Source organism: Mirounga leonina, unplaced genomic scaffold (genome assembly GCF_011800145.1).
Source record: "Mirounga leonina isolate KUSES-001 unplaced genomic scaffold, KU_Mleo_1.0 Mir_168, whole genome shotgun sequence".
In the NCBI taxonomy this organism is placed as follows: domain Eukaryota; kingdom Metazoa; phylum Chordata; class Mammalia; order Carnivora; family Phocidae; genus Mirounga; species Mirounga leonina.
Window position 1 is genome coordinate 51,012,481 of NW_023270426.1, and position 126,622 is coordinate 51,139,102.

General features: G+C 44.6%; 1 protein-coding gene across 2 annotated transcripts; it reads right to left on the minus strand.

Annotated features, from left to right (window-relative positions):
• Window positions 1-17,799: 17,799 nt before the first annotated feature.
• On the minus strand, window positions 17,800-120,227 carry SERINC5 (serine incorporator 5). 2 transcript variants are annotated; one of them, XM_035014741.1, is made up of 12 exons: window positions 120,068-120,227; window positions 73,853-74,020; window positions 49,554-49,732; window positions 48,976-49,058; window positions 46,974-47,067; window positions 41,700-41,911; window positions 38,135-38,230; window positions 34,426-34,552; window positions 28,329-28,395; window positions 24,694-24,733; window positions 23,914-24,058; window positions 17,800-22,400 (listed from the first exon to the last, which is right to left on the minus strand). In XM_035014741.1, exons 1-12 carry the CDS (start codon window positions 120,092-120,094, stop codon window positions 22,253-22,255), a joined length of 1,386 nt encoding a protein of 461 aa, XP_034870632.1. In that variant the 5' UTR covers window positions 120,095-120,227; the 3' UTR covers window positions 17,800-22,252. The 2 variants fall into 2 exon arrangements, with proteins under 2 accessions (XP_034870632.1, XP_034870633.1); XM_035014742.1 differs by lacking the exon at window positions 73,853-74,020 and having other exon boundaries at window positions 120,068-120,218.
• Window positions 120,228-126,622: the final 6,395 nt, after the last annotated feature.

Here is a 126,622-nt window from a genome sequence, read left to right on the forward strand (position 1 = left end):
CTCAAATAAATAAATAAAATCTTTAAAAAAAAAAAAAAGAAATCTCTACACCCAACGTGGGGCTCGAACTCATGACCCTGAGATCAAGAGTCACATGCTCTTCTGAGTGAGCCAGCCAGGCACCCTGCAATTCAGTTCTTGGTATCTGAGGGCCGAAGGTCTCCACTTCCCTGCTGGCTGTCAGCCAGAGTCACCCCTAACATCTAGAGGTCTCTCCCCCGGGCCTTGCTCACGGGCCCCTCAGCACCAGCAACGAAGCAGCAAATCCTCATGCGTGGACCTCTGACTTAACCTCCTGCTCTATTTCTCTGAGAGACTCTCGCCCCTTCCTCTTCTGCTCGATTCCATTGGGCCCACCCCGATAATCCCTAGTATCCCTGTTTTAGGTCAGCTGATTAGTAACCTTAATTCCACCTGCGAAATCCCTCCCCAGCTGTACTACATTGGTGTTTGATTTGAGTAACAGGGGTGGGAGAACGGTGTGGGGGAGGGGAAGGGATCGCTGAAATTCCAACACCCACAAACACCGGTGTGGGAAGGCATCCCCGAGGTGTACCTGCAGTGGCCCTGCGAGCTGCTGAGACAGCACTTGCCCCTTCAGCCCACAGTCACTGGCATGTGAGACATGCTTTCAAGGCCATGGTCTTCTTAAGGCTGAAGCCTCACTCTTCTGACTCTGGCTGTCTTGGGAAGGCACCTGCTCTGCTCTGAACCACACTGGGATGGGATCTCTAGAGGCCATGGTGTCACCTCTGCCGGAATACACCGCACAAGCCATTTCCTCTCTGAGGGCCCCCAGGGCTCGTTCTAGTTTGCAGGGCACAGGACGTCCCCCCAGCCTCCCCATCGAGGAACCATCTTTTCCCATCATTGATTTTCCCTCTTCCCCCCTGTCCCCACCCCTCAGGGATCTTTTTTCATAGACAGAGGAAATCGCCCTCTCATCAGTTACAAAAAGTACCATATCCCAGGGACTTTGGCTAGATCCAGCGTCCTGTCTATTCTGGTGCGGCTTTAGGCTTTTAGAATCTGAGGTCTGGTCCCCTTTTCCTCTCTGTCAACATTCCTCCCCTGAGGCAAAGGGCCTGGAAATCAGCTGCTTTCAGGTTCAAGTTTGTGTGTCGGGATGGGGAGTAGGAGGGGCAAAGCAAAGCAAGCATGTTTTCCTCCCGCTCTCCTGCTGTGGTCTCTTCTTTAAAATGCCCTTGGCACTCGGTCCATCACAGGCTTCCATCCTTGCAGCCAGCACCTCCCCTTCCACAGTCTGCACCTTCCAGCACTGGGCCGGGGGGGGGGGGGGGGGCGCAGCTTTGAGGCCTTCACCCAACTATTGAGTCTTTTTTGTTCCGTATTCGGGCCCAGTTCAGAACTCACCTCTCTATGTGGCCTCTCCTTCCCTTCTTGGGGATTCTCACCTTTGCTATTTGATGTCCTTTAGAGGAGGTGGTGACACACTTGTTCTCAGGATCAGACTGCAAGGTCAAAGAGAGAGAGCAAGTTACAAGAGCCTGCCCCCTGCATGAATGAATGCACTGCTGTGCCCTGCCCACCTGGAAGGATCACATTAGGCTCAGCCTCCCACCCTAACCGTGCCACAAGGTCCATGAGCAGAGGGGGAACAGAGGGAGGGAGGAAAATCCTTCAGATCCATAGTTTTGCTGATCTTCTGGCCAGCACTGGGCAAGGGCCAGTGGAATCTTTAAATGAACATAATCTTGATCCTTATCCTCAGAAAGCTTATGATCATTGAAGAGAACCAAGATTTTCACATAAGTGAATAAGACCAGCGACACGTGGGTGGCTCAGTCAGTTAAGCATCTGCCTTCGGTTCAGGTCATGATCTCAGGGTCCTGGGATTGAGTCCTACATTGGGCTCCCTGCTCAGTGGGGAGTCTCCTTCTCCCTCTGACCCTCCCCTCCTACTGTCTCACTCTCTCTCAAATAAATAAATACATACAATCTTTAACAAAATAAAAATAAAGTGAATGAGACCAGACACCATGGGCGACGGAACAAGTTCTCGCACAAGCCAAGTCTGTGTAGTAAAAAGCAAGCTGGGCAAACTGGGAGGGGGGGTGGGGCGGGGTGAGGCAGGAGTTACCAGGCGGTATGTTAGTTTGCTGGGGCTGCTGGAACAAAGTTCTGCAAACCGAGTGGCTTAAACAACAGATATTTATTGTCTCACGGTTCCAGAGAACTGGTCTTGGAAATTAAGGTTGCTTCTGAGGGCCAGGAGGGAAGGCTCTGTCCAGGCCTCTCTCCTCAGCTTATTGATGGCCATCTTCTCCATGTGTCTCTTCACATCGCTGTCCCTCTGTACCTATCTGTGTCCAAATGTCCTGTTTTTACCAGAACACTAGTCATATTGGATCAGGGCCCAGCCCAATGACCTCGCTTTAATTTGATGACATCTGTAAAGACCCTATTTCCAACAGGGTCAGATTCTGATGTCCTGGAGGTTGGGACTCCAACATATCTTTTTTAGGGAACACAAGTCAACTCATAATGGGTGACTTCACGGAAGAAGGAAGACTTGAAAGACTTGAAATTTGCCCATTTGAAAGGGCAGGTTCCCAGGAACAGATAGGCACTGGGTGGTCTTGCACTTTGTGATTACTGAAATAACTCTAGGATCTGGAACTATAAGAACATCTTTGGGGCCAAAAGATACCACTTTTGCACAGGCCTTCTGTATGCATGCCCCACATATGGGGACAACAGAATTCTTTTTTTTTTTTTTAAAGATTTTATTTATTTATTTGAGAGAAAGAGAGCATGAGAGGGAGGAGGGTCAGAGGGAGAAGCAGACTCCCTGCTGAGCAGGGAGCCCGATGGGGGACTCGATCCCGGGACTCCAGGATCATGACCTAAGCCGAAGGCAGTTGCTTAACCAACTGAGCCACCGAGGCGCCCAGGGGACAACAGAATTCTGGTCCTTGAGGAGACTGTGCCCAGACACAGGCATTGGCTGAAGCCAAGTCCCCAAGTTTTCTCACCAAAGGCAAAATCTGCTCAGATGCACATGAGGACCATAGTAGAGCCTGGTTCAGAGGGCAGCAAGCGGCAGAGTAGCCTAAGGGGGCTGGAGGACCCTTCTCCCCGTCCCCACCACACATACAAACATAGGAGAAACCCCTTCCCCTGCCTGCTTGGCTGCCTTATGGGTCCAGGATACAGACAGGGTAGAGGAAGGAGGGCCACTGAGCCTGCACCTGACATTCATGAAATGGCTTTGTTTGACTTTTGTGTCATTTCCAAATGTGTTTGTTATGAGCTGAGTTGTGTCCTCCAAAAATCCAATGTTGAAGTTCCTAACCCCCAGGACTTCAGAATGTAACTGTATTTGGAGATAAGGTTTTGAAAGAAGTAATTAAGTTAAAATGAGGTCATGAGGGTGAGCCCTGCTCCAACATGATTGATGCCTTTATTAGAAGATAACTGGACACAGACACACAGAGAAGACCATAGGATGACATGGGGAACAGATGGAAATCCACAAGCCAAGGAGAGAGGCCTCAGAAGAAGCCAACCCTGCAGACAGCTTGACTGCAGACTTCCAGCCTCCAGATCTGGGAGATGATTTCTGCTGTTTAAGCCACCAAGTCTGTGGTACTTTGTTAATGTAGCTCTAGCAAACTAATACATTGTTAAATCAATATTCACATTCTATGTGTTTTTAAACACTAATTTTTAAATGTAAATATTAGAAGACCGTAACATCTTAATCTGTTCTGACATTTCTGTTTTTTTAAGGAGGCCCCACACCTACTGTGGAGCCCAACATGGGGCTTGAACTCACCACCCTGAAATCAAGACCTGAGCTGCGATCAAGAGCCCGACACCTAACCGACTGAGCCTCCCCAGTGCCCCGGCATTTCTACATTTTAAATATATCTTTATATATTTCCAGTATCTTTAATATACTGGAAACCACTACCAGCCCTCAAAAATCAGTGGCTCGGGTCTCTGGGTACTTCTGAGTAGCCTCCGTGCCACTGTCTGGGCCGTGAAGAGACGATCAAGCAGCCCGTCGTCAACCCTCTGGAGGTCGGGAAGGATGGTGTGCCGGGACGCAGCCTGCAGATCTGGCCCGAGGGCCAGCTGACACCATCGGACTGAGCTTTCTCCATAGGCTGGCAACATCCCAGCCCCGCTCCTCCCAACCCCCACAAAACCATCTGGAAGATGAAAATAATACCTTCTGCTTCCTACCAAGCTCCAGGGACTCTGTGAGGGACGGGGCGAGATTACCCTTAACTAAGCCCCCACATTCGGGGAGAGGCTTGTCCTGGAATAGACTGTCTAGCCTTCCTTACCCTAAACAGCAGAAGGCGCTCGGCAGAATTCTCTCCAGCTGCCCCGGCCTCGGGAGCCCCCGCGGCCTCCAGGCCACGTGACTGAGGGCGAGGCTTCCCACAGGTGCGCCTCTCCTCCCACGCCCGGGCGGTGTCAGGCCGCCCCCCCCGCCCTCGCCCCCCAGGGATTTGTGAGACGGCCGGCCGGCTCCGAGCTTCTCCTGCCTTCCGGCCCTGGCGGTGCAGACGGAACGGGCCTGAGTGCGAAAGCGCCAGACGATACAGCAGGAGGGACCCGGAGGGAGCTGGAGGCTCGGAGGCATTCTGGCAGAAACCTGGGCTCCCGGACCAGCAGCCCGATGCTCCTTTGCAGGAGAGTATGCTGCTCTCCCTGGAGGCTCCAAGGGGCTGCAGATCCGCCTGAGCTTTTGCCCGGCCACGTTGCCCCACACTTCAAGGTGGGGACGCAGCCAGAGCGAGATTGGTGTTTAGCTGGCTTTCCATCCGGCACCAGCGATTAATTTGTAAATGAGGGCCCTGAAATCCATAGGTGGGCACAGTTCAGTTTTGGAGTTTCCCTGAGAAACGACGCAGCCCCTCTCCAGATGGGCCTCTCTGCACCGTCCCTCCCTCCCTCCCTCGGGTGAGGGCTGGCCCAGGCCCCAGGGAAGATTCGTTCTGGTTAATTGCACTTTTCCTGGCAGGGTTTCCAGGCTCATGAAATTTGTCTCTTGCCAAAGGCAGGGGATCAGCTGGCAACAGACCGCTGGGCCTGCAGCTCATCAGGTGTAATCATTTTTTAATGACACTTTCTTCCCCCAATTATCAAAATCGTGCGACTCACTTCGGCAAATTCAGAAAATGTTGAAAAGTGCCGAGGCGTTGGTGGTATAGTGGTTAGCATAGCTGCCTTCCAGAAAATGTTGAAAAGTATAAAGAAGGAAATAATCCTGCAATTCGAGAACTCAAAAATAGTCCCTTTTAACATTTTTGAAAAATGTCTGTCTATGAGCGCCTGGGTGGCTCAGTTGGTTAAGCGACTGCCTTCGGCTCGGGTCATGATCCTAGAGTTCCGGGGTTCCAGTCCCGCATCGGGCTCCCTGCTCAGCTGGGGGTCTGCTTCTCCCTCTGACCCTCTTCCCTCTCGTGCTGTCTCTCATTCTCTCTCAAATAAATAAATAAAATCTTAAAAAAACAAAATGTCTGTCTAATCTTGTTTGTGCTTAAATGTAATCGGTATACGGTTCCACACTGGGTTCCCCGGAGTCTTTGAAATTGTGATTTTTCAATAGCTGCGGAAGAGTTTCCCCAAATAAGACTCTGAGCGGCTTGAGGCCAGGATTTATTCCTTTTCATATTCCTAGAATTTGACAAACAGTAGGTGCTCAACAAAATGTTGGTGAATAAATGAAAATTTCCTGAGCTTACCGTTTACTGCATAAAAGATGATCCATTTTTGCTAATTTCAGTCCCAGCTGAATCTCTGAAGGCTAGAGGTTACAAAAACTATACGTAGAGGTCGAGTGCAGTTACCCTCTGCAAGCAAGCCATCTAGAACACTTTAATGGCTTTTTAACAAACCTTCAGGGGGACTCCTGCCTCTGCTGACAAATATGGAAAATTCTAGAAAGGAAGGAAATCTTTTATTGGGGTGCTTAATAGATTGGTCACAACGTTAATTCAACATTGAGATGGATAGAAGACATCAATTCCACAACAAATGTGAAAGAAATCAATAGTCTGGTCTCATCTGGGAAACCCATGCTGGGGAAGAATGGGGCGGATGGACTAGTGTGGGGCAGAGCGGAAAGCCTCCTATTGGCGGCAGCAATGCAAAAATCGGGCCCCTTACCTTTAGCCCCCCTGGCGTTCCATCTTGTCTCTCCCCTCCCTGGACAAGCAAGCTAAATTCAATCTTCTTTACAAATTCTAAAAGCAGGCTTTCCTGTTAGAGTCAGGGCCAGAGACTTTCCGCTGCCTCTTGCCTTGAGAATATTTTACCTAGGCCTTAAGTCCTATAACATCAATGGTTTCTGGGAAAGAAACAGAAATGAAAATCTAGCTTAGTGTCCCCTCCTCTCGCTGAACAGGGTGGGATGGGCCAAGTCAGTCCAGGTCACTATGAACCTTACAGGAAACGTCAGTGCATAGTCCCTGTTTCCTTCTCTGGGACGTGGGTGGCCCATCTCCACGCCCTGCGGCTGAGGTGGGGCGTGGCAGGGATTGCTCACCTGCTTTCTCCCCCACTGTGGGCAGGAGCTCAGAAACTGGTGGTTTACCTCCAAGAGGATGTCATACACTCGTCCAGTGGCCCGGAAGCAGCCAGAGCTCAGCAGGCATCTCAACCCATCCCAACCCATTCACTCATTGGGGCTCAGCCCTCCGCGGAGGCAGACCTGGCCTGGCCTGGAGGGGAGGCCATATACTGGAGGACCTGGCTGAACAGTGACCTAGACAGCAAGCATCACCGAGTACATGAGATTCTGCAGGTGCCAGGAAAGTTGGGGTCAAGTTCTCTAGAGATCTGAAAGAGGCCACTAGAGGGCCCAGCAGGAGGGCCTTGGGCAGAGAATAGGGCCACTCGGGCAGGCACAGAACTGTATTCAGTAGACCCTCTTAGCATTCTCTGGAATCCCTCCCTGGGGACCTCCTTCGTTGGAGTGGGGCAGGGAAAGCTACTCTGGAGAAGCCCCGGAATTTCATGAACCCCAATTCCCAGAGGGAGACACTTTTCCAGGCCTCAAATGGGAATCCACCTAATCATTTTCCCCATTCCAAAAGGGCCAGCTGCACTGGCATTTTGCAAACATGACAACACATCTGAATAACCTCGGGAGCTTGCTAAGGCAGGTTCCTGCCCGCACCCCCCAGACTGGCTGCAGGAAGCTTTAGTGGAGTGGGGCTAAGAACTAACTAGTTCAGGGGCACCTGGGTGGCTCAGCCGTTAATGTCTGCCTTCGGCTCAGGTCATGATCCCAGGGTCCTGGGATCTAGCCCCGCATCGGGCTCCCTGCTCCGCGGGAAGCCTGCTTCTCCCTCTCCCACTCCCCTGCTTGTGTTCCCTCTCTCTCTCTCTCTCTCTCTCTCTGTTAAATAAATAAATAAAATCTTTAAAAAAAAAAAAAACTAACCATTTCAAACAAGTGCCTTAGGTAATTCTGATTCACTTGGAGAAAACCAGCCATGATAATGTAATTACAATCCAACCAACCCATCCATAGCCATGGGCTCAGTCTCCAAACTTTCTAAGAGCCCATATGTCAGAATGGAAGGAGTAAGAAGGTGGAATTCAAACAGAATTGAGATCCAAACTGAGGTCCTCCACATAATAGCTGTGGGGCCTTAGGCAAAACACTTGATTTCTCCAGATCTCAGCTTCCAGTTCTGTAAAGTGGGAATAATATACCTCTCAAGGTTGTAGTGTTAATTAAATGGTGATTACATAGAAAGCCACCAGTGGGTTGAGGCAGAGACTGCCACTGTTCACCAATTCATTCCCTCTTCTTCACTGATACACAGCTAGACTATATTTCCAAACACCCCTGATAGTTAGGTGTGACCATGTGACTAGTGCTCACCAAGGAAATGACTGTGTTGTGTGCTTGTGCTAGACAAAGGCTTAAGGAACAGATGCACCACCTCCATATTCTCTTCTATCTTCCACCAATTGGATGTAGATGACAGGCTCTAGGGAGAGGGGAACAGCAGTTATGGAAGGAACCTGGGTCTCTGAATTGCTAGATAGAGGAAAGCCACCATCAACAAGAAAACCTGCCTTGGAATTTTTTTGCAAATGAGAACTAAGCCTATATACTTTAGGAATCTATTTTTCTTTTTAAAGATTTATTTATTTATGAGAGAGAGCGAGCAAGTGCACAAGCATGGGTCAGGGGGAAGGGCAGAGGGAGAGGAAGAGAAAGACTCCCAAGGAGACTCCATGCTGAGCACAGAGCCCAACGTGGGGCTTAATTTCATGGTCCTGACATCACAACCTGAGCGAAAACCAAGGGCCCAGGAGATGTTCATCTTCTTTCTGCAGCTCCAAATAATAATTACACATTACCTAAAACTGGTGCAAGAGTTTTATTCTACTTAAAATGCCTTTATAGGATAAAACATGATCTCTCTGTGGTAGGCTGAACTCAAAGATGGCCTCTCTGAGATTCCTGTCCACTGGCTATTCAATCAACTGAACACAAATCTAGGGACTTTTGTGAAGGAATTCTTCTTGAAAATTAATGAGATTGGTAGAAATAGGGGAAGGAAGAGTATTCCAGGCAGCAGCAAGTTTCATTGCCAAAGAAGAGCATTTGGGGAAACCAAAAAGTAGTACAGAAAAGTACATGAGGTGTATTGGGAGATAGATTAGAAAGGTAGACAGAGACTAGCTCTGAAGGGACCTGGAAACCATAAGCACAGGATGATGGCAATGAGCTTCCTACACAGGCATGACCTAGGTAACTTGAATTACTTACTTAAAGGTCACCATGGCTTCTAATGGATTGGGAATATCCGAAGATGGAAAGATGCAGGTGGGCAGTTGTTCCAATAATATTGGGGTGGCCAAGGTGAACTAAGACAGTGGCTTTGGAGATGGAGAAGAGCAAAGTGATTCAAGAGATGTCATTGTACAGGTCAAGAGAAGGCCATATGGTAGGTGGGGTGGTGAGACAAAGATACATAAATAAAGCTATTACTTGAAATAGTGGAAAAAAGACTGAGATTGATTCTATCAGCATTCATTCAGCAGACTCACAAGGCTGAATCATGAACATTCCTGCAAACCTAGTCTAAAGTTTGAGACTATCTGAGCAAGGAGGAGCTTACAGGTTACCTGTCAGTGTGGTCGTCTGGGTTTTCTTGTCTCCACAGGACAGGGAGGAAGAGAACACTTCAGGGTCATCGTTATGAAAATTCAGTTAAATATAATGAAAAGCCAAAATGGTGCGGGTGGGAGGAGAACTGAAAATTTGATTGAGTCTCAACCCCCAAGTATAACTGGGACAAAAATGACCAACTAGGCAGAGACCCAATTTGGATCATAAAAAGCTAGTTCATCAGTAAGATCAGTACTGACTATAAAAGCAGAAGCAAATGAAGAGTCAATTAAGCACAAAAGTTTTGCTGTGATGTTATGCAGGAAGATCCAAACTGTACTAAATACGGAATTCCCTGCCAAGGAGAAATATAATCTTCCCTGGTGGCAAAAGTCAGAATTTCATGACATCAGCCAGATAACCACAAAAGAATGTATCTTGTAATACAAGATGTCTGTAAGCCATCATGAGACTATGCTCTCCCCACTAACTAACCAACATTCATCATTTACTGATTTATTTATTTAACAAACACATTCCATTTCATAGCCATGTTCTTATTATGCTGACAGGTTGAATAGAGATCTACCTGAAATGTAAGTTTTCCAATAGACACTTTTTCCTTTAATGTTGTGACATATATCTTCCTAAAACAGTTGTACACATACCACCCTTTCTGTATTAAAAACAACAAATTAGTTATCTACTGCCTTTTTGTCCAAATAAAATTTATAAATTTTAATCTGGCTACTAAAGAAATTTTTAATTAAAAACTTAAATTAGGACATACTGACAACATAGGTGACAGAGAAAAAAGGAAATTGTAAGAAATTTTTAGAAATCTCCTTATTCCATATTATAATAGATTGTATTATTATTCTAAATATTTGCTGCCCCACCCTTGGGGGAGATAATACTTCCCTGTCTCATTGCATCAGCCCTGGGTGTGTGACTTGTTTGGCCCCCAGTGTGGGAGGATTATATATCCCCACCCTGTTGACCTCAAGAGTGGCCATAGGACTTGCTTCGAGCAATGTAACGGTAACAGAAATGTGCCCCACCTCTAAACAGAAGATTTAGGAATCACCATGTGGTTCTGTCATCTTCTCTCTTTCTTCCACGTGATGAAGGATAAAGAAGGCAGGCAGGCAGGAACAACCCTCCCCGCCAACCCTCTACCCTAAGAGAAAACCACCCTTCAAAGGATTTTACACCACCCTGGAAGGAGTCCTCCACCCTTTCCCATGTGACAAAAACCTGATTAGATGACAGGCACAGGGAGGGTTAATCAGATTAAAACAGTCCACCAACAAGCCCATAAAAACCCCTAGACTTAAACTCTGGTGGCAATCCCTTTGGGTCCCCTCCCTCCTTGGGAGCTTTGTATGATCACTTTGCTATCACTCTGTATTATCACTTTGCTCAATAAACCTTGCTTTGCTGCCCACCACTCTGTCTTGTTTACCACTTCATTCTTTGAAGAACCGTGGGCACTGATGGAGAAAAAATCCCGTAACACTCGAGACCAGTGTAGGGGAGAAAAAATAATTTCCCTTACACCCTTCTAAGTTCTAGGCTGGGGCCCCTATAACAAAAGAGGAAAACAGAACAAAGAGAAGTTTATTGACATGTTCTGGGAAAGGAAAAAGAATTTTCACTCTATCCTTGAGTTCTTGGCTGAGACTCCTGTATTAAGAATAGATTAGCAAGAGAAAAACACACAAGTTTATTAATATCTCATGTACACGTGGGAGATAACACAGGGGAAAAAGAGTAATTCCCTGAGGTGGCTTAGAATTCAGACTTAAATAACATCTTAATAGGAAAAGGTGTGTGTGTCGGGGGGGAATGTAGGCTTCTTAGGGAGAGTAAACGATTTTTAGAAAAGATGAATGGGCCCTTAGGAGAATGGATGGGAGGTATGATAGTTTGGAACATTTCATCTGGGTGTGATGTCAACTTCTAGCCTCTCCTGTGATGAAAGTCAATCCTCCCCAGTTGATGAAAATCCCAGGGAGGGGATTTATAATAACTGAGTTCCTTTTGGAGGATCTGTCTTTAGGCAAACAAGGGGAGTTCAGAGAAACTTCTCCCTGCAATTGCTGTTTTTTAAGTATCTACAGCTCAAAATAATCAAGATGCCCAAGTGGCATGTTTGCTACCCATCATTCTATACCTCCAAGGGAGATACCCAGGATAAAATAACTCTCAGAAACAGGTTACAACTCAGGCTTAAATAACATCTTCAGCTGAAGGCAAAAGAAAGAAAGTGTGGGGAAGGCCAGTTATGGGCAAACCAGAAAGAGCATGGTAAACAAGAGTAAGATTTGTTATGCAGATTTAAGTCAGTTGCCTCCTCCATTGATAAGGGTCCAAAGTTGTCTCCAGGGATTAACATTTCTCCTTTCTGGTACAGAGAGAATGGGGGATAACTGTAAATTTATGCCCTGCTTTCAGGCAAATAGGGAGAGAGCAGAGCTTTTCTTCTGTTTCTTCTCAATTACCTTCAGCTCAAAATAATCCTTACACAAAGTGACATATATTGGTGTGATGTATTCTGCTACCCTTCATCAGCAAAGTCCCAAATAGAGGCTGCTATATCAACCTGCCTCCCAAAGTGAAGAGAACTAAACAGAACTACAGACAGCCCACAGCTGACATGTAACATGAAGAACAGAACTTTAGTCATTATGTACCACTGAGACTTTTGGAGTTGCTTGTTACCACAGCATAACTTAGCCTACACTGACTGATACACCCAAAGTGTCAACTGGGTTTTATGTCTGAAGAGAACCTCCAGGCACTAAGATAAATAAGTTGAGTTTCAACTTACATTTTATATATTTAAATAAGGTATTTTAAAACTTAATTTCTAAGCCTTTAAACTCATGTAATTTTATTTACAAATTGATGAATTTTGTGTTAATATTTTATTATCCAATTTTATTTGGGTTTGATTAATAAATTTATAAGCCTAATTGGTGAAATATGCCCCGATACTTATCAAATTTTTAAAATTACATTTTAGAAAATTCAAATTACAACCTAATACATTTGATTTTCTCAAGTCCTTCAAAAATCCCAAAAAAGTATTCACATTTCTATAGACTAAATCTTTCTAAACGCTTAAAACACACTAAATATAAAGTTTAACCATATAAATTTAATAATTTATAATAAACATTTAAACAATGACTTCAAAATTACCTATAAGTTCTTATGAATTATTGATATTATAAGTCTAATTAGTCTCTTTACTTGCCTTGTCACCCTAAAAGGCAGAAAAATACACTATATACTGTAATGATTACAAAACTTATTGCTAGACAAAATTCATTACTAGACATAACTTACCTTGTCATCAGAGTCTTTGTAAGTATTCTTATTTACTGGCAATAACAGAATATTCCAGACCCTCATATTTCCTGCCCTAAAATATGCAATGTGCTTCTCTCCAGGGAGCCCTGAGCCCTACCTTGGTCTTCTGCCTAGAATATACATAAGATGGATCTACCAAGTAGTCCCTGAGGGCCAGAAAGGAAAAGCCAGAAATTCACAGTAACCTTTGGCCTAAAGTCCTTGAGATACTGAACCAAAAACTCAGGTGTTTAAGACATTGAGGTCCAGTAGATGACTCAAATGCTATTCCTCATCAATATAATTGCTATACAAATAGAAAAGCCAAGAGAAAGCTCTACATATGAAAAGGAAAAAATTGACCTGAAAGGGTAGTTTGGGTTGGGGGGGAGGGTGTGGTAAAGAAAAGAAGGAAAAGCAATGGGGAGAGCAGAGATTTGGCAACCTCTGTAAAAACAATTGCATTTAGTAAGAATTTTAAGAAAAGTTTCCCCTTTTCCCCATGCGTAAAATGAGGGTTAGAAGAGTAAGGGCCATGGGATCTTTGTGAGGATTATGCCAGGCACACATCAAGGGTTCCATAAACATGAACTACCACTGTCGTTTTATTTTATTTTTTTAAAGATTTTATTTATTTATTTGACAGAGAGAGACACAGCGAGAGAGGGAACACAAGCAGGGGGGGTGGGAGAGGGAGAAGCAGGCTTCCCGCTGAGCAGGGAGCCTGTCGACCCCAGGACCCTGGGATCATGACCTGAGCTGAAGGCAGACGCTTAACGACTGAGCCACCAGGCGCCCCCCATTGTCATTTTAAACTGGAATTCCAGAATGGATTAGAGCTGGGGACTGGACACCATAGGACATGCAGAACCCCATTCTCTCTCTGCCTCCCCCTTCTCTTTAACAAGTGCTCCTCTGTACGTCTGCTTCAATCCTGTAGCTTTCCTGCAAATTGGGTTTCTTCCCTGTGTCCATAATGCCTAAGAGTCACTAACAATATCTTTTAAGTTTCCCATCTCCTTGGGGCACCTAGGTGGCTCAGTCAGTTTGATGTCCAACTTTTGATTTCGGGCTCAGGTCATCAACTTACAGTCGTGAAGTTAAGCCCCACACTGGGCTTTGCGCTTACTGGGGAGTCTGCTTGAGATTCTCACTCCCTCTCCCTCTGCCCCTTACCCCACCTGCACTCGCTGTCTCTCAAAAAAATAAAATCTAAAAAGGTTTCCCACCTCCTTGGTTCAAGACAGCAGCCATTCTACAGCTGAATTTTCAGTTCCAAGCCCATAAGGCCTGATTTGCTGTATTTTCAGTTCCAAGCCCGTAAGTTCCTGGGCTCTCTTCTTGACTAGGCCTAGACCGTCCATGCTCATCCTGTCCTTGCCAGGCTTGCATAGCCCAGTCTTAGCAAGAACCTCCCACCCTTGATACTGGCTCATGTTCTTCATTCCTCACTTTTTTTTTTTTAATATTTTATTTATTTATTTGACAGAGAGAGGGAGAGCACAAGCAGGGGGAGAGGGAGAGGGAGAAGCAGGCTCCCACTGAGCAGGGTGCCTGACACGGGGCTCGATCCCAGGACCCTGGGATCTTGACCTGACCGAAGGCAGATGCTTAACCAACTGAGTCACCCAGGTGCCCCAACATCCCTCACCTTTGATGTATAAATCCTTGGTCTGCCTTAGCAAGAGTCTGGTTAGGTCAATTTAGCAAGAATCCCCCCTACCCTTGGATGTCTCCTCTTGTAATGTCCATCCACTGACCCCCTCCCTCTGCTTTTTGGCTACACATTCCCACTTGTCCTTATTGTATTCAGAGTTCAGTCTATTAAAAGATAAACTGAGGCATATTTAAAAATTTAAGAGTTTGAGCAAAAATGGATTCAAATTGAGCCGCATCCAATCTAGCAGATACAAAGGAACTCCAAGTAGCTGTACAAAATGGAAGACATAGGCACAAGGCAGAGGAAACAAGGAAGTTATACTAGGCAAAGACTTGGATTGGTTATCGCAAGGTCATTTTCCTTTGGGAATGACGGGCGTCAACGAGCCAATTACCTAACTGATGCTCATCAAGTAATTCCTAAGGAACTGGCTTATGACTCCTGATTAACTGGTGTATGATTTCTGAGAGAGAAACCAAACTCTCAGAGAGAGAACCAAAACTAAGTCTCCATTTGGTGACGTGGACCTTAGCATAAGCAACTCCCATTTTGGGCCTATTGTCTTGTTTTTAACAGCCTGATCTCTGCCCTGTTGTAGAACTCAAAGGACAATAGTCCCGAATAAACTCTTCCTTACTGTTTTAACAAGCATCAGGATAATTTTCTTCTTTGACAGTTCACACACACCCAGGACTTGGGTTGCACTGCAATAGTTTTTCTCAACTACTTTTCATTTAACAATACAACTGGACACATTCAATGAAGTATTTTTAACAGCACTATTTTATTAGCTACTTATTATTTCTCAGATGCCACAAGTAAAATGTGACCTCAGGGTCAAGATAAAGCCCTCTCAGCTAAGACCTCAGAAAGATTTGAGGGAGTGATTCTCAGATCCTCCTGGCTAGACAAAAAGGCTTCTGCAAGAATAGGAGTACTTGCACACAGCACTCTGACCTGCCGCCGAAAGAAGAGGTCTTCTAGAAAAGATCCGCGGAGATGGCTTTTTTTTTTTTTAAGATTTTATTTATTTATTTGAGAGAGAGAGAATGAGAGAGAGAGCATGAGAGGGGCGAGGGTCAGAGGCAGAAGCAGGCTTCCCAACGAGCAGGGAGCCCGATGCGGGACTCGATCCCGGGACTCCAGGATCATGACCTGAGCCGAAGGCAGTCGCTTAACCGACTGAGCCACCCAGGCGCCCCCGCGGAGATGGCTTTTATCTGATTTAATGAATCCCATTAAGATTCCCAGAGAACACAATGTTTTTTTGTGTTTTTTGTTTTTGTTTTTTTTAAAGATTTTATTTATTTATTTGACAGAGACAGAGATAGCAAGAGCAGGAACACAAGCAGCGGAAGTGGGAGAGGGAGAAGCAGGCCTCCCGCGGAGCAGGGAGCCCGATGTGGGGCTCAATCCCAGGACCCTGGGATCATGACCTGAGCCGAAGGCAGACGCTTAACGACTGAGCGACCCAGGCGCCCGAACACAATGTTTTTAAGAGAAATGAGCAAAAGCACCACCACCTTACACTGAGACAGAAATCATTCAAACTAAGCCACTGACTCCCAGTCATTATGGGCTGGAAGCAGGCTGAGCAAACTACTTAGCTGCAAATCAGGCCTTATGGGATGGTCCAGAAAGTGGTGCTAAGAATGAAGTCACGTCCACTTATAGATCATGCTTCCAGAGGTGATTCTTTGAATGTGGTTCTGTGGGTGCAGAGATTTGGGACCTGAGAAAAGTTACCTGCCTCTTCTGATCTTAAGTACAATGTCAACAGAGACAAGATAACTCTAATAGACAATCCCTTTCAAAACAGGGTATATATAAATACTAGTGAAATCTGAAAAAGGCCATTTAGTTGATACTTTCAAGTGCTTCTGATAAACCAAGTAAGGTGAGGACAATGGATTCAGCAACACAGAGGTTACCAATGGCCCGAAAACGCAGTTTCTGGGAAAAGGTGTGTGTAAAGCCCTATTGCAACGGGTTCAATTCAAGAGTGAATGGAAGAAATGATGGCAATGATAGAAGCAGAAATTTTGGATATTCCTGAATTCCCACACAAAAACAGAGTAATTAGCACAACCAAAAACACGTGGACGACATTTGCAACAAAAAGTGGTGCACCCCAAAGTACAAGTGAGTCAGAAGACCTGAACAGGATCAGCATCTATGTGGGAAGAAACAGAGGGGGGAAAATGAAGCAAATGACAAATTCATAGAGAAAGAAAGTAGAATAGTGGTAGAAAGCCAGGGGCTGGTGGGAAGCTGTTTAATGGGTACAGAGCTTCAGCTCTGCAAGATGAGAAGAGTTCTGGAGGTTGGTTGCACAACAGTACTGTGTTCCCTCTCTCGCTATGTCTCTGTCAAATAAATAAATAACATCTTTAAAAAAAAACAAAACACTATTGACCATATACTTTGATATGGTTAAGGTGGTCACTTTTTTTTTTTTAAGATTTTATTTATTTATTTGAGACACAGAGATACAGAGAGAGAGCATGAGCAGGGGGAGAGGCAGAGGGAGAAGCAGGCTCCCCACTGAGCCAGGAGATGGATGTGGGGCTCGATCCCAGTACCCTGGGATCATGACCCGAGCCGAAGGCAGCAGCTTAACCATCTGAGCCACCCAGGCGCCCCAAGGTGGTCACTTTTATATTATGGGACATGCATAATTTAAACACTCACGAAACTAATCTCACATTTAAAAAAGGACTAGCAGGATCAAGATTAAATTTATGGGATGCCTGGGTGGCTCAGTCGGTTAAGCGTCTGCCTTCAGCTCAGGTCATAATTTGGGGTCCTCGAATCGAGCCCCACATCAGGCTCCCTGCTCAGTGGGGAGCCTGCTTCTCCCTCTGCCTGCTCGGCCTGCCGCTCTGCTCCCTCTGCTTGTGCTCACTCTCTCTCTGACAAATAAATAAAATCTTTAAAAAAAAAAAAAGATTAAATTTCACATGAAGACATTTTAGTAAAAATAGAAATACTCTACCATGCTACTAAAGAAAAATTTAAAAACCTACATGAATGAAAAATAATGCTAGATCAGAAGACTTAATGTTGTTATAATGTCAATCCTCCCCAAATTAGCCTAATGACACAGTGCCATCCCACTCAAGCCTAAATTTTTAAGGAAAATATAAAAGGCCTAGGAAAGCCGAATCTTGAAAAAGAAGGCCCATGCTGGAAGACTTCTACTACCTTCCTTAGAGACTCACTCTAATTCTCATATTTAAGATAGTGTGGCACTAGCCTAAGAATAGGAAAAAGGCAGTCCACAAAAGCTTTGAGAGGGGGGTGGAGGAAACAAAAAATTTGGGTTTTCATGTTTATATTTTCATTATCAAGAATCAGAAAAGATTCTATGAGCTTGAGAGAATGGTGATTAACATCTGAAGGCAACATCTTCGGAAAACACCACCTGGAGGGGCACCTGGGTGGCTCAGTCGGTTGAGCGTCTGCCTTCAGCTCAGGCCATGATCCCAGGGTCCTGGGATCGAGCCACGCATCAGGCAGCCTGCTTCTCCCTCTCCCACTCTCCCTGCTTGTGTTCCCTCTCTCACTGTGTCTCTGTCAAATAAATAAATAAAATCTTTAAAAAAAAAAACACACCACCTGGAGGATGTTTAATTACAAAAAACCACAAAAACCAAAACAACAACAATGATGTAGTTTTCCATTTTAAATTTTATTAAAGTACAGAGTTAACAAGTTTTGAGTTTTCTACATAGGCAAAGACTGGTCAACTTCAGATGCTTCATAGAAAAATTAGCATTCAAAAAACAAATATAAACCCACAGTTGCCTTTGTGACTAGAGGGAAGAAAATAATTTTTAAAAAGTTAACAAAACTCTAACCACATCCAAGACTATTATAAATTTCAAACAGTAAATTTACCACACATATCACATTTCAAATTCTAAGTAGAGCAAAACATAACCACATAATCCGGCTACAGCTAATTGTTTTGGAAAAGTTTTAAAAATTAACAATGTTACAATTATAAAACTTTTTGTAGAATTTTTTTTGCAAAGTAAAAAAAGAACTTAAATCTTTAATATAGGAAAGCAAAACAATCCTCTTAAATTTCTTATAAATAACTCTCAAGACATATATTACACATCTGTTGCAAGCTTTCTTTACCTGAGAGAATTTCCCAGGATCCTTCACCCAGAGGATTACCTTAAAGAGTTCTTCATCATTTTACTCACATAAATGACTGAACTCCTACAGAAGTGGATTTGGACATATGCGTTTTTAATCTATCCTTACCCAATTAAGTTTTTCTGAAGGAATTTTGCTTAATAACAAAAAACCCTCTTTGGTAAAAGCCAAATATTTCCCCCTTTCAAAATGAATGCCTCTCCAAGTGATTTACTGAGGAAGAAAATTTTAAAAAGATAAAGATCTTTAGAATGACCAGCATTAGTTTGAAAGATCTACGTAAACAGCTCTCTAGCTCTGTAACATAAGTCCAACATGAGCGAGCCCATCTCTGCCTGAAATGCAACACTAGATGAACGTGTCTGAGGCTTTACAAGCATTTTCAAGATGGCAGGAAACATGGTGGCCTTAAGAACAAAGCAGAGGGAGTTAGTTCTATTAGGAGAGTCTCCTACAGAGAATTCCATGAGCTGAGTGACTACTGCACTGTCCCTGATTAAGGAAGACCCAGCGTTCTCTCTGGACAGGCAGGGTCTTAGCCCAAGGTCACACCCTTCTTCGTTATAGATTAAAACCGCTTTCACTTCCAAGAGGAGTAGAACACAAATGTACGCCAAAATGAAATGCTATTTAGAAAGGGAGTCAAAGGAGAAAAAAAGCCAAGGAGGCTTAAACAAAGGCTCTGGAATTCCCTTTGCAGGGTAACATGAAGCACCAATGAACTTCTGGCTAAAATTAAATAAGTACATAATCTTAAATAGGCAGAGGGGGACAATATGGGGGTGAGGGTGGGGATTAGCATTACACGAAGGTCATCCAGAATGAAGGATCCTCTGAGGAACTGGAAATTTAAAAAATGAGATGTGGGGGCCCAACTGCTGACCATTCCTGATAGGCACCAGAACCCCAAATCTCCAGTAACCCCACCTTCCAACAGCCCACATGCATACAGTCCTTCTACTCCACCAAAGAGCCCCAAACACCTCTGGGGAACAATTCTTTCAAGCCATTCCCCAAGGAACTGAGAGGACAAAAGCAAAACCAACTAACCAGTATTATAAAAACTCAACCCAATAAGGACCAAGTTGGGTTTCCAAAAGCTTTTGACAGAAAAGTCTCCAGCCTTCAGTCAGATGACCCATCTAGGTATACAGCAACATTCCCAGAAGAATCCTTTCCCCCACCTAGTGTTTCTACCCATGAAAACGAGAAGGGAAAAAATTTCCACATCGTAGGAATAGCACAGAAGAAACATACACATAGAGCTTTTTAAAAAACTTCTCCCTCTTGTATCGCTAAAGGAGTCTGACCAGCAGCTACTGGGAATGTAGTTTTTAAAATCATGTACAAAAAGTTGTAGGAAGCAAAATTATTTTAAAAAGAGATCAGTGAATTTATCCAATGAACACCTTCATTATAGCAACTCAAAGCAATTGGCACAATTTTTCCAGTTTCTTAAATCACAACAGCACAAGAATGTAGGTTCTTTACACCCACAAACATTGACTCATCACCTGAGTATTGTTTATGACAATGAATAATCATTAAAGTCACCTTATTTATATGCCCTCAGTCCTTAGGGTATATCCTCATCTCTGCCATCATTCCGATAAACTTGCTTCGACTCTCAGTTGAGACTAAAAATCAGCGTGACTGCAACTCTGCCTCTCGTGTCAGACTAAACTAAACTTCAAGAACTTTGGGCCACAAACCAAGTTTTAAGCAGCTCCAAAACATGCGTTGGCTGGGCCAGCTAAAGAAGGAAGCACTGAGGGCCCTGCCACCGGCAACGAATGCTTTCCTTTCTGTTTCCCTGAGCTTCTTTCTGCAGGGGAAGCCCGCCAACAAAGGCCAGCCAAGGAACAGGAGCCCTGTCAGCTGGACCGTGACCTGCCCTAAGGGCCAGTTCTAAAGTCACACAGCTGGCTGCCCAAACCAGACCCTGGCAGGAAGAAAACACACTGAAACTAGCATCCCAGCTCTTGATGGGACTCTGCTCGCGGTCTTTCCTAAAGCCAGTCTCAGCTTACCCAGAGCCCTGTGTCACCGCACCAGCCACCGTGGCAGCTCCTGCCCGGGGGCTGTCCCATACACAACCCATTCCCTCAACCTGTCCCCGACCCACAGAGCTCCCAGGCTCACTGGCTTAACAGGAACTGCATGCGGCGGTTTTCCATTTTGTGATGCCAGAGACCTTTCAACTGCCAAGCTCAAAGAGCTTCTGACCTAAAATAAGAAATTGGATTAAGTTTGCAAAAAACAAGGCTCTCACCCATACACGACTGCCTTTAAAAACGGAACCTCAAACATAAATAAGGCAAGATTCTAGAGGAATTCGTTCACTGAATTCGTTTTCCCGCTTGTGTTCCTGGGAGGAGGGCAAAGGAGCAAAAATGAAGAATTGGACTAATTCCCCACACCAGCATTTTGGCACACAGGGACCCGATTCTGCCCAACTTGGCAGGACACACAAAGTACAGGCCAAGTGTCTCCATTCTCAGACCCTCTGTGCCAGGGAGCTTGAGAGGACCCTTTCCACCCTGCACGAGACACTCCTGGGAGCATCCCCACCATGTCTCCACTGGGGTCCCTAATAGACTTTCCACTGAGCAAACTCTTCCCTGACTGAGGATGGACATCAACACTGAACACGGATATCTTCTTGGGCAGCTGCCTAAAGTCAAATCTCTTATGAGTATTACTTTACAAGTTCGTATTTTTGGAAATCTCCATGGATGTTGCTTATGGCTTAATTACATAGCCCCCTCCCCACCCCCTCACCCCCTACGATTTCTTCTAAGTATATTTGGCCACTTCTACAACTTGTACGAGATAGGCCTTATCTGGTCAGCCCAGTTTGAGTTGCTGCCTGGAATCCTCACCTCAGCAAATCTACTCCAAAAACCCACAGTGAATATTATCATGCACCTTCCAGATCCAGGAAACAAGAGCCCTTTTGCTTTTACAATTTCAAAGGCCTCAAGGTGGAAGAGAAACTGGCTGACTTTCATAACTGAAAGAGAGATGCAGCGGGCTTCAGTCAAAGTAAGGTCCTAGAGTATTATTAATACTAATAATACAAACAAGTAAGAACGATAGCCCTCCATCATTCAGACAAAGAAAACAACATGGATATTGTTCTATAATCATGTGAATAACACCACAAATAGGAGTCACAATTATTGCAGGAACTCGGATCAGGAAGGAATAGCACAGTGGGAGAACCACATGGTAGTGACGGCAAATTGTGCTTTTTCACATTAGGGCAAAGACGTTGAGCCCAGAAAGGATGAGGGGACCTCTGAGAAGGGCAAGGGCAGAGTGTGAAGTTGTGATTCCCAGCATCACAGCTTCAAAGGGAAACGTCTGGAGGCCAGGAGGAAACAGCACAAGGGTGGAGTTAAAAGCAGGTGCTTCCTCTTGTACCCTATAAATACCAAGTAGCTGAGAGCAAGGAGCCTGCGGGATGAGTGGTCTCTGCAGAGCCCACTGCAGATGAGGCTCCCGGCCGAGGTGTGGGAGACGGATCTGCATTCCGTCAGGGGCTGAGGGTTCAAGATTTTGGCAAGGTTTTCTATTCCAAGGATAAGAATGACAAGATCAGATTTATCCCTGTCATGCCCCAAACTGTGTTTTGGTAAAAAAAAGTATAGAAGGAAAATACTAGCCTAATTTGTCTTCCAGTTTTTAGAGCGGAGACACACACAAAATATCACTCAGGATCAGCTTGGTTGAAAATTTCAGTTCTTTCGGAATAAAATGGTTATTTCTTTTTGATTTTCCGAATTAAAAAGCCAATCAGGTGATTTTTTTTTTCTTTCTGAAAGCCTTTTTCAGACCCACTCAAACCAGCCAGAGGATGCCAGCTTTTCACGAAGCACCAGTCATGGCTCAGACCCCTGGGACACTTGTTCAAGGGATGTCACTTCCAGCCTGCAGGCCTGCTCCGATCCTCCTCACACAGAGAACTGGCGAGAGGGACAGCAGAGGGGAGCGACGAGGGTCCCCAGGTATAAGAGCACACACATCCAGCAGGAGGCCATCTTGACCCAGAAGATGGACCAGCTTCCACTGAAGAAGGTTTCGATGTTGGCACTTTCATAGCTGTGGAAACGAGAGCCAACTGTGGTCAGAGCAGGAAGAGAACAAGGCAGTGAGAAGATCTCTTCCATAAGGGGTCTCCCTGCTCCCATCCCCTCCAGCCTTTCTGTTTCTCCTAACGGCTCGATTCAGATACAACTCACACCATTTAAAGTGTACATCATTTCCCTGCCTCCTCCCAGCCCCTGGCATTCACTAATCTACTTTCTGTCTCTCTGGATTTGCCTATTCCAGACATTTCATATAAATGGAATTATGTGGCCTCTCGTGACCGGTGTTTAAGGTTTGTTCATGTGGTAGCATGGATCAGTACTTGATTCCTTTTTATTGCTGAGTGATATTCCACTGTGTGTTGATAGCATGTTTTGTTTATCCATTCATCAGCTAATAGACATTTGGGTGGTTTCTACTTTTTGGCTGTGATAAGTGATGCTGCTTATACGTGATGTGTGTAGAAGTTGTTGTGTGGCCATACTTTTCTTCCCTGTTGGGTATATACCTAGGATTAGCACAGCCAGGTCATACCATAACTCTGTGTTTAACATTCGGAGGAACTGCCAAAGTGTTTTCCAAAGTGGTTGCACCATGTTTACGATCCTAGCAGGAGTTTTTGTAAAAGGGTTCTAAATTTTTCCCACATTCTTGACAATATCTGTTATTTTCTGCCTTATTAATTATAGCTCCCTCCATCTTTTAAGCTTCCCATGCCAAAACTTTCCAGGAATTACCAAAGCATTAGATGCATTGGGGATACATTAGAAGCTCCCTCCTCTCTTTTCCCTTAAGATGTTCTGGAAAAATCTCCCCAGGGAAGCCTTCTGCTGGCCCCACCAGCCCTAAACCCCACCTGGTACTCCTCATTCCTTTTCCTCATTTTTCTCCCTAACAGTCAGCACTATCTGCCACACCGCATTCGGATCATGGTCTGCCTCCGCCGTTAGATTATAAGCCTGCCATTTCTAACAGTGCAGCACATCGAAGCCACTCAAATAGCTGCTGCATGAGCGGATAAAAGAAAGCACAGTGAGCCTAAATGCCTATCCCATGTGTATTCTGAGTTATAACAAATTACAATCCAACCACCACTTCGGATCAGTGAAAAATGATCCAAAAAGAATTAAAAGAGAATTTCTATGTAGTGACAGGGCGAGTTAGATCCATCATGTACTGCCAACTTTAAAAAACAAAACAAAGCAAAAATATCTCAAGGGGAAACACATATAATCGTATTTATATTTTAAAAATTGCACAGGCTTGTAAATGCACAGAAAAGGAATGAGGGGACACGTGCCACCTTAGCCCTGGTTGTGGGGCGTGAGCATCAGCAATTCCCAGGGTTAAAAGCATGCCTGCAGACTGTTGAGACCCCAGGACTGTTTCTGTGTAGATGAGCATAGCAGGATTTGGAGAAGAGTTTAGCTGACTCAGGGTGGGTCTCAGCACTTAAAGACTAGGACATAACTTGATTTTCTAAAGACTATCCCTTCTAAAATGTCTAAGACAATGGGCCACTCACTTGAACCAGCTGGTGACGGTCATCATCACATAGAGGGAAGCCAAAAAGAACACGAAGTGGAAATAGGAGTAGCTATAGACAGTGCCTCTCTTCTCATCATAAATGACCCGTGGTCCCTCCTTCACATTCTGCTGCTCTTCAGCGTCTGCGAGGCACAAAGCGAGCGCAAGCTCATTGAGCGAACACGGGCACGCCTGCCGCGTTAGCAGTCACACTCACTCATTCCAATCCCAGAGACTGGTGAGTAGAAAAGATGTCAAGAACCGTTTGTAGCCTCAGGCAATTTCATCCACACCCTCCGTGCAAAACCCCCACCCAACCCCAGGACCCTCCTCCACAGGATGAGTTTCCTAACACCACATTCGTTTTTAACAGAGCAGAAGAGAACCTTTACTAACAGAAAACCCAGGATAAGCTCAGATGGAAGTGAGAGAGCAAGCCAAGTGTTCTCAAGCCCCTGGGATGCTCCAATCCAAGAAGAAAAGGAAGTTGAAAGGAAGAAATTTTCCAAATTTTCATTCCTTTGAAAAAAATGTACTTCCTCCTTCTCTAAATCTCACTGTAGAATTTAACTTACATATTAGCCAAAACAGAAACGGGTTCTTGCTGGCCAGAATACCAACACAAATACACCCAGCAATCACTCAGGAAGAATGTGAAAAGTAGATCAACAGTACACCAGCTTTGGAAGAAAACGTTCCTCTTACCATTCAAGTTCTCTGGGTGTGAATCCCAAACACCTAAAACTAGAGCTGCATGTAAGGGAGATTGACTACTTACCCTCTCCATCGGGGCCGAAGCAAAAACAACACCGGGCTACCTGGAAGAGCAAACCCAACAACGTCAGGGGGCTTTTCTACTTCACTAAAGGCCATCCACGTGATGCGCCAAGCCTTCCGCGTAAAGACCCCTTCCACAGGATCTGACCAAGCATCTGTTCTTCCCAAGTGCTCTGGTGCCGGCGACAGGAAACAGACACGGAGGTGAGCCACCTAGAGCCCCTTCAATGGCGCTCACTGAGTGCTCGCTCAGCTACTTGGGAGTGCTGTGAGCAGCCTCCAGACGGCGGCTCCCAGGCTTTCCCTCGGTCACAGAGTTGCCCTGCCCTAGAGCCAGCCCTCTTGAGCAACCCACATTGAATGACTGCTCACGGCAGAGGTGTAGGGGTGCGGCCATTGACCCTCGGCGACTGCTCTGATGGGTCATATCTGCTCTGGGGCACCGAAGGGGTCAACAGAGGCTTTGTCCAGCCTACGGTGCCCTTCAACTTCACCCTTGGCCCAATTTTGCCTCCTTCCCCTTCCTTTCCTTCCACGTGTGTTGATCCCTAATAGATACTGTGCATGTCAACTCTGCCTTGGCAGCTGTTTCTGGAAAATTCAACCTGAAATGCAAGGTGAACAAGACAGGTCCCCACTCTCGCGGAGCTCACTCCTGGTGATGATTTGCTCTACTTGCTGGGATTATTATTCTGTTTGCAGTTGAAGAAACTGAGGTCAAGCAATTCTGGCCTGAAGTTCAAAACGAGTCTAGTGACAGAGCTGGAGTATAAATGCAGGATAGGCACTCCAAGGTCTGCAGTTCACAAGAGGCAATAGGTCTAGGCATGCGAGGTCTAGCAGGTGGTGGAGCCGGCAGAATCAGACATGGTAAAGCTAGGAGGTCTGGAAGCAGGAGGCCCACCTCCATTTCCTATGAAATCAGACTGCTGAACTGTCTGCCTCTACAGAGGCAGGGGTACTGGGGGCCGGGGTGGATGGAGGGGATGCCTTCCTTTGAAGAGTCTCTGGCACCTTTTAAATTTTGTACCGTGTTGGGGTGCCTGGGTGGCTCAGTCGTTAAGCATCTGCCTTCGGCTCAGGTCATGATCCTAGGGTCCTGGGATCGAGCCCCGCGTCGGGCTCCCTGCTCCGCGGGGAGCCTGCTTCTCCCTCTCCCCCTCCCCCTGCTTGTGTTCCTGCTCTCGCTGTCTCTGTCTCTGTCAAATAAATAAATAAAATCTTTAAAAAAAAAAATTTGTACCGTGTTTCTGACCTACTCAGAACAATAAACTAATAAAAAACTGGATTATGAAAAATTAATACATGATTTCAGAAAGACTCTGGTAAACAGAGTAAGAAACATTACACATAGCAAGACCGGCTGGGGAGTACTGGGTCCTTGGCACTTTCTGGCTGACAGTACTTTTATTAGAAAGAACACAGAGGGCGCCTGGGTGGCTCAGATGGTTGAGCGTCTGCCTTCGGCTCAGGTCATGATCCCAGGGTCCTGGGATCGAGTTCCGCATCGGGCTCTCTGCTCCTTGGGAGCCTGCTTCTCCCTCTGCCTCTCTCGCTCTGTCTCTCATGAATAAATAAATAAAATCTTAAAAAAAAAGAAAGAAAGAACACAGAGCCAGGGACAAGGACATGGAGCTCGAGCCTTCATCTCATTTATACACCTCAAAGCCAAGCCCGTTTCCCTACTACATCAGGGATACTTCTAAAAGAGGGAATGGCCGTGACAGAATCTTGGATCAAGTGACACAGTCTAAGATTCACTAATCATTCAGTGGGCTCAAGACAGGGTATCCTGGGGTCCTAGTTCTTCTGAAGCTTAACTTAGCATAAGAAACCACTCTCTCTTTCAAAGGTATATCCTGTGAAACTTGATACAAGGAGAGCAAACCAACTTCCGTTTTGCAGGCTCTCCCATTCAGAAGAAAACAGTGGGACATTTTCCTTAGAATGAGAAGGAAAGCATCCTCTTAAAGCTAACTTAGAGACTTGCTGTTCTTTGAGCTTGCACTCTACACAATAGGGACATTGAAGCCACGGAGCACGACCTCAGCAGGTGGTCACCGCCAGTGGTGAGAACAAATGCCTGCCTTCTAGAGACCATTCTCCTCTGTGTAAGAAGCAGTAACCTATTCAGACTCAGCAGAGCCTTCTCCTTTTTTGAAGGGACAGAAAGAGCTGTTGAATGCTGCTGGCAGACTGACAACCCTTCATAATGTTCACTATCTCCAGGTCAGGTGCAGGAAAGACCGTCCCCAGAGCCCCAGCTGCAGAGAAGAGCGTCCGTATCTGGACAGACACCAGGGCTCCTCCATCCCGGGAAGGCTACGAGGACACGGCCGGGGGCCAGGGGCCAGGAGCCAGCGGCTGAGCTCTCGGGCAGCAGAGTTCAGGACCATGGACTCCGGAGCCAGAGTGCACAGGCCACATGCCAGCTAATCAGAAGTTTAAATAACTTTTCTGTCTCTCCCCTCTGTAAAATGGAGATAAAGCCCTCACTGGGTTTTTATGAGGATGAAATGCAATCACAAATATAGCGCTTAGAACTGCCTGGCATGTAGCAAGTGCTGTTAAGTCTCAGCCACCATTGGAATCCCATGTTCCTTCCATTCTTGGGGTCAGGGCTGAGTCTTTTTCTGGCTGCCTCCATGGGATTAGCCCTTTTCTGACCTAAGTGGATGTTCCATGAGGGCCCCAGCAAAAGACTTTTGCACAAGTAAGGAAGTAACAGACTTTCTGCCAACCACCCTGATTCTCTGGACCTCTACTGTTCCCAATTCCTTATCCAGTGAAATGCCCACCTGATGGAACTGATGCAGTTACATAAGCTAATACGTAGACAATGCTCAGCAGTGTGGCAGGGAGCAGATGCTTGCTCCTTCCCTTCTCCAGAACAACACAGAAGAATGGACTAGAAGTTCACACACCACACACAGTCCATTATGACAGAAGGAAATCGCAGAGGGGCACCTGAGTGGCTCAGATGGTTAAGCGTCTGCCTTCGGCTCAGGTCATGAACCCAGGGTCCTGGGATCGAGTCCCACATCGGGCTCCCTGCTCCTTGGGAGCCTGCTTCTCCCTCTGCCTCTCTCTCTCTCTCTCTCTCTCTCTGTCTCTCATGAATAAATAAATAAAATCTTTAAAAAAAAAAAAAAAAAAAAGAAGGAAATCCCAGAGAGCAGCCCGACAAAGCTACCCAGGCCTCGAGTGGGAGATGGGCAGCAATGCCACACTAGAGGCTAGTTTTGTTGGAGGAAAATCAAAGATTCATTTTAATCCCATCGTATCTACAAGACATTGTCTTTTCTGTACAAAAACTGTATTCTTGGGGCACCTGGGTGGCTCAGATGGTTAAGCGTCTGCCTTTGGCTCAGGTCATGATCTCAGGGTCCTGGGATCGAGTCCCACATCGGGCTCCCTGCTCCTTGGGAGCCTGCTTCTCCCTCTGCCTCTCTCTCTCTCTCTCTCTGTCTGTCATGAATAAATAAATAAAATCTTTAAAAAAAAAAAAAAACCTGTATTCTTTCCTGGGGAGAAAAATGGGATGCAGATCAATAAAGATGCAAACACACAGAAAGAGGCTTCCTGAAAAATGGGTCTTCTGAGATGAAGCAGGACCAGGGAAGGAAATGAACTTACTTCCAGTTCAGGAGCCGCGTATCGCCCCTGCAGAGCATCAGAACTTGACCTCGTCGTCGATGTCAAGCTAAGAAACAAACACACACATGTTATATCCCAACAGAGGAAGGGCAGAGCCGCCTGGCCAGTGCTGTCGTGAGAGGCTCACGGCACCCTCCAGTCCTGGCTCCTTAAAAAGAACTCGTCTAGCGCGCCTGGGTGGCTCAGTTGGTTAAGCGACTGCCTTCGGCTCAGGTCATGATCCTGGAGTCCTGGGATCGAGTCCCACAATCGGGCTCCCTGCTCAGCAGGGAGTCTGCTTCTCCCTCTGACCCTCCCCCCTCTCATGCTCTATCTCATTCTCTCTCTCAAATAAATAAATAAAATCTTTAAAAAAAAAAAAAAAAGAACTTGTCTATTCCAGTATCACGCTTTGCTCCAAAACTGACTGACCAATTCTACAGTTGATGTCTTTTCACACGGATTGCATTAGATCATTTTAAGCAAATAGAAGTTTGTTGATAAAGAAGTAAGGTATCTTTTGGTCCTATTATCTTGGTTTTCACCTCTCCTCCCTCAAACACCAAGCCAAAAGGATTTTCTGATTTCACTTTTATCTTTCCACAACTTTTGAGTAGTCTCACTTAGAAGGGATCAAAACTGGACAAAAGAACCCAGAGATAGCATTACAAAAAAAAAAAAAAAAAAAGCAAGGGCATGAAAAGCAAAGGTCACAGTTATTTACTGTGATAATCAGCCTCTGGAAGAACAAGGTTTTCTGTTTGGAAATTCAACAGACTAGCTGTCAGTGTGATTAAAAAAAAAAAATTCTTCCCACCATTCTCCCTATACCCAGAGAGGTAAAATATTATAAAATCTGGCTTCTAGGAGTAAAAAAGGTATTTCTTCTGGGGGGATGGGGGGGAAGGGAACATTTTAAGCAAACAGAAATATATACAATACTCAGGGTTCCGGCTAACTCTATAAATTCATTTAGCAAATATTTACTGCGAGCCTGCCATGTGTCAGGCCCTGTTCTAAGCCCTTGGGGACCCAGTGAAAAAGACAATCCCTAACCTCTTGCGCCATGCCTCCGGCGCCGGCCTGGGGGCAGGCGGGGGTGTGGCCCCAGGAGAAGCAGGAATTAGAAGACTCATGTCAACCGAATAAACCCCAAGAAGCAACACTGCCTTCTCTGCTCATTCTCATCCTCTTTCTCCGAGACAGAAGAGATGAGTGAAATGCAAATAAACAATAAAAAGCCTTCCTCACAAGAAGGTCCTCTGGGATCCAAGCACACTGCTTCCTTTGTGGGCCACTCAAGTCCAATAGCATTACTTTCTCTTCTGTTCGGTACAGACAGATGCTGATCAAGGCCCAAGCGCTCCCACACTTCCTGACTTCTAGCCTCCTTCGACGAATTTTAGAGATATTTCCCAATAGTGGTGCACCCAAGAAACACATACACCTCGGTCTTGCATGTAAGAGCGGGCTATATTTTCTGCAGGTGAATTATGATTTAATACAGCATATCATTTCTGCGGAGGAAAATGTAACCTTTTAGAAACAGATCGATTATCTCCAATTTTCACCTAAAAGATGGTATTCCTTCTTTAAAAGGGTTAGAATACATACTGCACTTTTGTAAATTCTTCGGAATAAAATGGTTTCAAGAAAAACAAAGCTTTTGATTCTGGCAGCTCTGCCACTTTACTTCCATCATCAGAGAGCACAAAATGGGGAAGCTTTTGTTCTTATTTCTAAATACCTGTATTCTATTACTCAGCCATCAAAAAGAACGGGATCTTGCCATTTGCAACAATGTGGATGGAACTATAGGGTATTATGCTAAGCGAAATAAATCAGTCAGAAAAAGGCAATTATCATATGATCTCACTCATATGTGGAATTTAAGAAACAAGATAGAGGATCATAGGGTAAGGAAGGAAAATAAAACGAGATGAAATCAGAGAGGGAGATAAACTGGAGACTCTTAATCATAGGAAATAAACCGAGGGCTGCTAGAGGGGAAGGAGGTAGGAGGATGGGGTAACTGGGTGATGGGCACTGAGGAGGGCGTGTGATGTGATGAGCACTGGATGTTATATAAGACTGATGAATCACTGACCCTCTACCTCTGAAACTAATAATACACTATGTTAAGTAATTGAATTTAATTTTAAAAATAAATAAATACCTGTATTCAGTTCATCATTAGTAACAGAGGACTTCTACAAGTAGATGCCACTATAAAATATTATTATAATTCAGTCATGGCCTTCACCCACAAAATACTCTCTTGGAATTACCAAGGAAACACTGTTTTCACAGACTCCTTAAAAACCTAGGAAATTCTTATCGCCCGCATTCTATTACTCAGACCCCCCTGTTTGATGAGCACAAGACACGTTGCTACACAACAATTCCTGGATTATGCAGAACCTCTTCCCTTCCAGGGCTAAGGCAGGAGCAACTTCACCCACTGCTCCTTGTGGGGCGTGGAAGGAGACTGACCGCATTTGCTTGCGACAGGGCCTCACCCTATAGACAAGTTACAGCCCGTTGACTATCTCTAGCCCGCACTCACAGGAAACCAGCAGTGCCTTGCAATTATGATGAACAAAAAAACCGCCTCCCTTCCGCCCACCCCCTCCACCCCCCCACCACCACCGCCATGCCCAGGGCCTCTTCCATAAAGGCAGAATGATTCAAAATGCAGGTGGCTCTCCACACCCGCTTCAACTGCTTTGGGAACTGCCAAACTCCCCTAGATCAAAGAAAATCTCGAGAGAACATGTCCAGACTTTCCTGTTGGAGAGCACAGATTCTGCTCCCTGACAAACTTACAGGGTCCTTGGGAGATCTCATGACTATTCCCACCCTTTGTGTGAAGTTCAGTTATGTTCCCAAATATAACTGGTGACTCCTAGCTCCCAATGGAGAAGACAGTCCTATGTGAACTGGGGGGAGGCCTTGACATGCCCCTTAATGCAGAGACCAGAAGATTTCTAGTTGGTAGGTGAGGGAGCGGCAGGATTCTCAAAATAAAGCTTGTACACTCCTCCATTTTTTTTTCTTAACTTGTCCTCCTTTCTTAAATAAAGGTAGCAGACAAAGAACACACCAAAAGAATAGACACCGTGATTTGCCAACTCTTCCCAGTTTAAGCCAATCCTCTCTCCAATTCTATCTTACCAACCTTGTACTTAATTTCTACTGGGTCTGCCCTATTGCCATGAATGTTTCATTTTGAATTAGCAAGTTGTTTGACATTTAATAAGGATTCTTAGTTTTTCCAATTTTAAATTCAAATTCCTAAATATTTAAATAATAATTATTTTTCTCATAAGCATAGTTAAAACTGAAATGGCCAGGACCATTTAATAGCACAAATACCTCCTAATAATAAAATGAGGAAAGTCATCCAGCTTATCCTTGAACCTCAGTGAAGGACCTTACTCCAAACAATCCCAGGGGGAAAAACGACTATGAACCTGCCTCTCCCAGCACTCTAGCCAAGGAGACACAAGGAGAGGGTTCCTGAGATTGGGGGTGGAGAATCACAGAAATGGGCTCTATGCCCCTCAGTTTCCTTACGTACAACGAGGGAACTGAAGCTGACTGACTCCAGGATCCTGCCTGGCTGGACAGTCTGAACTTGAAGCCAACAAAATAACAATTTCAATCAAAACCTAGAGACCAAGAGGGGAATTAAGGAGTAGTTAGTGGAGGCTGGGGCCTAAGGGGGTGTCAGGGGGATGGACCTACACAAAGAGCCATTAGGGAACCCCTGCATGGGGTCCAAGCTCTGATACTTCTTATAGCAGTAATGCCTGGGGACAACAGAAGAGGCGTCTAGAGAAAGAATGGCCTCAGCTGTAAAGCCAGGGAGTAGGTTTAGGTTGAACCCTTCCTTCTAGCTAAGACAGCAAAGATAAAACATACTCATAGTGAGTGCCCCAGAAGCAGGACTTATGACAGAGAACCAGAAACCGAGTGTGGAGGCCAGCATGAGAGCCCCCTAAAGGAGCAGGTGAGGAGACAGCATTACAGTAAGGCTTCTAGGACCTTACAAAAAAGTTAACCCCAAACCCAAGCAATCTTGGGGCTTTCAGGGAAAACATGTAATGTTCACACTACGCAGTCTTTAGGCTTCCTACAACTGCTATCAAGAATTCTAGATATTCCTGGGGCGCCCAGCTGACTCAGTCAGAAGAGCATGCAACTCTTCATCTGGGGGTTGTGAGTTCAAGCCCTATATTGGGTGTAGAGATTACTTAAAAAAAAAAAAAAATCTTAAAAAAGAAAAAAATTCTAGATATTCCTTTAAAAAAAAAAAAAGGATGGGGCGCCTGGGTGGCTCAGTCGTTAAGCATCTGCCTTCGGCTCAGATCATGATCCCAGGGTCCCGGGATCGAGCCCCGCATCGGGCTCCCTGCTCAGCGGGGAGCCTGCTTCTCCCTCTCCCACTCCCCCTGCTTGTGTTCCTGCTCTCGCTGTATCTCTGTCTCCATCAAATAAATAAATAAAATCTTTTAAAAAGGATAACAATTTTCAAAGCTGACCGCAGCTACCTGGAATCTCTGTAAATGCCAGTAACAGACGTTATGGAACGATAGTGATTAAAGTGCAACACGGCGGTGCCCGCTGGGAGGAGGGGGTGGGCAGCAGCGACCACACAAGGGGAGCCCTCCTGGAACCTGGTAGCTCTGGAGCGCTGCTGTGAGACGGGGCGTCAGGGGCAAGCGCTCATTAGTCATCTACTTTCTCCTCACATCATCTGCAATATTTTTTACATGCCAATATAGAAAAAAACCTGAGGGATAAACGATGAAATTAGCTTTGCCGTCGCCGTTTCCCCCCCTCCCCCGCCCCCGAAGCCCAAGAAAAACAGACTCAGGAAGGAAAAGCTTACTCAGAGAAAGAAGAGCTGACAATCAGCATTCAAAATTTGGGTGGCTTTATGGTTTTCCTGACAACATTCACTGACTTGGGCCCGAATCCCATCTACTGCTTTGGGTATAGTAGGTACGAAGTGAACAGCTATGGAATTAATTAAAAATGAAAGGCCAGACATGGTCCCCGTGGTCCTTTCCGCTGTCAGGAGAATCTGTCACTCTGTCGGGGACAGGATGAGGACCAATGTTACGGAACCTTCACTGGGACAACCACCTGCACCCAAGCAAGCACTTCATGGCCTGACACGTGGCTGAACAAGTACTCTAAAAACCCAGTTCCAGTGTCTCCAAAATGTCTGTCTGTAGGTCCCTTTCTAACAGGAGGGAGTGTGAGAGCTGTAAGAGAAAATACCAGGGTGTACAGAAAGACATGTTCTTTATATAAGCTAGCACTGTCAGGATTCTTCAGTTTCTGCCAGGGGAAGACCATAATACATTACACCTATAACAAGATGCAATTTTTATACATTGAAACCTAACAAAGAAAACGTAAAACACAGAAGTAAAACCTAAATGTGAGAAGATCATTGCCAAAGGGAAGCTTAATTATCACTGAAATACATACTCGGAATCGGTAACGAAGCATCTCTACCCGTTACTTTTCCCCCTTGGGCAATCTTTCAAACATTCTAAATAAAGGCGGCACCAACCCCACCACGAACGAGCATGTGAAATACAGCCTGCTTTAACAGCACTGTGGGTTTCAGCATAAAAGAAAAGGGGCGTTTCCTGTCTTTCTTGGGCCAAGCACAAAATGACCATGTATGTACGGCTTTGTACTCTTTCCATCAGCAGCAGAACAAATGGCATTTCCCGTGGATTAGAAAGCGGCCAAAATGTTCTGGCGCAAACCATTTCTTCCCCACTTTGTACTCCCTTGCCCTCCAAAAATGCTTTAGCGACTAATATTCAACCGTTTCCTCAAGGGCTGCAACGTCCTATAGATCTATTATAGTCACCCATATAAATACAAGTAAGGAAAACGAAGTCCAAACACTGAGGTTCAATGCTGTGACACACACTTTTTCCTTCAAGCTACTTGCCCTCTTCCTCAGGTGGGATTTGCTTCGCTGCCTCGCTGCTGTTGCTAAACCCTTCTTAAAATTTCCTCCGTACTTTTAAAGTTGCAAAGGTTGCCTCAAGTATCTCCTAAGACTTACCATGAATATAAGATGCACATGAACAAGAGAGTGGTACCAAGTCCAGTAACCAAGTTTTCGTCTCTGTACAGGTCCTGACCAAGGTCTGGCACACAGATCGTCACATTCCTCCCATGCTCGTCTAGAGCTTACAAGGAAAAGACAAAGTAATCACAGTTAATTAGAAAAGCCTGTTGTAGCAGACAGACATTCAGTTGGGGGAAATCTGGGTAGCTTGGAAGAGTGAAGGCTTATTATTGGAAACTCCTACTCTACAGTCCCACTGAAGTCAGACTAGATTGCTGCTATTTCAAAGCACCCACTGGGGCGCCCGGGTGGCTCAGTCGGCCTTCGGGCTCAGGTCATGATCCCAGGGTCCTGGGATCAAGTCCCGCTCAGCAGGGAGCCCGCTTCTCCCTCTCCCTCTGCCTGCCACTCTCCCTGCTTGTGTGCATTATTCTATCAAATAAATAAATAAAATCTTAAAAAAAAAAAAAAGCACCCCCTCCCACCTAAGCAGCCTCTTCGAACAAGACCCTCAGATTCCAGCTGAATGCCAAAGGGTTTCTCCATGCCATGATGCAGTAAGAGTCTTGCTCTTTTCAGTACTCTTCTAACACTAGTAAAAAGTAAAACTATACCTATTTTTCAGTTGACTTAGCAGGCTCTAAACAGAGGTAGTATGCAGACATTCTTGAGTTTCCACCGTGTCTATCCTCTCTAGAAGCGTGTCGAGGCTACTCAACAACCAAATACATACTGGCTGTGCAAGAGCCACACGGTCCAAAGCCTCCACTCACATGCGAAGTCCCTTTACTGTCAGTAATAGGGTGGTCGTGATGCTATTATCCTTTGCTTACTTCTTACCTCCTTTCCCAGGAAGAGTCTTCCATAATGGTCCCTTTCTCTACACTTTCTTTCTTTCTTTTTTTAAGATTTTATTTTTAAGGGGGTGCCTGGGTGGCTCAGTTAGTTAAGCGTCTGCCTTCGGCTCAGGTCATGATCCTGGAGTCCCAGGATTGAGCCCCACATCAGGCTCCCTGCTCAGCCGGGGAGTCTGCTTCTCCCTCTCCTCACCCCCTCAGCTCATGTTCTCGCTCTCTCCTCACTCTCTCTCTCAAACAAGTAAATAAAAATCTTAAAAAAAAAAAAAAATTTATTTTTAAGTAATTTCTATACCTAACACAGGGCTTGAACTCACAACCCCGAGATCAAGAGTCACATGCTCTACCAACTGAGCCAGCCAGGCACCACCCCTCTACATTTTCTTTTAAAAAATATATATGTCCTGTTTCTTTTTGTCGATCAGGTCTGTAAATGTCCTAAATCTACAGTGCTAAAAAACATCAGTTTATTTATAAATAGAAGAGTTATTTAAAGAGAAGTTCTTTCCTCAATGATGCTGTAGTATGCATTAATTCCATTTGTTACCATTGTGCACAAAAGCCTTGTTTACAAGGGAACAGTACAGATATATCATTTTCTCCACTGTATTTAATAGGTGTAACTGGTTAGTAGTTACTGAATCATGATGTAAAAAAAATGACAATACTCAGGTATGTGCTTTCTGAGTGTTTCAAATTACAGTCTATGAACACTGCTGACACCCACAGGAGAGAATAAAATTACCTGTGCAAAGGTGTGAGAAAAAACAGCATGTGTGCGTCAGTTGCCTGGCTGGCTCAGTCGGTAGAACAAGTGACTTTTGATCTCAGGGTCATGAGGTCAAGCCCCACATTGGGCGTGGAACCCACTTTAAAGAAAATAAAAGTGCTAAACACAAACACATCCTGGGGCGCCTGGCTGGCTCAGTCAAAGAAGAATGCAACCCTTGTTTTCAAGAGTTGTGAGTTCAAGCCCCATGTTGGGTGTAGAGATACCTAAAAATAAAATCTCTTAAAAAAAAGAAAAAAGGTTTTAAAATAAAAAAATAGCGTGTGACCTGGGAATATCCTGCAGGTTTTCTAGATTTCTTAAAAGTTTCAAGAGGTAGGGTGCCTGGGTGGCTCAGTTGGTTAAGCATCGAACTCTTGATTTTGGTTCAGGTCATGATCTCCAGGTTGTGAGATCAAGCCCCACATCAGGCTCCATGCTGGGTGTGGAACCTGCTTGGGATTCTCTCTCCTTTTCCCTCTCCCCCTCCCTAAGTAAATAAATAAAAATAAAATCCATTTTACAAACATGCACATTCTAAGTATTAGGAGACAGACTACAATTATTACTGGCACTCACATTTGAGACAGCAAAAATAGCTGTGTGTACTGTGGTGTAAGGAATCTTTATTCTTAGGCCAATGAAAAAAAAAATTTTTTTAACTGACCAAAATATGAACTTTTCTAAGTAGTACCACCTGAAATTAAAAGGAAGTTTTCTATTTGTAAGTGATACCTGCCATTTAAGAGAAAAACACTGTAGCCAAAAACCTCGTTACATTAAAACCAAAAATTAATAGTCGTAAAAGAAAGTCTTAAAGAAACTAGACCTAAATAAACTTAGAGTCAAGATAGAGCTATTTAAAAAAAAAAAAATTAAATCCAGGATAGACCGTACTTAATATAAGACCTACAACTGTATCACTTTGCACTATAAATAGCTATAAAGACAAGACTCATACACACAATACATGTATATAAAACTTTCAAAATTATCTTTGCATTTACTTTCTACATTTAAAAAAGGAAAACAACTTCAATTTTCTATTCTAGAGAAAAGATAGCACATTTATTTAACTTGATTTATACAAGATCAAATGTACCCAAACATACATACATTCATACATACTTATGTGTATATATGTGTGTATACATTTATATACATGTTTATATATCACAAAAGCAATATGGATGATGAAATATAATGAGTTCAGAAATCAAAATAAGAAATGGTCTTTTGGTCTTTTACTGGCAAGGGGCTCAGATAATAACAATGTATAATAGAATAGGGCTCTTATAGTTCTCAAATAATCATTACAACCACTACAATAACAATAGCTAACCCTTATAGAGTACCTACGACATGCCAAGAACACATATATACATACACACATACACACTCATTGAATTCTTTAAAAACCACCCTATAAAATAGGAATCTTATTTAATTACCTTGTTAAAATAATAATTAAAATCCTCATTTTAAAGACAAGGTATCTAGGCAGAGAGAGGTAAATAACCCTCTACAAGTTACTGAGGTGGCAGAACCAAGCTACAAACCCAGGCGGTCTGACTCCCAAGCTCATACATGTTGTGTTGTCGCTATAAATAAACATTTAAGAAGAGCAATTCAAGGTCACACAGTCAGCCAACGTTAGAGCTGGGCTCAAGTCCTGTCTCCTGCTTCCCACTCCCACGTTCCTCCCACCCTCTCTTACAGTCAGAGAGATGACCACCTGAAGAAAAGGAAATTAGTAACCAACGAAAAAGACAACGCAAAATAAGCAAAACACAATGATGTTCCTTGAAAACACAGAGCAGGAAAATGTAGATTAGCCCCAAAGCAAACTCAACAGCCCATCTTTGTTCCTGTCTTTCCTACACAGCGGGAAGACTCAGAAGAAGAAATTTTCATTTTCGCATCCCACGTTAAGGACATTATTTAGTGAAAAATCCAGATCATCTATATTGATTATTACATCTCTGACATTCTCATCAACAGCTCAGTAGAGACATACTCCTTCCTCTGCAATGAAAATATTCAAACCCACGCTCCCTAAGAAGGCAGGCTGGCTTACCTACTTCTACGGGTTTGCTGGACAGCGCCGAGAAAGTGAGATACATCACGTAGCAGCTTATGAGCCCTGACTGCAGTAACCCGGAATGGGGCTGTCCTGGAAAATCAGAGTGACAGATTTTAACACAGTTTTAAATTTCAAAAATAAGAAAGCCTAAAAACACAGGTCCCCATCCCCAAATGATACTCCTCAAACTTGGACCCCCATCTTTAAAGGGAAGAAGAAGGGCGCCTGGGTGGCTCAGTTGGTTAAGCGACTGCCTTCGGCTCAGGTCATGATCCTGGAGTCCCGGGATCGAGTCCCGCATCGGGCTCCCTGCTTGGCAGGGAGTCTGCTTCTCCCTCTGACCCTCCTCCCTCTCATGCTCTCTGTCTCTCATTCTCTCTGTCTCAAATAAATAAATAAAATCTTTAAAAAAAAAAAAAAAAGATTAAAAACTTTAAAAAAAATAAAAATAAAAATAAAGGGAAGAAGAGGTCAATAACATATTTTCCAAACAACACTAAAAAGACAGGGAAGTGGATGGAATTATACACTAAGCCTAACTATGTTACTTTAGAGATGCCAGGTTCTGCTGAGTGCTCTTCCACCATGTTATTTTCATAACAACTATACTTAGGGGCGGCTGGGTGGCTCAGTCATTAAGCGTCTGCCTTCGGCTCAGGTCATGATCCCAGGGTCCTGGGATCGAGCCCCGCACTGAGTTCCCTGCTTCGCGGGAAGGCTGCTTCTCCCTCTCCCACTCCCCTTGCTTATGTTCCCTCTCTCGCTGTGTCCCTCTCTGTCAAATAAATAAATAAAATCTTTAAAAAAAATTTTAAGTAACAACTGTACTTAAACATACTGCCTAGTCCTCCTGAGGTTCATTAACACGAGCTCTTAAATATTAAGACCTCAGAAGAAAATTCACCATCATTATTTGTGAGACCACATAGCTTAGTGAAGTGAATGGGAGACAGATTTCATAGAGCATGGATTCCAGATTCTACAAAGCCATCAGACACTTAAAGTCCATGACAGTGGAAAAAAGCTCGACCTGTCAATAGACAAAAACAAACAAACAAACCAAAAAACAACACCTTTGGGAATACCAGTTCAGGTAAAGAGGAAGGCACTGGGGCTCAGCATTCATTGAGGGAAGAGCTTTAATATGTTATAATATTTAAATTAAACTGTTTCAATCATTCAGAGTAACCAGGATATGACAAAAAGGATTTATCATTTTTTGGTGGAATTTTCAACCACCTGCCTACATGAAAGGATTTAGTTCATCCAGTCTTCCCTCTGATTAAATTTGTTTCAAGTTTTAATTATTAAATTGTACTGACCAGGGGAGCCTGGGTGGCTCAGTCAGTTAAGCATCTGCCTTTGGCCCAGGTCATGATCTCAGGGTCCTGGTATCAAGCCCCACATTGGGCTCACTGCTCAGGGGGAGTCTGCTTTTCCCTCTCCCTCTGCCCCGCACTCGTGCTCAGCCCTCTCTCTCTCAAATAAATAAAATCTTTTAAAAAATTAAATAAATAAATAAAAATAAAATAAATTGTACTAACCAATAAAGATACAGAAATAGTCTTTTATAATGCTGCTCTTTGGCATGGGAATAAGACTCACTTTAGCAACTAATGGCATTAAACCAAATATTTCAAAATATTATAACTATTTTATTATTTTTTAAAGACTTTATTTATTTATTTGACAAAGAGAGACACAGCGAGAGAGGGAACACAAGCAGGGGAAGTGGGAGAGGGAAAAGCAGGCTTCCCGCTGAGCAGGGAGCCCCATACAGGGCTCGATCCCAGGACCCTGGGATCATGACCTGAGCCGAAGGCAGACTCTTAACGACTGAGCCACCCAGGCACCCCAACATATTATAACTATTTTAAAAAGTAGGATTTAACCCAAATGGTAGTTTAATCTGAACACTAGTGTGTTTTAGGAAATTCTTAACTGATCAGTAAAAGGGACTAGGAGATTAGGACTCTCAATTTCAATAATATACTTGAAATTTTCAGTACCAGAAAATCTTTAAATTATTTAATACTAGTTCACTTTTTTTTGAAGTTTATTTATTTAATTTAGTAATCTCTATACCCAACGTGAGACTTGAACTCATGACTCCACAGATCGAGAGTCACACGCTCTTCCAATCGGGATGGAGCCAGCCAGGCACCCTAAGACTAGTTCACTTTTTAAATCACCATTTTAGAAATGATTTAAGGGACTATAAATTATTGGCCACCTTTCCCTTTTCCTATTAGAAACCTGGACATCATTTGCATTTCATCACCTGTAGAGTAAGATACCTTCAAGAATATTAGACTATGATTACTTCTTTCTATTTTTTTATTTTTAAAGATTTTATTTATTTGACAGAGAGAGACACAGCGAGAGAGGGAACACAAGCAGGGGGAGTGGGAGAGGGAGAAGCCCGCTTCCAGCAGGGCAGGGAGCCCAATGCGGGGCTCGATCCCAGGACCCTGAGATCATGACCTGAGCCAAAGGCAGACACTTAACGACTGAGCCACCCAGGCGCCCCTGACTACTTCTTTCTATATATAGCCAAAGATGGTATTCTGGCTTAAGACATCAGAAGTTGTTTATAAAAGATAAACCAGACCTGGACTTTCTAAAGTACTTTCAAATCCCATTATCCCTTCCTTTTTGCCTCTGTGGGTTTTTGTTTGTTTTTAAGTAATCTCTATGCCCAACGTGAGGCTCGAATTCATGACCAAGATCAAGAGTCACATGCTCTACTGACTGAGCCAGCGAGGCACCCCTCTTCTATTTGCCTTTGAAACAACCTTGGGCCAGGAAGGTTTACAGATTTCTGTTGGCTTTGCTGAGAAAGGACTGAGGTCTGAGGAAGGTTAGCTCGTGGGGCCAGCTACTGGCTCAGCCAGACTGGATTTCCTGCTTCCTGACTCCTAGGCCACATGGCTCCCGATTTCTGACCCAGAGGCCTTGGGTGAAAGATGAGCCCAGAAAGAGCTCCTTCTGGAGCCTTCTCATTCCAGTTTTACATAGGGATTATAGTTATTAATATACACTCAAGGCATCTTCCACTTAAAGGCTCCTTGTAGTACATTATTTAATAATGGTAACATCTGGGGTGCCGGGGTGGCTCAGTCGGTTAAGTGTCTACCTTTAGCTCAGATCATGATCCCCGGGTCCTGGGATCAAGCCCCACGTCGGGCTCCCTGCTCAGCGGGGAGCCTGCTTCTCCCTCTCTAACCTGCTTGTGTTGTACTCTCTGTCGCTATCCCTGTCTCTCTCTCCAATAAATAAATAAAATATTTAAAAAATAATAATGGTAACATCTGTCTTCCTATTTATTGACTTCACTACGTTCAGATCTTTCTTGATCTGAGGCGTGCCAATGATCACATTCGACCCAAGTGTGGGATATGAAGAGGAGACTGCAGTCCCACCCTTCCTATGGCCGACCCATCCATGGTAAATTAAGGAAAGACCATAATTTAAAAACACAACTAAAAACATGAGGTTTTGCTCAAACTAACACACAACAAAACATAAATAAGGAGGAAGGGGGAAAAAACGTGCTTACGATTTTGGACGCAGGGCGAGATGGCTACCACTGAAATGAGCAGACAAAGGCCCCCGTTCAGCCCCAGGAGAATTTTGTTTTCCAGGCAGCCGTCCTTCTGTGTATAAAACACCGCCATCAGAATCAGGCCTCCGGCGGCAATGGAGTACATGATGAGGGTCACGAGGGCCAGAGCGGCGTACCACAGCTTGTTGGTGGCTGTGCCTGCAGTCCTGTTTCTCCACAAGTGGGTAAGAGGGAGAGGAGAGAAGACAAGTCAACGAAGCCCCCATTCTCTGACCACATTTACCACCCCTCAGGCACTGGCGGGGCTCTCAGGCCCCAGGCCATTAGAAACCCAGTTGTCCAGAGACCTACCCTTTTGCCACAGTCATGCTCCAGCAAAGCCAGAAGGTACAGGTAAAATATGCAAAACTGTTCTGGTTCAGGCTCAGGATGTTTTCTAAACACTAAAACATTCTGTTTTTATGTGTATTCATCAACTAAAATGCACATCCACAGACTTGACTCTACCCTCCCCATTCTGAATAGGAATCTCCCTGGGGTCAGCTTTGGCAAGTCTTTTTTTTTTTTTTTAAAGATTTTATTTATTTATTTGAGAGAGAGAATGAGAGAGAGAGAGAGAGAGCATGAGAGGGGGAGGGTCAGAGGGAGAAGCAGACTCCCTGCCGAGCAGGGAGCCCGATGCGGGACTCGATCCAGGAACTCCAGGATCATGACCTGAGCCGAAGGCAGTCGCTTAACCAACTGAGCCACCCAGGCGCCCAGCTTTGGCAAGTCTTAAAAACAAAGTGGCTCTTGGGCGCCTGGGTGGCTCAGTCGTTAAGCGTCTGCCTTCGGCTCGGGTCATGATCCCAGGGTCCTTGGGATCGAGTCCCACATCGGGCTCCCTGCTCTGCGGGGAGCCTGCCTCTCCCTCTCCCACTCCCCCTGCTTGTGTTCCTGCTCTCGCTCTCTCTCTCTCTGTCAAATAAATAAATTAAAAAATCTTTAAAAAAAACAAAACAAAACAAACAAACAAAAAAGTGGCTCTTGGATGGGGTTCTCTTCACGCTTTCCCGCTCAACACAGAGCCCGGACATGGCACCGCATCCTACTAGAGGTGCTGCCACAGCTTCTCTTTGGGGAGAGAAGCAGCAAGCGACCTTCACTCAGAGAAACACTGGCGGACCTCAGCCCCTGCAGCCCTCCACGGCAAAGGGGCATCGACCGTGGTACTGCTTCTCCAGAACAATGCCACGTGGGATGGAGGGAGAGTGTAAAGAGAATAAAATCACCTGGGCAGTGAGTAAAAACCATAACAGGATTATAATAAGAAACTTAAAGAGATTAATTTGTTTTCCAGTTTATATACTTATTAATAAAGGGATGGGAGAAATAAGTGGTGGTTTAACAACCTACAGAAATTATTCAGAACAACAACAAAATAGAATGTTCAAAACCACTAAACAAAGAGGACAGAACAAGAGGGAGCACGGAGTGAATCATTCTCATCTGCCTTATGATTAAACGGCCCCACTGTAACCACATTCTAACAAAACTTCACAGAGAAAGCAACTTGCTTAATGTTTTCACAAAACTGGAAAGTATTCAGGCAACTCAGCTAAAATGTTTTAATTATGAAAAAGTTATTGCAGCCAGAGACAAACAGGAGGAAAGACAGAAATGATAATGACCATCATATTCCTGAAACCAAGCCAGGCACTCAATGACCACAGAATTAGTCTAACATAAAAGGCACACAAAGGAAATGACAGAAAATGAGACTCAAGAAATGAAAAAAAAAAAAAATCTGAAAGCCAAATGGTAATCAATGACAGAGAACCAGAACGCATCGCGTAGAAAAAGGTGAACACGGCTGGCCAGTGTGGGTGGGGTGCGACTGTTTCTCCACTGGTCTTTTGGGCTCTTGTTAGCATATGAAGGACTTTCTTTCTCTCTCTTTTTTTAAGATTTTATTTATTTATTTGAGAAAGAGAGAGAGAACACACGCAAGCAGGGGGAGGAGCAGAGGGAGAGGGACAAGCGGAGTCTGCCCTGGGCGCAGAGCCCAAGGTGGGGTTTGATCCCACGACCCTGAGATCATGACCAGAGCCAAAACCACGAGTCAGACGCTTAACCAACTGAGCCACCCAGGTGCCCTGAGAAGAGGAATTTTTTACAAAAAGAAAACAGCTCCTGACTGCAATTTTTCTCTCCTGGCTCCCTCCTCCCCCACCATGTCCTCATCACCATCAGCGAAATCTACGAGTTCCAACTCTGGAATATACCAGAACCTAACTGCTGCTATCATCATTCAAGCTACAGTCATCTTTCACCTGGATTATCTCCCATGGGTCTCCTTACTTGCAACTCTTTCCCCCTCTAATCTTTTCTGTAATTAAAATATACATCCTATCATGTTCTTTTTGTTTCAAACCCCAGTGATGCCCTTCCATCTCACACAACAGCCCCAGAAGCCCGCCATGATCTGACCCAATGCCATCTCCTATCTCTCCTCTGGTGCCCACCCCTCAGCACTGGGGTGTGGCACAGAGGATGCCCATTTGCCCCTCAACAAGCAGAGTCCTGCCTCCATCTCTCTCCCTTCCTTCTGGTCGCGGTTAACTCCCTCACACCAGATCGTGAAGCTTTTCCCTGCCCTGCTCTCCCCAAAGCCCACACCCTGCTTTCTTTTCCTCCAGTCTTTTCCCCATCGAGCCTGTCACTTATTTGCTTGGTCATAAACCGATGATCTACCCATGCTCCCTGCCCTCCCCAAAAGGAGAAGGTAAGCTCCACAGAGCAGGACATCACTGTGTTCACTGCTCTTCTCCTGCCGTTGAGTGCCTGGCAGATAGTATGTGCTTAATGAATACTGCTGCGAGGACTGTCAACAGTTAAAACGTAACTTTGTGCAGCAATAGTAGCAAAATGGCTGCCATTCCCGTGGCTCCAGATTCGTGGCTTCCTCCTCGGTGACAGCTTGCTCTTGCAGACGTCCCACCTAAGTACCATGACTTAGTTTTCTTTATACTCTCAGTGCCTATCACCACACTGTCTGGGCACACACTTAATACTCCTCCAAAATGTGAATAAATGCTAAATGGAAAGAAGCACTTGGAAGGAAATGAGAAAAGAACCAGAAAATGGGCAGAGCACCAACAAAGTAAGCGGGCACCAGGTTGGGAGAGTCAGCTGCACTTGGGCTCAGGACTCAGGAGAACCCAACCACAATAGAAATTACAAATCTAGCACATTCAGAAGATGGGTCTTTGTGAGAAACACCGGAATGTACCTTCTACTTTTTGCTATTTCATTTTTAAGAGTTGTCACTTCAAATCACAAAATTCGAGGTAGAAAGAAAAAAACACATTAAACATCTAATGCAACTATATTATTTTGCAGGTGTGAAAAGTGAGGTCAGAGAGGCCAAGTAATATGCGTAAAAGAAAACTGAACTAGAGAAGCAGGGACACGAACACCCGGAGCCTCCTGGTTTCTGGGCCCAGGGCCTCCATCCTACTACCATCGGGATCTTTTCCTTCTGAAGATGTTTACTGAAAAGAGAAAACAGGGATGCTTGGGTGGCTCAGTCAGTTAAGCGTCTGCCTTTGGCTCAGGTCTTGATCCCAGAGTCCTGGAATTGAGTCGCACGTTGGGCTCCTTGCTCAGGGGGGAGCCTGCTTCTCCCTCGCCCTCTGCCTGCCGCTCTGTCTACTTGTGCTCTCTCTGACAAATAAAGAAAATCCTAAAAAAAAACCCAAAAAAACAGAAAACAGAGAAGAAAAGGGAAGAAAAAGCACTTTGGTTGTTCCATTAGGAGCGATGTATTATATTTTCTAGACTAACCTTGTAAGCAACAGTCTTAGTTAAAAAAGATGCCCCCCAAAAACTAATAAGTTAATTTACCTGAAAGTACATTATTAGTGAGCTTCCTAGCTTAATCCTAATTTTAGGCAGACAAATCAACTATGAGTATGTTGACAAAAGGGATTTTGTTGGGGTATTAGCCTCAACGCTGAGACAACAATACCATCATTTGTTGCAAAGCTCTTAAGCCATTCTTATTGAGTGGTTTCTGGAACGTTTTTATAGCAGCCAAACTCTTCCAAAATGCCTGTTACAGCTTGGCATCAATAATTAGTACCGGAAAATGGCTTCAGAATCAATCAAAACAATCAAATCAGAGCTGAAGATGTACAAGTATTCTCGAGAGAACATACTACTTAATGGGCAAATCAGGCACTCAGTACTGAAGATGTTATTATTTTAAAAATTCCCCGTTTTGAAGTATACATGTGAAAATTTTAGGAAGACTTAGGATGATTTTTTATTAGACAAAATAAATTTCTGTAGTGCTACCTATGTGACTATTCAATGTGCTGTAAACATTTTAAAAACTGACTCTAAGTATTTGGGTACTTACTCCAATATTTTCCAAATTATAAAATGGTAACACTAGCCTTTCACTCACACACCTCTTGATTTGCTCTCTAAAGAAACAAAACCAAAACCCAAATGAAACTACTACTACCAAGCTGAGAAATGTAATCAGAATGAAAAGAATGAGAAGCATTTTCAGGGGTCCTCCCAACAGGGAGCCTGCTTCTCCCTCTCCCTCTGCCGCTCCCCCTGCTTGTGCGCTCTCTCTGTCAAACAAATTTTAAAAATCTTTAAAAAAAAAAAGTACTTTCAAAGAATTTGGACCATATATTTTGTTTTGTCCAAGATAAAAAATAAATTTCAAATTCATACATTATTTCTGATTTTTTTCCAAAACAGTATAAAATAACATGATACGTATAAAATCTACAAAATAACAAAAGTCTTACTAGGTACAATAGGTATTTTCATTCATATATTTTTAAAAGATTTCATTTATTTATTTGAGAGAGAGCACAAGGGGGGTAGCTGCACACAGGGCAGGGGCAGAAGGAGAAGCAGACTCCCTGCCAAGCAGGGAACCTGATGCTCATGCACTCCATCCCAGGACCGAGATCATGACCTAAGCCAAAGTCAGCTGCTTAACCGACTGAGCTACCCAGGCGCCCCTTCATTCATATTTTATAAGCAAAGTAAGAAAGGAGAGAAAAACAGCACGGGAGAGGAGTGAATGAAAAGGTTCAAAGAGCAGGAGTGCAGGGAAAGTGCCGGCAAGCTGTCTGAGGTGTGAGCAGGCTGCTGATCCCGGCCAGTGCAACTCAGAGTCGAGCCTCTATCAACCCCATCCTGTGGGCAGTTTCTCTGAGCAACGGGTGAGTTCCCTTGGAAACTTTCCCAAAATGCACATACCAGTTCTTGTTCCATTTATGTGCAAACTCCACGAGCAGGATGAGTTGGATGCCTATAAAGATGAAGCCTCCGACGGCTCCCACATAGCGCCAGGCTGCAAAAGAAGATAATCCGAAAGGAGATGAGATGATTGTTCCAGTGTTGAGCTCAAAGGAGAATAATGACTATAGTTCATCTTTACTGCATTCTTAGTGTATCTGCAACACATTCAATTTCCAGGCAATCACATAAGATGGGTGCCACCATTATGCCCACTTTACAGATAAGAAAAATTGAGAATCTATGTAAATGGGACAAAGTCCCATAGCCAGTAAAGGACATAGCTGGGATGTGAGCACAAGGAGTGTGGCTCGGGAGCACCTGAGCTTAAGCTACACACTGTACCTGCCAGGCAGCCTAACAGATGCAGCCATTCACAGAATCAACAATGACCCACAATTTAAAAGTAAAAACACATACTAAGAGGGAAAAGGATTCAAACTGTATTGTCTAGGGAGCCACCAGAGGCTAGTAGGGAAATAAGGTTCAGATTGGGGGCCAAGCGACTCAGATCCACTTCTCTGCGACAAGGAAGCTCTAACCTTGAAAGAGCCATGTCACTCCTCTGGGTTACAGCTTGTCTATAAAAATGACTAAGATGCACTAGAGGACTGCTAGGCCCCTTCCCATCCTAAATCTACCATTTTCTTTTTTTTTTTTTTTAAGATTTTATTTATTTGACAGAGAGAGACACAGTGAGAGAGGGAACACCAGCAGGGGGAGTGGGAGAGGGAGAAGCAGGCTTCCCGTCGAGCAGGGAGCCCGATGCGGGGCTCGATCCCAGGACCCTGGGATCATGACCCGAACTGAAGGCAGACGCTTAATGACTGAGACACCCAGGTGCCCCCTAAGTCTGCCATTTTCATACATAAAAGTACATCTGTGGGGAACAGAAAGCTAGTTAACAAAATTTTGGGAAAAACCAAGACTTAGATATAACTCCCTTAAGGACTACATAAAACTAGTATGACCGTAGGGGCGCCTGGGTGGCTCAGTTGGTTAAGTGTCTGCCTTCGGCTCAGGTCACAATCTCAGGGTCCTGGGATCGAGACCCATGTTGGGCTCCCTGCTCAGTGGGGAGTCTGCTTCTCCCTCTGTCTGCCGCTCCCTGCTTGTGCTCTCTCTCCCTGTCAAATAAATAAAATCTTAAAAAAAAAAACCAACTAGTATGACCCTAAATATTAGCCGGACCCTAGTGACCATTTGAGGGACCGTGGGCCACTCCTTATGGGCTGACACAGCGTGAATGTTTTTACTACCTGAACTAGAAAAATGAATTCATTTGGGTTAAAACTATGTTTTGAGCCACTGAAATTCAGGCCTTTTTTCCCTCCCTGGCTCTTTTGAAAAAAGGCCCCTGTTTCCGGTATGATTAAAGGCTTCAAATTAAATTAATTTTGGTAAATTTGGTGAAAAAGAAAATAATTCAATGGTATACAGTCTCACGTAAGGTAAGTTTAGATAAGTAAGATAAGCCTCTCCGGTCTCAGCTCAGCTGCAAGCAGATTTGAAGCTGCTCAGAAGCCCCGTGTTGGTTTCAGGTGGAGGCGGATTTCCTGGGCAGTGCTGGGAAAGAACAAGGCCTCCCTGGGCCTATTCAAACATGGCTGATGGGGTCACGCTGACATGCTAAACTGGTTTTCAAACAAATTTTAAGTGCCCCATCTTCCCTTCAGGCCAATAGCCTTAAAATTACCATTTGAATTCTCCAGGCTGCAAGGTAACACCCAGCCAGAAACAGAGGGAATAGGGGAGAGATCGAGAAGGGCGGGGAGGGGGGAGAGGAGGGGACAGGGAGAGGAGACGGTGGATGAAGTGTGGGCAGGTAAGGAGGGAATTTTTTATTAAACCACAAGAAAATCACTAATTCAAAATATCAAAGGCACCCTGGACTACAGTTTGCAACAATTTTACAAAACGGGTAAGAACAAAATAAATAGGTACCCCAATACCCCATTTGTACCATTCAGAAAGGTCTCCTGATCTGGAATGAAGAAAGCTCCTGAGCACATGGCCCCCAGCAGCAGAAGTTTAAAGAACCAAAAGCTGGAAGGAAAAAAAATAAAAAAAAAAGAGGAAATGTATTTAGATGATATTCATGGAAGGACAAAAGAGCTCTTAGAAGGTAAGCACATCAGCCCGTGTTTCTGCTGTTGGTACTGTTCCTTCCAAATTGAGAGGGAGTAATTAAGTGACTGGAGACTGCCTTTTCCCATAATTAGACCAACTCAGTGTGGCCTCTGTGCAAAACACCACTTTATTGGGAGGAGGGGGGAATGATGTAGGGACAGGTCTTAGCACGAGAAATAAAAACTCTTGTCTCCGCTGCAGCTCTCATTGTGGTAGTAAGTGTTACAAATAGGATTCTAGTTCTTAGTGTCACCGAGGGGTGACAAGTCCCACCTTCCCTAAAGTCAGAGTCAACAATCTCAACTAGGGGAAGAGCAGTTAGTCTGATGAGTACAAGAGATGGAGGAACAGTGTTCTAAGTATCAGGAAGGGCAAACTCCCCACCCCCACCCCCGAAGACCAAAGACTTACCCATTGTGAATATGGGCTCTACAGCCTTTGCTGCTGTTGATATTCAAGGTCAGGAGGCAGAAGACGAAGAAGAAACAGGCCATTCCAAAACAGACTCTATACACCGCCGAATACCCCACCAGCTTCTCACAGGTGTCACCAGCTTTAATGCCTTTACAAATATCTTCGTAAAAAGGAATCTGAGGAAAAAGAGAGAAAAGTCATCCGTCAAAACTTGGTAAAGAGAGGGGCGCCTGGCTGGCTCAGTCGGAAGAGCATGTGACTCTTGATCTTGGGGTGGTAGGTTTGAGCCCCATGCTGGGTATAGAGATTACTTCAAAAATAGAATTCTACAAAATAAAATAAAATAAAATAAAGCCTGGTAAAGAGGGGCTATCATGGGGGCACATGGATGGCTCAGTCGTTAAGTGTCTGCCTTCGACTCAGGTCATGATCCCAGGGTCCTGGGATCGAGCCCCACATCTGGCTCCCTGCTCCACGGGAAGCCTGCTTCTCCCTCTCCCACTCCCCCGGCTTGTGTTCCCTCTCTTGCTATGTCTCTCTCCGTCAAATAAATAAATAAAATCTTTAAAAAAAAAAAAAAAGAGGGGCTATCATGAAGTGTTTCTTCAGCCTACAAGTCAAAATCCAACATGGAAATGCACCTTGTGCACAGAGAAATGCAGACTGAGAAAAAAGTCCCTCTTCCAAAGACTTTTTCTTAATTTTTTCTGAATAATTTTTATTTATTTATTTGTCAGAGAGAGAGAGAGCACAAGCAGGAGGAGTGGCAGGCAGAGGGAGAAGCAGGCTCCCTGCTCAGCAGGGAGACCAATGCGGGACTTGATCCCAGGACCCTGGGATCATGACCTGAGCCTAAGGCAGACGCTTAACAACTGAGCCACTCAGGCGTCCCTGAATCATTTTTAAAGATACAGTGCTATAGCATACCACTTCACCTTTACTTAGCCTAAATGAATTCTGAAATCTAGCATCAGAATTTTTAAAAATTATACTTGTAAAACGTGGATATATTTTTCTTGAAATGCATATATAGAATAAAAAGTGAAAGACTTCTTTCACTCCCACCCCAAAATATCACTCCTCTCCTCAAGAGTTAACAATTTGGTGGGTATTTTTATTAGTTTACAAGTGTGTCCCCATCCCTAATTCTCATAATGTACCCACATATACATACCTATGGTGCCATATATACAGTATATAAACAAACAACTTAGTTAAATAAAAGAGTATACGTATTGTTCTACAATATGCGTTTTCCCAATTAAAATAAGCCGTGGAGATCTTTCCCTATTAATTATACATAAAATTCCGATCCGCTTTTTTTTTTTTTAAGGATTTAATTTATTTATTTGACAGAGAGAGACACAGCAAGAGAGGGAACACAAGCAGGGCGAGTGAGAGAGGGAGAAGCAGGCTTCCCGTCGAGTAGGGAGCCCGATGCGGGGCTCGATCCCAGGACCCTGGGACATGACCTGAGCCGAAGGCAGACGCTTAGTGACTGAGCCACCCAGGTGCCCCTCCGATCCACTTTTTAACCACTATTTAATATTTTATAGTAAGAATAGATAAGCATTCCCACAGTGAACATGTTGGGGAGGATGTTTTTGTTTTCTGTTACTTGTGTTTTCTTGCTATTACACACACTGACTCAATAAACACTGTTATGCATGCTTCATTGTACACGTGCCATTATTTATATGGGATAGGACTGCTGACCTAGAAATGGAATCAAATTTTAAAGTTTCAAGAGGTAAAGTCAAACCACGCTTTCAAAGACTGCACCAATTTATACCTCATCAGTAATATCTGAGACTGCTCACATTCCCAACCTGAACATCCAATTTAAAGATAATGTAAAGTTTCAAAACAAATGGCCCCAAGATATGGCACTTTGGTATGTGAATTATTTTGATCTGAAAACAATCATGTTCCAGAAGACTCAAAAAAACTTTGACCTTCCCTGCTAATTGCCTAAAAAAATTTAGATTTGAGGGGGGGGGAAGGAGAATTTAATAGGAGACCTGCTCCAGGAAGAGAGCTACACCATAGAGAAGTACAGCATACTCAGTGTGGTAGACAAGAAGAATTGAGCAAGGTCTGTTTGTAAAAATTCCTCTCTCTGTCCCTTGCTTCTGTATGGCCCAGCAAACATGTTTACCAAACATTTATGCCTCTTCATCTTCCTGGAAATTGCTTTTCTTCTCATTGAGGTCTCAGGCCCCTTCCCCCCTTCTCCTTAGTTCAGGATGACATATATACCTCATTTTGCCCATCTTTGGAATCTCATGCTTATGAAATTATGTGGATTCCACAAACGTATGAAATTAAGTTTGACTTTCCCAGATTAATCTGTCTCATGTCAATTTAAATTTTAGGCCAGCCAGAAGTTTTTTGAAGGGTAAAGAAAAATTTTCCTTCCCAACAATAAAAAACACTATCTTGTTTCAATGTCCACCTTCTTCGTTACAAGTAAGGTTCACATCTTCTGTTAAATTTATGGCTATCTGTATTTTTCTCTGTGAACTGGATATTAATTGGGCTTTTTTTTTAATTCACTGGCACTCTTTGAGCCTTAATCTTCTGATAAAGGTTGACAATGGTTTATTCTAGTTCAACTAGAAGGTTTCAATGTAAAACCTATGCATATTATCAGAATAACTAAAATCTTACATAATGAGAACAAGCAGGATATGTCTACTACTAATAATGTTGGAAAATAAAGATCTAGCCAGTGGTTAAAAAAAAAAAAAAAACTTTGCTTCTTATCAACATCAAAGGTGAACATTCTTCAGAACAAAAAATAAGTTGAAAATCACATTGTAACTGTTATTCACAAGACAAAAAATATTGCAGAGGAAAAAAATGACACAAAGCTGGAAGTAAAACTGAACCATGACAATTTAGTTTTATCCTCAGAAAAGATCTTAAAGAAACAATAGTAGGGGCACCTGGGTGGCTCAGTCGTTAAGCGTCTGCCTTCGGCTCAGGTCATGGTCCCGGGGTCCTGGGATCGAGCCCCACATCGGGCTCCCTGCTCCACAGGAAGCCTGCTTCTCCCTCTCCCACTCCCCCTGCTTGTGTTCCTGCTCTCGCTCTCTCTCTCTCTGTCAAATAAATAAATAAAATCTTTAAAAAAAAAAAAGAAAAGAAACAATAGTAACTGAAGCCATTTATTATTCATTATTTCCATAAGCAAAAAGAAGACTAAATTTAACTGGAATTCATTTTCCTGACTGAGGATTCCCTCCACTCAGAAAAGTTCCACAGTCATTACTACACCCTAATCTGAAACATGTTTTTCCAAAACAACGTATTTTTTCAAATTAGTGTCTCAGGCAAAAATGCATTGTTGCTGAGACCCAATTAAATATAGCTCCTTATTTGTGAACAGATGGATATGAAAGATTTCATAAAGAAATGTCAAATATTTTGTAGTCACAAAGTTTCTGCAACTGCAATTTTTTTTTTTTTTTTTTTTAGATCCGATCAAGATGTAAATGCATAGAGAGAGACACTACTGTATTTCTGAACAGGCTACAAAACAAAGTAGCAGACATGCAGGATTGCCAGATAAATTAAGTTTTGATTAAACAATGACTTATTCTTTAGTATAAGTATGTCTGCAGGAGTGCTGACAGTAATGACTCCATCTTTGGCCCTCCATTTAGTTTGTGTTCACTCCATGACCCCTCTTGGGGTCCCTTGAAGATTAACATACATACCTTAGAAACGTCTGCCAAGCCGAGCATAGGGGTTGGGGGAAAGGCTTGTTTTGGCCTCCTGTGAATCTGTTAGATATACCACAGGTGGTGCCACAAGACCTAATTAAAGGTTAGCTGTCTATTAGGTGCATGTGAAGCTTCTGATCTCACTATAGTACCCTTCTGCATGTCCCCTCACTCCATAAAATCTGGACTAAGGTCTGGACTTTGCAGAGGACAACTGTGCAGCTGCTGTGGATCATCCTCTGCCAGATCCACCCCCCATTCCTGCCTCACCCCCACCGTCAATAAGGTTCCCTGAATAAAACTCTGTAAATTGCATGGAGTCACTTGCTTCATTTTCCAGTTTCAAAATTGCCTTCTTAGTTTGGGGGATATTTTACTGTTCCTCTCCTACCTTCTAACAATGCCCCATACAATATTTGGGACATACTTATCCTAAATATTGCATGAGACATAACTAAAAAAAGCATTCCTTGGCACAGGATAAAGCTCAAAAGAATTGAGGGTCTTGCCGCAAGAGGCCAGGGGTACTCTATGCTAATAAGTCTGGCCCCCATCCTATAGGCAGGAGAAACAACAATTTAAGCTACAATGTGGAGGACAGACTAGAAAGGTGACCAGTTTCAGGCAGGAGGGTAAGTTGAAAAGCCACTGGTTTAATAGTCCAGGTAATGGATGAAGAAGGTAAACCACTGGCAGGGACACCAGAAATTCTGTAGGTAGAGGTCATAGTTGGTAGGACTGTATGGATGATAAAAAAGTGAAGGGGGGGGAGGTGTTGTTTGGTGGGGAAGTAGGGTTGGCAGAGGACAAACAGTTGAACTAGAAGAATAGATCAGGAGTTTGTATTAACTTATAGGGTTCGAAGCACCTGGGCATCCCAGTGAGAATGTCTGGTCTGGAAACTGCTTCAGGACAGTAATCAGGACTAGACACAAGGACACAGGAAGCACCCCCACGCAGGTAATGAGAGAAGTCAGCAAGTGCTTTCTGAACGAGTCTGAATTTTTAGCTGTGTTTTACCACAGGTGAGCAAACTCATGGGGTTAAAATCTTCAGAAATTCAACATCCAAAAAACAAATAATCCAATTAAAAACTTGGCAGAAGACATGAATAGACATTTCTCCAAGGAAGACATGAAAAGATGCTCATCACTTACCATCAGGGAAATACAAACTAAAACTACAACGAGATATCATCTCACACCTGTCAAAATGGCTAAAATCAACAACACAAGAAACACAGGTGTTGGCAAGGATGTGGAGAAAGGGGAATGCTCGCGCACTCTTGGTGGGAACGAAAACTGGCACAGCCAGTCTGGAAAACAGTGTGGAGGTTCCTCAAAAAGTTAAAAATATAACTACCCTATGATCCAGCAATCACACTACTGGGTATTTACCCGAAGGATACAAAAACACTAATTCAGGGGATACATGCACCCTCAGCCCTATGTTTATAGCAGCATTATTTACAATAGCCAAATTATAGAAGCAGCCCAGCTGTCCATCAATAGATGAATGGATAAAGAAGAAGTGGTATGAGTATATGTATACATATATACATGTGTGTATATCATATATACATACATATATATACAATAGACTATTACTCAGCCATAAAAAAGAATGAAATCCTGCCTTATGCAGTGACATGGATGGAGCTAGAGAGTATTATGCTAGGTGAAATAAGTCAGTCAGAGAAAGACAAATACCATATGATTTCAATCTTATGGGGAATTTAAGAAAAAAACAAATGAGCAAAGGGGGAAAAATAAGAGAGAGAGAGAAACCAAGAAACAGACTCTGAACTATAGAGAACAAACTGATGGTTACTAGAGGGTAGGGGGGTGGAGGTTGGGTTAAATAGGTGATGGGGATTAAAGAGTGCACTTGTCATGCAATGAGTGCCGAGTGATATATGGAATTGTTGAATCATTATATTGTACAGGTGAAATCAATATAACACTGTATCTTAACTAACTGGAATTAAACATTTAAAAAATTTTTTTCAAAAATAAATAAATAATAGAGGCGCCTGGGTGGCTCAGTCAGTTAAGCATCTTGAGTTCTGCTCAGGTCATGATCTCAGGGTCCTGGGATCAAGCCCAGTGGCAGGCACCCCAGTCGGCTTGTCTCCCTCTGCCCCTCCCCCTGCTAGCAAGTGTGCACTCTCTCTCTCTCAAATAAATAAGTAAATCTTTAAAAAATAAATACATAGGTAAAAAATAAATAATAAATTCTTCAGACACTGACAAAATGGGAGATCCCACACAAAGTGACTGTTTCAGAACTTTTTAGTGAGAAACAAAAGCTCTACCCATATTAAGTAGTACTGTAACAAATAGGTAATACTGGTTTAAATCTGTAAAAGCTAATATTCATGGAGGTATGACACCACCTCACTTATTAGGCTGTTTTATTTATATAGAATTAAAGCTCTACAATATTCAGCTTTTTTCTTCCTTCCCTTCTCTCTTCTACTCAATCAACAAAACTAATTCCTGACATCTCCCTCTCCCCCCAACTATAATACATGCAAGTCGGTACCCCTTTCATCTCCACCAGCCCATCTTTTACCTTCAGTCTCTTCTCCCCCCACCCCAACCTTCCTCATACCCATTTCAAGGAGAATGCTAATGCCAGTAGGGCCTAAACTCCCATTTTATCATCCCCCCCACCCCAATCCCTCCCTCGTTTAGTCCCAGAGGCTCTCAGGCTCATCAAAGGGTGAGTATGTGGCACTGACTAGTCATTTCATCCAAAATAAAAGGAGCCAAACAACCCACTGCTCCATGTACTAAGACCTGCCTTATGTTCTGTGGGTGACTTAGTCATTTAGTTCTCAGTAAGAGGTGAATATTTTTAGGCAAAGAACCTCTATGTTACATGACCCAATGGAATTCACCAAGGGGAATTTGCTCTGGTTAAATATTTGCTGCTCCGAGCTCCATCCCAGTTTTAGAAAAAGAAAACATAAATCACACACAGACTCTACACTGTGGGGTGAAGGCGATGGACCTGCTCAGGGTGTTGCCTCTTTTAAGTCTGGCTCTGGGCATCCAAGGACACTACTTCTATGTTGGTTCCGTAGGGACCTGTGGGCAAGAGGTTTCCTTTCAACCCTCACGGCAGGCAAACTCAAAGCCATCAAATTATCAGTAAGAATAAACAAGGACTCAGTGGACTTCTAACCCTAACTCCACTGCTAACCTGAGCAAATTCCACACTCTCTCTGAGCCTCAATTTCCCTACTTGTCCAACAAAATACTATTGCCACCACCTTATGAAGTTGTCCCGGGAATTAAACTAGTCAGTCCCTGAAAAGTGCTTGTCATGGCTCCTAATCCATAATGCCCATTAAGTAAACTTCCTGGGATGCCTGGCTGGCTCAGTCTGGAGAGCATGCGACTCTCAGTCTTAGAGTTCAAGCCCCACACTGGGCGTGGAACTTAACAACAAAATAAAAACAAAAACAAAAACCACACACACAGTAAATTTCCTTAAATTCTAAGGTGCTATCTATTTTATAAAAAGAACTTTTGGGAGAGGGAATCAGCACATTACACAAATGACTGACAGGTTCCTATGTTCTGATTTACACGTGGGGGGGAATAAGCATCTTAGAATTTAGCAGATGTTCTATTTACTTTACTAAGGATTCATATTGTAATAGTCACCACTCAAAAGAAAATATATCTGAACTCCCAAATCAGGGAAGATATTTTCAAAATCAACACAAGTATTAAGCGCAAAGAGATGAAAGCTGGAAGAAAATCCACATAATTTCCCTACACGGGAGAGATACTAGCTATGCTCCTCAAACAAACTTCTATCTCAGATGAATAAATATAAAGAAACCACAGGAGAGCCACAAAAAGGCCCACATACAGCTCTGGCTGGCCAGGGTCCCAGATGCTGCAAACCTAAAAGGACAGACTTTGGGAGGGTTCTTACAGAAACGGAGAGGAGGAAGATGAGAGTGGTGGTGCCCTTCCGATACGAAAGTGTTATTTGGGAGAGATAAGAAAATGGTATATTAGCAAAGCTAATGATTCTTACATTCTATCATATTTCTAGAAGGCTGCATGAATCCAAGGTGCCAAGAAAGCTCTGGGCACGTTGGCCTGAGTCATAGCTTGAAAACTAGAAGAACTGGATCTGCAAGTTCTATTTAATATCCCTTACTTGAACAAGAATTTCAGAACCAGAGCCTCTTTCTGTCTGCCTCTCCTCTTTCTGGAATTCCACTTATCTTCAAACTTTCTAAGACGATTTGTTTTTCTCTGTGGAATAACTCCAGGTCCATGCCAGCCATGTCTGTCTGCTACCCACCGACGGACAGGAGCTGTGAAATGGGGGATGCTGAGGTCAGCTTCCATGCTCCCAGGGGACCACCTCTAGGCTCATTCCTTGACAGGTGATTATCTTTGAGGCCCTTTTTGGGATTGGGGGGGGCGTCTATTTAAAATCAGTACCAACAACCAATACCTGCTTCTCTTTTGTGTGGGTTTCTAAATATTAAGAGGCAAGTCTACATTTGTCATTATTAAAAGCCACAACAGGAACTAAACTTAAACAGTCTAGTTTTATCTGACCCTGTCACCTCTGAAATCCGGAACTCAATGCTCCCAACGGTAACTCTGCAGAATCTCAGAAGCATGAGACAGAGACGAGCATTAGTGCTCACGGCTCCTTCACCACAAGCATTTCATCAGGATCCAGCAGCCACAAATTTGATTAGACAAAAAACAACTCTGATCAAACTGTAAACAAAAAGCTTTCAATCCAAACAAGACAATTCCCAGAGGACTGACTAATTATGATGGAATGAAGGGATCTTCCACAAAAGGGGAACAAAGACTAACTAAAGTCAACCTCCATAAGAGAATTAGTTAACATCAAAGGTGGAAAATACAAACTTTAATAAACGGAACCAGGAACCGGTCTTGAATGAGAAGTAAGTCAATCCCAGTGAAAACTTATATAACTCCTCAATGAGGCAAAGCATTTGGGGAATTGGGGCCCAGGAATGGGTAGGTCCTGTTTGCTGATTTGGGGTAAGCCCTACAACTAAAGGCAGAGGAACTCAGGTATAGGAATACTGGTTTCTAGCTTGACAGCTGATCCAAAGGTGGACCAGTGGGGAACAGGATCACAGAAGAGCAGTTTCAAAGTGGTGGGGCAATACTTCACTTTAAAAAAATTGCAGGCACGACTGGGTGGCTCAGTCGGTTAAGCATCTGCCTTCGGCTCAGGTCATGATCCCGGAGTCCCGGGATCGAGTCCCACGTCAGGCTCCCTGCTCAGCAGGGAGTCTGCTTCTCCCTCTGACCCTCCTCCCTCTCATGCTCTCTGTCTCTCATTCTCTCTCTCTCAAATAAATAAATAAAATCTAAAAAAAAAAAAGAAAGAAAGAAATGGCAGAGGAGGCATTCAAAGGCAGTAAGTAAACTCCCCTGGAGAGGAAGGCAGTGAAGGAGGGGAAGGGGACCAAGGTGGACACAGCCCAGAACCCTGGGGAATACAAATATTCAGGGGCTGGGAAGAAGGAAAAAACTCAAGGAAGAAACTGAAAAGGTACAGAACTGAAGAAGAGAATTGGAAGGAGAGGCTTTCAAGAAGCAGAGAGTGGTCAGCAGGGTCAAATACCACCAGTGTGATGAGGACTGAGAAGTAACATTGGGCTTGGCAGCCGACAGTCATTTGGGCCACTGAATGAGAATATTCTCTAGAGCCAGGGGGAACAGAAGCCAGAATGCAGATGGCTGAGGAGATAGCCAGGCTCTGTGTATGGGTCAGGAAGTGAACCCACTGGATCTTTTACCCTTGTTTTCAAGAAACCCAATGGCAAACGCAGGGGTCCAAGGATCGTTCCTAAATTTTATTAATATGTGATTACTCAGCAATACATAATTATATGCCTGTTGCCAAGGAAAATGTAAATTACCATAAAGATAGAGAAAATATAAGGGGCTCCTGGGTGGCTCAGTTGGTTAAGCGGCTGATTCTTGATTTCGGCTCAGGTCATGGTCTCAGGATTGTGAGATGGAGACCTACTTCGGCTCCACGCTGGGCACGAGGCTGTTCAAGATTCTCTTCCTCGCTCTGCCCCCCTCCCCTCCGCCTCGCGCTCCAGGATGCGCAACTTCTCTCTCTCTTTTTCAAAATAAATAAATAGATAGACAAATAAATAAATAAATAATAAAATAAAATAAAATACAGGGGAAATACAATCCTCTTGACCACTGTTCCTCCAACTTGATTGCTTCCCAGAGGTAATAAGCGCTGTCACAGCTTTGCATGAACCCTCCTGGACCCTTTGCTGGGCTGCTCTCCACTCACAGTGTCTTGCAGATTGTTGACTGTCCGTACCAACCATAATTTCATTTCTGTTACCCAAATGGCAGACGTTTAGGCTGTTTCTGATTTTTCATAATTATTTCATCAATAATTCACAAACAACACATACTGGATATTTTCCCTATCGTGCATCTCTCTCTGTACACGTGTAAAACATCAAGGAGGACAGACACCAAGAAGGTAATCTGGGGGTCATAAAGTTAGTATGTTTGAAATTTTAGCAGATACTGCCAAGCTCTCCCCAGGGAGGGTTTTTGAGAACTCGAGCATTGGAGTAACAGGGAGAATAGAAGAAAGGAAGGAAAAGTGTTAGAAGGGCTACGGACACAGCTTTCAGAGCCAGGAAATCCTCCACTGCCCCCCTCAGGGTCAGCATTTCAATCCTCTTTCTTGGGGGGGGGGTCTCTGCCCAAAAACACTGCAAAGGGGGTAGGGTGGGGATGGGGCCCTCTGAGTCGAAGAAAAAAATCTACACCTAACCTCAGAGACAACTTAAAACTCACTACAGAGGACTGCGCTTTGTGTTACTGCCAAATAAGGTTACTGTCTGCCCTGCCCCTCCCATAGAACACAGGGTCTGAAGGAGTTTGTACCTGTCCTGAGAGAAACAAGGCCAGTGAAGAATCACTCGTGAACGCAGAGATGCTGGGCTTTCTCTAACAAGAGGACGAAACATCTCAACAGGCAAAACTTTCTATTCGGATCACTTACCAGATGGAAGACATGTTTAGAGCCTAAGTGTTCCCCAAATCAGCTGTCTTTGTGACTACGTGGACTTGGAATACAGTGACGATGTATTATGACAAATTCAACTGTGTGCTTGACTGTCTTCTATAAATAATTTTTTAGACCCAGTAAAACTAGAGTTTGCATGTGAAATCTTTTTTCCATACTATACATTACGTCATACAATTAAGATATACTTATAGTACAGGGTTAGTCATGTGCTCACTCATTCACATCTATGTCCAAGTATTGTTCTGGAATAAGGGGATACAAGGAGTGAAGAAAATGGGTTTAAAAAATCCATGCTGACAAGAAGCTAACTTTCTAGCGAAAGGCTCTACACACAGAACCATGTGTGTTCTATTTTATGGATATTTCAAGCATTTTCACGGTTAATTTTGGCTATTCACGATTTTTGCCTTAGGTGGGACATGAGAATCTAATATCCCCCAAAAGAATGGACTCTACCACACCTCTAACTTCAAGTTTCTGAGGCCCTAGTCCCTAATCCTCGTCCTGAGGACCAGGACACGGCAGACATTTATGTTTCTGGCCCAGCATCTTTCCCGTTTTACCATTTATTGGACGTGGAATGCGGAGTCCTCAGCAGCAGGGGACACACTCATTTTCTCCCTCCCCACTTTTTCCTGATCACCAAAATGCTTCATTTGGCTACATAAGAAGAATACAAATTATTTTTATCTGTGAATAATTTACCATTTATTTCAAAAGGCCATGCAGACTAAGATAGATACAGTGTTAAACGTGTCACACCAAATTTACTGCTGCAATATTCTTGTCTCATCGACCTAGCGTGTGATTGACACATCCCAATTATCTACAACTTAAGCAAAGACTCTGGTGCCTTCAACATAACTTTTAAGCCACTGAAGTTCTCCCCCCAGGGAGGAGGGATTGACTACATATGACATGCATAGGGCCACTGATGATCGAACACATGAATCAAAAACTCAGCCTGTGGATCATATCCCGCTGCTTCTGTTTATGAAAATAAAGTTTTATTGGAACCCGGCCACACTCATTTGTTGGCACATTGTTTTGGTTGCTTTTGCCCTACAACGGCAGAGTCTGAGTAGTTGCTAGAGACAACACAGCGCCCAGACCAGAGAATGTTCTACAGGAAAAATTCACCAGCCTACATTAGCAGGAACAACAGCTGGGGAGTAGTGTACCACTGGCGAGTATAAAAAAACATCTCAAAGGCAAATGACAAGTGGGGATAACTTACTCTACAGATCAAAAGCCACGGAGGAGCAGAGCGGTCCATTTGGACTGTCTTCTGAGTGTCCCAGGACCCTGCCCTGCCTTCTCACCTCCATGGAGACTCTTCCTCCCCTCTAGAGCGCTGCTGCCCCAAAATGGAACTTGTGCTTTAAATGAATCTAATTGTACATCTCCCGTATGCCATTTTTAGAGCCGCAAATTAAGTATTTTAATTTATCTGCAGGGTGGTGGAGGACAAGGGGGAGGACATGCCTGGGAGTCCCAGTGCTCCCCTTGCGGAGCCCCCTTTGTTTTTTTTTTTTTAACACTCGGTTGTAACATGTTTAATTTGTGCTGTCCACACAGGACCCTGCATAGAACGGGTGTCAGCCCCCGGAGAGCACCCACCTCCCCCACACAAAAGAGGACAGCGGATGAATATTCAAAGCCAGGGAAGGGAGAGAGGAGACCTCCGACTAGTCGGAGGAGGTGAAAGGGGTTCCCCCACTTCTTTCCACAAACTCGGTGGGGGGGGGGCACGTGAGGGGGTGAACAGCAACCCAGGAAGGGGCAATGTGACTCCACCCTCAAAAGCTCTAACAGAAAAAAGTCCTCACATCTGTTATGCAAACACACCCTGTACAACCAAAAATAAAACCCACTCTGATGAAAGCCAGCATTTCAAAAGATAATTTTAGACTTATTTTAAGACTGCAGAAACAGTCATCACTGAAATTTAAAAACCCCACCCCTAAAATGCCTGACCCCCTAGTGATTAAGCTCAAGGCTGCTTTAGAGGGCTACACACTCCATTCCCTCACAAACCTCCTCCCTCCCCTCAGCTCCCCTGTCTCCAGACAAGGACACAGAGAAAACATTCCTGAGTGCTAATGTGACCCCAAAAGTCAACAGAAATGATGGCTAAGCTGACAGCACTGTGTCCAAGTCACTAATGGAGTTCACACACTTGTAGCTTTTCAAACACCCCCACGTGCATATGTGCAGCCCGACATCAAGGGCCTCCTTCTGCATACAATTACCAAACCATTCTCTTCTTCCCCTACCTGGGGTCTGGTTCTCTAAGGACAACTACTGTGTTACTACTTATATCCCCTGCACCTCCCCCAGGGCACTGACATAGGAAAGAACGAAAGACAGGAGGAAGGAAGGAATTATTTGACTTAAAAGACTTCTTCAAGCACAAACTGGATTACAGTTTAACCAAGTAACATGATCACCCTTTTAGATTCTGAAGAGCATCAAGACTCAACTATTCACAATATTTATGTTTCCTGCTCCCAGCGTTTTGAGGCTACTGACTGCGTCGTGCCATTTGTCTGCTCCCTTGGGCCTGTTTTTATAATGATAGAACTGTTCATTTCCAACTGTAAGCTCTTGTCTGTTCTATTTATCCGCAGAGGAGGGCTCCTAGGTCCCGTCAACAGACAGTCATGGAGATGCTTTTGAAGATGACAGAAAAGGGGGTTCATTCTCCCCTTCCCACAGCCAGATCCATCCTGAAACAGAGATCCTCCTTAACACCTGATGCCCCCCAAAAGTTTCTAGGTAATGGATCCTCCAGTCCAAAGACAATGATTGTTGTTTCTTGTTCCCTGGCTCCTGGCAAGCTCATTATTCCTGGACAAGGATCAAACTTCTCTACCCTTGGTTCAGATTCAAGAAAAGACTCTCAGCAGGGTATCCATTAGTTCAAATCGCTGCTTGTAGTACAGAACTATTTCCCACCATCATTTTCCCAGAACTCACTTGTGAGCAGGAGGGTGAGGCCCAAGCAAGGGGAGGAGTGAGGGATGGGAGGGTTGCAGGGACTCTTTGTTTTCTCCCACATGGTGTTAGGTCTGGATGGAATTTAGACCAAAGCTAAGGTTGTTTGGAAACATGTGCCCCCAAAGTCACTCCCACTTGGAGCGGAGGGGACCCAGAGTATTAAGAGGCAGAACCTCACTGCCAGCCCCCCGCAGAAAAATTCTCATTAGGCCACAGTGAAAATATTCCCATGGTGTCCTATCAAGGACTTGAGGTTTGAGGGCCCAAACCCACCTTTGACCTCAGAAACATACTCATTGATGCACTCAACACATACAACGTACAACAGTACAATGAACTCAGCTGTTGTTCGGAAAGAGAACTTCTGGACGCCTGGGTGGCTCAGTCGGCTAAGCGTCTGCCTTCGGCTCAGGTCATGATCCTAGGGTCCTGGGATCGAGCCCCTCATCAGGCTCCCTGCTCTGCGGGAAGCCTGCTTCTCCCTCTCCCACTCCCCCTGCTTGTGTTCCCTCTCTCACTGTGTCTCTCTCTGTCAAATAAATAAACAAAATCTTAAAAAAAAAAAAAAAAAAGAGGGCGCCTGGGTGGCTCAGTTGGTTAAGCGACTGCCTTCGGCTCAGGTCATGATCCTGGAGTCCCGGGATCGAGTCCCGCATCAGGCTCCCTGCTCGGCAGGGAGTCTGCTTCTCCCTCTGACCCTCCTCCCTCTCATGCTCTCTGTCTCTCATTCTCTCTGTCTCAAATAAATAAATAAAATCTTTAAAAAAAATAAAAATAATAAAAAAATAAAAAAAATAAAAAAGAAAGAGAACTTCTTCTACCCCAGCTGGATTAAATAAAAAAAAACAAAAAAACCAAAAACTCCAGAATCAAAGAACTGATCAGGTCAGCAATTTTTTTTTCTTTCTTTCTTTCTTTTTCTTTCTTTCTTTCTTTCTTTCTTTTTTTTTTTTTGCTAATTTGACACTGGTTCTAACACAAAAACATAATAAAATGCCAGCTAAGAATGGGGAGTTCTACTACTCTATAGAGCTTTAATGCTCCAGAATGACACCTGATACTAGGTCTTACGTACACAGTTTTCTTAACATTCAGCTGGTAAACATCAAAATCAAAACAAGAGCCAGACTTTCCAGCTTCAGCATGAATGCCTGTCATCCTAGGCTGGGACAGAAAGTGGAATATTTTTCACTGCTGATATTTGTTTACTTTTAAAATATAATGACACCAAACACAACCCGAAGGCAGTTTGTGTTTTAGATGCAAAGCCGCCAAATATAAAGACTAGATTTGTGGTTGCTCCTATTTTCCACGTCAGACCAACCATCATCCCTGGAGCCCAGCTTCTGGTCCTCACCACAGGAAAGCAGCAGGTGGGGAAGATAAGCTAAGAAAGCTGCCACAGGCCCGAGGCAGTGCTAGTTCCAGAAGGAATACTTCCTCACCGCTGGCTCCAGAAGAAAGATGAGCGTTCGGGAGGAAGGCTCAGTTTGCTAAGGCCTTCCCTGTTACACTTCTGCAAATACCCGAGGGACAACCAAACCCAGGGGGTGCAGTTAGGGACAGCACTGGCCAGGCAGCCAGGAGGCCAGCCCTCCTGGGGCTCTAGTCTCAGCTCCACCTGGGGTCACAGCCTTGGACGAGCCACAGTCCAGGGCCCCACCCTCTCACATGTCAAATGAGGGGTCTCGTTAGAATTCTGACTTAAGATTCTCCCACTTTTAAAATTTCTAACCTTTGGGGCATCTAGCGGACTTGGGCCAGCCTCATCTTGATCATAGGGTGGTGGGTTCAAGCCCCACACTGGGTGCAGAGATACATAAAAATAACATTTTTGGGGATGCCTGGGTGGCTTAGTCGGTTAAGTGGCCGACTCTGGATTTTTGGCTCAGGTGATGATATCATGGGATCCAGACCCATGTTAGGCTCTGCGCTCAGCACGGAGTCTGCTTGTCCCTCTCCCTCTGCTCCCCCCTCCCCCCCAACACTTTCTCTCTCTTGCGCTCTCTCTCTCAAATAAATGTTTAAAAAATAATAATCTTGGGAAAAAAACCCCAAAAATCCTTCTAACCTTCTACTTAAATCATACTCTAAAAGAGGTAATTATTTTCTCTGCATAACCCTTAACACCGTATGATATTTGCTGTCTCTTCACAGGGCAGAACACATCATAACACAGTATCTGTTTTCCATTTCTTATCTGTTTAACTAGATACTTTAACTAGAAATTTTTACTTTTTTTTTTAATCCCCTGAGACTAGCACAGAGAAAGCTTTTCCCACAAACAATACTGACTCGAATGCCTTCACATTCTTCTTAATACTGCAGGTTAAAACTAAAAAGTAAGGTAGCTCATCTACCAAATTTCAGACCCTCAAACATACTGGATCAAACCTCTGTCAATACTAGGAACCACCAAAGTGTTGTTAAATGTCAATGAACTGACTAATTGTTCAGGAAATAACAAAACTGGAATGTGACATCAAGGAGCCTGGTGGGGGTAAATCAAAACTGACTGGAATGCACAGTGGAAACCCAATCAATACTTTTATGACCTGTCTGGGGAAAAGTGTGTGGTCAAGCACTGGATCTAGAAAAAAAGAGAGGGAAGGCATTTGACAGGGTACCAAGCACTGTCCCGAGGAAAGCATGCCCTGGGGCACCTGGGTGGCTCAGTCAGTTGGGCATCTGCCTTTGGCTCAGGTTATGATCCCAGGGCCCAGGGATCAAGCCCCGCATCGGGCTCCCTGCTCAGGGGGGAGTCTGCTTCTCCCTCTGCCTGCCACTCCTGCTCTCTGGCTTTCTCTCTCTAGAGCTCTCTCTCTCTCAAATAAATAAAATATTTAAAAAAGAAAAGAAAAGAAAGGAAAAGCATGCCCTGATTAGCAGATATACGTACTGAAATAACCAAAGCTAGAAATGAATGAGCTGCCCCAGGCAAAGGAGAAGGGAAAGGAATGAGAAGGGTCAGAGGGCAATGTTTCAGGCTCAGGCAAGCCGGGGATGACCACTTTGTTCTGGGTGATGGGGATACTACAAGATTTGGGTGGCTGGCTACAAATAATTCTTTAACTATTTCACTTTCATCTACTTCCACATAATCTTATACTAATGCTGGCAATATACATGAATTTCCCTCTACCATATCTCCTTCTCCTTTCTCCTCCTGAGAAAGACAATAACGAACAGTGAAAATGACTGAGAAATACACATTAAAAAAATGTACATATCACACCTCTAGGGAATGTGTTGGGAGAGATGGGGTTTTTTTAATAAATAGAGAAAAATTCTTTAAGCCTATCTTGTTACCTTTGTTCAAAGGGTTTAAATCCACAGTTAGCAGCCTTAACATCCATCTCCTTTCCCGCTCCCTAGCAAATTTTGGACTTCACAATAAACGTAGAAATTGTGATTGATTACAGTATGTACTGAAGATTTTTAAAGTGGGGGTGGGTAGGGCGCCGGGATGGCTCAGTCTGTTGAGCCGTTTGACTCGTGATTTCAGCTCCGGTCATGATCTCAGGGTCCTGAGACTGAGTGCCTCCCCCACCCACTTCCCTGTCGGGAGCTCAGCAGGGAGTCTGCTCAAAACTTTCTTCCTCCCTCTCCCTCTGCCCCTCCCCAGCCCCCTCAAAATAAATAAATCTTTAAATAAATAAATAAAAGTGGGGGTGGGGTGGGGGGTGATGAATGTTACTTGAGGAAGGAGAGGCCTGGTTTAGATCCAATTCAGTGTCCTACCTCCACCCCACATTAGTCCTAAAACTGAGTGGTCCATTGTGATCAAGACAAGTTCAATTTCTAAATAGTTACTTGGATGAAAATGCCTGATTCCAGTGAGCAAGAGGGTAGACTACTTACAGCAGAGAAGGGCTTCTTGGATCTCAGCCTCGGGCTATGGGCATAGATTTGCACAGACCACTCTAGAACATTCCACTCAGCAACTTCCCCAGAGCTCAGGGTAGATGGGGTAAGAGAAGCTTCGTGTCCATTTTCATATTGATAGCTTTGTCAGACGTTTGTGAACTCAAAGAGCTTAAGCGACTTCAGGAGTGGCAAATCCACATGCCTTTCTTCAGGGGCAAGAAGTAATGTGTGAGACACAGTGTAAGTAAACTGTGATGGGGCCTCTGAGGAGCCACAGCATGCTCACCCCTCCTAAAGGAGCCAAGTTTAAATTTTAAACTAATGATAATAAAAACCACTGTCCAAACAAGAGCCTGTAGGCCAATGCATGAGTCCTGGGCTCACCTGCAATCTCTGGGTGTGGCACCAGCTGACGCCTGGAGGCAGGCATTCCAACGTCAGACTGGCTGACTTGCAGCAAGTCCCAGGAGAGAATGGAATGTAAGGACTGCTTTTAGGACACTGCAGAGGGGGCGCCTGGGTGGCTCAGTCGGTTAAGGGTCTGTGTTCCGCTCAGGTCATGATCCCAGGATCCTGGGATCCAGCCCCATGTTGGGCTCCCTGCTCAGTGGGGAATCTGCTTCTCCCTCTCCCTCTGCCCCCTCCCCCCAGTTTGCAGCTCTATCTCAAACGAATAGATAAAATCTTAAAAAAAAAAAAAAAAAAACACTGCCGCCGGGAGTCCTGCTCCAGTCCACATCCTATAGACCTTGCCCACGGGTCCTTAAAAATCCACTCTGCCCTGCAGCGTTATATCACCCTGTGCTGAAATTAACCACAAAGCTCTTTTCATCCAGGGCAAGAACCACCAAAGCAAAAACTAAGGTTTTTGCATTCTCACTTAAAGGAAAACGGACCTAAACCCACGAGAAAAGACTGTATAAGGTAAAACATGTTTCCAAAAGAGACCAAATAAGATTACAAACAAAGCGGAATGTCTTCTAAAGCAAATGAACTGGCACACCTGGCTGACTCAGTAGGAAGAGGATGTGCTCTTGATCTCAGGGTCATGAGTTTGAGCCCCATGTTGGGCACAGAGTTTACTTTAATTAATTAACAAATAAAAAATGAAAGAACAAAAAAAGGTTGCTATCAAAAACAAAGATCTTAATAGCCTCTCCTCTCAATACAAGGAATAGTTGTTCAAAATTTAAGCTTGGGGCACGTCGGTGGCGCAGTCGGTTACGCATCTGCCTTCGGCTCGGGTCATGATCCCAGGGTCCTGGGACTGAGCCCAGGGTTCCCTGCTCAGTGGGGAGCCTGCTTCTTCCTCCGCCTGTCACTCCCCCTGCTTGTGCGCCCTCTCTGTCAAATAAATAAATAAAATCTTTGAAAAAACTTTAAGTTTAAAGCAAACATATAACAACACAAAACCCAGTACTCTACAACGTGGACCACGTGTTTGGGTTCCGAAGAAAATAAAATGCAAAGACTGAGCCAGTTCAGGCACTAACCTACCACCCATCTCAATGAATGAGTGCAGCCTGGGGACAACGTGGGACGCGAGTGAAGAAAATGGATCTAAGACGGTTCAGGTTAGGCCCATTTAAGGCTCTTCCTACGCTGGCCTGGCACCTGAGTTCACAGGGAGGAAGGCCCGAGGGCCACATAAATCACCTGTCCTGCCCTCTCCAAGGCAGGTTGGGTTTTTGAGGCCCCTCCTCCACAGGAAACAAGGAGAAACTTCCCCTTTCTCCTCCCTCTTAAAAAGCCAGGCAGATTCCAAGGGGACCAAAACCTCAAAGTGTCATCATTTGCTTCCAAGTATAGAAGTTACATCTTGACTTAGTGGTGCAGGTCAGGAGGCTTAAGTCTCTCATCCTACATTCTGAAATGGATTTTTAATCCCCTAGCATCAAATATCTCAAGACTGATGAGGGAGCAGAAAGCAAGCTGAGGACAAAGCACAAGCGGACACCCCACAAACCAGCCCCCTCCCCCCTGGTGGGATGGTGTGACATTCCTCAGTCACTCCAGGCTGCCCTAAAGCTAAGAGAAGGGAAAAACAAACAGCTGACTGACAGAGATCACAGTCCTGCAGGACAGGAGTCTCCATCAGTTTACAAATGTCTTAGTGATTTACAAGGAAAAAGCATTCTAACCAATAGCCTAACTTTCAGAAACCCACAGACTCAATTTCCTGGAGCCCTAACAGCACCCGCTCCCCCACAGTGATGTGGGAAACAAAGGTAGAAGGGAATATAAATAAAATAAAATTTCCATATAACTTGCAGCCCACTGACAAATACTTGAGGCAGGCAGAGTATAATGTTCCTCCAGGACACTCCCAACTGTCTGAACACCTTACTAGGAGGAAAAACAACACCTTAACTTGACACTAGCCAGGCCTCCAGCATCCCGAGAGTCTTCTTTAGCATATGAAAGTCCTTTTGGAGACCTCCCTTTGTCCTTACCTCCCCCAACTCCCAAGTATATAATCAGCCACCCCTCACAACCCCAGGGCAACAGCTCTTTCTGCCCATGGGTCCTGTCCCCGTGCTTTAATAAAATCACCTTTTTGCACCAAAGATGTCTCAAGAATTCTTTCTCGGCCTTCAGCTCAGGACCTCACCAACATTCCAAAACCACATCTAAACTATACCTGCTTGGGGAGCCTGGGTGGCTCAGTAGGTTACGCCTCCAACTCTTGACGGGCTCAGGTCATGATCTTGGGGTCATGAGATCGAGCCCAGCATTAGGCTCTGCGCTCAGCGGGGAGTCTGCTGGGGATTTTTTTCTCTCCCTCTCCTCTCTCTCTCAAATAAAGATATCAATCTTATTTTTTTTAAAGATTTTATTTATTTATTTGACAGAGAAAGACACAGCGAAAGAGGGAACACAAGCAGGGGGACTGCGAGAGGGAGAAGCAGACTTCCCGCCGAGCAAGGAGCCCGAATGCGGGGCTCGATCCCAGGACCCTGGGATCATGACCTGAGCCAAAGGCAGACGCTTAATGACTGAGCCGCCCAGGCGCCCCAATAAATAAATCTTAAAAAAAAAAAAAAGACTATACCTGCTTGAATTACAGGATTAATGACATGAATGACCTTCAGTAAAACGGCTCCTACATTTTGGGAGGGGAAACCTGCCCCAGGAGAACTCAGAAATCACGCCCTGCATCACCAGCACTTGGTAGAGTTTGCTCTGAGCCAAAGTTCTCATGGGAAAGAAGAGTTTCCCTAGTGAAAGGAGGGAGGATGAACTTTGGCTGGGCAGCTCCTTGCAGCTCCCTCCTGCTCAAATTTAAACTTGGGCCACATTTTGAAACCAAGCCCAAAAAAGAAAAGAAAAGAAAAAAAAACAAAACACCAACTAAAAAGGAGGGCTGCCCTCGTGTTCTGAACCCACGCACCAAAGGCCCGTGTGGCTCTGGACAGAGTCCCGTCCTCTGCAGACAAAGGTGAGAATGCTGGGTAGGAGGCCATGACACACTCCCATCCGGGCAGTTACAAGCAAAGCATACACGCTCTGTCCTTTTCCCAGCGCATCCTCAAACATTTCCACAGTCCCAACAAAGCGGGGGCGAGGACTGCCACAGAAGCCCAGTGGGTGTCCCCACAAGGGGACCTTTCAACACCCGCCCTCAAGCATTGCCTGAGGATGAGGTCAGCCTCCATTCTACAGGCTGCAAACAAGCTGACTTTGTGACCAGTGGGCCTGCCCTCCATGAGGCCCTAAAAATGGAAAAGGATTGCTTTTCCCCACAGAGACCTCATTCCCTATGCAGAAAGGCCAGCCAAACCATTTTTAAATAAGTACATTCAGGAGACAGGCATAGAAACACTCACAAGAGCCAATGTGAGGAGTCAGGGTTGCCCCTACCCCCCCATCCTGCCTGACCCCAAATCACCCTGTACACACACACACCACTGCTGGGCTCATCTCCCTAAATATGTCTGTTTCTATAAGGACACGTTCCCACTCAAGAATCGATAATGGCTTCCAACTGGCCACCAAACCACGGTCAAAGGCCTAACCTTGGCACTAAAATCCCTGCAAGGCCGTTCTACCTACCCATGTCTCATCTCTTTGCCCTCCTGTCCACCTACAGAGCCTAGGCGTGAAGAACACATTCAGCCTGGGTTCAAATCCCAACTGTACCACTTAGGGCTGGAGCCCTCGGGCAAGGTACTGAAATGATTCAGTGCCTCAGCACCTACTGCTCAGCTGAGTGCAGTAGTGAGGAACCAAGAGGATTCAGGTAAAATGCTCAGAATAAAACCCGGCACCTGGTATCACCCAATACATATTAGCAATTAAAACAGTCATTATTATTACCCAAGTCACTGCCATGAAGCCTCCCTTAGTGATACCACTCAGCACTCAACCTCTTCTGTTTCTTAAACGTTCTACGAAGACTTGGAAATCATAGACACTGGCTGAAGTCGTAAAGGAGTGTTTCATAGGGGCAGGTTACTTGGATGGCCATCAAATGTTAAAATTATTTTTATTATTAAAGTCATATCCTGAAATGTATACCTATGGCTCCCAAAGGAACCCCGCCCTCGAGTAACCATGTTTCAGATGGGTTCACCATTATATGTTTGTAGAGTCTCGGGTTTTGTTTCTTGGATCCGAAGCTTAATTCTACGGAGACTGAAAATTTCTGAAGGGCCGGAATTGCAGCAGAGACATCTGATACCCGCTCAGAATTCCTGCCACAACCACCGTGGACCCTCAAACCAACGCCTGCTACATTTAGATAGAGAACATGAAGTTACCTGAAAAACAAAGGTGATAAATGGGAGATCAAATGCCCTTTCAGTATTTCTCCTCTCAAACTTCCTGCATACAAACATACAAGATCCAACCACAGTATGATGAAGAGAATTGGTGCTAACTACCACCAACGTAGAGCGAAGCCTGGTGTGGTCTAACGAGGCAGCCTTAGCTCTGGGTCTCCCTGCCCTCAAGTTTCCAAAGCACTTCATGCCTCCCCTCATACGGCACTTACTAATTTCTACCTTGTTTATGCCTCAGAAGACTTTACACCCTGTCTTCCGCAGGAGAAGCTCCATCTCTCCCAAGCGTGAATGCCCCAGAGCCCCCGCTGCAGTGCCTTACTGAGAAGAGAGCCAACGTTTAAAGCAGTCAGCGGAGAATCCCAATTTCACAAGCTTCCACAGTGGCTCCACTCTATTCCAGGCCGTACAGCCACAGTGATCGAAGCATTACCTAACAGAACTCTTCCAAGGACCCAATGGATAAGAGTGTATCAAGTGGGGGCGCCTGGGTGGCTCAGTTGGTTAAGCGTCTGCCTTCGGCTCAGGTCATGATCCCGGGGTCCTGGGATCGAGTCCCACATTGGGCTCCCGGCTCAGCGGGAAGCCTGCTTCTCCCTCTCCCACTCCCCCTGCTTGTGTTCCTGCTCTCGCTGTCTCTGTCAAATAAATAAATAAAATCTTAAAAAAAAAAAAAAAAAAGAGTGTATCAAGTGCTTTTAAGGAAATGGTTGTTTTGAAGCACTTGAGAGTATATTTAAGACAGTCTGTACTATCAGCCTAAGGTTGGGGAGAACAGACTCTTGCTCGGGAGTTGCTCCTGGTGATGTCACCTCCAGTGTGGAGGGGGACCACTGGAGCGCTACCCCTGGCCTCCTCCCCATCCTCATTCTGCTGGGCCCCAGGAAAACAGGCTTGGACAGCCAGGCTTTCCTTGGACCAGAGCTGCAACACGCTTGCTGTAGGCGAAGTCTGGTCCAGCCCAGTGAGACTGGTAATGGGTGGGGTCCCCCCGTGAAAAAGTCTAACTCGCTCTGGGGTTCAGTAGTAGGAAGCCCCCTTCAATTGCAGATCCAAGCCACACTGTCTCACATCAGCTTTACGAGGGATTAAGGTGATGTCTGGCACCTGTCTGCTGACCCTGTAGTCTCTTTTTGTCAATTTGTTTAGAACCTAGGAAGAGAAATGTTATTTATTGGGCTCCCTCAAAACCCCCAACATGTCCCCCTGTCATCTGGCTGATTAAAAGGCCTCCCATGGGGAAAGTCCACGAAAAGGGCCTACGTGTCTTCATCAGCATCACATCACCAGGCCCGCCGCAGCATGATACGCTGCCCGAGAAATGGCCAGAAATCCGCCCCGCACCCTTGGAGACACCCAACCACAAACGATACATCAGCAAAGTAAAAATCGCCCTACGGCCCACTCCCCATTATCTGTGGGATTTTCTAAGCTTTATCCTGCTTCCCACGTAGGCCAAGTTGCGTTTACAACAGCTGCTACTTGAGACCCTGGCGGCCATCCTGGCGACAAGGGAAAAGGACGAAGTCGCCAAGGAAAGACCGTACATCCGAGGGGGCACAGCTATAAACGAGGCTACACCCGCCCAAGACACACGACCACACCCGGAGCGTCGGATCGTACCTGGACTGCTGCTAGAGGGCAAGCCGCTGAGGGGCTCCCCCGCGCGGCAGCAAAGCACCGAGGAGGTTTCCGGAAGGTCAGAGGACGCGAGTCGAGCCCGAACCACACCGGGGTGGCTGGGCCCCATCGTCCGCACTGACAGCTGCCCGCACGCCCTCCTCACCCGCGGGAAGCGGGAAGGGCTGGACGGAGGCTGACTTACGCGCTCTTTCATCTCGGTAGCCACGGTCCTGGACATCATGACGCAGCAGAGCAGCACGACGAGGATGAAGTAGAGCGCGTACATGAAGCGCGTGCTCCGGGACTGTCGGATCCTGGGGCCGCAGCCGCAGCACAGGGAGCAGCCGGCAGAGCCGCAGCAGCAGGCCAGCTAGGGGGCGGACACAGAACAGCCTCTCAGAGCCACGGCCCCGCAGACCCGCACGCCAGCCCCCTGCAGGTCCGCCCTGCGCACGGCACCGCGGTGGTCTGAGGGCGTCTTCGGTGCGAGGCAGCCCGTGGCTCGGGAGTCGCCCGGCCATTACACTCAACGCTCACGGCTCCCCTGAAGCCCCGTCGTCAGTGCTCCGAGGGAAAACGGAGATCCCGGAGACCAGCTAAGGGTGAGAGGAGAAGCCAAGAAGGAGAAAAGGGACAAAGTGGGGTGGGAAGAACGTGGGGGAAAAAAAACCAAGGAGCTGGGCCCAAGGAAGGGACTTGGCAAAAACCTGCGAGGCAAGGAATGAACTGCATAAACTCCCCGGGACGGCGGGATGGGAAAGGTACGTGGGCGGGTAGGCAGCCTCCTCCGCAGGCAATAACGGGAGTGCGTAACTTGAAGCTCCGAAGCCACAGGCGCCCCTTACACAGCTCCGTGCCCCTAACGGTAAGCTGCTGGGCTAACGAGCAGGCCCGGGCGCCGAGGAGCACAGAGATCCTGCTGCACCCCTAGCAACACGCACCTTTTCGGTGGGGAAACGGATTCCCCCCCCCCCCCTCTGATGGGGCTTCATTGGTCAATGCAACTAGACATAATCTGGGAATATTAAATTTTCAAGTTTGAGATTGGTGTTAATTGTTTTTCTTTTTAAAGACTCCTTTTTTTAGACCACTCTGAGGTTTACAATAAAATTGAGAAGACACAGAGATTTGTTTTTTCTTTTTTAAAGATTTTATTTATTTATTCATGACAGAGAGAGAGAGAGGCAGAGGGAGAAGCAGGCCCCCCGCAGAGCAGGGAGCCCCATGCGGGACTCGATCCCAGGACCCTGGGACCATGACCCGAGCCGAAGGCAGACGCTTAACCATCTGAGCCACCCAGGCGACCCAGAAGACACAGAGATTTGCCATATACCCCTCCTCCCACACATGCAGAGCCTCCCCCATTAGCAATACCACTCACCAAAATGGTACGTTTGTTACCAAGGATAAACCTACGCTTGCATTTCATCATCATCACCCAAAGTCTACAGGTTACCTGAGGGTTCACTCTTGGTGTATCTTCAGTGGGTTTGGATAAATGTATAATGACTCATACCCATCATTATAACATCATACACAGTATTTTCACTGTGCTAAAAAGAAACTCGATCTTTAGGAAAGCACAGGGCGATGGGGGCAGTGTTGTTTTAAAAGTTCAGGCTCGGGGCGCCTGGGTGGCTCAGATGGCTCAGACCTGCCTTCGGCTCAGGTCACGATCCCAGGGTCCTGGGACCGAGCCCCGCATCAGGCTCCCTGCTTGGCGGGGAGCCAGCTTCTCCCTCACCGTCCTACTGTTTCCCCAGCTTGTGCTCTCTTGCTCTCTCTGTCAAATAAATAAATAAAAATCTTTTTTAAAAAAAATAAATAAATAAATAAATAATAAAAGTTCAGGCTCAAGGGGTGCCTCAGTGGCTCAGTCGGTTAAGCCTCCGCCTCTTAGTTTCAGCTCAGGTCAGGGTCTCCAGTCGTGAGATCAAGCCCAGCGTTGGTCTCCGTGCTTAGCACGGAGCCTGCTTGAGATTCTCTCTCCCTCTGCCTCTCTGGCCCCTTTCTCCCTCTCTTTCTCCAATAAATAAATAAATGTGTTTGTTTGTTTTTAAAAAAAAGAAGGTGCAGGCTCAAAATCAGCCTGCCAGAGTTTGGAACCTGGCTCCTCTGTCTACTAGCTGTGTACCGTTGAGTACAAGGTATTTACCCTTTTAAGACTCAGTTTCCTCATTTATAAAACTGGGTAGTAACAGTATTTATGCTTGTGCTATGGTCTCATAGGTGACTTGATCTAACACACCTGGTGTTAGGAAGGGATTCTCTTAAGCCAACAGGAAACTTTACAAAAGAAATTACCATAACCTGCAAATAACAACTAAACCTTACAGATATTAACACTAGAATCAGGGCGCCTCGGTGGCTCAGTTGGTTGAGCGTCTGCCTTCGGCTCAGGTCATGATCCCAGGGTCCTGGGATCGAGCCCCGCATCAGGCTCCCTGCTCGGCGGGGAGCCTGCTTCTCCCTCTGCCCCTCCCCCTGCTCATGCTGTCTCTCACATGCTCGCTCAGTCTCAGATAAATAAATAAAAACCTAAAAAAAAAAAACTACCGTCAATTTAATGTCTAAAACCTAAAAACTCAATGTCTTGGTGATGATTTGGAAGGAAGTTCGTGGCGTCTCATGGTTTGAACACAAGCATCAATTCGAATGCCACACTGTAAACACCACTTACAATGGGAAGAGGTCACACGTATACAGGTGTAACAGGCTGTAATCATAACCATGTTTTCACATCTTCCTTCGTTTACTTCGGGAAACCGCCATTATAGCACCACACGAAGCTTCAAGCGTATGCATTCCCTTAGTCTGTAGGCAAACTAACCTACTTTCCTTGAGAACTGCAGACCACCAGCCTTAAGGAGTAAAGGACCAGACTTCCCCAGAGAAGTCCTGACCACATTGGAACACAGCTGCTGCTGATGCCAGCAAGTCTGTTCAGGGCCATGCCAATATATGACTATTTGCCTGGGCACCACCTTCTCCTGCAGGTAGCCACCCCTAGCCTCCAATGTCCCACACCTTCCTCTTTAAACCCTCTGGCTTCGCCTGGACAGGGAAGACAGTCTTTGGGACATCAGTCCACCACCTTCCCAGGCTGCCAGCTTCCTGAATAAAGCAACCTTTCATTTCCCACCATCACCTGTCTCCCAAGTACTGATTTTTGAAGCAGCTGAGCCTGAGGTCAGCACTGGTTCCCTGCCCAGTAACACCATTCACTGTTTGAGTACTTTGCCTACTATTTCATCACTTGTTTGCTAATGCACTCTTTCCATCTTATGTTCAGTTTTCCAAACCGTCTTCCTCAAAAGACTCTTCTGGCCTCCTAAGGGTCGGCCGCTGCCTTGTAAGATAAGTCACTCTGCTTGGGCTGGGCTAACAGCTCACACAAGAGAGATCCCAACACTGCTGCATGTGGGTGGTTCTGATAGGTTACCTTCCTTTATAATTCACTCACATCCTCTATCCCTGACTTTACTGACCTCTTTCTAGCCTTAGGCCCAAATTTCCCCCTCTCCCCCACCTTCTTTCCTGCTCTCTCCTTCCACTGACATAGCACTCTTTTCTCTTGGCCCTCGCCTTCCTCCTCCTCACCTCCCAAATTCTTTCCCAACTGTCTCCTTTGTTGGCTGCTAACTTTTTTTTTTTTTTAAGATTTTATTTATTTATTTGAGAGAGAGAATGAGAGAGAGAGCACATGAGGGGGGGAGGGCCAGAGGGAGAAGCAGGCTCCCCGCCGAGCAGGGAGCCCGATGCGGGACTCGATCCAGGGACTCCAGGATCATGACCTGAGCCGAAGGCAGTCGCTTAACCAACTGAGCCACCCAGGCGCCCGGCTGCTAACTTTTTTTAGTTCTATAGTTTTAAATAACCAGTCTTACTGTATTTCAAATTCAAATGCAGTAAAATATTTATTCTATTTGGGAAAAGAAGTATTTTTAAAGCAGTTAATGCTTCCCATGACAGAATGTTCCCATAGTACAATCAACATTCAAACTATCTCCAGATTTTATATTTTATTTTTATATTTATTCTTATATTTATATTTTTATATTTACACTGTATTTTATTTATTTAAATTTATAAAAGTATTTATTTATATATTTATTTATATTACATATTTATATAAATTATTTTATATATTATTCTTTGTTATTATTATTATTTTTTAAGATTTTATTTATTTATTTATTTGACAGAGAGAAAGCGAGAGCAGGAACACAAGCGGGGGAGTGGGAGAGGGAGAAGCAGGCTCCCCGCCGAGCAGGGACCCGATGTGGGCCTCAAACCGAGGACCCTGGTACCATGACCTGAGGCCAAAGGCAAACGCTTCACCAACTGAGCCACCCAGGTGCCCTCTTTGTTATTATTTAAAGGCAAGCAGTGGGGTGCTTGGGTGGCTCAGTCGTTAAGCGTTTGCCTTCGGCTCAGGTCGTGATCCCGGGGCCCTGGGATCAAGCCCCACATCGGGCTCCCTGCTCAGCGGGAAGCCTGCTTCGCCCTCCCCCACTCCCCCTGCTTGTGGTTCCCTCTCTCTGACAAATAAATAAAATTAAAAATACATATATACATGCACATGTGTAAGTAGGTGTATCCGTGTGTATATACAGGTTTGTGTGCACATACACCTACACCTGATATTAGAATCTAACAGCCATTCTCTACTAGCCTAAGAGTTACCTATCAAATCAAACTATGCCAATCACCAAGGATACAAGTGCACTATCTTAACCTAGACACTGATATATATACCAAGCGTATATTCAAAATGGCGTTCTTTAAAGAAATGTTATGCTAGCATCTAGAAAATCTCACAGTGCTGCTGACTTACCACTTCTTTTAGGAAGAGCATAATTTGGAATAAAATGGGTTCACATCCAGCGCCTGCCACTTACAGGTTTATTACTTTGAGCATGTCACTCACACTGATCTTCAAACTGGAAAAAATCAATTCCTGGCCAGCCTAACTTCCAGCTCTGTCACAAGCTTGTTACCTCTGGCTCCAGGGAGCCTAAACTTTTAATGAACAAATTAGGGTATAAAAAACAGATGTAGGGCGCCTGGGTGGCTCAGTCGTTAAGCGTCTGCCTTCGGCTCAGGTCATGGTCCCAGGGTCCTGGGATCGAGCCCAGGATCGGGCTCCCTGCTCCACGGGAAGCCTGCTTCTCCCTCTCCCACTCCCCCCGCTTGTGTTCCTGCTCTCGCTGTGTCTCTCTCCGTCAAACAAATAAATAAAATCTTAAAAAAAAAAAAAAAAAACAGATGTAGAACGTACAACATAAGAGTGAACCCTAGCGAAAACTATGGACTTCAGTTAATAATGATTTGTCAATGTAGATTCATTAATTGTAACAAGTGTACAACCCCATGGGGGCTGTTGACAACGCAGAGGCTATGCATATGTGGGGGCAGGAGATGGCTCTGTACCTTCCTCTCAGTTTTGCTGTGAACCTAAAACTGCTCTAAAATAATAGTCTACTTTAAAAATATAAAATAACATAAATGAATAAAACAGGACCCGTCAATGACTCAATAGAATAAATAATGATGAATAATGAATAATATATGATAAAGTCATAATAGCAAAACTCCTCAAACAAAATGGCTGGCAATTCCACTCCATAGGGCCATGTTCACAAGTCATGTGATGCATTCTGAGTCTCTCATACCAGCATTATATTATGAAGAGCATTAAGGGCTTTAATTTGTAGATACTGCATACTCTCCTCTCCCACAAGAAATGATTATACACTCAAGAGAGACCCAAGAAATCTCTTTGGAGGATAATGCTTGCAATTCTTCTGAAAGTTCATTCTGCTAATATGCTTGCAGAAGGGCACAGGGATTTAGTGTAACGTTGTTCATTATATGCATGAAAACTGTCTTTTTCTCCAGCTACGTGGGGACTGGAAAAATAATGGGCTGTGTATACAATAGGATATAGTTAAAAAGAGTAAGTCAGTTTGTAGACTGAATTGTGCCCTCCCCTCTCCCCTCCCCAACCCTGAAAATTCATATGTTCAAGTCCCAAGCCCCACTACCTCAGAATGTGGCTATATTTGGAAACAGCGTTCTTAAAGAGGTAATTAAAGTTAAATAAGATCATTGGAGTGGGTGCTAATCCAACATGACTAGTGTCCTTGTAAGAAGAGGAGGTCAGGACAAAGACACACACACAAAGTAGACCACATGAAGACACAGGGAGAAGACTGCCATCCCGAAGCCAAAGACAGGGGCCTCAAAAGAGACCAACCTGCCAACTCCTTGATCTAGGAATTCCAGCCTCCAGCACTGTGAGAAATGAAATTTCTGTTGTTTAAGCCACTCCAGCCATGGTACATTTTTATGACAGCTCCAGCAAGCACAGCCAGCATGCCCTGGTATTTTATATGCATGCCCGGCGGTTGGGGGGGGGGGGCAGGGGCCGCTAACGTACATGTGCCTACAGTGACCACTGATGCTGATTATCTGTAGAGTGGGTCTAGATATGGGAGGACAAGACGATGTCGACTTCTCACTGCGCTCCTCTGCTTGGGTTTTTATCACGCTCAGGTGTTAACTCTTATGATTAACAAAAGAAAATTGCTTAAGAAAAGTTAAGTTTGAAAATACTGATACAGAAGCATTTGCAAATATGGTGTTGACTTACATGATGTTTTTTCCTTTCTGAAGAACCTTCCCCTCCCCCAAACATAGCAAAAAAGAAAAGTCTTCAAAGAGCCCTTTATACCCTCTATGTAAGTTCATTTAAAATAGCAGTGGTATGGGGGCACCTGGCTGGCTCAGTTGGTGGAGAGTGCGACTTTAGATCTCGGGGTGTGAGTTCGAGCCCCATGTTGGGTGCAGAGATTGCTTAAAAATGAAATGTTTATTTTTTTTTTTTAGATTTTATTTATTTATTTATTTATCAGAGAGAGAGAGAGAGCACAAGCAGGGGGAATGGCAGGCAGAGGGAGAAGCAGGCTCCCCTCGATGCGGGTTCCCCTCAATGCGGGACTCAATCCCAGGACCCTGAGATCATGAACTGAGCCAAAGGGGGGATGCTTAACCAGCTGAGCCACCCAGGCATCCCAAAAATAAAAATCTTAAAAAAAAAAAAAAAAAATAGCAACAGTATGAATAGCAAAAGCTTTTGGAAACAGAAGGGACTTTGTCCTGGCCAGGAAAGAATCAAAATGAAAGGATAAGCCAGCTACTTGCTGTTACCTGGAGCTGGGCCTCCCCGCTTAGAGTAACTCTTCTCCTATCTAAAGACACCACACATCCCCCCCACCAACAAATAAATAAATATCAGTCTCCCCTCCCCTGCCCTGGCTTTGGGCACAGATAGTTCTTCCAAGGGACTGATCTCAGGCATGTGAGGACATGAGCTAGGGCTGGTTTTAACTTCCCTCTGTCAAATTGAAAAGCATAATTCCTTTATTACTTAGAATCCCCAGCTGGCAACTCCAATTAGAAATAGCAAAGAATCAGGAAGAAAGCCAAAGAGATAAGTATCTGTGCACACGCATAGAACAGGTATCTTATTTATGACCGTCCCTCCCTCCCTCAAGTCTTATTTTCACAGTTGTAACAGCCTTGCTTAAGCCCACAGCTGCTCGGAGGGAAAAACTGGTGGGAGTTCTCTGGCCCAAGAACCAGAAGACCTGGATTCTAGCTCTGAGTGGCTTTGCGTAAGTCATCTTTCCTCTCTGGGGCTTCGTTTTCCTCACTTGAAAATTGAAGGAGCCTAGGCAGACAACAGATAGTAGGTAAACAGGTTTCATCTCACATCGCACAGCCCACCAGCGGTGCTAGCCTGGAATGCTGTCTGAGGTGCATCCTAAGGCTCAATGTCTCCCCAGAAAAAATAAGTACCACCTGCCAGAGGCATGCTGGCATTCATGCTACGTTTTTGTCATCCCTGCAAGAAGTTACAAGATATCCCCACCATCCATAAATACTTAGATGTTCAAAAAATGAACTGCAGGGACGCCTGGGTGGCTCAGTCGGTTAAGCGTCTGCCTCCAGCTCAGGTCATGATCCCAGGGTCCTGGGATCGAGCCCCCGTGTGTGTCGGGCTCCCTGCTCAGCTTCCTCTTCCTCTGCCCCTCCCCCCCACTCGTGCTCTCTCTTCTCTCTCTCTCTCAAATTAATGAATAAAATCTTAAAAAAAAAAAAGAAAGAAAGAAAAATGAACTGCACGAGGCAAGCACACGGAGTTAACCCCAAAGCAAGAGAAAAACCAGTCCTAAAGAGAAGCAAGAACTAGGAACTGGAACAGCTGAAAGCCCTTCAAACACCCCACAGGGAATGTGAGCATCACTTGCTTCCGGCCTCTGCTCTCATGGTACAGCTCACACAGGGCACTGTGCTCACTCATCCATCGCGTTCCCTTCGTTCCACTTAGGAAGGCAAAAAAGGACACTTCAGCCACAAGAACATACCAAAGAGGGTCACTATTTCATTTTGACTTTCAGCGCTTTATAGTTTGGAAGCAGTAAATCCCTCAGCAAGGTGGAAAACATTCATTCAGAAGGACTTATTCCTCGAGAGTTCTGGATAGCCACGTTGGCTTTAGTGTGTCTAAACTAAGTCCAAACTTCGAAAGGAAAGAAATCTCCAAATCTGACACCACCCTTTATGCAGTTGTTTTTCCCAACTTGGAAATATAGGAGCCCTAGCAGAGCAGAGGAAAGACATAAAAGCCTTCTGTAACTACAAGAACTATAATATGTCCCTTAATAATGGGTGGGTGAAGCTCCTCAAATACTGAAGCTGTTGAAGGTGTTAAAAGCAGAACCCAGGTTCCTGGGCATGCTGCGGGGTTTATATTATCAAAGAAACAGAAGCAAAACATTAAAGCGTAAAAGCTGGGTTCAAATTTTTTTATTCAACTAAATAGTGTTCTCTAACCTTTAACCCTACTTAGATTTCCACATCTTTCAGTAATACACAATACTATGCACGCGATGTCACAGCCCGCTTTGCTTCGTCCCCCTTTGAGGTTTTAGGATTACTTATGAATCACCAGGGGTCCGCGGAGAGGTAATGAACAACTGACTCTACTCTGACAAGCAATATTTATTTAAACTCTAGAGCCCACAACCAACATTTTGCAGCTCATTCCGGCCCAAGCTCAAAAACAGCTTCGCATCGAGCTGGCAGAGACCTTTTTACTACAAGAAGGCAGAGGTGACGGTAAATAGCAATGCTTGCCACCATGCTGTCACAGGCTGTCCCTTACTGGGAGCTATGCAAGGGAAAGAGGAGGTTTCAAAGTTGGGAGGACAAGAACACACAACTCCCTCTGCTCAGTAAAGAACTATCTCACCAAACAACAAATACAAGTGGCAGGTGGTCCCTAAGGCACAAAGCGATCATGTGGTAGGAAACTCAACACGTATTACACACGTGTCAGTAAACTGCTTTGGGCCTTACAGGGGCTTTCTCCCATACAAAAGAAGAGAGGGCAGCTCATTACGGCGTACTTAATCCACAATATTAGCTAACAATAGCTAACACTTATTCATCCCTTAGTCTCCGCAAGGCACAACTATTATTATTATTTTATCACCCCAAAGTTACAGAGCTGAGACAGGCTCAGAGACATTAGGCAACTTCTGGTCAGAAGGCTGATGAGTGGGAGAGCCAGAATTTCAATCTGGTTGGCTCTCTGCCATTCCGCCCCGCTTACTGCTGGCACAGAGAGGGTGAGAAGGACAGACAACACGGGCCTGGAATGTTGGTTGCCTGCTAAAGGGAAACTGGCTGCGTGGGAAGGAGGTGGTAGGAGAGGAAACACTTTTTCTTGCTGGCCCGTGGGTGTACAGTAAGCACCCAACAAATATCTGAAGGCATCTCCTTCTCCGTGCCCCTTTCTCTCTCCCAGGCAATGTCTGGCCTCAGTGGATCCCCAATCGCCAAGCTCCCTACATCACCATGAAGTCCTATCCCACATTAAAAGCCCTATTCCTAACCCTATGGAAATAACCAGGCCATTCATTCACTCATTATACTCTACACCTACTATGCATAGTGTTAATTTCCAGGAATACAGCAATAAAAATAAGAGACCTTTTTCTACCCTCACTAAGCAAGAACACAAAGATATAAGTAAGAATGACCATCTACATGCTGTTTAGAAGAGAGAAAGGAAACCTGGATGTTCACTGAAAGACTAACCACTGAAATTATGGTAGGTTCACGTCATTGAATACAATGCACCCACCACAGTGATCATACAGATGATACAGAAAAATTTACTGCCATGGAAAAATAGCCACACTGTATTAACTGAAAATGGTTAACAACACTACAGTATAGAGTATGATAGCATTTGGGGTAACAATATAGTAAAACAGAGATCAGCAATAACAACAACAAAAAACAATCTGGGAGGATATACCAACTTGGCAACAGTAATTAATAAACTTGCAGGATTAGGAGTGACTGTTTTTCTGTATTTTCTAAACTCTTTGCAACAAACACTTGGCTTCTAATTGGAAAAACATGACAAGTTTCTATTTTGGAAAAAACAAAACAACATTCCTATTCTATCTCACAGGTGGTAAGCATTCAAATATTTGTTAACTCAATCAACCAATGAGTAAATGGAATCTACTTTAGCTACGTGACTGGGAGTAAACGGCCAAGTGAACTATCACTGAAACTGAGGAATGAAAACAGAAAATTCCTACTGGACTGCATCTTTGAAACTGGTTAAGATGGGAAATTTTCAATTTTTTTACCACAATTAAAAAAAAAAAGAAAATTCCTTAACCCTTGTAATATTTTTTTAGTGTTTAATGGATAGAAATAAACCTCTACTTGGTAGAACTGAAGCAAATAAAACTGAAATGAGAAAAATTACATAGCTACCTGAAAGTTCAAGGCGTTGAAGAAGAAGCTATACGTTTGTTCGCCTAACCCAGAAATGAGCCCTGTATTTCCCTCAACTAAAATTCTTAAGTTTTTCTCTTTTGAGCTCAGAGAAGCCCTTAGAGCTCCAGGGTTTTCACAATCGTTCCCACAACTGTGGCAACCAGATCCTGGGCATTTGCCAGACAGGAGTTTCTGACAGGTAGTTTCAGGCGCAGGTTTCAATTCCCTCACGCTGGGTTCCGCCCTCACCAGCAATTCCATGAAAACCGCTGTCAAGGGTCAATGTCCTTCCTTAAATGGCACTGGGCACCCAGAGACTTCGGGACGGAATCTGAAACAGGCAGGCTGTGAACACACACGAAGTCAGCACCAGCTTCCGGGTTACAATGGGGCCCGAGCAAAGCTGTTCTCCTTGCTGGGACTCTCTCACCAGGTTACTGTTATTTTCAGCACCCCACAAAAAAAAAGTATCAAGTTCTCTGTCCTTAGCCAGCAGTTGGATTGACTCATTCCATCACACCCCCCTCAACTTCTATCTCTTCTAAAAAAATACCACACTTGATATATTTTAGTAGGGCAGGTGGAGAGAGTCTATCAGGTTTAAGGTTAAAAGGTTAACAAGACACAAACATTCCCGGGAGGCAGGTCAAACTCCCCACTAGGACATTCAGGGTGCGGGAGACTTTGCTGGGGGGATGGGGTGCAGGGGAGGCTGGCCTGTGCGCTGTAGGATATTTAGCAGTTGTCCTGGGCCTCTATCCACTAGATGCCAGGAGTACCCTCCCTGTCCCCCTCACAAGTGGTAACAATCAGAAATGTCTCCGACAACTGCCCCCCATCTGTTGCAAATCACTGCTTTAGGGGTAAGAGCAAGAGCTATGGGGTCAGGCCATCTGGGTTCACACCCAGGCTTGAACACTGCCGGGTTGCGCGGCCTTGGGCCAATTTTTAGCTCTCTAGGTATTAATGTCCTCATTCATAAAATGGGAATAAAAACATCTACTTCACAGGGCCGTTATGAGGACTGAATGAGACAGTTCAGATTAAGTTCTTAACACGGAGCCTGGCACAGAGTGCTCAGAGAACAAAAAGCCAGCTCTTCTCATCATCTACACACTGTCAGTCCTCTTCCTCCTCCCTAGATGCCCATTGTCCTTGGTCCTGCAGGTCATATGGAAAGAGGTAAGGATGGGGTGATGGGACCAAAAAAACACGCCGCTTGAAACAACTAAGCAAATCGGGAGGAGTGACAGGCCAAATAAGTCAGCCTTTGGGACCCGTATCTCTGTTATCTATAGTGCAACGGACTAACGGATACTCAAAACAAATACCTCAGTTATAGCAATGTTTTCATTTCCTGCTTTAACATGGCTGATAAATGCCTCTGTTGATGGAAAATACTTTTAGAAACAAAAACTCCTGAGATCTCAACCCAGAGGGCATTCTAGCAACCTGGGAAAAAGCTCCTCCTTGTACACAGAAGCACTTCCCACCTGCCAAAACCTAAAGCTATCTTTGTACTTTGTTTCCACTGAAGAACAAACAAGGCGGCAGAACATTCATTTGCACCCACTGAAGCCACAATTGCCTGCAGGAGAACCGGGCTAAGAAAGAAGAGTTTTGAGGGAGGGAAAAAAAAAAAGGTGTAAGAACATGAAACCTTGAAATTCAAAATGGCAAGGTGTGGGATGGGAAGAAAAGGGCTCATTTTTAAAAGGTTTAAATCTTCTCATCCAAGTTACGGGGGGAAATCCTGCTCGTTCTACTTATCAACAAGCAGTTAATGAAACACAAAACCCAAAATTCGCCTAATTGTGTCATGGAGGTTACGCTGCAATGGAAAAATCTGCCAAGCCCCTTCCAAGGGGTGCTTTCTGCCAGCCCAGGCCCCAAACCCTGCCAAGCCACGGAATGCTTCACAGGCTGACAATGGAGGCCACAGAGCCAACCGGATCCAAGTATGCTCTGGGAGAGCGGACAGAAATGAGCTTGTTTCACTGGCCCCCGGCAGCTGGAGGAGCGATGGCCTCAGAGCTCAGGTGGGTCTGCAGTTTCCAGAGGTTGGCAGCGCACCCCCTCCCCGTCAAAAGGAAGTCTACAGGCAACTCCAGTGTATAAAACATACAGATGCACATAATGCTATAAATGCTATAAATGTTCCACTTATCAAATGCTCACTAGTGACCAGGCAGTGTGCCAGGAGTGGGTAGGACAGCTCCTGCCCTCCTGAAGCTTGCATGCTAGTGGACTTTTTTATTTTATGTATGTATTTGAGAGAGAGAGAGAGAGCGAGCACGAGCAGGGGGGAGGGGCAGAGAGAGAGAGGGAGAAGCCGGTTCCCCACTGAGCAGGGAGCCCAATGCGGGGCTCAATCCCAGGACCCTGAGATCATGACCTGAGCAGAAGGCAGACACTTAACCGATGAGCCACCCAGGTGCCCCCACATTCTAGTGGGTCTACATGAAACTCAGCATCCCCCAAATTCTACCTAGCACTTAGGTTGGAAGCCCCTGATCCAGTCCAGTCCTCTCATGTTCCTGACGTCAAATCTGTGGCCCAGAAATGGTAGGTGATGTGGCTCAGTGGACCAGGAAAAACATGCTGCTTGAAACAACTAAGCAAATCGGGAGGAGGGACAGGCCAAATAACTCAGCCTTTGGGACCCGTATCTCTGTTATCTATCCGGACTAACGGATACTCAAAGCAACTAGACGAAGTCACTGTAAATAAGTTTAAAGGACACTGCACACCATGGATAAGAAGGCAGTGTCTAAGTGTCTAGTGCATTTTGAAAGGTTTCCGTCACAACACAGTTAAAATGAAAGCCTGGCACATGATGAGGTAACTGTGAGGTGGTCACAAAAACTGAACGCTGCTCAACAGCCACAGGCAGGGCTGGTGAACACCCAGTCCCCCGAGGTACCTCCCCACCCCCACGCCCCCGCGTTCTGAGAAGGCAGACAGCAGGAAAGTCCCTGACCGCCCCCCCGGCCCGCAATACCACCTACAACCCATGTGCAGGGTCAAGTGCTGACCAGCTTCCCTCCCCAGGCTGCAGAAAGGAGCCACTACTCAAGAGACACCCCCGACGATCTGCCGGCGGGCAAGATGCCTCTTTCAGGGTTCATCCAACTCCAGTGGCTCAGTGCAAGGGAAAACTTGCACACGCCATCTACCTTAGGTTTTCCAACAGTCAGGATTTCACGGGATCCTATTCTTCAGGATTCACAAATAGCCCAATAGAGGGTGACATCTCGAACCTCTTTTCAAGTAAATGAACATGTAAATTGGAGACAAAAATGTCAGACCTGGGGCCTCTGGTTTGGGAAACTCACGGCTGTACCTGGACAGCTCTAGCACTTGTAGGTGTGTGTGGGCAGGGGAGAGACGAAAGGCTCACACTGGCTTGGATTCCGCGTTTCTCATGGGAAAACTCACGTCCCTCCCACCGGTCACCTCCACCCTCTAACTCTTGGAGGAGGAAAACGTGGTGGCCACATGAAAGGTCCTGCTTTAATAGCTTTTCCTTGGAGCTTTAGTAACAGCTGCCCTGCTTTCCTACAGCCGAGAAACAACTTTCTCACACTTAATTTCACCATCCATCAGTCGGTCAAAACTTCAGGAAGCCTTCCTTATCAGTTAGCTCTGCTCTCCTTTCACCTTCCAAATTTATCTCCTTCTCCCATTTCCAAAGAGGAAGGAATGAATGGGGTGCCTTTCCCCCAGGCAAGTAGCTATAACTAATTGCCTTTTTCTTTTCTCTTTTTTTAAAATACAGTATCATTTTTTTTTTTTAAGATTTTATTTATTTATTTGACAGAGAGAGAGCACAAGCAGGGGGAACAGAGGGAGAGGGAGAAGCAGGCTCTCCGCGGAGCAGGGAGCCTGATGCGGGGCTCGATCCGAGGACCCTGGGATCATGACCTGCGCTGAAGGCAGATGCTTAACCGACTGAGCCACCCAGGCACCCCATAATTGCCTTTTTCAACTGAAGTGCTGTCCAGATGCCCAGTGGACCTCATCATCACCCCCTACACTCTTCTGAACCTCGTCCTCATGACAAAGCTAGCCGGCACAAGATCTTGGGCAGCGTTTATGAGGATGCTTTTATTCAAGTATGACTGCCTGGACAGTACCAACTGGCAGATAACTGTTATCGCAGGCAACTCCCCCCTGCAGCCAACCCCCAACGTGAGAAACTTCCTGTTGATGTTCTTAAAATCCATTTGCAAAAGGAACCAGGGCCAAACGAAGGAACCTATGAATCATATTTTTTTCTATCAAAAGACCAACAGAAATGGAAAATATTCTTACATAGGGGACCCCAACCTTTACCTTCTTATTTTCTACTCATCAGGGCATTGCTTTTGTGAGCAAGTAGGAGGTGGGGCAGAGGGGAATCTAAAAGAGAGGGCATTCTTTTAATGAAACAAGTTACTTACTCATGTTGGGAGTGGTGTTCCTCTGCTTTTTGAAAACTATAAAGACAGAGCTCTTCTATCAGTCCTCGACTGTGAAGAATAGTACCCCAGCATCGAAATCAAACACCATGCACCACAAAGCTAGGCTGACATATACACCAAATGAACGGTTATTGGGCTGCAACGTGAACAGGCCCCAGGGATAGGGAGTTCAGGAAATGGACCTTAATTACGGTTATTTGTTCAATCAAACCTAGAATTTCTCAAGTCTGCTGGGTAGAGTGGATGATGGACCAAATAGAGGGCTCTTTTGAAGACTTCTGGAGCTGTCTCACCCCTCCTTCCGTCCCCGGGGCAATCCAAGGCCTTGGTGTTCAGGGAGCTCCAAGGGGCGTGACAGGGTTGGGGTTGGGGCAGGGCTGATGGATGGCACCTCTGAAGTGGGCACCCCCACCCTCCATGAAGACAGCACATAGGAATCTGACAACACACGGGAATTTGGGGAGTGTGGGAGGATGGCAATGAAGTAGGAAGTAAGTGAGAAACCTCTCTGGACCTGGACTTGTTGGTGATGGTGGGAAGAGGAGCCCGGGGGAAACTTCACCTACCCCCACTTATGCAGGCAGGTGGCAAACAGAAAGTACACATCACAAATATTAATGGAAAACCAGGAATCAGAAGGTGATATTTAGCTTGCTTTTTCATGAACAAACATGTTGGAATTTTATAAGACATAGACAATAATCACATTCTGCTGTCAAAACTGATCTAGTTCATATCACTAACTTTCTCATGGTATTGAGTAAGGAACACCATGCTTTACAAAGGATATCCCACTCCAAGAACAAGTTTGAGAGGCAACGTTCTAATCAAATTAAAACTCATTTGACAGACTAAATTCCTGGTGACCCTCAGGCATCCAGAATGTCTTGAAACGAAGCATTCCGAAGCAGGAAAAACAAACCAAAATAAAAAGTAGTTGTCGGACATAAATGGAAACCTGAAGATTTAACCTTTGATAATACAACTTCCCATTCACCAACTAGAAAGTGAGAAGGCTTGATGCACAGATACTCTAGCCAATGTCCAGTCTTCCTAAAGAAGGCAAAGAAGAAACTGGGGAAATATAGAGAAAATAGGCTAAAATAGGCAACAGAAATGATAACAGAAGCAACTGACAAGTTTCTATGAACAAAATTTATTGAGCACCTACTACATGCATCAGATACCTTACTCGATTCTTTACACACACTACAGAATTTAATGTTCATCATGACCCTATGTTGTTATCCATCTCCATATCCTACGTTGTTACCCTATGTTGTTACCCATCTCCATTGTTAACTTCATCTCCATGACCGGTGAAAAAGTTGATCAAATAACAAAGACAAACCTAGTAAATGAAAGAACTGGGATTTCTGTTTCAGTTGGGCGCCTCCTAAGTCCATTTCTTTTCACTGCTTTATAATATTTAACTGTCAGTGTAACACTTTGGGGCAGGGGAGGGTAAGAGGAACTAAATACTGCTCCTTGGTAGTCTATACAATGCCTTTCTGTAAATTATGAAAAGGAGCAGCATGAGCAAGCCAGCAGGGACTGCATCTCAACTCTCACTTTCCCTCTCAGCTGGTCACCTTTGTGCAGTACACAAACTGTGCAACCTTATATGGCAGCCCTAGTACTAATGTTTCCCCAAATTGCCTCCTGACCTGCTTAATCTTACTGCCTGGATTAAGTTCGTTTCATAAACTGTCTTAACTTCATAAAACTCATCTCACTGGAATTAGGTCTCTTGGGAATGATTTATTTAAAATCTGTCCCCCGCACTAGCCTCTATATTTCATCAAAGCAAAGACTATCCATCTTGTTCTAGGCTCTCTTCAGTGCCTAACCTGGTGCCTGCAGCAAAGCTGGTGCTCCCTAAGTTTCTGTTGAATAGTCCAGAAGCTCACTGTCTATGAGGAGAGACAGCACTCTTATTGAAGTATCTGGCATGACAAGGACAGGCAGACAGCTAAATGAACGGTGCAGCCCCCAAGAGAGAGATGTTACTTCTAGCTGAGGTCATCCGGGAGCACTCATGGCAGAGGTCGTGTTTTATTTTGTCTGCTTGTTTATTTTTTATTAGCTCCAAATGTTGGGCACAGACCAAAGTCAAATATAAAAATATCTCTACCATCTAAAAGGGGGCATTTGCAGGCGCCTGGGTGGCTCAGTCGTTAAGCATCTGCCTTCAGCTCAGGTCATGATCCCAGGGTCCTGGGATCGAGCCCCACATCGGGCTCCCTGCTCCGCGGGAAGCCTGCTTCTCCCTCTCCCACTCCCCCTGCTTGCGTTCCCTCTCTCGCTGTGTCTCTCTGTCAAATAAAATCTTTAAAAAATAAAAGGCGGCATTTGCTTCCTAAGTTTTCTCTTCCCATTTTTTTTCCAAAGTAAGCTCTATGCCCAGCGTGGGGCTTGAACTCACAACCCTGAGATCAAGAGTCACGTGCTCTACCGACTGAGCTAGCCAAGAGCCCCTCTCTTTCCATTTTAAAGATTATAATGGGGCGCCTGGGTGGCTCAGTTGGTTAAGCGACTGCCTTCGGCTCAGGTCACGATCCTGGAGTCCCTGGATCGAGTCCCGCATCGGGCTCCCTGCTTGGCCGGGAGCCTGCTTCTGCCTCTGACCCTCCCCCCTCTCATGTGCTCTCTTTCTCATTCTCTCTGTCTCAAATAAATAAATAAAATCTTTAAAAATAAAATAAAAAAAAAGTTTAAAGATTATAATGGCAGGTAGGCTCATTATGGGACCAGAACTGTGTGAGTGCTATGTTCCGGGGGCCTGTACCCTAACTTCATTCACTTAGGAGGGCTGAACTCTTGGCTGAGGCTACACTCTTCCATTCTCACACTTCCATCAAAGTGTAACACTTGGATCGGGCCTTCGCAAACTTCCTCGCATTCTATCCTGGTAACCACCCCACTGATGGGCAGAACGCATTTTTGTTCTTTCTAACATAGCACCAGGCAAGGATAAGGGTGGAGAGTGGAGACTGCTCACACGAGAAGGGACAGTTGTGCACACCCGGACACTTCGATACTGCCTTGAGAGCACAGGGTTACTCCACGGGCAGGTGAACGAGGCAGCCGCGCGGGCAGGTGAATCCAAGAAGGTCCAACAAAGCCCCAGCGCTCCCGCCCTACTTCCACGCGTCAGACTTCGCAGCAAGTTCCACAGTTTAAGAAGGCTGAGAATTACAGGCTGTGCTGCTATCAAAACACTGATAATCCAAGATGAGAGTGGCTTAGGCAACCAGGACGATCCTGCTACTCAGTACTCATTATAAATAATAGTTACCTACCATTTCTTACACCCTTCCTCTGTATCAAGGCACTGCACTGAGGTGCTTCCGTGACATTCTTTCAGTTAATCTTCAAAAGAGCCCTGCGATGTTAAGTACTGCGATCCCATTCTACGCATGAGGAAACCGGACTTTCTGATCGCAAAGACCATCAGGACTCCAAAGCCTGTTTCGATAGATCACCACATCTCCAGGAGACTTACAGTACACTGTTTGGAAGCTCCCTCCACCTGCCCCCACAGAGACAGGTAACATGAAGACGCTGTAAAGCAGAAATACTCACTTATGCCACGTTTTCATTGGTATTTTTGCCATTTTTTCACAAACGAGAAAATAATCACTGAATTTTTTGGCATGAAAATGTACTACTTTTATAATCAGAAAAAACTGTATAAGCTATATGGACTCTGAAAAGGTGCTGGAAAGACAAAATAATAAGTGTCAAAAGAAAACCACAGGCCCAAAATGGTGTCAACTTAGGGTAACACCCCAAGTCAGCAAATAAGACTTAATACCTAACCTAACCACAGTGTCAACTCCCTAGAAATGTATCCTTTAATCAGTCAACGTGGAATTTCCTGGTCAGCACTGGGAAGTTTACCGAGAGATCCCTTCCACTCCCCTTAGGAAGGCAACCTTGCCCAAAACAATGGATTCTCTGCTGGTAATTTCCTGCCCCCCCCCTCCCCTTTTAGAAACCTTTCCTTTTCTATAGCCAAATGGAGCTCCCTTCTACTTGCTCCATGTGAAGCTGCCAGATTCAGGAATGGATGAATGAAGCCAAATCTTCAAAATTTACTTGGTTGAATTTGTTTAACAAAAGACACAGAGAAAAAGAAGGTCGCTTCCATTTTTTCATGGGAAAGCTGAGGTGGATAAAAGGGAAGTAACTTTCCTTACTTCCTAAGGTCCTGCGAAGCGAACTCAGTCAGCTAGACCCTAAAACTGACCGAGACTTCAACGGTGCTGTCTCTAAAATGAAGCAACCGGCAAGATGCTGACATACACACATGATAAGATTATGATCTAGACAGAGAGAGGGAGGATGTTTGGAAGTTTTGAGCAATAGTATACTGGGGCTCCAGTTAAAAATGTAGACACTAAGCATAGAACAGAGTGAAACTGAGTTTGGCACCTGTAACTACCCATAATCCAAATCTCCTTGGACCATTAGCTACCTTCTTTCAACTATTATATTAAGTAAACATTTTTAAAGTTGCTTACATGTTATTCATTTTTATTCTGCACAAAATGTCCATTTCTAAAATGTTCCATGGTTCATTTTTCCCATTGCTAATATTAAAATTCCTCCCACACTTTCTAAGATACATAAAAAAGATCATTCCAAACTCTTCAAAGTTAACTATTACAAGAAGATACAAAAGTAAAAGACAGAAAACAAAAATTATACTTAGGCTTAAAGCAAATTCAGTGGTAAGTTCAGAAAATTCCCTTTCCCTCAAAATACCACCTTCCAAAATCATAGGTCCTATATATATATCCCTGAATACTTTACATACATATAAGCAAATTTTGCTAATTTAACATCTTGGAATTAACCCCCTTCAGGCTGTATAAAACAAAAGTTTTGGGGCACCTGCATGGCTCAGTCAGTTAAGCGTCTGCCTTCAGCTCAGGTCATGATCCCGGGGTCCTGGGATTGGGCTCTGAGTCAGACTCCCTGATCAGCATCCTGCTTCTCCCTCTCGCTCCCCCGATTGTGCTCCCTCTCTCTCTCTAGCTCTCTCAAATAAATAAATAAAATCTTTAAAAAGTTTTGCGACCAATTTTGAAGTTATCAAATAATTCAAAAATGATCAACAGAAACAAGAATTTGAACCCCCCACACTAAACATTCATAGTTTTGGGCGCCTGGGTGGCTCAGTTGGTTAAGCAACTGCCTTCGGCTCAGGTCATGATCCTGGAGTCCCTGGATCGAGTCCCGCATCGGGCTCCCTGCTCGGCAGGGAGTCTGCTTCTCCCTCTCCCACTCCCCATTTGTGTTCCCTCTCTCGCTGTGTCTCTCTCTGTCAAATAAATAAAATCTTTAAAAAAATAAAAAGATTTAAAAGCTTTTATGCTTCAAATGATACCATTAAGAAAGTGAAAAGACAACTCACAGAATAAGAGAAAATATCTGCAATCACCTATCTTATACGGATATCTAGAATATCTAGCTATCATACCTAGAATATATGATAGAATCTCTAGAATATACGAAGAACTTTTAAAATACAGTAATAGGGGTGCATGGGTGGCACAGTTGGTTAAGCGCCGGCTCTTGATTTTGGCTCAGGTTATGATCTCAGGGTTGTGAGATTGAGCCGGGTGTCCGGCTCTGTGCTCAGCGCAGAGTCTACTTCAGATTCTCTTTCCCTCTCCCTGTGCCCGTCCTGCTCATGCTCTCTCTCTCTCTCTAAAATAAATAAATCTTTAAAAATAAATAAATAAATAAATGAACAAACAAAATAAAATTCAGTAATAAAAAACCACCCAGGGCGCCTGGGTGGCTCAGTCGTTAAGCGTCTGCCTTCGGCTCAGGTCATGATCCCGGGGTCCTGGGATCGAGCCCCGCATGGGCTCCCTGCTCTGTGGGAAGCCTGCTTCTCCCTCTCCCACTCGCCCTGCTTGTGGTAGTTCCCTCTCTCACTATGTCTCTCTCTGTCAAATAAATAAAATCTTAAAAAAAAAAAAAAAAAAAACACCCAATTTAGAAATGGGCAGGGGCACCTGTGTGTTGCAGTCAGTTAAGTGACTGACTCTTCATTTCAGCTTGGGTCATGATCTCAGGGCCATGAGATCGAGTCCTGTGTTGGGCTCTGTGCCCAGCGTGGAGTCTGCTTGAGATTCTCTCTCCCTCTCCTTCTGCCCTTCACCCGGCTCACACACACACACTCATATAAATAAATAAAATCTAAGAAATGGACAAAGGATATGAACATTCTCCAAAGAAGATAGAGAAATGGGGGTGCCTGGGTGGCTCAGTCGGTTAAATGTCTGCCTTTGGCTCAAGTCATGATCCCAGGGTCCTGGGATCAAGCCCTGCGTTGGGCTCCCTGCTCCGCAGGAAGCCTGCTTCTCCCTCTCCCTGCCACTTCCCCTGCTTGTGCTCTGTCCCTCTCTCCCTCTCTGACAAATAAATAAATAAAACCTTTAAAAAAAAAAAAGAAGATATAGAAACGGTTAATAAGCACCTGAAAAGATGTTCAACATTATTAGTCATTAGGAAAATGCAAGTCAAAACCAAAATGAGATACCACTTCACACCCACTAGGATGGCTGTAATTAAAAAAAAAAAAAAGGGTGCCTGGGTGGCTCAGTCATTAAGCCTCTGCCTTTGGCTCGGGTCATGACCACCCCAGGGTCCTGGGATCGAGCCCCGCATCGAGCTCCCTGCTCTGCTGGAAGCCTGCTTCTCCCTCTCCCATTCCCCCTGCTTGTGTTCCCTCTCTCACTATGTCTCTCCCTGTCAAATAAATAAATAAAATCTTTTAAAAAAATAAAAAATAAATTTAAAAAAAGACAATAATGAGAGTTGGTGAGGATGTGAAGAAATCAAGAGCCCTCATGCAGTGCTGGTGGGACAGGAAGATGCAGCAGCCTCTTTGGAAAATGAGTTGGCAGTTCCTCAAAATGTTAAACACAGTTACCATATGATCCAGCAGTTCCACTCCTAGATATATATGAAAACATATGCACACAAAAACTTGTACACAGATGGTGATAAAAGCATTATTAAAAGGCAAAAAGTAGAACCAACCCCAAACAACCATCAACTAACACAAAGATGAGTAAGATGTGGGATATTCCATAAAAAAGAATGAAATACTGTACATGTTACAACGTGGATGAATTCTGAACACACACCCTGTGAGAGAAGCCAGTCAAAAGACCACATACTATATGATTCTATTCATATGAAACTTGCAGAAGAGGCAAATCCACCAAGTCAGCAAGTAGGTTAGCCCTTGCCAGGGCTCTGAAGACATTTGGGGGAAAAGTTGCAATGGCTGCTAATGGCCATGGAAGGTGACAAAATGTCCTAAACTTAGGGTTGCACAACTCTGGGACTATCCTAAAAACCACAGAATCGTACAGTTGAAATGCGTGAGCTGTATAGTATGTGAACTGTATCTTAATAAAACTCTTTTAATTTTTATAAAGTTTCTTTAATTAAAAATAACCTAATAAAGTCCTTTTTAAAGAAATGGGGAAGTGTAAAAAAAAAAAGGAAAACCTCAAATCATGATTTTTTAAAAAGTTGGCTATTTCTCCTCAACCGAAAAGTAAAAGCTTAGGCATTTCTCCAACTCCATGTTAAGAACACAAAAGGAAACTGTGAGGTTTTTTTGAACACCTGTTAATTTAAACAGGAATCAAGTGTCCCCCAAGGACAAATTCCTAGCACTTAGAAGCTGAAATCGTTTCATGTGTTTAACTTATTGGTCAGCTATAAAATGCTTTGTAAAGTTTACATGAAGTTTTTCATGGATCTTTCCACATTCAGTTTTCTTAAGAGACTGCACACTGGGGATGGCTGAATCTTGGTACCAGGGCTCCCATTTCTCCAACAATTTTCTTATCTTATACCAAAGCAGCCCTTTCATATGTCTCCTAATAATCCACAGCCAGCTGGAAACCCTTACAAAATCTAATTTGACAGTTTAACCGTAATCTTGGCACCCACTTTTATGGGTGGCATATTCTTATTTTTCCAGTTCTATTCACCTCAGTACACTTTAGTTATGAAAAAGAAATATTTACATATGCAAATGATGAATAATGCAGATACACCACACATCTGTACCAGTTGTGCAGCCAAAATAATCATCTCAGTTTCCTGTCTTAATGCAAACATGGGCTAAATCTCTTATGTCTAAACCCATTTCCTAAATATATAAAACACACACCGCCACTACCATCATCTCCTTGAGGGGCAGGAGTAGCATCGAGAATGAAAACAGTGGCAGAAAATGCAATCATACATGTCAAAATTCACATATTTAGGTTTGCTAAAGCCTAAGATTGAAAATTTTAAAAGCAACCAACACATGCTCATGATAAATTCAAACAGCACAGCAAGATGTCAAATGAGAAACAAATGCTCCCTCCATTATTCCCTACCACCCAACCTCCCTCTTACTCCAATGCAGTAACCACTTATGACAGTCTCTACATATATCTTCTATATGACCGTATATAGTCTTCTATATATGACAGTTTCTACATATATGACAATGTATCTTAAAAGCTCTCAGGGGCGCCTGGGTGGCTCAGTTGGTTAAGCGACTGCCTTCGGCTCAGGTCATGATCCTGGAGTCCCGGGATCGAGTCCCACATCGGGCTCCCTGCTCGGCAGGGAGTCTGCTTCTCCCTCTGACCCTCCTCCCTCTCATGCTCTCTGTCTCTCATTCTCTCTCTCGCAAATAAATAAATAAAATCTTTAAAAAAAAAAAAAAAAGCTCTCAGAAATCTTTATGCATTTACAAGCATTGACATACATAAATACACATATGCCTATTCCTTTTGAAAATCATATTCATTGGGTTCATCATATACATACTTTTCTTTAATCCCTATTTAACAACACATCTTGGACATCTCTCCCTCTCTGCACAAATTTACCTCATTTTTTAGTGGCAACCTAATATTCCACTGTATGGAAGACTAATACATTTTTATTTTAAATTAGTTTTCACTACCAGTGATGACTTAAGATGTTCCGCATTTACTTCCAATACAAAAAACAGCACAGTTTATTCCTTCAGAGGTGAATAAACATGAACCCACAAAGGTTGGTTTTTCTATCACCTTGTCAACTCTGGGTATTATACTTTTTTGAGAGAGAGAGAGAGAGAGCACACACAAGCAGGGGGAGGGGGAGGGGGAGAGGGAGAAGCAGGCTCCACACTGAGCAAGGAGCCCAATGCAGGGCTCGATCCCAGGACCCTGAGATCATGATCTGAGCCTAAGGCAGACGCTTAACCGACTGGGCCACCCAGGAGCCCCTGGGTATTATACTTTTTTTTTTTTTTATGTTATGTTAATCACATTATATTATTATACTTTTTAACTGTTAATCTGATTAGTGAGAAAAATCTCCATTTTTTAATTGTATCTTTAAATTATGAGTAAGACTGAGCATCTTTTCACATATTTACTGGCAATTTGCATTTTTTTTTTTAAAGATTTTATTTATTTATTTGACAGAGAGATAGAGAGCACAAGTAGGCAGAGTGGCAGGCAGAGGGAGAGGGAGAAGCAGGCTCTCCACTGAGCAGGGAGCTGGACATGGGGCTCGATCCCAGGACCCCAGGATCATGACCTGAGCCGAAGGCAGCCGCTTAAATGACTGAGCCACCCAGGCGCCCCAGCAATTTGCATTTTTTTTTCCCCCTGAAGTATCTATCCCTAACCTTTGTCCATTTTTCTATTGTGTGTCTTTTCCATTGATTTATAAAAATTCTTTTGGTACACTAAGGAAAATATATCTTTATCCTGTGAATCACTGTATCATTTGTGTTTGACTTTTGTTTATATTTTGCTCTGGACAAGTTCCTCATTTTTATATAGTCAAATTCATCAATCTGTTTTATATATCTTCCATCACAATTAGAAAAACCTTAGCCATTCCAAGATTATTATTTTAAAAGTTCACTAATCTTTCCTCTTAATATTTTTTATGGACCCATTTTAATATGGTTAAATATTAGAGCTACACATTATTTATTCTGATGTAAAGGGTATGGATCAAATCTCAAAAGACACTTACTTACATCTTAAAATTTCGGTACTGTTACCCCAACAAAGACTGCCAGTCCATCCCATAACAGGGAGCATTTATGAACGCATATTCTGGGCCAGCTACTGTTCCAAGTGCAAAATCCCACGAAGATACTAGTGATTACCCCATATCACAGGTAAGTAGACTAAAGGACAGAGGAAAAGCACACCACCGGTACGGGCCAGAGACTGCACCTAAATTCAAGCTGCCCATCATCAGAATCGGCTCTTGACTACCGAACTATACCGCCTCTAGACAATCAACAAAACAGCCTAAAATGCACACCAGAAATAGGTCTAGATGAATTCTCTCACCAGAAAGTATGCTTTTCCTTTTCCTATCAAACGTAAGTTCACCTAACCGGCTTATCCAGAGCACTAAACCTTAATGCAATATTTCTGAGCAACATTTAAAGTAAACCACATCCGAAGTTCAACCTGTGTCGTTGTATCAAGCTTTTATTGTATCTCATATTGTATATACTGTATCTCATATATGTCAAGGGGGTGCTGCGGCAGAATCATCTACTTTGCTTGTGTCCTTTTTCATCGCTATAGCTGTGACACCCTGGAAGTAGGATTCAGTCTGTTTTGCAAGAACTCTATAAACTGTACGAAAAAATTGTCAAGCCCAAAGCACTCAGTGGTTCTTACCTGGGCAGCATCCCATCTCCCTGGGGCTTTGTGGGTCACAGGTCATAACGGTGGGGGCAGTGTTTTCACAAAGGCTGGTGAGTGCTACTAACATCTGGGGTTTATCGGCTCTGCCTAAGAGTCCCTCAAGAGCAAGAACTGTGGCACCCAAAATACCAACAGCACTGCCCTGGGACCCACCAGCTCACATCAGTCCTTCCAAATGCTACAGCTCACTTAACAAGTCCATAGCTTTTTTCTTTATCCCTTCTAATAATAGCCTTATAGAACAGATAATTTGTGATCAGGAGCTCCTGACTTTACTTACAGTACTAATTTTTATTATTCTCTAAGTCTTAGAAACATCAGGAAGAGGGAATGGAAGAATAATGCTGACTGGAAGAGAGAAGGGGCATCTCCCAAATAATCTGGGAATACCCTCAGACTCTCCATAATGAAGGGCAAATGCAATGAGCATTAATTAGCCTCTTCTCCAGAACTCCAAGCCCTGCTTTCTTCCTGCCATACCACAGCAGGAAGAAGAAGTCAGAGACTCAGCTCTGCTGGCCCTTCTGCTTCCAAGAAAAGGCAATCCCGTGACAACCCTCAGAGCTACCCCCCACCCCACCCCCAACCCCCGCGTCATAAGGAAATAATTTACTGCTGCATGCTTTTCAAAGCCTGCAACCAGAAGCTACGGCTCGGCATAATAATTTGCATAGAGCGGCTCCCTGGTTAACCAGCTCTTTCTAAAGGGCCTAATACCTCTTATTCAGCAACCTGCAACTTTCACAAATGACATCACTTGGTAGGAAAGCACATTCTTAAAAACTTCTTTCTGTCAAATCCTATAATCCATGGACAGAGCAAAACTTTCTGGGGGAAAAAAAAGGTAAATGATTATTTGGGAGTTTAAAGGAAGAGAGAGGACAAAAGGTGTACACTGATCTTATTACAGCAAAACATGGTCTCAAAAACCAATATGGGACATCAACCGTAAGATGTTTCAAATCTATAGCCATGAGTTCTTTGTCGAACTGCTCTGCAAAGACAATAGACATCTTCAGGATCAAAATAAATAAATAAATAAATAAATAAATAAACAAAAAGCCACCCATTCACTCCCTTGTCATTTAAGAACTGTGTACTGGGCACTGAGCATGGCCAAGGCCAGGGGAGCAAGGTGGCAGGCCCTGGGCCCTGATTTGCTGTTGCCTTGGAAGAGGCCCTGAGCTCTGGGGGCCTCTCTCCTCTTCAGTGATGTGAGAGGGTGGGCGTGTCACTCCCTTAAGGATCCTTCTAGATCCAGCAGTCACCTGTGACTTCCCAGATTCTCACAGGCCACAGGCCATCCCAAAACAGTAACCCAACAACCAGGAGCGACAGGTATCACTCCCATGAGAAAGTCAGGAGTGAGACTTTCGGTGACTTGCCGCCAACCAAACACTTCCCAAGATGGTTCTCATTTCAAACTGCCTGACCATTACCCTTAAAAACTATCTGTGTGTGCTAAAAGTTCCAAATATTTTGGCTTCCGACTGAAACTTCTCATAGCCAGAGGTCTAATTCCCCTTTGTTAGCATGTCCCAATTTACAGTTTATGGTTTGGGTGGATGCTGGGGTTCCCACAACCAGCAGGATCAACCCAACTGTGGGCCTCTTCTGGTCCGGGAGCCACAGCGTATGCCCACCTTCAACACCACCTGCCTCTTCTGACTATACAAAACTGTCACCTCCCTCTCCAAGATCCTAGCTGGCAGGTCATTTCAGCCTTGGGAGGCCCACAGGAAGAATTAAACCAGAGCTCCCAAAAATGAAGAAGAACTGTTTCCAAAGATAGGAAGTTCCTGTCTCTGTATTTGCTTATTATAGTACAAGAAATCTCAGCACAATTGGGTAGGACGAGCAGAAGATCCTTCCAGCCACTTCAAGCATCAGCTTTCTGGGAGCTGATCCAAAGGGAGGCAGGAGGGTCAGCTTCTCCCTCACGCAGCTAACAGGAGTGTGAACTTGTTGGTCAGCCTTAGTGAAGAAGGTCGCCAACATCCAGTGCTTCTGAGCTATTTATCCTATAGTCCGTCCTGCTATACTTGCTTTAAAAACACAAATTTGGGGTGCCTGGGTGACTCAGTTGGTTAAGCAACTGCCTTCAGCTCAGGTTGTGATCCTGGAGTCCCGGGATCGAGTCCCGCATCGGGCTCCCCGCTCAGCGGGGAGTCTGCTTCTCCCTCTGACCCTCCCCCCTCTCAGGCTCTCTCTCTCCCATTCTCTCTCTCAGATAAATAAATAAAATCTTTAAAAAAAAAAAAGCCACAAATTTGTTCGAACAGAATTGATATATTTTTTTAAGATTTTATTTATCTGAGAGAGAGAGAGCGCACTCGAGTGAGCGGGCAGAGGGAGAGGGAGAAAGAATCTGAAGCAGATTCTGCACTGAGCACAGAGCCTGACGTGGGACTCGATCCCACAACCATGAAAATCATGACCTGAGCTGAAACTACGAGTCAGATGCTCAACCAACTGAGCCCCCCAGGTGCCCCCCAACAGGACTGATATTAAGAATTCAGAGCATGTCACCCTAAAATATGGTACTTTGGCATAGAGTGTTTTGAGTTAAAGGCACTTGAGAAACAGCAGGTTCAAGAAGGGTGCTCTGGCCTTCCTTTTTCTTCCTGAAAAGAGAAGATAAATTCCCATAAGAAAGGTGCCCTCCCTGTACCAGGAGGAAGACATTCTTATGAAAGACCAAAAGTTGAGATGGAGAGAATCCTATTAAAACAGACCTTATTAAAATAATTCTTATCTTTCTAGTTAAGTCTCCCCATAAAGTTAAATCACTTTTCCACACAACTGCCTCTCTTTGTTCAACCTAATATAAAAGCAAGTAGGTTTCACCATTTCTTTACATTTCATTTCATTATGAGGGCTCCCAAGTCACATAAACCTTACATTCAATAAATGTGTATGGTTTTCTCCTGTTAATCTGTCTGTGTCCACCAGAGATGCTAGGAGAGTCAAAGAAAACTTTTTTCTCCCCTGCCATGTTAGAGAACAATTTGAACATAATAGGATGCGTAATTTTGTCTGTGAGAGATACTCACTGAAGGTAGAAAAGTATACTCAGCTGTACTGAGCTGCACAGGAATACATGAAATGCACACAACTCAGTTCAACCAGCACTTACGAACTTCCAAAAACACATGTGGTGTTACACCTTTCCATCCAATTTCAGATAACCTTCCTTCTACGACTTCACAGTAACTCATAAGCTGCAACTCTTCCAACACCCATTTCCACAAGCAAATTTCAGATCTTTTCAAAATGAAGTGCCAAACTTTTCATAGTATTTATGTATTTCTTCTTAACCATTTATTATTTTTTTAAAGATTTTATCTATTTATCTGAGAGAGAGAGAAAGCACAAGCAGGGGGAGCTGCGGAGAGAGGAAGAAGCAGGCTCCCCACTGAGCAGGGAGCCCAATGAGGGCCCTGAGATCATGACCGAGCTGAAGGCAGGGGCCTAACTGACTGAGCCACCCAGGTGCCCCCCTTCTTAACCATTTAACATTTGTAAAACTGTAATACCATTTTAACTAGTTTCCTTTTTTTTTTTTTTTTTTTTTAGTGTATCACTGATAAAGTTTAGAATGTTATGCCCCAACATCATTTTTCCCTTGGCCTGTGGCTTTGTTTGTTTGTTTTTTTAAAGATTTTATTTCCTTGAGAGAAAGAGACAGAGACAGAGCATGCATGGGGAGGAGGCAGAGGGAGAAGAAGCAGCAGACCCTCACTGAGCAGGGAGCCCGATGCAGGGCTCGATCCCAGAACCCTGAGATCATGACCTGAGCCAAAGGCAGACATTTAACCGACTGAGCCACCCAGGCGCCCTGGGCCTGTGGTTTTTATTGTGCAATTTTGCATAGTGTGATTTTTAGGAACGTATATTCACATTGTGTCACAGTAGGACTGTTTCCAGTGTTCTAACCTAAAGAGGCACAGGCAGAGAGAAAAACTACATAAGACTTATTTATAATAGTTTGGGGATTTTTTTAAAGAAATACATTAAGGGGCACCTGGCTGGCTCAGTTGGTGGAGCATGAGACTCTTGATCTCAAGGTTGTAAGTTTAAGCCCCACGTTTGGTATACAGATTACTTGAAAAAAAATAAAACCTTAAAAAGAGGAAGAAAGAAAGAAGGAAAGGAAGGAAGGAAGGAAGGCAGACAGACACTAAATGTCTAATAAAAGGAAAATAGTGAAATAAATGCTGATATGATCAATTAAATGTTATACAGTGATTACAGTGTTTGCTTTTTTTTTTTTAAGATTTTATTTATTTATTTGAGAGAGAGAATGAGATAGAGAGAGCATGAGAGGGGGGAGGGTCAGAGGGAGAAGCAGACCCCCTGCCGAGCAGGGAGCCCCATGCGGGACTCGATCCCGGGACTCCAGGATCATGACCTGAGCCAAAGGCAGTCGCTTAACCAACTGAGCCACCCAGGCGCCCTACAGTGTTTGCTTTTAAGAATTCCTACAATATGTAACAAGAATTCCTATGATATGTAAAAATGTTCACAGTACCATGTGATAATAAGTTAGGATATAAAATAGTACATAAAGTACAGTCTAATTTATTGTATTTTAATACTAGAACTAAAAAAAACAAAATACTAACAAGGTTTGTTCTCTCTGGGATTATAAACAATATTTACTCTCTTCTTTATTCTTTTCTGTATTTCCAGATTTTCTATGATAACTATGTATTATTTTTATAAAACAGAAAATACAGTTTTAAAATCTCATGAACATTACTTAATTCATCATTTGCTATACTCAGTAAATATATAGTAAATTGACCCACCAAAAGAGTTTCCATCACTAATGGTGAAATTCTGATTCATATCCCTTCTTCAAGATGCTACAATACTGTAATCCTTAAAACAACACTCTAAGAAATAAAAAGGCAATAAAGGAGGATAGAATGCTTAAAAATATTCAACTAATATCCCTCCCCCAAAAAAAGATAAAAAAGAAGGAAGGGGAAATGAAAATGGCCATACATAGCCTTACGTTCAAACATGATTACATTAAATGTAAATAATCTAATCATCCAATTAAAAGGCAAAGATTGTCAGGCTGGATCAAAAAGCAAGTCCCAACTACACACTGTTTATAAGACACACACTTTTAAATATAAGACACAAACGGGTTGATGGGGCACCTGGCTGACTCAAGTCAGTAGAGCATGCAACTCTTGATCTGTGGGTCATGAATTAAAGCCCCACATTGAGCATAGAGCTTACTTAAAAAAAAAAAAAGGTAAAAGACACAAATGGATTGAAAGCTAAAAGGGTGGTATGGCCAGACAAAAACTTGAAGATAAAGAGCATTTCCAGAGATAAAAGAGGTCATTTTATTAAAGGATTCATTCAGGGGCCCTGAGTGGCTCAGTCAGTTAAGCATCTGACTCTTGATTTCAGGTCAGGTCATGATCTCAGGGTCCTGGGATGGAGCCCCGCATCCGACTACTCACCCAGCAGGGTATCTGCTTGAGATTCTCTCTTCTCTGCCCCTCCCCCACTTACGTGTGTGCACACACACTCTCTCTCTCTCAAATAATTAAATAAATCTTAAAAAAAATTTAAAGGATCAATTCCTTAAGGAAACATAACAACCCTAAATGTGTGTACACCTAATGCAGCTTCAAAATATATTAAACAAAAAATGACAGAACTAATGGGGGAGACAAAACACAATCATTTTAGAAAATACCCTTCTCCCAGTAATTGATAGAATTAGATGATCCCCACCACCACCACCACTAAAAAATCAGTAAAGGAGATTTCAGCAACACAAGCAATCAACTTGAACACTATATGCAATAACTGTAGAATATATGTTCTTTTCAAGGGGGAGTCACCAAGATATATCATATTCTGCGCCATACAACAACAGCTTTAAAAGATATTAATATATACAGAATATGTTCTTTGATCACCACAAAAGTCAATTTGAATTCAATAGCAAAAATACTCCTGAAATATCCTCAAATACTTGGAAAATAACAACACACTTCTAAATAACCCATAGGCCAAAGAATAAATCATAAGAGAAGTTAGAAAATACTTAAACAGAGTAACAAAAACACAACATCAAAATATGTGGGATGTAAATTATGGCTTTAAATACTTATTTTTCAAACAAAATGTTGGCAGCTTACAGAACTCAGAGTAAATGAACTTCAGCATCCTGCAATCTGGAGACAGTAAGTGTCCAAGCCTCTCCACTATGCATACCAAGGGCCAGCCCCAGATTTGTTCAGGTTGTAACCTGCTCCTCCTCCACAAGGGCAATCTGTTCAGATCCCTCTCTAAAATCAACCACAGGCCCACAAAGGAGTCACGGACACACGGCCAAGAAACCAAACCAGGGCTTAATACCTAACTTAATTGTAGCTCTACCCTCTCCCTGAAATGTAGTCCTCCTCATCCTCCACCCCCCTCAAGAAATATCGTCTTAACCAGTCAGTCAAGAATTTTGCAGTCAGCACCAATGAGATCATCTGTCACATGGGCCCTCTCCATCCCTGCAAAGGAATATGAGGAAATCTGCATGTTAAGACACCTGCGCAGGAAGCCTGGGTGACTCAGTCAGTTAAGCATCTGTCTTTGGCTGAGGTCATGATCCCAGGGTCCTGGGATTGAGTCCCTCATCGGGCTCCTTGCTTGGTAGGGACCCTGCTTCACCTTCCGCCTGCCGCTCCCCCTGCTTGTGCTCTCTCTCGCTCACTCCCTCTCTCAAATAAATAAATAAAATCTTTAAAAAAAAGACTCCCTGGGGCACCTGGGTGGCTCAGTCGTTAAGCGTCTGCCTTCGGCTCAGGTCACAATCCCAGGGTCCTGGGATCGAGCCCCACATCGGGCTCTCTGCTCCGCAGGAAGCCTGCTTCTCCCTCTCCCACTCCTTCTGCTTGTGTTCCCTCTCTTGCTGTGTCTCTCTCTGTCAAATAAATAAACAAAATCTTTAAAAAAAAAAAAACAAACAAACAAACTCCCTGCTCTTCCCACTAAGGGAAAGTGACCTTGCCTAAAACAATCCTTTCTTTTTCCTTTTTTTTTTTGCTAATAACTTCCTTGCCCCACTCTCCTTCCTATAAAAACCTCCCCATTTCTTAAAACTTCTTGAAGCTCCTTTCTATTTGCTAGATGGGATGCTGCCCAATTCATGAATTGGGTTTTTTTGAAAAAAAATTTTTTTTTTATTTTTAAGTAATCTCTACACCCAACGTGGGACCTGAACCCACAACCCTGAAATCAAGAATCACATGTTCCACTGACTGAGCCAGCCAGGCACCCCCCAATTCAAGAACCATTTAATAAGGCCAATTAGATCTTCCATTTTACTCAGTAGAATTTTGTTTTTTAACACCTCAAACCACATTCCACTGAAATGCCACATCTCCCACATCTAGCTACTGATCTCCCCTCCATTGCCATGGGTCTTAAAAGATCATAACCTTAGCTTAAAAGATCAGTTCCTTAGCTCCCCAGTAGTCTCTAACCCACAGTGCCATAGCTTCTGCTCCTTGGAAACCAAGGCTGCCAAAACCCCCAGGAATCTTGGACTCTCCCTTAAGAACTTCTAGGGTGTAGGGTGTCATCTGACAAAGTCAAAACCTCTCCCACCCCAAACCCCCATGCTCTTTCCTTTCCAGGCAGGCTGTACCCTCCATTGTTTTATTCTCTTTCTATGTTTGCTACAGAAGTGTCTGCCTTTTAAAGTTTGGGGTTTGGTTTTTTGTTTTGCTTTCAGATTTTATTTTTAAGTAATCTCTACACCCAACCTGGGGCTCGAATTTACAACCCCGAGATCAAGAGTTGCATGCTCCACTGAATGACCCAGCCAGGCACCCCGAAAGCCTGTCCGTTAAATGGAAATATCTCCAATGTTGGTCTTTCCCTTATCGTTCTACGTTAGGTTTTTTTGAGGTCATAAGATTCCTTTGAGAAGCTGAAAAATGGCAAGAACCCTCTCGGATGAAACACTATGTAACCACAGGGCTGTACAGAAACCACCAGAGCCCATTCCTGAGGACCTAGCTCCCCACCTTCTTCCCTGAGTTGGTTCATTTACTCCTAAGGAAGTGTCCCCCCAGTGAACCTGCTGCTTCCTCCCCTTTCACAGGCATAAAAGCTCCAAAGCTGAGATACACCAACCTCAATCCAGGTCTCTGAAGTTCTGTCCAGGAGAGATCTTATACTAAGAAAATTCAGCATCAATTCACTAGTTGCTCCCAAGCATGAAAGTAGACCTAGTTAATGCCTTGAACTAATATTCTAGGTACCCAGTGAATATTTATCAATTGACATATTGCTTTAGGGGTTGTAAGCTTCCCCGCCCCCCCCCAAACAGCAAAGAAGTCGCCAGTGTTCTTAGGAATGTTAAAAAGAAAACCACAGGCCCCAAATGGTGTCCCTTAGGTGAACTGAACTGCAGTTTCAACCCCTGAAAATATAACTTTTAACTAGTCAACACAGAATTTCCTGGTCAGCACTATGAAGTTTACTGATAGACTCCTTCCCCTTCTGCTCCCCTTAGGAAGGCAACGTTGCCTAAAACAATGGATTCTGTACCAAAAGTTTCCTTTTGCTCTCTCCCTCCTACTTTTGAAAACCCCTCCCTTTTGGGGTGCCTAGGAGGTACAGTCGGTTGGGTGTCCAACTCCTGGTTTCCGCTCACATCCTGGTCTCGGGGACATGGGATTGAGCCCTGCGTGCGCTCAGCGCTCAGCATACAGACTGCTTGAGACTCTCGCTCTCTCTCAAACAAATAAAATCTTAAAAAAAAAGGAAAAGAAAACCCTTCCTTTTCTGTAGACCTTTGAAGCTCCCTTCTACCTACTAGATGGAATGCTGCCCATTCATGAATCGATCAGTAAAGCCAATTAGGTCCTTAAATTTTACGTGGTTGGATCTTTTGTTATTTAACAGGAATAATGCTACCAAAGCTGAGGAAAATTCATACTGATAAAGAATCCTATTACAGAGAACATTTTCATTGCTATGGTTACAAAATACTGCCATTGTTTCTCAGAATACCACTAGAGGAGTTCAGTAAGCATGGAGTCAGCAACAAAAGACTGAATTCCTCCTTGTTTTGGTGAACCACATGCACTAAGGATCAGAGCATTAGGAGACTCAGCCCTCTGTGAAATTACTGAGATATAATGCAAGAACAAAAAACTGGAAAATAAATCCTATGAAGACCTTGTGGGCTTTGTTTCAAAGTGTAGTTGGCCAGTTTATAAAAACAATACTTAAACAAACAAGTCTGATTCTCCAGCTCTCCTGGTTATCTCTGCATAAATAAGATTTAAGGGGTTGTGTGCATGTGTTTTTCCTACTTTTGTTTTGACTAGACAGTTTTCATGAGGGGGAAAAATGCTCTTTAATCACTGTATACCGCAACCTTACTTCAACCTGCAAGTTGTTTCAAAATTTGTAATGAAAATCCACTCTAACTTTTTCTGTAACAGCTGCTTTCCTTAAACATCAGCTCAGCTTTAATCTCAGAAGGAAAACTACAGAACAAAAGCCAAAGTAAAATCCTGTTTCCTTTAAAATTTAAACAGATGGGCGCCTGGGTGGCTCAGTCGTTAAGCGTCTGCCTTCGGCTCAGGTCATGGTCCCAGGGTCCTGGGATCGAGTCCCACATCAGACTCAGTGCTCGGCGGGAAGCCTGCTTCTCCCTCTCCCACTCTCCCTGCTTGTGTTCCCTCTCTCTCTGTCTCTCTCTCTCTCTCTCTCTGTCAAATAAATAAATAATCTTAAAAAAAATAAAATAGAATAAAATTCAAACAGATGTTTTATGTAACCAAATCAATCCATTATTTGATATTTGAATTTCCTTACACACACGCCACACTGACTCCCACATTATGTTCAAAAATCTTGCAGGGGGGGCGGAGCAAGATGGCGGAGGAGTAGGAGACCTGGATTTCGTCTCCTCTCAGGAATTCAGCTGGATAGGGATCAAACCATTCTGAACACCTACAAACCCAACAGGAGATCGAAGAAAAGAAGAGAAACAACTCTCTGAACAGAAAAGCGACCACTTTCTGGAAGGTATCTGAATGTTAGCCAAAATGGGATACTTCGCCTAAAGGGGCAGCAGAGTGCTTTTAAAAAGAAAGACCTGTACAGACTCTGAAACAAATAATACATCATACGTTAAAAAAAGAAGATGAAGAAGAAGAAGAAAGAAGAAGAAGAAGAAGAAGAAGAAGAAGAAGAAGAAGAAGAAGAAGAAGAAGAAGAAGAAGAAGAAGAAGATAGCAGGAAGGGAAAAATGAAGGGGGGGAAATCGGAGGGGGAGATGAACCATGAGAGACTATGGACTCTGAGAAACAAACTGAGGGTTCTAGAGGGGAGGGGTGGGGGGGGGATGTGTTAGCCTGGTGATGGGTATTAAGGAGGGCACGTATTGAATGGAGCACTGGGTGTTATACGCAAACAATGAATCATGGAACACTACATCAAAAACTAATGATGTAATGTATGGTGATTAACATAACATAATAAAATAAAAAAAAGAGAAAAAAAAATCTTGCAAAGGTTCACTTTAGACTACTTGGAAAACCTGATCATTAAAGATAATCACAGATTAGTAACTTGATCAATATTGCTCTCAGGATCCAATGTCAACCTTGAATTCAACTGACAACAACAAAATGTAACAAAACTTCACTAACAGTGCTGCTTGACTGGACACACAGAACACAGAATCGTTACAGTGTTAAAAAGAAAACCACACACCCAAAATGGTGTCACTTAGGTTAAGACCCCAAATCAGTAAATGAAGACCTATTACCTAACCTAACTGCAGTTTCAACCCTCCAAAAATGTAACCTTTAACCAGCTGCCATGGAATATCCCTGTCAGCACCGGGAAATGTGCGGATACATCCATTCTCCTCCCCTAAGAGGGCGACCTTGCCTAAAACAATGAATTCTTTGCTAATAATTTCTTTTTCCACCCTTCTCTACCTTTAAAAACCATTCCTTTTCCACCCCCTCGACCTTTATTTTTAATTTTTTTTTAATTTTTTAAAAGATTTTATTTATTTATTTATTTGACAGAAAGAGAGAGAGAGCGTGCAGGAGGCGGGGGCGGCAGGCAGGGGGAGAAGCAGGCTCCCCTAGGAGCGGGGAGCCTGATGTGGGGCTCGATCCCAGGACCCTGGGAAAATGACCTGAGCCGAAGGCAGACGTTTAACCGACTGAGCCACCCAGGTACCCCTCCCTCTCTACCTTTAAAAACCATTCTACTTGCTAGATGGGATGCTGCTGGGTTCATGAAATAATTAATAAAGCCAATTAGATCTTTAGAATTTACTCAGTTAAATTTTTTTCTTGAACAATAGTTATGTTATAGTTATAATTACAGGCACTGAAAACAATTCAAAAGATAAAATGGGGGCGCCTGGGTGGCTCAGTTGGTTAAGCGACTGCCTTCGGCTCAGGTCATGATCCTGGAGTCCCAGGATCGAGTCCCGCATTGGGTTCCCTGCTCAGCAGGGAGTCTACTTTTCCCTCTGACCTTCCCCCTTCTCATGTACTCTCTCTCTCTCATTCTCTCTCTCAAATAAATAAAATCTTTTAAAAAAAGAAGATAAAATGGAACTGTCAGTGTTTAGCTCTGCATACCATCTTACATGAGGACTTTCTTTTTTTTTTTTTTTTTGGTAGGCTCCATACCCAATGTGGATGAGCTGAGATCAAGAGTTGGATGCTTAAGCGACAGAGCCACCCAGGGGCCCCGAGGACTTTCTTTTTGAGGTCAAATTATCATAGATGAACTGAAATATAAGTAGACAATGCCATCCCTACTGCCCTACCCCTGCAGTTCACATTGAAACACCTGGGACACTGAAAGGTAAGCTTCCAAGTCTCATACTTGACTCACTTCCAGATCTTGAATAGCTGTGGGAAACCTATAGGTGATATTTATACAGAAAACCAGGCAGAATCAAGCAATGGGGAAGAGATTATCTCATTAGCAGACACAGTCTGAGGCTGCCTTCCACTCCCCACAGGTCGGCCCTCTTCAGCCCTCCCAGCCAAGGCATTGCACGCAACCCAAAGCTATTTGTCAGCTCGCCCAGGTCAGCTATAAAGCAACCCAAGAAAACAAATCTGGGTGAACAACCTTTACACTAACTCTCCAACCAACATGGCCACCCTCATTCTCTCACACATAAGATATGTGACAGACTTATCTCCCCAACAACCTAAACTTGCCTAACTACACATCTTCAAACGCTCTTTCTGTATCAGCTCACCAGTGAGGAATATGAGCCAACAGTTCCATACCAGCCAATCACCACCCTTTGTCAGTGTGGGGGAGCAACTATGTGGGCACTTCAGTGCATTCTGCCTGCATTGTACAAAAATGAACAGAAAAGTAAAAGTGCTGATACTACTGATAAGAAGACAGGACTCAGACTTAATGTAACTGAAACAGAGATGAGCACCTTCATACAGCAGGAAAAGAATGACTCAAATACCATCTAGATAGGTAGTAGTTATACAAATAAAGGTAAGGAAAAAGATCAAAGTTAAAGAAAATGTTAGAAATGACTGAAATATATTGTCAGTGATGGCATCGAAAGGGGGTGTAATTCAGATTTTCTTCATTATTTTTGATCTTTTAGAAATAGAAAAGCACACAAACCTATTAACTTATGCTTAGTAAGTACCTTTCACTCATTCAACTTTATTTAACACCTCTGGAGAAGTCATCATGTTTGAAGGCTGAAGAATACCTACACCTGAATGTCAGCCCAAAAAACATTAATGGCTGCAAAGGAGTGGCTTGTGTCTGTTAAAAACTTCCCTGACCAAGGGGCACCTGGCTGACTCAGTCGGTAGCACCTGCAATTCTTGATCTTGGAGTTGTGAGTTGAGCCCCACATTGGGAGAAGAGATTAGTTAAAAAAAAACCAAAAAACCGAAAGAACAAAAACTCCCTTGATCACCCAATAATTCCACAAAAAGGGTAGGACAAAATACAGCACCTACAGCATAACCCTAATTTTGCGAAGTAAAATCATATATACTAAATATGGGTGGCTGGACTTTAAAATATCAAAATATGGTTCTCTGGGTGATAAGTGTGATGTTTTTCCCCGTTTCACAAATACCCCCAAAAGTTCAAAAACACACCAGTCATGGATAGAATGAACTTTTGTGCCTGGATCCCTTCCAAGGGTGGAAGCATCACATGATATCACGAGGACCTAACATTTCCAATCACCATAAACAAAGAGCTGTAGGGAGAAAGAGTTTTGTAACTAAAAGCACTCAACAGGGGATTCAGCGAGGTCAGAGTATGAGCTCTGTCTAGGGGGAGAGAGGAAGCCCATACATGCAGTAACCAGGAAACAATTCCTGTCCATCAGATTCCAAGTAGTATGTGCTTTGGGCAGATCTAAGTGCACGATCAGAAAGAACTTTCAAAGCCAGGGGAAGATCATTACTAAGGAAATGCTTCTTGAGCTTATTTACTTTTTGTACAGGTCTTCATGGACTGCGTGCGTGTGTGTGTGTGTTTTAAGCTCCAGTCTGGAGGTGATCAGATCCCCTGATGACAGCTAACACTTCCTCAGAGGCCACACTCTAAGTCTCCTGCATGGGCTTTGGTGCCCTCTAACTCCGATGAACCCCGGTTTTGTTAACCAACATAGTCATGGTGAGAAATGGTGAAAACTCCCAAGAAATCTTGACACAAAGCAACTCTGCACAAACCCTAGCCGACACCTGAGATAAGCCCTGGCCTCCCTTTCTCAGAGCATTTACCAAAGAGGGCTTACGATTATGAATTCTTCCTGTCCCTTTGAGATGTATATGTATTTCCTACGACTCTGGAGTGTCTTCCTCAAGGACCCACATGCCATTCCTTGGAAAAGTAATCATCAAAAAGGACAGTCTCAGTGGAAGGACAATCTTAACTTGCCAACTAGCAGACACAGCTGGCCTAATCACAAGGACACTAACCACGCCTGTAACTTTTCACATCCCTAACTCTACTGGGCCCCACTCACTCCTCCCTACTCCCTCATTCCCCCTTGAAAACTCTGGGCAAATGGGAATAGAGCTCAGCTCTTTTCCCCACTGTCAGTGGCTACAGAATAAAAGGTTTTCACTGTTTTAACATCTAGCTTTATGTGTCTTTGACCATGGATAGTTCCTGGTGGCATTCGAGACTTTAACCTAACAGACATTAGAAATGGGCTTTCGGGGCACCTGGGTGGCTCAGTTGGTTAAGCGACTGCCTTCAGCTCAGGTCATGATCCCAGGGTCCTGGGATCGAGTCCCGCATCGGGCTCCCGGCTCGGCAGGAAGCCTGCTTCTCCCTCTCCCACTCCCCCTGCTTGTGTTCCCTCTCTCGCTGTGTCTCTCTCTGTCAAATAAATAAATAAAATCTTAAAAAAAAAAAAAAAGAAAGAACGAAATGGGCTTTCATTGGGGAAAGTCTCAGTGATTAATACGATCTGGCTGGAAATACCTTGGCCAGGGCATTCATGCCCTTACATGAACTGGCTCGACCACCACTGGAGAGTGAATGTGCAACCCGGGAATGGCGCCATGGCTGCGATCCATCCATGTGGTCCTGCTAGCTTGGCAGCCTTGGTAGGGTCCTGCACACTAGAATACAGCTGCGTCTAGTGATGCAGGTGAACGTGCAAGTTCCATGTCAGTGTACCAAGAAGGGCAAAGAGCTGGGACTTAATGAAGCCTCAGATCAGGTTGCATGACTGTTCTGTACCTGCCTGCCAATAAACATCTGCATGTGTGGTAGAATTTCATCTGGAAGAAGCTAAACCCTACCCACCCACAACCACTGGCAACTACCAATATCTATCAAAGCAGTCCAGCAGCTGTGTATTCAAAACTGCCTGAGGCTCATAATACACAACATTAATGAGCAACTGTTCCTGATTATTTATACATAATCAGAATAATAAAGGATGGCAGTCTTGTAGTTAAGAGCCCCAACTTGAGTCAGATAGACCAGTGTTCAAGGCCTGGCTCCACCGCCATGTAATATCAGTCAAGTTCATTTATTTCTCTGTACTTCAGTTGCCTCCCCTGCAAAAGGAGGCCAGTTAGAACACTAATCGCCCGTTTAGGTTGTTGTGAAAAATGTACGCCTAAAGAGCGACAGGTAGGTAGACGACAGCGAGCACGTTGTGGGCAGGAAATAAACTTCAGCTATTGCTACTACTATCATTAATGCTTACACTTGCCTGGAGTAAATCCTGTCAAGCTTTATTCTCAAATTGCCCTGAAAGCACTGTCTAGATTTTTCAATTATACAACTCATTTACCACTGACAGTGTGTACCATCATTTTCCGTAGCTAGCTGTCCCCACATTTCCACCCCAACTAGCCCTTAAGTTTCAGGAGAGCAAGGAAGCTTTGTTCATCATCCAGTCTTCAGGGACCCGCCACAGCGCTGGGTACCCACAAAGTGTCGAGTGACCACTCTCTCCTGTCATCTCTCCTTCCATTAGCATCCATTAGCAACAGCATAAGCAAAATCTAAGTGCTTATCAGAGTCTGTGCAAAAATAAGATGACCTGGAGAATGTCCAGGCGCAGGTGGGTATTGGCCAGTAACAAACTAAGAGTTTTGGGGTTCCTTACTCTGTGCCAAACCATGTTTTAGAGACTGTATGTCTAGATCCCATGTAATCCTCAAAATAACCCCAGGAGGTATTATCACACCCATTCTACAGTTAAGGATAATAGAGGGTAGGTAAAATGCGCACATTCACACCAGCCTGGTTGTCCAGATTACCCAATTCAAACCCTGAACTGAGTCCGTAGCTCTTTTCTGGCTTACACATTTTTCCTAAAGGTCTTCAGTTAAAGTCCCCAAAATTTCTATTACCAACCTCAAATTTCTCCCAATTTTTTTTTAAGATTTTATTTTTATGGGGCGCCTGGGTGGCTCAGTCGGTTAAGCGTCTGCCTTCGGCTCAGGTCATGATCCCAGGGTCCTGGCTCAGCAGGAAGCCTGCTTCTCCCTCTCCCGCTCCCCCTGCTTGTGTTCCTGCTCTCACGCTCTCTCTCTCTGTCAAATAAATAAATCTTTAAAAAAAAATTTAAAGGGCGCCTGAGTGGCTCAGTCGTTAAGTGTCTGCCTTCAGCTCAGGTCATGATCCCAGAGTCCTGGGATCGAGCCCCGCATCAGGCTCCCTGCTCTGCGGGAGGCCTGCTTCTCCCTCTCCCACTCCCCCTGCTTGAGTTCCCTCTCTCACTGTGTCTCTCTCTGTCAAATAAATAAATAAAATCTTAAAAAAAAAAAAAGATTTTATTTTTAGGTAATCTCTACACCCAATGTGGGTTTGGAACTCAACCCCAAGATCAAGAGTCGCATGCTCTACCAACTGAGCCAGCCAGGCGCCCCCAAACTTCTCCCAATTTAAACATCCAACTGGGGGCGCCTGGGTGGCTCAGTCGGTTGTCTGCCTTTGGCTCGGGTCGTGATCCCAGGGTCCTGGGATCGAGCCCCGCGTTGGGCTCCCTGCTCAGCAGAGGAGTCTGCTTCTCCCTCTGCCTCTGCCCCCTGCTTGTGTTCCCTCTCTCGCTCACTCTTTCTGTCAAATAAATTCATAAAATCTTTAGCCTCCTATCTCACCTAGTAAATGGCACCATCATCAATCCAGTTGCCAGGGACAAATCCAGAATCGCTCTCATTCCCACACCCCACTCCTAATCCACACAAAAGTCCAATTCTACCTCTAAAATTAGCCCAGAAACCCACAACACCGCACTGTAAACACGACAGCCTATGTTAAGATAAAACACGCTCTCCTCCTCGGACTACAGCAACAGCAGATGGCCAAGATTTCAGCTCCATCGGGAAGCATTTGTGCTCACTGCTACAGCCTGCTTGCACACAGAGGAGGCAGTTAAAAAATATTCACTGAATGAACAGCTCTGACTGCTCTCCCTGCCTCTACTCTAGTCCCTGATACAGCTGAGTCTTCACAGCTCCCAAAGTGATCTAAGCGTAAATCAAACCACAGCCCTCCCTGGAACGGGAACAAAACCCGAACTCCAAACGTGGCTGACAGTTGCTGGCCACATCCGGACCTGCCTGCCTCTCTACCTCATCTGCTTCACTGATGACACCCTGGACTCCCTTCCGTTCCTCGAAAACCCTGAAAGGCCCCTTACCCAGACCGTGCCATGGATGCCTCTCCTTACTGATCAGTCTCAGTTCCGGGAGCATCTTCTCAGACAGGCTTCCCCAGCAAACTACCCAAAGCCCCTCTGCCACCAGGTCTGGTTACAGTACCAGTACTGACCGTTTCACTGTTAACATGTTTATGGGATGCCCCCACCCACAACGGGACGACTGAGGGCAGAGATGATGTCTGCCTGGCTCATGGCCCTATCCCTAGCTCCTGGCACATGGTAGGTGCTGTGATATTGTGATATAACCAGAAACAGAGATTTGGTTTTCCTCCTGAGTATGGGAGGACCAGGAGACTTGTGACTGGCATCTGAAACGCGGGGCGAGACAGTCTTATCCGACTAAGCCTGTGGTGTCATAACTGAATTGAATTGTTGTAAGTCCAGTTGGTGTGCGGGGAGTTGGGAAATTGGTTGGTGCGGGGGCGGGGGTGAGGAACCCTACACATTTGATATCAGAAATGCTGTGCGAGGGAAGCCTGGGTGGCTCAGTCGGTTAAGCATCTGCCTTCAGTTCAGGTCATGATCCCAGGGTCCTGGGATCGAGTCCCACATCGGGCTCCTTGCTCTGCGGGAAGCCTGCTTCTCCCTCTGCCTGCCACTTCTCCTGCTTGTGTGCTCTCGCTCTCTCCCTCTCTCTCTCTGACAAATAAATAAATAAAATTTTTTAAAAAAAGAAATGCTATGAGTAAAAACAGTTCATAGGTGCTCAAATTAAACAAACAAGATTGGTAGAATAGAAAAACTCATTCGTTTATTCATTATAATTAAAAAAAAATTTTAAATGAAAAGATTGGAAGACTTAGCTTTTTTTTTTTTTTTTTTTTGACAGAAAGAGACAGCGAGAGGGAATACAAGCAGGGGAAGTAGAAGAGGGAGAAGCAGGCTTCCTGCTGAGCAGGGAGCCTGATGCGGGGCTCGATCCCAGGACCCTGGGATCATGACCTGAGCCGAAGGCAGACACTTAACGACTGAGCCACCCAGGCCCCACGGCAGACTTAGCTTCTGATGGTGTTATGAGGTTTTTTTTAACGTACACTCCTTAATAGCCCCATCCGGATGAAATCAGTGTCATCAACCCCTCACTGCCTTGAGACCCACCACAGTGTTGCCTCAAGCAGCCCAGAGAAAGCAGAAGTTAACTTTCCTGTGATGAATGGCCAGGATTTGGTTCTTTCCAAAGTCCTGAGAGGGGGATTTTAGAAACAACTCATTAAATCCTGCCAAAATATCAACCATACCAATAATTTTTTTACAAGACCACTTGAGTACTGGTAATCATTTTCAAAGCCCTAAATTAGCTGCTTGGAGTCACAGAAGGCCTCAAGGGGCTTTCAAGGGACTAGGGGAGGACAGATGCCCCTAAATATCTGTAATTACTAAATAATGGGAAGTGTGGCGTCAAATTGGAAAGCATCTCAAACAACAATTAAAGATTTGCAACGCTTTGAGATTGAGAACATTCAGAAAATAGCCTTTCCCATCCACCTTGGTCTCAAAAGCCCTGGCAAGGTGGTAAGCATCATCTCTCTCCTTGCCTGACTTAAGGCAAGTCATTACACCTCAAGTTAAAAACCTCAATTTTCAGGAGGACCTGGCTGGCTCAGTCGGTGGACCACGTGACTCTTGGTCTTGGGTTGTGAGTTTGAACCCCAGGTTCGGTATGGAGATTACTTAAGAATAAAAACCTAAGAAAACCCACAAAAACCTCAATTTCCTCATGTTTGAAAAGGCCAACATGAATGCATGCCAAGTACTGTATTAGACCTCAAAAACCAGGATAACTTCACAAAGCCACTGGAACGGGGACAGATTATCTGCCAGTATAATCGGCCAGTTACAGAAACTCACAGGTGAACCCCTCCATCACTTACGGACTGGCCTTGATTGCCCTAAGGGCTGAATGTATTAGAAAGCAAGAACAGGGGCGCCTGGGTGGCTCAGTCGTTAAGCGGCTGCCTTCGGCTCAGGTCGTGATCCCAGGACCCTGGGATCGAGCCCCACATCGGGCTCCCTGCTCCGCGGGGAAGCCTGCTTCTCCCTCTCCTACTCCCCCTGCTGTGTTCCCTCTCTCGCTATGTCTCTGTCAAATAAATAAATAAAATCTTAAAAAAAAAAAAAAAAGAAAGCAAGAACACCCCAGTACCTGAATGCCCCCGGAGTTGGATTCATTTGAAAAAACATACCATTAAAATTGTGTACAGAAATGCTGTACAGACTAGGGAGGATAGGGAGGAGGGAGCTCCGCATCCGGAAGACTTTACCTATTTCGTTAGTTTCTTACTCAGCGGGAAGGTGTAAAATTAGCATTAAAAGAGTTAAAACCTAGTAATTCTCCCCAGATGCGCTACTAACCAGTAGGAGTCGCCTATCCCAAGTAGACATGTATGTTTTAAGATATTATATGTGTGTAACTGGGAAGTTCAGTCAAAAGGAGGGACGGGAAGGCTCGCGCTCTGCCCAGGCAGCCGGGCTGCGTCCAGCCAGGGTTGCGTCGGGAACTCAGGAAGCAGGGCTGAGTGTTCCCTGCACCCGGCCCTGAGCAACATAGTTTGGAAACAAGGTTTCGAGACGTTCTCGAAGGCACAGAGCCAAAGCTCTAGGTTTGCTAGATGCCAAGTGCAAGCTGCCTGGGCCATATGATCCGAGTTTTGTTCGCGGCATGAGAAAGGAGACGTTGCCCAAACGCACGTCTTTTTCTGGGCTCTTCGGGTAGGCAGAGCCGGTGGGCTACCGAGCTCAGCACCACACACTCGTGCCAGGAGGAGGAGGGGAAATTCTCCGGGGACAGTCGGGTTCCTTCGCCCGAGCCCTGCCTGCCCCGCCCTAGGCGAAGTCCCTAAGACCTGACGGGAAGACCTCGGGGTCTCCTCTCGGGCTTACCCGTGTCCCTCCAGCCCGCCCACGGCACAGGGTTTCCCCGACGGCTGCCCGCCGTGCTCCGCCCGATGCACTCATCCAGTCTGCGCAGTGTCAGCCCCAGACGACCCAGCCCCGGCCCACTTACAGCCGCGGATCTGGGGCGCGCATGCAGGGAAGCCGGCGGTGGCCTAGGCTCCTGGTCCCGTAGCCCGATCCATCGCCCCCCTGACCTCCCCCCCGCTCACCTGGCCCGCACAGCACTGCGCTGACATCGCGGCGGCCGACGACCACGGGCTTACTCGCCCGCTCCGCTCCGGCCCTCCTGGCTACCTCCAGCGGCGACCGCCCCTTTCTGCAGCAGCTCACTCCTCCACGCCGAGCAGCCCCAGGCGAAAGCCAGGCACCGCAGCCTGGGTGAAAACAACCACCGCCAAGCCCCGCCCCGCCGCTGCAGGCCCCGCCCGCCCCCTCGAGCCACGGCCACCTTCAGCCCCGCCCCGCTCCCGCCCCTTCCCGGGCGCTCCGCCTCCGAGCAGGCTCGCCCGGGGCTCGCACTTCCGCTGGCGTCAGGCGGCGGGGCGGCGGCGATCACTTCCCGGTGCGGCGCTGGGCTCCGAAGTCCGCCCACCGTCGGGCGGGCCCGGCGTCCCAGTGCTCGTACGCACGCCGGTGTGCCAGCGCTCAGCCTGCCTCCCTCCTCCCTCGGCTCCGATGAAAGAGCTGATGGCTGACTCCTGTGAAGCTCAGATCCTTAACTGAGCGATTGCGGAGTGACCTGCACCGAACCGACGCAGTAGGGACGGCCCACCGAGTGCTGGTCAGCTCTCTGCCTCGCGCCGACTGAGATCTCCCCTGGATCCCTGTTTCTGAAATCCCTTTATCTCCCTCCTCTGCCAGGAAAACTAAACAACTTGGGAGAAGTCCCCACTTCCCGAGCTTCTTTGAAGCCATGGGCACTTGGCTGTTAGGCCCTGTCTTTCCCAGGGCACGTTGGGGGATTCGGTGAGAGCCCTTTTCGCTTCCCTGGATATTGATCTATTTTCCAGCCTCCATCCCTGCCCATGGACTCACTTTGCATCCCTGCTTCCTTTCACCCCACCTCACTTTAAAAAGGGTCCCCAGTAATTGCTTATTACATGCAGAAGATAGCGCCCCTAGTTCTCCCTACCCAAATCTGCTCTCCTCACAATCACATCAAGAGAGGAGTGGGGAAAAAAGAGAGAGGAGGAGAAATCGGAGGGGGAGGCGAACCATGAGAGACTATGGACTCTGAGAAACAAACTGAGGGTTCTAGAGGGGAGGGGGGTGGGGGGATGGGTTAGCCTGGTGATGGGTATTAAAGAGGGCACGTTCTGCATGGAGCACTGGGTGTTATACACAACAATGAATCATGGAAGACTATAATATCAAAAACTAATGATGTAAGGTATGGTGAATAACATAACATAATAAAATTTTAAAAAATAAAGAAAAATGAAAAAAAAAAAAGAGTTCGTTATTATGTACTTCGCCCCAAGCCCTTTTACTTAAAACATAACAGTACCCATTTTAGAAATGAGGCTCTGAAGTTAGACAATTTGCCCAAAGCTTCACAGCAAAGCTGAAGAAGCAAAATTGGGCCTGGAATTCACTTGCCGGATCCCCTTGCACTCGATGCAAGTCTTGCCCTTAAATGAACTCACTTCCAAGACAGAGCCCTTGGCCAAGGAGTGTATTGTTGGGCAGAATACAGGCTGGAGAGTGGGAGGAAAGTCGGATGGGAACTGGTCCTGAGGTTTTATGAGCTGTGCAGGATCTCCCACAATCTCAAATGCCGGAGTTTAGAGGAAGAAAAGTAATAGAGCAGGACCTACTCAGAGCCATGGAAAGTAATGAGAATTGGCTCTAACTAAAATTTGGAAATAATAAAACAGAAAAAAAATTTAAAACAACATAAACAGTAGCAGACCAGTGCAGCACCCTGCTCCCTGGTGGCCCCCCACTCATCCACTCTGGCCCCATTTCTCACCTGGGGAGATTGGTTGGACACCTAGAGTTTCTGTCCAGGTGGGAAGAGCTAGGCAGCTTCTGGGAAAGGGGAGGTGTGACATTTACATATGTTTGAGCTGTCTGGGATCCAGGCCTCCTATCCAGTTAAGGAAACTGAGGCTCAAGAAGGCAGAGAATTCTCACCAGCAACCACTGGGATAGAGGCAGAACTGGTAGAAGGATCAGGCCTCCTGACCCTGAATCCTGTGCTCTTTTTGCCAAATCCATGCCAGTGTGGGAGGGTTCTATATCAATGCCAACCTCCCAGAGAGCTAACACAAGAATTAATAACCCAGGGATTTGTCAACCCTGCCCCAAGGTATGGAAAAGCAGAGCGGAAGCCTGAGCTTCCAGAGTCAAGAAGTTGCAAATTTTAACTCTACAGAGAACTGGCTGGACCACCTCTTAGTCTCAGTGTTACCATCTGCAAAACAGGGCTAATAACACACTCTCCACCGATTAGAAAAACTCACCCCTACAGACTATGCTGAACAGGGCCTGGCCTTCTTAAGCACTGACTAAATAACAGCCCTGACTGGTATTAATAAACAAGTTTAAAGGATAAGAAATAATCTGTGCAAGCTGATACCCCCCCTCCCTGCTGGAAGAGCTCACAAGAATGTGGCCTTGTGTGGAGCTGTACCACCTTCCTAGCTCTGAGGTTGTGCGGTTACTATTTAAGGTCTGGTTGGTAGCATCCTTTGCATCTGTGCTCGGTTAACAGGAATAGAAGTAATGTCAGCAGACATAACATAAAACAGTGACACCTTAATTCTATTTTAAGTGCTCTGAAGACTTTTTCGAGAAAGACAGATGTACATGGTGCTCCTAACATGTAGATACGTTTACAGTCCATCTCTTTTGATTTGGATTTTTCAGGAACAAGCAGTAATATCCTTGCTTTAATAAGACTAGCTCTTGGCAGACCATGTGAAATATTTCAACCACAAAAATTTTCTTAAATTAACTAAATTAGCTCCTTTTATGCCCATATAATTATATATGTATATATGACATATTATAAATAACCAGCTTATAATTTGCGTTTTTTCCTCCTGAATTTGAAGTGCTTTTTTTGGTTTTTCGTTTTTAGGAAATAGAAGTCAATGTTGAGTTTTAAAACACCACTCACTGAACTGAAAACAGTGGTATACACATATTATTAAAGAAAAAAGCTAGTCATAGACACCTACAAAACTTCATTATAAATTTAACGTCCAGTTCAACAATGGCTTAAAAGCAAATAAAATTGGGCGCCTGGGTGGCTCAGTTGGTTAAGCGACTGCCTTCGGCTCAGGTCATGATCCTGGAGTCCCGGGATCGAGTCCCGCATCGGGCTCCCTGCTTGGCAGGGAGTCTGCTTCTCCCTCTGACCCTCCTCCCTCTCATGCTCTCTGTCTCTCATTCTCTCTGTCTCAAATAAATAATTAAAATCTTTAAAAAAAAAAAAAAAAGCAAATAAAATTAATTATTCCAGTTCCCTAAAACTTTCTCAACTTTGGAAAAAAAGAAACAACAACAAACCCTAGTGGTGCATTCTGTTAGTTTGGTTTGTTTTTTTTTTTTTTTAGTTTTTTTAAAATTTATTTTTATTTAAATTCAATTAATGTATCATTGGTTTCAGAGGTAGAGGTCAGTGATTCATCAGCCTTATATAATATCCAGTGCTTATTACATCATGTACCCTCTTTAATGTCCATCACCCAGTTACCCCATCCCCTAAATCCCTCCCCTCCAGCAACCCTCAGTTTGTTTCCTATGCTTAGGAGCCATTTTATGGTTTGTCTCCCTGTGTTAGTTTTTATTTTTATTTTTTAAATTTATTTTTAAAGATTTTATTTATTAATTTGTTTATTTGTCAGAGAGAGAGAAGGCGAGCAGAAGCAGAAGGGAGGGGCAGAGGGAGAAGCAGGCTCCCCGCTGAAGACGTGGGGCTGGATCCCAGGATCCTGAGAACATGACCTGAGCCAAAGGCAGATGCTTAACGGACCGAGCCACCCAGGCATCCCTCCCTCTGTTAGTTTTTAAATATAAAAGAAAAGATCTCTCTAATCTTCACTTATAAACTCTCTAGGGACCTCAAAGTAGTAGTGGAAGTTGTATTAATTTCAATTACAATGAACAACGAAGTATTCATTTAGAAACAAAGAGCTATAAATTGAGGACCCCAAGCAAAAACTAATCAGAACCCTGTAGTGCCCTCACCCTACTCTTTCTGGGAAGTGCATGCTCCTTGATTTCTGTTAAATTAACATGTGCACAATGTTTTATTAAATATCAAAAATAGGACAAAACATAGAATGAAAAATAGCATCTCCCTTCTCCACACCCTACCTTTCAGTCCCCTCTCCAGAGGCAACCACTTTCAACTAGGTTAGCAGTTTTCTCCTATTTACCTCCATATTTTCATTTTTTTTTAAAGGTTTTATTTATTTGAGAGAGTGAGAGAGAGAGAGTGTGTGCACACAAGCAGGGGGAGGAGTAGATGGACAATCAGACTCCACGCTGAGCACAGAGCCTGCTGCTGGGATCAATCCCAGGACTATCACCTGAGCCAAAGGCAGATGCTAAACCGACTGAGCCAACCAGGCGCCCCTGGGAGGATATTTTTTTTAATGTACTTTTATTTTTCCAAATTCAAGTAATGACTGTAAATAAATTAACAGTATGTTGCCTGGTCAAGATTCTTTGGTTGATGCTTTAGAGAACTGAAGAAATCTTTTGTAATTATCAGTTATTTTGTCAGTATGGAAAGCTAATGATTCTTTACCACTCAAATGGTGCCTTAAAGTGTTTTGCCTCAGTATTTTAAAGATTTTCCCAGGAACTCATTCTACATTATTAATTTCCTTGATAAGTCCTTTGAGTATATCTAATAGAAAGGAAAATACTTTTTTTTTTTTAAAGATTTTATTATTTATTTGTCGGAGAGAGAGAGAGAGCACAAGCGGGGGCGCAGGGGGGCAGCAGGCAGAGGGAGAAGCAGGCTCCCCGCTGAGCAGGGAGCTCGACGTGGGGCTCGATCCCAGGACCTTGGGGTCATGACCTGAGCCAAAGACAGATGCTTAACCAACTGAGCCACACAGGCGTCCCAGGAAAATACTCTTTTTAACATCCCAGGGAACCTAAATTCCAAATTAATGAAGAGGGTAGAGGGTCGTTCAATAGGTTTTCAAAGTTGCTCAGTCCTTCTGGGAACAAATTAATGTTTTCTAAATCTTCAAGTTAATAGACTAGACTTACTATCAGTGGAGAGAAAACATATATATGTATTATATATGTATATATATTCCTGCGCCCATTCTGAGTTGTGTCGTGTGTAGGGGCCAAGGACAGACTGCCCCAAGATGGACCATTTGGCATGAAGATTTTTTTTTTTTTAGTTAAAAGCAATCAAAACCCTGCAGATTCAAGAAAAGCTCTTTACCTCCCCTTCAACTGCCTAAATTTACACTGGAAAAGAGAGCCTAGGGGCACCTGGGTGGCTCAGTTGTTAAAGCGTCTGCCTTCAGCTCAGGTCGTGATCCCAGGGTCCTGGAATCGAGCCCCGCATCGGGCTCCCTGCTTGGCGGGGGGGCCTGCTTCTCCCTCTCCCTCTCCCACTCCCCCTGCTTGTGTTCCATCTCTCACTGTGTGTCTCTCTCTGTCAAATAAATAAGTAAAATCTTAAAAAAAAGAGAGAGCCTGTACCAGGAAGAGAGCTGTTAACAGAGACCTCTTTATCCAAGGAAAAATCTCCCTGACAGGGCAACTTTTGTTTCCAAACATCTCCTCTCACCTTCTGACTAGTAGTCTTCCTCTCCTTCCTGTCCTCAGGCCCCTCACCCTCTCCTTAGTTCAGGATAAGCCTCAAGTTGCACATGTAGGGAATGTCATGCCTATGTGGATTCCCGGTAGGAAACTACACAGTACGTAGGAAACTAAATTTGATTTTCTCCTGTTAATCTGTCTCATGTCAATTTGATTCTTAGTCCAGCTAGAAGGACCTTAAGGGCAGAGGAAATTTTTTGGTCTCCATTTTCTTCTCTTAGAAATAAATATTTTGCATAAATCAGGCAAATCAACATTATAGTCACTATTCAATTTATTATGAACTTTAAAAAACATTTCTGCAAACAGTTCATTTCTGTTCTTCTGCATACCAAGGAAAATTATTCTGACTTGTTTGGTTTTAAAACTCAATCCAAAAAACTTTCCATACCCCGATTTCAAGTAAACACATTCAGAGAGGCTTGAGGCTGAGGGGAGGAAGGGAAGACAAAAGAGCAGGTAACCTTTTCAGTTTTCCTGGTTAATCCATTCTAATTCATTTCCTGAAGGGAAGAACAAGAGGTGAGCCGACTTCTTCAAATAAGAGTACTTTGGGGGCTCCTGGTGCTCAGTCAGTGGAGCATACGACTCTTGATCTTGGTGTTGTATGTTTGAGCCCCATGTTGGGTGTAAAGATTATTTAAAAATAAAATCTAAAAAAAAATGAAAGCACCTCGTATTGTATTCATCTTTTTAATGTGTATTTAAAGAGACTACTCCTGTTGGTTTCTTTTAAATCGCCTCTATATGATGCTTCCTTTGAAGTTAGCCTCTTAGGAGGTGATTGGTTTTAAAAGAGCCACAGAGTGCTAACTGCCTGTGAAACCATCTAGTTTCTTGAAAATCAGGCGTGCCTGGGTGGCTCAGTCGTTAAGCGTCTGCCTTCGGCTCAGGTCATGATCCCAGGGTCCGGGGATCGAGCCCCGCATCGAGCCCCGCATCGAGCCCCGCATCGAGCCCCG

Coding starts and splice junctions, on each gene's coding strand:
- SERINC5 (XM_035014741.1), bottom strand. CDS start 120,094: ATGTCAGCGCAGTGCTGTGCGGGCCAG. Junction 28,396..34,425: donor ATGTGCATCTTATATTCATG/GTAAGTCTTAGG, acceptor TTTGTTTCTTAG/CTTGACATCGACGACGAGGT. Junction 24,734..28,328: donor ACGCGGCTCCTGAACTGGAA/GTAAGTTCATTT, acceptor TTGCTCTTCCAG/GTAGCCCGGTGTTGTTTTTG.